This window comes from Pelmatolapia mariae, linkage group LG10_11 (genome assembly GCF_036321145.2).
Source record: "Pelmatolapia mariae isolate MD_Pm_ZW linkage group LG10_11, Pm_UMD_F_2, whole genome shotgun sequence".
Taxonomy (NCBI): domain Eukaryota; kingdom Metazoa; phylum Chordata; class Actinopteri; order Cichliformes; family Cichlidae; genus Pelmatolapia; species Pelmatolapia mariae.
The window spans coordinates 15271475-15415653 of NC_086236.1; the positions used below are offsets into that span (position 1 = coordinate 15271475).

Here is a 144179-nt window from a genome sequence, read left to right on the forward strand (position 1 = left end):
CATCCTTTCTCCTCTTCTTCTTTTCATGCCGCCGCCATGGGAAGCACCCACAAATGTGTCATTTCACACTGGCAGCAGGCTGGCGGAGCTAGCCGTGGTGCTTGATTTCTCGGACTTTGCTCTTTCACCGTGTTTACACACGTGTGTGTGTGTGTGTGTGTGTGTGTGTGTGTATGTGTGTTTCTTTTAATTATTTTAGTCTGTTTCAACCTCTCTGTCCCAGTAACCATCACGGCTGGAGGCAATATGTTTTCTGACTGTTTATCCCATTCGTGTGGAAACACATATATCTGGAACTATTCTTTAAGGATGTCTGCATTTCACACAACTGTCCAATAGGATAAAATAATTGACATTGTATACCCAAAGGTCAAGTCTGCATAAACGTGTATATGATCTCCAACTTGAATGCAAAGCCAAGGCATATAATTGTGTGGTGTGTTAACTCTAATTTGTTTCCTCTCTGTGCAGGGGGATGACTGAAGGTATCACCTTGCTAATCCTTGCGGTCCAAACTGGCCTCATTGAGCCGCAGGTCATCCACAGAGCCTTCCACCTCTCTATCATCCTCTTTATTGTTGTTGCTTCAATCCTGCAGTCCATGCTGGAGATCGCAGATCCTATAGTCCTAGCCCTGGGAGCATCTAGAGACAGGTAAGCTAATATACCAAAGACTTTTTTTATGTGTGTATTTTTAAGAAAACTCTGTGTCCCTCTGTTTGTTTTATTTTTTACTGATCATAAACAACTATTAATAACTATGGGCAGTTAGTTAATTATCACAGTATTCATTATCTATGGTCATCAGTACAACTCATGCTAACATGATAAATTAAGTAACACTACAGTGTACAGTCCTTCTTTCTTCATTCCTTCCTAAACAGGCAGTTAGTCTTTTGGACATCAATAAATGTAATCTGACTCAATGTGTGTATGCAAAGCCTGCTATCAACCTGACTGCTTTCTCATATGCTCGTTTTGCTGCCTGTCCCGTAGGAGTTTGTGCAATCACTTCCGTGCAGTTTCTCTCTGTCTCTTCCTGCGGATCTTTCCAGCGTACGTGGCTTATATGATCTGCCAGTTCTTCCACATGGACTTCTGGCTTCTCATCATCATCTCCTCCTCAATCCTCACCGTGTGAAAACACACTTGGTTGGAGCCGTGGCGCATTTCCACTGTGTCCTGCATTGAGATCACCTGTAAGATGAAATGTGACGTGACGCCCCACGAGGGCGATAACACTCAGTGGCAGCTGTATGTGAATTTTGCATTTCAGTATTAAATGATGAATACGAGATGCTTGTCAGCTGTTGATTCCTCAAGTATTTGCTCGGTTATTACTCCACGTTGGAGAAGTTGCAGTTTCTCTCTTCAGGCTACGAACTGTGGCTTCATTTTTTCATACTGTCTGGGACAGTTTGACATCAAATTACTAGCACGTAATAAGCACAGTGTTGTGCTCAGTATTCATCTGATTAATATAAAGTACATGCAGACAGTGAAGCTTTAAAAAAAAGTCTTTAATGCATTATTTACATCCTGTGATTTGTGTTTTTCTTTCTAAATTTTTTCTGAATTGACTTTAAATACGCATCAGTGACTGTGGTAATGTTCCAACAAATGTCTTAGCCATCACTGGTGCTCCTCACACTGAGCAGGATTCATTTTACAGTTAAGCTCATCTAAGGGGCCGTAATGATTTCAGATTGTAAAGTCACACATACATACAAGTACAATAAGTTAACCTGAATATCTTTTTTTTTTTAATCTTTATTTTTTTAGTTGCTGCTAATTGGCTTGCTCTACAATCATAATTTCAGGATGTATTTTGTCTACTTAACTAGTACTGCTGTTAGACTTTCATATTTGATGATCTTACTGAATGCGACTAAAAACCCAGAGAGAGAAAATAACAATACTGTAGAAACCATGAACCATCCATTCTGAATGCTGTGACTGTTCTTACTAATACTTTGATTAAGTGTAAGGAAAATAACAAAATAAAGATAACTGTTCTTTGGAAAAGGTAAGCGACTGAAAAGTGGGAGTGATACCACCTGCTGAAATTAAAATGAATAAAAATGAAATACCACACAAATAATGTTAAGCAAATAATAATGGGTGTAGTCCGTTAGGGTCAAAAGCAGTCGAAGAATGTATTACAAAAGCTGTAACAATCAGTTTCTTTGAAAAGTCTCATTTATATGTACATTTTGGAGACAATGCATCGGGTGACTGAGCCGTTGCGTCTGACTGTGAGGTACTGCAACAGCAGAGGGCAGCAATACTGTAGGAAACATGCTCCCCAAAAATGAAGCCAAAACGTCTCTATCGCCGCCTAGTGTCTTGGCTGCAGTATAGGTCATAAAAAACCCTCCTCTATGTTAGCGGATGGGACTGGGGTCAGACTAAAATTAGAAAACAAAATCTCCTCAGATCATTTTTTTTCCAAAGATGCTTTCTTTCATTATCAGTAGTTCTCATCAGGCTGATTTATGTTCATTGGGTCTCCTTTCTTATAAGTTTGATTCTAATTAGTAACACAAAGCTGTTAAATTGGGGTGAAACGTCATCATGACAGCTTTGACTGGCAGCTGCAGTCGCGGAGAAACTTGCTTATCTCTGTTCGGGAAGGGCAGATGGAGCCGGAGGCTGAGAGGAGGTCCAGCGTTTATGTTACAAAACCACGACCAGCTGTTTCAAAGTGACAGCCTGAGGTGTTCTTGAGTAAAGTGGACTACCCCACAGACGGACCCGAAGCCCCGTGGCTTTTTTTCGGTAAGTTAAATGTGTTTGTGTGGGTAAGTACCGTCCTTAGCTAGGTCCTGAAATGTAGGCAGCTAAGCTGAGAAGCGGGCTCTTCGGGGAAACTTGTTTTGTAAAGTTGGTTTAACTAATGCCTCCAGGCGAATGAATTGACCGTGACAAAAGAAATGATGAGAAAAGCAGTGGGTAGGTGTTTTGTCCAGTCACTGGTGCTAGCTAAGAGGATGTAATAAAGGCAAGGTAGCAGAGGTGAAAAAGGAGTGGTTTTTGATAAATAATTAGAGAAAGAGGTGTGCAGGGCAAAAAGCAGGTGTGAGTGTGTGAAATGTGTTGAGTATTTGAGTGAAAAAATGCGTGGTCTCCAGCTAATTTGGAAAGGCTGCTTGCACGACGATGTACAGCATGTGCACTTGAAATAGAAGAATTTTCCCCATTCTCTTCGCCCGTCATGTGGCGACACATGGCGGGCTAGCAGGTTAGAAACATAGAGGTCCGGGTTCGAGCCCTCGGCTCTCCTCCCTCTCTATGTTCATCTGCTAGGGGGAGGTCCAGGCAGGTGATCTTGGAATCACAATTCCGAGGGATGAACCTTGTTCAGCCTGGGCTTCCCCTGATTTTTTTTTTTTTTTCTTGGGGGGGGGTGTCTGTTTTTGATTTTTCCTGCCAGCAACAAACAGCCCAGCCCCATTTATGGGACCTCCTTGTTGTCATGGCTACCAACGACCACTCTTCTTGTGCCAACAAGTCATTGCTTCACAAAAACTCACTTCCTATCTTTCCCTCTGTTTTTTATGGCCAATATCTTTACATATCTTGCTAGATAGACTTCCCGCAACAGAGTTTACAAAGGCCTTATCCTCTTGGTCCACTTAAAATATCTTTACACAACTATTCTTACATTTCTGGAAACATCTGCTGTCCTCTTGGCCACACTACTCTTAAAAAAACACATTTATAATGGCGACCACATTGTTTCAACTGCATAAATAAAGTATATATACAAGTCACTAACAAAAACTGATTGCCGCTTCTACCTTGTTATAGCAATTTTGTTTCTGGCTCAAGATGACTTCATTTCATTCATGAAGGTTACATTTGATAGATCTTTTCACATATTGTAGACCAACAAGTTGTTATGGCAGTTTAAATACGACCGATCCGTTTTTGGCAGACCATCATTTTGTAGCACAACACCGCTAAGCACAGACTCATCCATCCTTTCTCCTCTTCTTCTTTTCATGCCGCCGCCATGGGAAGCACCCACAAATGTGTCATTTCACACTGGCAGCAGGCTGGCGGAGCTAGCCGTGGTGCTTGATTTCTCGGACTTTGCTCTTTCACCGTGTTTACACACGTGTGTGTGTGTGTGTGTGTGTGTGTGTGTGTGTGTGTGTGTGTGTGTGTGTGTGTGTGTGTGTGTGTGTGTGTGTGTGGTATGTTTCTTTTAATTATTTTAGTCTGTTTCAACCTCTCTGTCCCAGTAACCATCACGGCTGGAGGCAATATGTTTTCTGACTGTTTATCCCATTCGTGTGGAAACACATATATCTGGAACTATTCTTTAAGGATGTCTGCATTTCACACAACTGTCCAATAGGATAAAATAATTGACATTGTATACCCAAAGGTCAAGTCTGGATAAACGTGTATATGATCTCCAACTTGAATGCAAAGCCAAGGCATATAATTGTGTGGTGTGTTAACTCTAATTTGTTTCCTCTCTGTGCAGGGGGATGACTGAAGGTATCACCTTGCTAATCCTTGCGGTCCAAACTGGCCTCATTGAGCTGCAGGTCATCCACAGAGCCTTCCACCTCTCTATCATCCTCTTTATTGTTGTTGCTTCAATCCTGCAGTCCATGCTGGAGATCGCAGATCCTATAGTCCTAGCCCTGGGAGCATCTAGAGACAGGTAAGCTAATATACCAAAGACTTTTTTTATGTGTGTATTTTTAAGAAAACTCTGTGTCCCTCTGTTTGTTTTATTTTTTACTGATCATAAACAACTATTAATAACTATGGGCAGTTAGTTAATTATCACAGTATTCATTATCTATGGTCATCAGTACAACTCATGCTAACATGATAAATTAAGTAACACTACAGTGTACAGTCCTTCTTTCTTCATTCCTTCCTAAACAGGCAGTTAGTCTTTTGGACATCAATAAATGTAATCTGACTCAATGTGTGTATGCAAAGCCTGCTATCAACCTGACTGCTTTCTCATATGCTCGTTTTGCTGCCTGTCCCGTAGGAGTTTGTGCAATCACTTCCGTGCAGTTTCTCTCTGTCTCTTCCTGCGGATCTTTCCAGCGTACGTGGCTTATATGATCTGCCAGTTCTTCCACATGGACTTCTGGCTTCTCATCATCATCTCGTCCTCAATCCTCACCGTGTGAAAACACACTTGGTTGGAGCCGTGGCGCATTTCCACTGTGTCCTGCATTGAGATCACCTGTAAGATGAAATGTGACGTGACGCCCCACGAGGGCGATAACACTCAGTGGCAGCTGTATGTGAATTTTGCATTTCAGTATTAAATGATGAATACGAGATGCTTGTCAGCTGTTGATTCCTCAAGTATTTGCTCGGTTATTACTCCACGTTGGAGAAGTTGCAGTTTCTCTCTTCAGGCTACGAACTGTGGCTTCATTTTTTCATACTGTCTGGGACAGTTTGACATCAAATTACTAGCACGTAATAAGCACAGTGTTGTGCTCAGTATTCATCTGATTAATATAAAGTACATGCAGACAGTGAAGCTTTAAAAAAAAGTCTTTAATGCATTATTTACATCCTGTGATTTGTGTTTTTCTTTCTAAATTTTTTCTGAATTGACTTTAAATACGCATCAGTGACTGTGGTAATGTTCCAACAAATGTCTTAGCCATCACTGGTGCTCCTCACACTGAGCAGGATTCATTTTACAGTTAAGCTCATCTAAGGGGCCGTAATGATTTCAGATTGTAAAGTCACACATACATACAAGTACAATAAGTTAACCTGAATATCTTTTTTTTTTTAATCTTTATTTTTTTAGTTGCTGCTAATTGGCTTGCTCTACAATCATAATTTCAGGATGTATTTTGTCTACTTAACTAGTACTGCTGTTAGACTTTCATATTTGATGATCTTACTGAATGCGACTAAAAACCCAGAGAGAGAAAATAACAATACTGTAGAAAACATGAACCATCCATTCTGAATGCTGTGACTGTTCTTACTAATACTTTGATTAAGTGTAAGGAAAATAACAAAATAAAGATAACTGTTTTTTGGAAAAGGTAAGCGACTGAAAAGTGGGAGTGATACCACCTGCTGAAATTAAAATGAATAAAAATGAAATACCACACAAATAATGTTAAGCAAATAATAATGGGTGTAGTCCGTTAGGGTCAAAAGCAGTCGAAGAATGTATTACAAAAGCTGTAACAATCAGTTTCTTTGAAAAGTCTCATTTATATGTACATTTTGGAGACAATGCATCGGGTGACTGAGCCGTTGCGTCTGACTGTGAGGTACTGCAACAGCAGAGGGCAGCAATACTGTAGGAAACATGCTCCCCAAAAATGAAGCCAAAACGTCTCTATCGCCGCCTAGTGTCTTGGCTGCAGTATAGGTCATAAAAAACCCTCCTCTATGTTAGCGGATGGGACTGGGGTCAGACTAAAATTAGAAAACAAAATCTCCTCAGATCATTTTTTTTCCAAAGATGCTTTCTTTCATTATCAGTAGTTCTCATCAGGCTGATTTATGTTCATTGGGTCTCCTTTCTTATAAGTTTGATTCTAATTAGTAACACAAAGCTGTTAAATTGGGGTGAAACGTCATCATGACAGCTTTGACTGGCAGCTGCAGTCGCGGAGAAACTTGCTTATCTCTGTTCGGGAAGGGCAGATGGAGCCGGAGGCTGAGAGGAGGTCCAGCGTTTATGTTACAAAACCACGACCAGCTGTTTCAAAGTGACAGCCTGAGGTGTTCTTGAGTAAAGTGGACTACCCCACAGACGGACCCGAAGCCCCGTGGCTTTTTTTCGGTAAGTTAAATGTGTTTGTGTGGGTAAGTACCGTCCTTAGCTAGGTCCTGAAATGTAGGCAGCTAAGCTGAGAAGCGGGCTCTTCGGGGAAACTTGTTTTGTAAAGTTGGTTTAACTAATGCCTCCAGGCGAATGAATTGACCGTGACAAAAGAAATGATGAGAAAAGCAGTGGGTAGGTGTTTTGTCCAGTCACTGGTGCTAGCTAAGAGGATGTAATAAAGGCAAGGTAGCAGAGGTGAAAAAGGAGTGGTTTTTGATAAATAATTAGAGAAAGAGGTGTGCAGGGCAAAAAGCAGGTGTGAGTGTGTGAAATGTGTTGAGTATTTGAGTGAAAAAATGCGTGGTCTCCAGCTAATTTGGAAAGGCTGCTTGCACGACGATGTACAGCATGTGCACTTGAAATAGAAGAATTTTCCCCATTCTCTTCGCCCGTCATGTGGCGACACATGGCGGGCTAGCAGGTTAGAAACATAGAGGTCCGGGTTCGAGCCCTCGGCTCTCCTCCCTCTCTATGTTCATCTGCTAGGGGGAGGTCCAGGCAGGTGATCTTGGAATCACAATTCCGAGGGATGAACCTTGTTCAGCCTGGGCTTCCCCTGATTTTTTTTTTTTTTTCTTGGGGGGGGGTGTCTGTTTTTGATTTTTCCTGCCAGCAACAAACAGCCCAGCCCCATTTATGGGACCTCCTTGTTGTCATGGCTACCAACGACCACTCTTCTTGTGCCAACAAGTCATTGCTTCACAAAAACTCACTTCCTATCTTTCCCTCTGTTTTTTATGGCCAATATCTTTACATATCTTGCTAGATAGACTTCCCGCAACAGAGTTTACAAAGGCCTTATCCTCTTGGTCCACTTAAAATATCTTTACACAACTATTCTTACATTTCTGGAAACATCTGCTGTCCTCTTGGCCACACTACTCTTAAAAAAACACATTTATAATGGCGACCACATTGTTTCAACTGCATAAATAAAGTATATATACAAGTCACTAACAAAAACTGATTGCCGCTTCTACCTTGTTATAGCAATTTTGTTTCTGGCTCAAGATGACTTCATTTCATTCATGAAGGTTACATTTGATAGATCTTTTCACATATTGTAGACCAACAAGTTGTTATGGCAGTTTAAATACGACCGATCCGTTTTTGGCAGACCATCATTTTGTAGCACAACACCGCTAAGCACAGACTCATCCATCCTTTCTCCTCTTCTTCTTTTCATGCCGCCGCCATGGGAAGCACCCACAAATGTGTCATTTCACACTGGCAGCAGGCTGGCGGAGCTAGCCGTGGTGCTTGATTTCTCGGACTTTGCTCTTTCACCGTGTTTACACACGTGTGTGTGTGTGTGTGTGTGTGTGTGTGTGTGTGTGTGTGTGTGTGTGTGTGTGTGGTATGTTTCTTTTAATTATTTTAGTCTGTTTCAACCTCTCTGTCCCAGTAACCATCACGGCTGGAGGCAATATGTTTTCTGACTGTTTATCCCATTCGTGTGGAAACACATATATCTGGAACTATTCTTTAAGGATGTCTGCATTTCACACAACTGTCCAATAGGATAAAATAATTGACATTGTATACCCAAAGGTCAAGTCTGCATAAACGTGTATATGATCTCCAACTTGAATGCAAAGCCAAGGCATATAATTGTGTGGTGTGTTAACTCTAATTTGTTTCCTCTCTGTGCAGGGGGATGACTGAAGGTATCACCTTGCTAATCCTTGCGGTCCAAACTGGCCTCATTGAGCTGCAGGTCATCCACAGAGCCTTCCACCTCTCTATCATCCTCTTTATTGTTGTTGCTTCAATCCTGCAGTCCATGCTGGAGATCGCAGATCCTATAGTCCTAGCCCTGGGAGCATCTAGAGACAGGTAAGCTAATATACCAAAGACTTTTTTTATGTGTGTATTTTTAAGAAAACTCTGTGTCCCACTGTTTGTTTTATTTTTTACTGATCATAAACAACTATTAATAACTATGGGCAGTTAGTTAATTATCACAGTATTCATTATCTATGGTCATCAGTACAACTCATGCTAACATTTGATAGATCTTTTCACATATTGTAGACCAACAAGTTGTTATGGCACACATGCAAGTGGCAACAAGCACTGTGACGGCAGCAGCAGGCGCATGCAGACGTTTGCACAGGCATGTGCTGGCATGCTCATGATGAACCTGATTGGTGAGGGTCTTTGTCTGTTTTCCGTCACTGAACACGCTGCTTTTCAAGAACTTTTACTCACAGTGAATCCTCAATGGCAGCTCATCTCCGGACCTGAATAGAGCCAGCTGCTGGTCAGGCAAAGAAGACATCGGCATCACATCAGGTTAGGCTAGGGAGGTGTTTTTCTTCCTCTGTCCTTTTTTCCAGGAAAGGAGCAGATGCAGACGAACTCAGACGTGGATCAAGTGGAGAAGTTCCACAGGGGGAAAAGGCAGGGCTGCCACGTCGCTACCCAGAAGAAGATAGTCATAATAATAATTGTTTTTGTTGTTGTATAAAACTGTATAGCCCACTTATTGGGGGCATCCTTGTTGTGAAGACTACTGGACCACTGGTTCACATCCAGATCCAGCGCACTGTAAGTACAAAAGGCTAAACCCACCACTAGGGAAAGATCACCCTGAATGGCTTTAACTTGGATGCTGTCATCAGTATTGCTGGTCAATATTATAATATCGACCAAATACATATCATGGTTTATTGCAGCTTGAAAAACCCCATGCCCTTGGCTACAAACCAGTGCTGCGTGTTGGGAAGAAGAGCAAAAATTAACCCCTGGCTGCAGACTTACAGCCTTTGCCAAGGAATACCTTCAGAAGATGAGTACCTTTGTGAATATTCATCATCATCATCAATATGGATTGGCGAGGTGAAAAAACCCCAAATAGAAATGTAGTGGTTAAAGCCACAAAGAACAAGCCGATATGAGTGTCATATTAAAAATAACTAAATAAGTAAATAAAAAAATGTTGTGTAAAAGGGCTGCATTAAAGATTGGATTTAAACGTAGTTGTAAATGAAAGAAAAAAAGTGAACGGGTTGATCAGGAAGTATTTGTTGTCAACCTTCTACTTCAATATAATATATCATTAGATGTGAAATACATTTAACTATTTTAACTTTCACCATAGTTCGCTTGGCCAGTTTTCTTGTCGCGTTGAAAGCGTTCCTCTGTCACAGGCTTTGCCTTCAGTCCTCTTTAGTTTTCTGGAAAGTTCATGCTAATGCAGCACGTTAAAGCTAGCTTTTAGCTAGCTTTTAGCTAGCGTTACTGTGAAACAAACACCAGTTAATTTACCAGGAGCAGCTAAAGAGGAAATTTAAAAAAAATATACGAGTTGAGTCAGTCATATACTCTGAATAAGCTCACTACACTTCTAAAAACTGAAACAACATTATCTGATGTTTTTTGAGGCGGTCAAGGCATCCAATCTATTTTCTGCAAGTCATAAAGGGCCAGTGAGGACAACATACTCCAGAGCACAGTTGTTCAAACAAATGTTCAACTATGCGGAGCCCAAGAAATTTTTTTAGGACGAAGTGAGAATCAGTTTGCATACTATGTACCTCTAAGAGAGGCTTTGAAATGTTTTTTAGACTCCGATTTGTGTCAGAAATGTGTAACAGGTGAGCAGTCACCTGAGTCTTCATCAGATGTACTGTGTGACATTAGTGATGGTAAGATATTTAAAAGTATTATTATTTTTACCAAAGTCCATCATGTCTTAAACTGCTGCTATACCTAGAAATCTTCAAAGTTGTTAATCCTTTAGGTTCAGCAAATAAATAGATAAAACTATAGTTAAAGGAACCTTGTTCTGCATTAGTGGAGATCATTTGGGCTCACATTGCATTGGTGGCTTCTGTGAAAGCTTTAGTCCTCCACATCATTTCTGTAGGTACTGTTTAATGACACGATCTGTTTTTCAGGGTGGTGATCCAAATCAGTGTGGAGCAGAGTGCACCGTAGAGATGTACAACTCTCCTGTTGAACACCTCAAGACTGAAGGTACACCAGATATAGAAGGAGTAAAGTTTGAGTCAGTTTTCAAATGTTTAAAATATTTTCACATCTGTCAGCCAGGTTTGCCACCTTGTTTAGGACACAACATTTTTTAGGGCATTTTGTCATATGATGTTGTACTGTTTCTTCAATATTTTTGTGAAAAAACAATGGTTCACCTACACTGTTCTGAATGGGGGCATTGAAGAGTTTAAATACTCTGACTCTGATACCTCTTCAAAGCGGTGTGAGGTCAGTCCTCAAACAAACTCCCAGGACAGTTAATACAAAACTGGAACTTTTTAAGGTTGAGTGGAAGATGGAACAGATGATTTTTACCCCACTGCATCCAGACAAAAAGATGCAGTGGGGTAAAAGAATTGCGCATGCGCGAAGCCACTGCTGGCATGTGATGCGCAGCAGAAGAAGGAAGAGAGCTGTGTGGCTCACTAACAGAGATTTTATTGGAAAAGTACAGAAAAATATTCTTTTTTTCAGTATCAATACCTACCGAATGGTTTTGGTCGGTACTAAAAAGGTATCGAGTTTTGGTACCCAGCCCTACTCACATTTCAATTCAATTGCAATTATCATGTCAACGATACAATTCAATATTCCAATGCATCTCGATAACTTCATTTCAGTTTGTTTGTTTTCATCAACAAATAAAGGATGTCACATATAAGCTACTTTTTTCTATTGCTCAAAACTTGTCTGAACACAGACTGCACTTGTTGGTCCACTGTGACGTATGTGGCTGAAGAAAACATACTGCTGTTATTTTTAGCTTGTACAGTCCCGATCAGAAGTTTAAGACCACTTGAAAAATGTCAAAAAAAATCATATTTTGCATGTTTGGGTCTTAACTAGGTTCCAAGTAGAGCTTCAACATGCAACAAGAAGAAATGGGAGTGAGACAAAAAAATTTTGAGCATGCAATTTATTGAAAACAACACTTGAACTGAAACAGGCTGTTTTAGAGCTGACTAAAAGTTTAGGACCACACCTCCAAAAAAACCCTGTACACCCCCCAAAACAGAAATCAGAGTTCCAAACATGAGCTCAGCAATGAGTAGCTCCACCTTTATTGTTAATCACTTCAAAGATTAGTTGCCATGTGCTTGATGCAACCATTTCCACGAGGTGGGTGGGAACATTTCTCCAAGTGATGAACACCGCTGCATGAAGGGCATCTACTGTCTGGAACTGTTGTCCATTTTTGTAAACGTCCCTTGCCATCCATCCCCAAAGGTTCTCAATTGGATTTAGATCAGGGGAAGACGCAGGATGTTCCAAAAGAGTGATGTTATCCTCCTGGAAGAAGTCCCTTGTCCTGCAGTCATTGTGTACCGTAGCATTGTCCTGTTGAAAAACCCAGTCGTTACCACACAGACAAGGGACCTCAGTCATGAGGGATGCTCTCTGCAACATCTGGACACAGCCAGCGGCCGTTTGACGCCCCTGCACCTCTTGAAGCTTTGTTGTTCCACTAAAGGAAAACGCACCCCAGACCATTATGGCGCCCCCTCCACTGTGGCGCACAGAAATTTTTTTTGGGTCTACCACTTGACTTTTTTGTTCCATAACCCTCAGGATCATTTAAGAAATGGCTGTCATACTGCATCCCACCTCAGCAGCAATGGCGTTCTGCGTGAGACCCTGCTTATGCAGTTCAACAACCCGACCATGTTCAAAAAGGTTATTTTGCCTTTGCCATCAGAACATCATGACAGTGTGACTACGTGACAGAAAATGACAATGAATCTACATTTTTGCACAGATTTGGCCTTTAAAGGTATGTGTTCCTAAACTTTTAATCAGCTGTAAAACAGCCTGTTTCAGTTTAAGCATTGTTTTCAATAAATTGCATGCTCAAAAAATGTTTTGTCTCACTCTCATTTCTTCTTGTTGCATGTTGAAGCACTACTTGGAAACTTGTTAAGAACCAATCATAGAAATATAATTTTTTTACTTTTTTTTTTTTTTTTTTTTTTTTGCCATTTTTCAAGTGGTCTTAAACTTTTGATCAGGACTGTATTTAACAATCCATTAGTTTCTTCTGAATAAATTAAGAATCCTTTATGTCCACATTGCAATGCATCACAATTGTATAATCATTATACAATTAATTGTGTCAGCTCTATTAAATGTGAGATTGTATATTTGATTGATCAAATGTATACATGTCTATTTGTTTTTGAAACGGTCAGTTTGCTTTATTGTGCTTTCTATTTGCTTTCAGAATGCAAAAGAACGCTAATCTACACTGAGCATCTGAAGAACAACATGCAAGTCCTCAAACACATTGGATCCAAAACCTGTTCTAGTTCCTACGACACCATCAGAGACTTGAAAGCCCTCTACTGTCAAGTCTGGTTAAAAAGAAACTTTGTCAACCACTGCAAGTATCAAGTGTTTTAAATTTGATTTGACTGTTTATTATGTACATTTTTGTTTTTGGTTGTATTAAGTTTAATATTATGTTAGTGCCTTTTTAGTCATTAATTTGATTATTTAATATAAACTGTTTAATAATTGTTTCTATTGGTTTTTATTAATGTTTCTAGCAAATTATAACAAGTAACTGAATGTAAATTTTATGCCAATCGGCCACATTATGTTTATTACCTCATTTGTAGGACCTTAATTTTTTCAGGGACATTCTGGCTACAACAGCTGCCATATTGAATGTAAATATGAACTTTTAAATAAAAAAAATGTATTGTATTATACAGCTCTTCTGTACTTTTTGAATAGGAGACTGTAATCAAGCTTATTAAAAATGTATTTTGACAACAGATTTACATTATATTAGTTTTTTATTTCAATGTAATTATTGTACAAAAAACAACAGTTCACTGTGAATTTTACATTTATCAACAAAGTATACCATTATGTATTCTGCATTATCACTATATTTTCCACAGTGAAATTCAGGCAAACAACGGCTGCCAGTAATTTACTGTAATATTGAACTTTTTAATATTTATTTTATACAGTTTCACTGTATTTAACAATGTAAGACTGTAATCAGGTTAATGGAGTGTATGTTGTTTTTACATGAATTACCCATAAAGAATTTTATAATTTATTTTTAAATTCATAGTACAGTATTATTACAACCAAGTAATGCAGAAGAGCATCTCTGAACAAACCACTCAGAGAACCACACACACGGTCACCACATTCTTACTCAGAATTACTCCTTCATGTTCAAGAATCATTTTACCCCTCAGCCACGAAAGCCTGGTAGGGTATGGTCACGGGCGTGGACACCCAAATTTATGACTGCGATAACTCAAGAAGGAAGTCACCTAGGATTTTCACATTTGTACCACACGTGCATCTAGTAGGAGGCTGAGGGCTGACAAAGGCGGCTGCCGGGATGTTGTTTTGAGCGTAGGCTGAGAGGCGGCAGAAAGTCTGAACACGTCACCAATCTGTCGCAAGACAGGTGTACCTAATAAAATGGCTGGTGAGTGTATGTAAAGCAGTTTTGTACTTTTGTGAAGGCAGGGTCATTCTTGCTAGTAAAATAATGTTAACGTTTAATTGTACTTTGTGCATTAGCGTTCTTACACAGGACACTGAGTATTTCTACTTTAACAGACTAAATAGAGTAAAAAGAATAGACTGTTAAAGTGAAACAAACTGACGGCTCAAAGAATTTAGTGACTGTGATGTCGGCTTAAGGAGATGTTGCACCATAATCACATAATCACAGGTTGCACTACATCCGTTTAATTTTGACGTTACAACTTTTGGGTTATTTCTGCAATTGCACAATGTGAACACATGATGGCGCAGTTGTGTTAGTTTTTAGATTAGCTGGGCTCTAATCCAAGGCCACAGCGCCGCTGGACACACACACACACACACACTCACACTCCTTGGACTACTTGTGTCCCCGCACTGTTGGTAATCACTGTGCGCACTAAGTTAATACCGGTGTTTTATCTGAGCGTTTTTCTTTAATCTGACATCTCCCGCAGTGCTCATGAACATTCCTGCAGTAACTCAAAAATGTCTATTTTTGAATGCGTTTTATTAAAAACCGAATTTTGCCTCTGAAATCTTAAATACTTTAACACTTCCGTATTAAAAGCCCCACCTGTGATGCCCAATTATACCTTACCGTGGCCTTTTGATACCGTATTTCCTTTATAGTCCCGCGAGAGCAAATATACCAAACCTGACTTTAATGACCTGAAATTTAAAGAGTCTTTTTTTTAAATCGACATTTCTTCCTGAAAGCTCACCAATCATGTCTGATATTTTGAAAATTGAAAAAGTGGCTAACCGACACTGTTTGATTACATTCACAAGCGTTTATTTCCTCCACAGTTTAGCTGTGGGCCCACATGAGCTGACACGCGGTGATAAATATGTTCGTTAATATTTTTGGATAATCTGATCCTGCTACACGTGTTTGATTTCTTCCCGATCGATCCAAACACCTCTCACACTTCTCAATTTTTAATTCATTCCATTATATTATTATTATTATTATTATTTTCTGCTCAGCTGTGAAATTCTTTATATCCCACACGTTCATCCGCCACCGTCTCCTTCCTCTATAAGCAGGAAAACTGAAGCATAAAAGACTCTTATTCTCCATAATCAAGGTCAAGAGCGTTTTTCAATAACCTTTGGGAATAAAAGCCTGGAACGGCGCCAGTGCGCCCTGCCAATCATTTTCACAGCCAGCCGAACACCGCTAAAGTTGTTGACCTTTTGCACCTAAACAGATCAATACGCCGCAGTTTATTCTATTAAAAAATAGTCCACCGAATTATCTATTAATATTTGTATTTAGTTTAAATCCCCCCTCTGCGGCGTGATAAATTGTTTCAAATAACAGATGGTGCTAGAGGGAGAGACAAAGCGGGGAAATCTGGTAGCAATTATCCTCAATTATGTTCATTGTTATTTTGAGCTAATTATTGTTATTGTCACTTTTGTTTGTGTGTCTTGCGGCGCTAGGCTGCAATAAGCAGGCCCGAGGAAGACAATGGGGGGAACAGGGATATGTTGTGACGAGGAAATGTGGCTTTTATAATTGAGCCTAACCAGCTGGTGTAAATAAAACTTTGATCTAAATGTAGAGGCTGCGGGTCTGCCTCGAGAAATAGACTAATAGGATGTGGACTCGGGACTATGGTCGAACGTACCTTACTTTTCTTCTTCTTTTCTTCTTGGGGGTGTGGGGTCGCTACATTATTTAATTACTATGATTTTAAACAAAAACTAAATCTGCGACTAAGGTTTGAGTCATGAAGACAGAAAGATTCAAATCGTGTTTTGGGACGTTTGTTCTGTTCTTAGATAGACTAGAACGAAACTATCCACGCTGGTTAAACGTCTGAGATCATTAGATTGCCCTGTGATGTCCACTCTGCTGAAGTGCCGTTGGGCTTCCCCCCCTCCCCCCTCCTTTTTCAGCTCCTCTCTCTGAACTTTCAGCACGGATTCGGGCAGGACTTCATCTCCACATTTACAGAAAACCTTCTAAACGTTTATTAGAAATCATCCACCCCCAAAAACGAGGAGAAAGCGGCCCGGAGGAGGACAGCGGGAGAAGGGGTTCCGTGGCCGCTGCACGCGGGGCAGACCTAACTCCTCTCCTTTCTTTGTTTGGGGGCGTCTCCTCTCTTCCCGTGCTGTCCCCTCCCCTCTTTCCCTTTCCATCCCATCCCGGCTCTCTCTCTCTCTCTCCCCCCGGGGCGGGAGAAGCCGTGTTTGGTTCAGAGAGGGTCCTTTGGGAAGAGTCACAAAGCGGTTTCCTCTGAGAGAGAGGGAGAGCGAGAGAGAGAGAGAGAGAGAGCGCGGAGTGGCGAGAGCTCGGGAGTCTTCCGCGGGAAGCAGCGCAGCTCTGGACATCACCGACGCCAGCGCGTCCCGGACCACTGAGCTGAGGGAGAGACGAGAAAGCGAGAGCAAAAAAAAAGAGGAAGAAAGAAGTGTCAGAAGATGATGACATCTGATCCGGGTACTAGCTGATCTCTCTGTTTTTTTCTCTGTGACAGCCCAAAGCTGTGGGTTTCCACGCGCACCAGGAGTGACTTTTTCCACCCTACACACATATTTTACGCACAGGGCGTGCGATTTTTAACCCTTTTTTTTAAGTGCTTGGATATTCTGGATTTTATGACTTATTATGATTCGCCTACCGTTTTAGCACCAACTCCCTCCTCAGGACAAGAGAAAGTGGAATAAAGGGTGCACGCTGGATTGAGGTCTTTCTAAGCGCACGCAGCACCAGCAGCAAGAGTGCGTCTCAAGGTTCCTCCGCTCGAGTCACTGAAAGGGATCCGCCGGAGAACAAGTGCAAAGCCGGGAGGAGAGAGGCAAACGGAAGGACTTGCATCGAGCTCAGGAGGTTTGTTAATGTTTGGAATCCAGGAGAGCATCCAGAGAAGCGGCAGCAGCCTGAAAGAGGAGCCGCTGGGAGGCATGAACGTCCGGAGCTGGATGCAGGGGGGCGGCGTGCTGGACGCCAACACGGCCGCCCAAAGGTGAGCTGTGCCTAAGTGAGGAGCACTTCCACCATCACTCATTTGCCGAAAGATGGAATCAGCCTGCGTGTTCTCCTCCAGGATACTGCAGCTGTACAAGAATTGAGACTTTGCGAATGGAAGTGCAGCAGTCCTAAAAAAAATCTGTCCATTCAACTGCTGATAAAATCATCTGTAGAATTAATAATCTCATTCAGAACAATTCTATCACACAAGCTGTCATTAACTAAACAGTTGTAAGCAGCATGTGCTTGGTCTAGAGATTATTTTTTCCGCACATGTTTCAGATGCGATTTATTAAGGATTAAATCAAAGAACAAATACATAAATGCAGTCCTGTGCTAGAGAAAAAAAAATCCTGTACTTCCCCCCATTTTCAAACTTACTCGTTGTTTTATTAGAAGGGAATAAAATTCTCCAACTGAACCACATCCAGTCACAGTAAACGTGGATATATCACGATCTCCCCTTTACGCGAACAGCAAGTTTGTGCTTCAAGTTGGATTACAGATTCAGGAGATAATTAAGTAAAACAGGCAGCTTTCATAATCACAATCTTTAAAATAAGAGAAAAATCTGCCAAAAAAAAAAAAAGAGCACAAGCTGGATTTTACTTTCAGTGCTTGTAGGCCCTTTAGGTTTGTTTTTATTATTTGTTTTTATTTATTTATTTTAGGTTAACTTTACATAATTATTATTATTTAATTTTCTCTCGTTCTTATATTAATTTTGAATTTTTCTAATTTTACAACATAAAAACTTTACATCCTCTGACTGCTTCTAACACCCCCCTCCGTCTGTGTGTCTGCAGTGGAGTGGGTCTGGCTCGGGCTCACTTTGAGAAGCAGCCGCCCTCCAACCTGCGGAAGTCCAACTTCTTCCACTTCGTCCTGGCTCTGTACGACCGGCAGGGTCAGCCGGTGGAGATCGAGAGGACGAGCTTCGTGGACTTCATCGAAAAAGAGAAGGTCGGTTCAGAAATACACGTTGGTCTTAAGAGTTTTTAGATGAAGGAAGATCACTGAGATTTTGTGAAGGCCTCGAATATTAAATTTGGTTTCTGACATTACTGAATGAATTTTTAACGTCCCATTTTAATGAACTACTTGTCATTTAATTGTTTGCATTTTTATTATTATTATTTATATTATTATTATTAAAAACTAAAAATACAATATTATAAACATTATAAATATACTGTAAGGCACAAACCTCCTTAAACCCTCGTGTGTATTTGATAAATTAAAAAAAATGCCTTTCGGCGTTTAAATTGTTTTAATTTACAGCTCCATTCAACGCAACCACTTGTTCTATATAAACAACGGCGCTGCAGCCCGGGCTTCTCATCAATTATGACTTGGCTTAAATTAGATGAAATGTATCGGGAGAATTCCGTGTTGGATTTATTGGCCCTCCGAACACAACTAGTAATTACGCAGGAATTAAAAATCCACAATAACACCACGATTACACACGGAGAAATTACAGGGCTGCACTCCTCTGAGCATAAATCAGCTTTTATTTAATGCAAGACCGCTGTAAAGAATTCATTAAGTTGGATGTATGCTTCACTAGCCTACATGTGAAAACAGGAAAAAATTAATTTCTTACTATTTTTTTAAATGGTGTTAAATTTTCCATAAACAGCTCTGTGTTTGTTGTGTGTGTGTCAAGGAGACCAGCGGAGAGAAGACCAATAACGGGATTCATTACAGGCTACAGCTTCTTTACAGTAACGGTGAGCAGACTGGCACACTCACACACACACTCACATATATATGCATGCATAGTTAGAGTCAGCTTTGCCAGATCAGCTTCATGTCTTATTTTATCAGACACTTAATGATATTCACACAGGCAGCAGCTGATTCTTGAGGTGGGGGGGAAGAGTCCTGTCCTCAAAGTAGTAAAATAAAATGTTGCAATGGGTTATCAAGGCTTCCAGAATTTATGTCAACGAAATTGCAGGGCAGAGATTCACGATTGTGTAACGTGACCGACTTCTATTAGTCAAATTTCAAGGCAGCTGTTACAGGATGTGACCCAGCTTTGTGGCTTCATTGCTGTCACTGTCCCTAAATTAGTTTGTCCAGTTTTATGTGCTCTTTATTTTTCTTTTCTTTTTTTAAAATAATTTTTTGACAGTGTGAGCTGCACTCTAACCCAAGCAGGGACATCACAGCACCAGCCTCCTGTGTAATAAAGAATAGCTACAATTCGTGTCTCGCATGTGTTGATATTTGGGAGTCAGAATAGGCACAAGCAATTTATCAGATAAGTCAATAAACAAGGTGCTTGAATCTGTTTACCACCTTAACACGGGGCTGAACGCCCAAGGTCTCCTGTTGTGTAAACTATGCCGAGTTAAACGTGTGATTTTTGTGTGATTTGGGAGCTATATGGATACAGCCGGCTTGGCGTAAGGCTTGCATCGCAGCAGAGAGAAACGCAGAAGCTGAACAACATTTATTTTCACACTGAACTGATGAGCAGCTGCTGGCTGATCTTTAATAAGCCTCTCACTTTCTTCACAACCCCTTTCTGCCTCGTTAAAAAGGAGCCACTGTGTGTCAAGTCGCAAGTGTGAGCGTTTAAACCAAAGAATGACTGTCTGCTCTCAGATTGTTCTCCACTGACTCATATTTCAGGCCTAATTAGGAAACATTAATAAAAGCTTTAAGAAGAAAGAATTTGCGAGTCAAAATTACGTTTGCCCCGCTCCTTTGTTTATTTATTGCGAGCTTATTGCTGTAAATGACGTTAATCTCGTTTCCTTGTTCCCGCTGCTGCCACTTTGCTAACCTAATTCCACATATTTTAAATGCCCTGCAACGTGCTGCACTGTGTGTTAAAATATGTGTAAAGTTTACAATATTTCTCCCTTCCTCTGGATCCCAACAGGCATCAGAACAGAGCAGGACTTTTATGTTCGACTCATAGACTCCATGACTAAACAGGTAAACACACACCCTAACACACTCTCAGAGCGGTCTGTCACCTCTCCTGTTACCTCTCTGACAAAGAGCTGCTCCACTGATCCTCTTGTTCTCCGCCGCCCTCTTCTATCTGCGTGTACTCGCACACACAGAAATGAATGTTTATGCGTGTATGATTCAGTGGGTGGGTGTTTCCAGAGTGTATGTGGGTGGGGGCACACACACACACACACATACACACATACGGCATGGCTCCAGGCGTTTTTGCCTGTGCTCCTCTCGCTGTGATTAGAGTGAGGAGGCAGCGAGCGGGTGTTGAGGAACAGGAGCGTAATTCTGCTGCTCGCAGTAGGAAGTGGAAAGATATAAGGGCACCTCTGGGATTTGGTCTGCTGCGTAGCAAGCATTCTGATCAGATCCAATTTTTCTGTTAATGCTCTTGTTTTTGTTTATGTGTACATTTATAAGAGGGAGAGCGAGAGAGAGAGAGGGAGGGAGACAGAGAGAGGAGCAGGTAGAGTTTGAGGAGAGAGGCGGGAAGACAGGGATGCATTTTCAGTTTGTGCGCTCCTGGTCCCGCAGGTAAAGTCAGGATGAAAACTGATTGTTTTTGTTCATGAAGAAAGTGCGAGTGAGAGTTATCTGCCTGGTGGAATGCAAAATGTGTGTGTGTGTGTTGTGAAAGCCAAGGTATGAGGAGCCAAGAAGCCCACCATGCACTGAATACTTACTAATGTGACTCCAGGCTCTGACAGTCTCACATTACTGCTGCCACGTTGCACCACATACTGTGTGTGTGTGTGTGTGTGTGTGTGTGCACGCTGGCAGGCCTAAGAGACCACACTGTTTCCTAATAACACTCTTTAGGTTCGGCTTGGTGGGGTGACAACCAGCACACACACACACACACGCATACACACAGTTGGGACTTTCTCCTGTAGAGTTTGAAAAAATTAAATACATGCACACTTTTTCATGCTGAAAAAATTAATGGCTTTTTAGAATTTCAATATTTGAAAAGGGGGGGAAAAAAAGGATGGAGGCAGGTGTGCTGCACCTGTGGTGCCTGCCTTGCACTGTGTGAGTGCTGCTCTGTGGCTGTGTGGATGGGGAAGGGGAGGTGAGCAGGTGTTTAGTGCTGCATGTATACAGTAAATGTGCAAAGGTGCTTTGGAGAAGGCGTAAAGCATGCTCGCTTGAGTTTGTGTGTGTGTGTGTGTGTGTGTGTGTATGTGTTATTCCCAGTAGTGGAGGAATGGAACTTTAACAGGTGGTCAAACCAAAACAGTCGCGAGGTTGGCTTAGCTGGTCAGTGATGTCATGGCCGCTGTCTCTCTAACCGCACACACAGACATTTGTTCGCACCCACTGTTGTCTTGCCAGGCGGGGAAAAAAAGAAAAAAGAAAAGAAAAGAAAAGAAAAGAAGAAGAAGCCACACAGAAGTCCAGAGGTTGCACTGGTGTCTCTCTTATTTCACTGGTTGTTAACAAGATGTGGCTTCATGCACCAAAATTGAAAACACACGACCCGAGTCCAGCATGCCCAAACACATTTTTGACAGGAACACACAAAATAAAGAGCTGCTGAGTTTGTAACCGTGATAATGAAACAGGCTTTCTGTTTTACAACTTAGGAAATAATCGTCAATATTTACATTTGTCATGATGCAAATGCTCGAAAATCCAGCCTTATTCTAGTCTCGTTAATCTCTCTTGGTGCCGCAGTAGCATACCTCTCACATGTTTCACTGTTTAAAAGCCAGGAAACAGAAGACGATAAAAACAAGAAAGCAAGAGGGTAATTTCTCTAAGATTATTCAGAGTAAACCATAGAAACATAGATTTGTCTCCATTTTTTAGTATGAATTTCTCAGTTTTAGTAGTTGATCAGCGGTGTAAAGTATTAATTTTAGTTTTACTTAAATATTCAGCTCTGTAATTCAGAGTATGTGCGACACACTATAATGAGGCAAACGCCTTTTATTCTGTTTTTTTCCGCCCTTCTCACTGTGATTTAACAGCCAGTAAAGGAAAAGCCTACTCCAACATTTGGCATTTAAAAGCTGCTGCCTGTTTCTGTTCTATTTCTGTAAGTCTACCTGTTCTGTGTTTGTGCGCTGAGGGCCAGAACTGATTGTGTTAAACGGAGAAGGAGAGCACCTCCTAGTCTTCAGAAGCAGAGCGTGGAGCTCGTTGATCACGACTCTGTCCCGGAGAATAAAGCGTCTGTCACTGCGGCCCTGTCGGATCACTAGCTCGCTAGTCGACCTGACACTAACGCAGGAGGAAGTGTGTTCCCCTGCTTAACGGATCCTTGTTTACATGCCGCACATATCACGCCACTTCAAAGGTGGGGAACAGAGAAGCAAAGATGCTGTGTGAAAGGCCTGCTGAGGTGGAGAGAGGAAGGAGACAGAGGAGGGAAAAGCAGATGAAAGAGAGGAGCAGAGCAGGCAAAGTGACAGCAATGAAGAATCTGAGGCAAACGTGGGCCGTGGCGGTAGAGGAAGGTACACACTAAGACAAGAGGCTGTCACAGAGGGTGGGTGACGTATCTTTGCATTGTCACTTTTCCTCTTTGGAGCTCCAGAGGTCTCAAGCTGCCATGAGGGCAGACCAATTAGAAACTTTAGACCTCAGTTTCATGCAGTTCTGCTGTAAATACTAATGTTTTGTTTGACCTTCCATAACGCAAGACCTCTCTCGAAAACTAAACTGGTTTAAAATGAAAGATTGTTGGCACAGGGCAAGCAGCAAGCAGTCAGGTGGGAAAGAACTGGATGTCTTTTACAGTTACAAACTTTTACTTTTGCTGCATGACCCAGACTGTAGCTTATCTATGCTGTTGACCGATCGCCTTAAATAAAGGTGGGCTGTTACGTGGTGGTACGTGTCACGGGCGACACGGCTGTTCTGTTTAGAAAGATAAATGCATTCACCCAGCCAAAGGTTTAATGGTTTACTTGTGTGTTTGCGTGTGGGCGTAAGAAAGACGAGAAAATAGCAAAGTGCAAAAAAAAAAAAAGTGAAGAGATGATGGTGATGTGCGCTCGCCGAGGTTAGGGAGCAAGCTCATTGCTTTCTCCTGGCCCACTCTTTTCCCATGGCGCAAGGAGCAGGACTAATCACAGACACAACTGTGGTTTATAAAACACGTTTCCTCTTCAGATTTGCTCTGTCAGAATTCTGTCCTTCTCTGTGTTTCCCCACACTTAGATTTGGCTTTCATTAAAGGGCAATCAGGGGATTTTACGGTTCAAATGTTGATGAGTGAGCGATTCCAGAAAGAGTTTCAGATGTCGGGTGTCGGATCAACCTCAGTAGTGTGTTAATGGGAGCGTTTTTTTTTCTTCTTTGTCTGAGGTCATTTAAAATATTTACAATCTGAACAAACGCTTATTTTCTTTCCTGCGTATTTGAACTTGCGTCAGACGCTTTGACAGCTTTTGGTCAGATTGGCTTTTCTTGGAGAATGTCAGCTTAGCCTGGTGCAGATTCGTCCATGAGCTCATTTTTGTTTCATATTTTCACCCCATGCTTGAATCGACTGTGGGTGCACATCCCTGGAATCCTGGACCACCAGGAGCTTTTCGGTCTCCAGGTTCACATATCGATAGATTTCCTGCAGGGGTGGGGAGGAGGGGTTCAAATGGAATATGCACATGCATGGAAAATTGTAACTGACAAGGGCCTCGGGCCCTGAAACACATGGGGGCTCCAATTCCAGAAAACACACCTAGCTATTAGTATGAAATGCTTTAGGCTACAATACTGGGGCCCTCAGACAGTACAGCCTCTGTCACTGCTTTCCATTAAGTTTTACATAGTTGGTACAAATGAGAGGTTCAGCCTACACCCTTTGCTCATCTTGAGGCCCCAATAAGAAGCCACTGGGAGGTTCAGAGCCCCTCCACTATGCCCCTGAATCCTGTTTTATGCAACCAGCAAAATGTGCCCCTGTTAATTTCACTTCATGGAGAATAAAAATGAATCACAGGTGAAATAAAAGCACTGATTATTCTTCTCAGAGGGTTTGCATTTGAGTTTTGGGCCATGTGTAGTATATCTGACAGTCCATAAGCTTTAACGCTACTTAGACATAACATAGGTATGCATTAACATGTGAATATACATGTCTCATTTTCCAAGTATGGCGGTGTCAGTGTGGCCTTGTTAAGTGGTCTTAAAATCAGCTTTATTCATTCATCATTGTTCACTTGATGGCAGCAGGCAGTCTAAACATGAGCCAGAGATGATTTTAAAGGGCAGAGAAACTTCCTGGCTGCTCATGAGGAAAGCGATCTTGTCACTCAGTCAGGCTCGCCGCAGTTTTCGGTATGACACATCAAACCAGCTTTTGCAGACCAAAGACTGACAGGGCGTGCGTATTGATTGATAGGTAGCTTAGTGGTGTGTGACTTATGCCGGTTTATTCTGCTTCCATAGCAGCGCGGGAGTGTTGTGTAACAGAAGATGGTGAAGCCTCGGCAGCAGAGGCAGAAAATGTGAGGCCCATTCTCCGGAGCCGATGAGATGATGGTTGTTATTTTGAGGATTTTGTAAAACAATGAGTGTGAATCAGCTCCGTGTGTGCATATGTGTGTGTGTGTGTGTGTGTGTGTGTGTGTGTGTGTGTAAGGAGGGGTGTGAGACACAATGGGTGTGAGTGTATGTGAAGTAGAGGTGCTACTGATGAAGGATGCGTTCATGGAGGTGAAGTGGGACCTAACCTGTTATCTCAATAACACTTTGGCGCTATTCTAAGTGTACGTTGCAGTTACGTTACAGAAAAACTACAAGTCAAGGTGCAGCTTCATGCACGTTATGATATAAATCTAGTTTTAAGCTAGTAATTTCCTCAAAGCTTTTTTTGAAAATGAAGGTTTAAAGTTCCCACAAAAACAATTCACTGATCCCATTAACAAATCTCATCTGTCCAACTTCTGATGATTGCTCTGTTGTTGTATTACATATCAGTTAAATGGATCTCTGTGAGCCACTCACACACCGTAAATAAAAACAGTAAGATGCTTTGGTCTGCTGTGAAATAATCACGCTGGAGCCTGCGAGTTTAACTCTCCGCTTTCTTCTTCTCCTCCTTCTTTTCAGCCGATTGTTTACGAAGGCCAGGACAAGAACCCAGAGATGTGCAGAGTGCTACTGACACATGAGATCATGTGCAGGTGAGAACAGATGCATCACATCTCAGCATCTCTCCTCTCCTCTCTCCTCCAGCATACTTTGCCTGTGAAGTTCTCACCAATCACCGCTATGTACATTTCTTATTTTGTCACCCTCATTAACCCCCCCCCCCCGACACGCACATACGCACACACACCTGAAGCCCTATCTGTTGAGGAAGATGAGTTTTGGCTATCATAGTTGTTGCTTTAATTATAAGCTTAAGATGAATTTCTTTGGAAGTAGGTTGGGAGGAAAGTTCTATTTATAGGGACGTTTTGCCGACCTATCCTATACAATAGGAAACGTGCGCGCGGGAACATGTGTAGTTTGTGTGCGCATGTGTCTCTGACGCCTGGTTAATTAGGACACAGAGAAACTCATTAGTCAATCTGAACCCTTCTGTTGTTTCATGGCTAACAAATGGGCCTTGCTCTTCAATCTGACTATAAAAAATAGGCAGGAACTCGCGCACACACACACACGCACACACACATGCACATAGATCCGTAGACACAAAGAAGTATGCTTGTGTATTCAGAGCCCTGCACAGCGCAGTTATAAAAATTCAGATTTAGCACATGCATTACGTTGTTCTTTTTCCTTGACCTTGTCACTGAAAAACTTTAACTGTACCAATATAAATTGGGGTTCATCTACATGCGCACGCAGGGACTTTAGTTGTGAAATCAGGCCCAATAATACTTCATCGTATAGCTTGGTGAATATTCCTCAGGCAGTTCAGCTGGAGAGGCTCATGATAGACCAATTGAAATTCTGATTTACAGTGAATATATAAATAAACAATTTGGCAACAGATTTTATTGTAAATTATTGCCGTTCATCAAGTGGAGGATAATTGTGGACCTGAATCAAATGTGCTTGCATAACCTGTACGGTATGACTCTCGTACAGTAGAAGGTGCTCGTTCTGTCCTGCAGGATTTTGTTTTAAATACTTCCTTTGGGGGAGCAACAGTGCAGAAAGTATGGCTTCTGCAGCGAGTGTAAACAGTCGCTTGTCTTCAACAGCCGCTGAGGTCAAAGTTACGGCTGTTGCCTCATGTTCTCACATGCTGATTCTGCAGCGGGGGCTTTGCACACAACACAACATGCACACACACACACAAAGAGCTCAGGGCGTCCATTAATCAGTGTGGCTTATTGTCACGGCAGTGCTATTAGCCATATGCTCCCAGCCAATCTGCCACCACAAAGACCTGCGTTGCAAAATTGGCTGGAGCGCTGGCACGAATACGTGAGTGATTTCACTCTAGAATTGGACAATAGATGCTTCAATGAACGCGCTTAATACAAATGTTGGTCGTGCTCAGTGTATTTTAACATTTGCCCTCTTTCAAATCAAGAAGCTTTATGGCATCGTAGATATTTTATTTCACTCTGTCTGACAGAGCAGCCTTGGTATAGCTGGTTGAAACTCTGTTTTTATTTTTAAGGTGAGTTTAATTGATTGTGGACATTTTAGCATAATAGTTTTTATTTCTTTGGAAACTCCAGGACATGAAATATACTTTCAGACAAAGTGAATTTGGAAAATCCTTGGCTGCTCAGCTTCTGTGTAAGCAGAAGTTTATCTGTTATTATTTGTATCTTTTTTTAACAGACATTTGAATGAAACATATCTCTCCAGGAACAGAATTATGGATTAGTGATTAGCCTGTCACTTATGTTTTTAAGTTATTATGTTTGCTATACTAATCAAAATCTAAGGCTAATCTCTTGACTTTATTTATATCATATGATCACTGACATGTTAACATAGCTGCTAATCATTCTGGCTATTAAAATTTAAGTTAAACACCCATTATCTAATTAGCTTTGATTGACCAACAGTCAATATCCAAAGATTTTTCATTTACAGAGACAAAAAAACAAGAAAAACAAAGTTTGTAAGTTGTGAATTTATTTTGGCATTTTCCCTCCCAACACATGTAAATTGCAAGTAAGAGACATTGCATTGATTTGGACTCATTGTTTCAGTGATTAAAGCACAAAGATCAGGTGAAAATCATGTCTTATGTGTGTTTGGTGGGAGATGCATGTTAGAGCAGATGATTAGCTCACCAGCATCCACAGATATAGGTCCTGCATTACTCCCATCCCACCCCTTCCTTCTCCTTTCATAGCATAAAACACTCTTCTCCTTCCTCCACTTCCTCTTCTGTCCCTTAAGTTTCCTTCACATCAATTCCATCCCCTCTGTTTCCCACGCCATCACCCACCCTTCCCTCTACCTCTCCCTCATCTAGTTTAGCTTTCCTTTTTCACCCCCCACCCCGGTCCCTGATCTCCTGCTTGATTCCTCTCTCTAACCTCTCTCTGTTGCTGCGCTCTGCTCTCCAAAGTTACAGTGTAATGACCCAGTTCATAGAGCGGCAGAGAGCAAATGACAGCGAGAGCAGAAAGAGCGGCAGATAGCGGAGACAATGAGTAAGGTGTAACGTATCAGTTGCTTTCTTTCTACCTCTGCCATCTGTGACAGCGGGAAACCCGAGATGTCTCCCCTTCCTCTTCTTCCCACCCAGACCCCTCCTCTCCCCTCCCTCCCCTTCTCACCCTCTTCTTTTAGCTCTCCCTCCCACGCATACCCTCTCACTCTTTACCCCCCCTCCCCACCCATAGCCATCTTTATCCTCCGCCCTCCTGCTTACACCTTTATTCATAATTGATGCATGCAAGAAAGCCTTTTTGACACACTTGTAGTACACATGTGTGAATTTCGGTAAGCATGTCAGGTGTTTGTTTTTTTTTCACGTATGTGCGTGCATGCGTGTGCATGCGTGTATACCACCCATGTGTTTTTGGCGCCTCGGGCTTCTTTTTTGTTTCCATCTCCACTTTACCTGATGGTTCATCAGTACAATTAGGATGGACTGCAGATTCTTTTCAAGCCATTTACATATCTGACAAAAAAAGCACAAATTCACTGATTCAAAGCTACTGAAAGATTGTTTCGTGCTCGATTTCGAGACGATTATGCTATTGGTTATGTTACCTTTGGAAAAAACTTGACTATAAGCATCTAAATGATCTCAGCTTGTTAATTACGTACTCATGAAAACATTTTCTTGCAACACATGTTGAGGGGATTTTAACTAATTAACCTTTCATAACCCCAACAGTATCATATTGACACCAGGAGAGGTTATTATTCTGAGACTTTACAAAACCCCAGAGTTACAATCATATTATGCAGTCACCTTCATGGGCTATGAAAATAGGTGTAATGCCCCATTACAGTCTAGTCTCATAGGAAAAAGTGTTGTGGCTATCCACAGCACAAAGCATGGTGTTTTACAATAAACGCTGTAAAATTGTGACCTAGCATGTAATGTTAGTATATGCGTGTGTAATGTAGGGGCAGGACTCCTGGCAATCTTGCAAAATGGAAAATGGAGCTTTGCAACATCTGGTTAAGGTTGTTAAAAGATCAGTTTTAAGCCAAAACACGATCTTGGTGCCTGGAGCTCTGGAACTTATCTTTATATTATTTTGCTATTCAGCTAAATTACTACCTGTGTAGTTCTTATAATGTGCTGTACAAAATTAAACCATCTATTTGAGCCCAATCCTAAAAACCTGAATGTTTGAGAGGTTGTTGGGATTCGGATGAAACTATTATCTTAATAGTTGATTGTTTGAGCCAGATGGGCAAACTGTGGTTAAGGGTGCACCTTATACTGGGAACACTGGTAATGAATATCAACCAGCTCAGCAGTAAAAAGTGGAGAAAATGGAAAAAGAAATGCTAGGCAGTGACCACAGCAACAAATTACCCATTAGTGAGACAAACCACGACCAACAATAAATCCGGCAGTGTCTTTTTTAATGTATTTGTTAAAGCAGCAATCCCACAGTGTATTTCCTTCAGATCCTGCTATACAGTCACTTTCCTTGTCTTGCAGGTCTATTTTTATCCTTGCTTTCAGGGCAGATTTCTCTGAAAGACTTTCAGTAAAATTCACGATGGCCTGTTTTCGACAGATATGGACAAATTCTGCAGATGTTGTAATAAATTTGTTTTATCAGTGCAGACGAAAGGCACGCACTGCAACATTCCCACCTAAACCTCTAATCTGGAAATTCCATAAAATGTACCCTATGCCCAAATTTTCCCCCCACTTTGCCCTGTGTCTTCTTTCCTGACGGTCTTCTTTTCTCTTCCCGTAGTCGGTGCTGTGACAAGAAGAGCTGTGGAAACCGTAATGAGACACCCTCAGACCCTGTTATCATCGACAGGTACTGTCTCTCACTTTGCCTCTTCTCTCTCTCTCCTTACGCACACACTTGCGCACACCCACAGACACACAGTGGACGAGGGTTTGTGCGCTGACCCGTTTGAACGGCGCCGTGGGACAGGATGTTTGTGTGTTTGGATGAGCTGCTGTCACTCCTCGATAGAATCAGCGGCCTCAGATGCACGGGAAGCATTTGAGAAACCAATTTTGCTTTTATAAGTCAAACAGCAGGACTCATGAGTGGGTGGTGACAGTGTGGAATTACACTTGCAGACACACACACAGGTTTTATCTGCATGTACATGCGCACTCTAGTAACGTAATCATCGATCTGTGCAGAGGGGACACAAATACACATCAGCTGCTCCGTTACATCCCAAAGGCGCACTTTCAGACTTGAGTGCTCAGATGAATGTGTGTTTCCTCTACGTCACGCAAAACACAAAGCAGCTCACTAGCAGGAGTCGTCTGTTGTTTTCCTGCCGCTCGTCTCTGTCTGTCTGTCGCTCTCTTTCTTCCCTTCTGTCTGTCACAGGAGAGGACTGAAGTTATCCCTCCCTTAACATCCACCCCACCCCTCTTTCTGTCTCTCCTGCAGCAGCACAGAAAAATGGGTCATGAGCAAAGAAGAACAAAAAAAAAAAGTGACAGAGAAAAACTGAAATGAGATCCAACCTCATTTTAATCTGATTTCTCCTTGGCAGTTGTTTTAACCCTCTGCGAGCAGTTCTGTCGGTCTGTCTGCATGTGTTTGAGTAATTCACAGGAAGAGGAGTGAAATATTCTACTCCCTGTCACCACATTGTTACACAACTTAAATCACTGTACAAAATATCATATTCCTGCAGATTTGTACCAAGTGTTTCTTTTTTTTTTCTTCTTCACCATGACCAGATGTTTGACTTTCAGTTTGTGAAAGATTTTTGGCAATTGTAATATAAGCTGATCATCTGCAACATTAAAAGCACTGACAGATGAGGTAAATACCTCAGATCTTCTTGTTACAGTGCAGTGGGTGCCGGCATTCATGTGGATATTACTTTCACAGCATCTAGACACTGTTGCAGCTCAAGCACACTCCCTGAGGCACTAGTACTCTTGCAAAGGCTTCTCTGGAATGGCTCAAGAAACACGACAAAGAGTTCGGGGTTTTGACCCTGCCTCGGGATATCCAGCTCTCCAGATTCCAGTCCAATCAAGCATACTGCATGTAAGATGTGCTAGAGCAAGTGAGATATAAGGAGATAACACTCCACAACTTACAGGACCCAGACGATCCACTGACAGTGTTCCCATGCCCTAGCCCTAAGCATACCCCCATTGTGTGGCGTGAGGAACCACACAATTGAAACAGAGGTTTAAATATTGTGGCTTATGAGCGTCTGATGAACAGTAATCACACCATGGACTCTCAGCTTTGTATCTGCTGTCCTTCAGTGCTTCTTCACTAAAGGTTCATAAAGACAAACATCAGTGTGATCAGCGCTGCAAACAGAGGTCATAAAGGTTATTACAGGGATAATTTGGCATGAATGAGATTCTTGATTCTCGCCACTTTGGAGGGGATGTACAAGGTTTCGCTCCATACAGTGCAAAACTCCTCTTTCCTCTTTCTTTGTGTTTGGAGAAATCTTATTAAGTGCACGCTCCTTCCTCTTGCTTTCCTTGCTAGCAGGTCCATTTAGTTAGCTAGCGAAACAAGCTCTTTAACCCCGTAGGGGAACTGTTATGAATAACAGACGCACATATAGCGTGTGTTATACGCTATATGTGCATTTGTGTGTTCGTGGAGGACATTATAGGTATTGCCGCGCCACCGCCCTATTCTCCTGTTTTGTCGGCTATCTCAAACATCTCAGCTTACAGCCTTTTATATATTTGCCTAGAAAGTGCGTATGTAATCTGCGTGTGTGGATTGATGGCCAGGGCTTGGGTTTGGCCCCTAAAAGAATAGCTGATATATTAGACACAAACTGACAAAGTAATAGCTGCATAATCATAATACGTGTGTCACTGTTTGTTACATTGATGCTTGATGACTATTGAAGTGTGTGTGTGCGCGCACACACAGGGGTGTGTGTCTCATTTTCCACGGCAGGAGGAGAAAAGCAGAGTGAATTGTGGGAGATGTCAGGGAACTTGGTCAAGATGGAATGTCAAGGTTACCGTGGATACCGTGGGATACTTCCTGTTGCCCCCTCCACTTTGCAGTGGTTCACAGCCTCTTGGTGTAACATCTGGAGCTCTGCTGTTTGACGCAAACATGTGGAGAGAGAATGAGGCAAAGTCAAAATAACAGCTTAAAGTGTCATTGATTGTAAACAGAAGTAGAGCTCAAATTAACTCACCCACTCAAAAGAAATATTCAAAATGTAACTTTAATAGTTATTTTAAACAGTTACAATGAAAACATTAAGGGCTTAGCAGATATATCCCCCTGCATCTGTGGTTATACATACTCAACTGTATGCTGCATTTAGCTATAATATTTACAAAGGTACAATCCTGATTGGTTGACAATTTGGCTTGAACTGAAAGGTAATGCCAATGTTTCGCTATGAAGAAGAAATGAAACAAAAAAGGGCATCTTCGCTACAAAGAAGATGCCTGTGAAAATTCCTTCTTTTCAAGGGCTCAACTAAAAGACCAAAAACAGCACAAACATAAACAAGAGTATCCCACATTCTTGTCTGTGATCTGTTTTTTTTACACTGCCCTCTGGTGATAGTATGAAGCTACAACATGCAGATGTGCATGTGCTAAGCTCCGCATTGGACTTATAGTTATGTGAAAATGTGGGATGATGGATGCTAATGCACTTAACTGACCGTCAGCAGATGTGAGCGCCTCTATAAAAGAAGAAGTTTTGGCAGTTTGGTGGTCTGGAGCGTTTATTCACGGCTTGGGTTTGCAAAGTTGCATCTGAACAAACCACAGAACCTCTGTAACAATGTCCTTTGGACATATGAGACCAATTGGAATTGTTTGGTCGTAATGCACAGCACTAAGACTCAAATGTGAGGCCAAGTGTCTGACAGCTAAAGCTTGCTGAAAATGGGTCATGCAACAGGACAATGATCTCAAACAGAGCAGAAAATCTATAGCAGAATGGCTGAAAAAGAAAAGAATGAAGGTGTTGCAATGGTCAAGTCAAAGTCCAAACCTCAACCTGCCTGAAATACTGTGGTGGGACCTTAAGTGAGCTGTGCAAAAACCTCAGTGAACTGAAGCGATGCTGTAAGGAAGAGTGGGCTGATTTTCCTCCACAATTAAGTCCTTCACAATGCAAAAGGCTGACAAAGCCATACAGACACACGATGATTTCGTTTTTCAAAGGAATACATAGAGTCCTGTAGAAACTTTCTTTTCCACGTGAATGTATGGACCACCAGTCCACTACTTTGCCAGGCACTTTAAGTAAGTGTGCTATTAAAACAGCTTGAAAACTTGCTCACTAGCGTTAGAAGCCTGCGATGAGCTAATCAGCATCATCAGAGTCAGTGCGACGTGTGTCTTGGCCCCTTTGCTTGACATCATAGGAAAACCAAAGGAAACTGCCCCGACACTGGAAAAAAATTGTGACGTTCCAGAAGCCTTGTTCATCCTCGTGAGCAATTTCCTGAACGATACCATGTTCATCTGTACAAACAATAGTATGTAAGTATAAATACCATGGGATTGGGCAACAGTCGTAATACTTAGGAAGGAGATCCATTCTGTTTCCGTGAAACTAATGTGTGAACAGCGCAAATGAATCCCAGAACAACAGCAAAGGCTTTTGTGGAGATGCTGGAGGAAAGAAGAGTATCTGCACTCACATTAAAACGAGCCCCATATCAGCATAAAATTGGAAAGAAAGCTCTCAGAAAGAAAAGAAACCACTGCCCTAAGACCTGGATACTGTTGCATGGTATAAATGCTGCCCAACGCTTCTGCAGGGATGGTTTCAGCCAAGTGAAACTGATATTACATTATAGCATATACAGCGCACAGTAGAGAAAAAAGGCTCCAAAATGTTGCTACAGCCAAGTCTGCAGTGGGTTACTGGCAGATGAAGAGATATGCATAAGCACACTTATCTACATACCATGTAAACGTTACATCGACATGTGAACAGAGTTAAGGCTCACGCTCATTTAAACACATTACTCATGCTTTAACAAATTCAAACATTTGTGTGTGCGAACCATTAAAGAGAGTGACTGACAGCTCATTGCGTGTCTCTCAGTCCTTGTGCGCACATGTGTGTGACTGACAGCTAGCCCATCGTAACATGTACGTATGAGTGTATCTGTGAGTGTGTGTGTGTGGCCCAGTTAATCCTTGTTATAGCACACTGAGCATCCCACTGCCTCTCAGGGTTAATATAGGGTTAACGACATGCAACGCTATCCTATCATACGCCTGCTTGACTCCTAAAGAGCCACAACCACTCTTCTCCTCTGGGTGTGTGTGTCTATGTGTGTGTGACTGCCATTCAGTTTCTACTTGTAACTCTTACTGTCTTTTTTTTAATCGCTCAGCATCCTCATCATCCCCTTTTCTCTTACTTTCCTCCATCACTTCCACTTGCCCCTTTCTCGCTTCCTCCTTTTCCTCCCTTTTTTCCGTGCCTTTGCTTCACCTCAGCCTCTCTCTCCACACCCCTTTGCTTTGCTCCCTCTCCCAACCTCCTTTTTTCTTTCTTTGACTCTGTTTTCGTCTCCGTGGCCCTGAGGGGTTACCTACCTCACTGCTCAGCTTTGTGCCTGTTTAGACTGCTACAATTGGCTTAATAGGCTCAGACTGTGCGTGTGTGAGCAGTTTGAGGGGGTTATAGTCTCAGGTGGTGTGTGTTCAGGGCTTAGACGAGTGTCGCGGCGCGAGGAAGGCAGTTTGAGTGTGTGTTTTTCTGTGTGTAGGGGTGCTACGGATACCAGTGTGTGTGAATGTGTGTGTGTGTGTCCTCTCAAAGTCTAAAGGGGCCCACATAAGCCTCGGGGTTTAAGGGGTTCCCTGTGTGTGTGTGTGTGTGTGTGTGTGTGTGTGTGTGTGTGTGTGTGTGTGTGTGTGTGTGTGTGTGTGTGTGTGTGTAATCTATAGGGTTAAGAGGGGTCAGAGCTTGAGCAAGAGATGATGGGAAAGAGGAAGGGATGGAGGGACGACAGAAAGAGGAGGTGAAGATGATAAGATGGCATTTAGAGGGAGCAGAAGGAAGAAAGGAGGAGTAAGAGGAGGGGGAGGAGGGGGAGGAGAGTGGGAGCTTGTCTAGGCAGACAGAAGAGAGAAAGGAGGAGGAGCAGAGCCAGGTTTGTTTCAGGGGGATAAGAGCCTCAGTCTGGGGAGTCCTGTCAATCAAAGAGCACAGGGTGGGTGAGGAGGGGGCGCTGTCAATCAGATAGAAGAGGAGAGAGGAGGAGGCGGAGGAGGAGGAGGTGGGAGGGCGGATGGAGGGGTGAGGTGAAGAAAGGCGACAGAAAGTGAGAGGGATCTTCTAAACGATCTCTTCATCTTTTCCGCCTTTGTCTTCCTCACTATCGCTCTCTCTCTCTCTCACTCTCACTTGTCCTAGTTACCAAAATATCTCTGCCAACCTGGTATGTCACTGTTCGCTCAACTGTCACTGTCTGACATGTAGCCTACACACACACACACACACACACACACACACACACACACATCTAAAATAGACTGTGAGAGAATATGCCTCCTCCTTTCTTGACCCGTCCTCATCGCTCCTTTCCGTCTTTGCCCTGCTTTCCTTCTGATCTTCATCCTCTCAAATTCTAATTTGCTTTGCTTGGCATCAGCATAATTAGGTACAGGTACAATGATGAACTGTACAATGTAAGAAAAATGCATTAACAGCACATTGGATTTCTTTTTTTTTTTAAATTGAAGAGGCAGCTGAAAATCACAGATGCTATTTTTAAGGCATAATCCAAAAATTAAAGGTTTCAGTGTCAGCTATTGATTTTTTTCCCTGGAAAAACGCCAATGCTTGGTTGTATATATACTGAATAAGACACAAATGACTAAAGAAACTTTATATATAAGCCAACATGACAGTGCAGTGCAGTATCATGGTTTTACACTGTCGATGGTGAAGAAGACATTCAAAGTGGTGGTTTTTTACTTCTTCTATGTGAGTGTTTCTCTGAGATAAATCCCGAGAGTTGTTTTGGTCTGACAGAGTTAAATTTCTTTGATTTTACTCTCATCTTGTTGTAAGAATTTGCGGTTTTTTTTGTATCTTCACGAAAGATGTCTCGTTTTTTGGGGGGAGAAGTGGCATCATTTGCCTTTGGGCTGCCAGGTTTGTCTGCTTCCATCAGTTTCACTGGCTCGGTTATGGTTACTTAGTTTGAATTTTCTTAATTTCCTATTTTCTTTTATTGTCACTGCTATTAGAAATGGTCAGTTCAGTAACCACGCTTCCACTAAGTTAACTTTTTTGGTGCCATAAGTTCTGTGAGATGTTCTCTTTGTGACATTATTTACCGATACAGATTGCATCAACAAATATAGTCATTTTTAGGTGGTTATAAAGTTTATTGTACTTTTTTTGGAGGATAATGTAAATGAATTTAACCAGATAAACTTCATCATTTTGTGTTTCCGTGAGTGTGGAGGATGGCATTGAGGCTCTTTGGCTGGTTTGTGATGATGTCTTGCACTTCATAAACACACAGTTACTTAATTATTTGAAGCTGATTCTTTCTTTTCAGCTCACGCTCTCAAGGTGCAGTATCACTTCCTGTGTTAAAGGTCATCGGTTGCTTAGAGATGACGACTGCTGGGAATTATTCATACTATTGACATAATGCCACTGTTCGCTTCTCTCTCTCTGTCTGTGTTTGTGTGTGTGTGTGTTTAACAGTGTATAAGAGAGAGGGAGAAAGAGGCAGAGAGGACTATGTTTTATTCATTTCTCTCATTTAGCCTCTCAGTCTGCACCTGTCCCAGCATTTAGAAGCTCGGCATTCACATTACTTGCTGATTTAGTTTGACTGCTTGTTTTAATGGACACACACACACACATGCATGCACACACACAGACACACACACACATTTTCATGTCCTCTAACTGTCTAAACTAACGCAGAGGAGCTTGTTTAGGTTCAGAGATGGAGATAGGTGTTGTTGTCTTTATCTATCTACTTTTTCTTCTTCTTTTCATTTTTTTCCCCCGAACATTTTCCTTTGTATTGTCTGTAAATTGGAATAATTCTTATTCCAACTTCTTTTTAAGATCCAAGTTTCTCCATCAGGCTTTCTGCCTTTCTGTATCATTTGAATCGGGCGTGGAGTATCAGGAAGAAAACTGCCAAAGGGCAAAACTGAAGAGAGTCCACACAGATGTGTAATATGTACCCCCCCCCCCCCCCCCCACACACACACACACATACACCTTTTTCCTTTTTCTTTTCTCCCCATTTCCTCCTTTTTCACCTCTCTCATCCTCCCCTTCCTGCTCCTGTCTCCCGGTACTCCCCACCCCCCACCCCAGTGCACATAACCACCCTTAGGCAGGGATCACGTTACCCTAAAAGCTACAAACACGACACGAGGGCCTCAAAGATTTTCCCATCTGTTCCTTTCAAAGCTGTTGTGATGCCTCGATTACTTTAGGTGTCTGCTTGTTGTCAAAAACTACAACTGTTTTCAGCAGCGGGTGAGTGGTGCACTGGATTTTTTTTTTGTCCAGTAATAAATATTTGACTACTAAACTGCACAATGAAAAATGTGCCCATTGAAAAACCAAACGTTCAAGTATTTCAATCTCTGACATAGTAAACGTATAAATATTTAAAGAGCAGTTTAATAGAATTTTTACCCAAATTCATGTTCAGCTCTGCAAAGGCGATGCGGGCATGGATTTAAACTACTAAAAAAATTTTTTTTACGTAGGCACGTAAAAGACTTTTGAATCTGTAGAGTCGACACATTGTCTCAGAAATTAGTTCAAGCCTCACAGTGCACTGTATAGACGCCATAGTGTGTTATCACATCAGGTAAGGGGAAAAAATCACGACGTGGAACAGAAGGCACGCCTTTTCATTTAGTTAACTGACAAATTAGCTGAATGACTAATTAACCTACTGACTGATTTACTGACTTGGCTGATTGATCAACAAACTTACTGATTAATTAAGTCAGAGAGTGATTATGTAACCTACCAATGGACTGACTTCTGTGGCTCTCTGGCAGGCTAACAAAAGACTAGCTGACGCGTGAGCGTGTGCATTGGTGTGGTATGTGGATAACCTCCAGGTGGGCGATGAGACTGTGGCTAAAGGCCTCTGGGCTCCTACACAGAGATCTCTCTTAGCATGCTCCCATTACTGGACAGCGATTAGTCTCTCTTCCACACAAACACACACACACACACACACATGGAATTGAGGTAAGCATACAGAGTGGCTCATTCATGATAGGTGGTTGGCGGTGGCGTGTGTGCATGTGTGTGTGAATATCTTAAGCTCTGTCATTAAAAAGCAAACACATTTAGTTTATCTGGAAACTCCCTGCAGATTACACACACACATACATATATATACTTGTTAACTGACACACTGATGAGACTGGGAATTTTTTCCCCCCCTTTTACCACAAAGTGAACTTGTGGTTGATGTGTTTTGGGAGGCCGAGCAGGAGTGTGTTTACCTACTGTATGAGAGTTTGTACAACTGTAAGAAGGAATTTGTAGAAGAGAAGAGAGGGGAGGAAAGGGGAGGAGAGTATGAATGTGCCAGCCATGCATCATTTCATTATTAATAGCCGTGTCGGAATAAAAATGCTAACCTTGTCTCATCTAACGGACGGCTGAGTCTGCAAGCTCTACACTCTCCTCTGTTTGTGTGTGTGTGTGTGTGTGTGTGTGTGTGTGTGTGTGTGTTTTGAAGGGACACTAGTTTGCTGTTGCTTCCCTTTGTTTGGTTGTGCAGGGCGAGCTGGTGAAGTCATTGCAACCCATACAGGTATAAATATCTGTGTGTGCCTCTGTGTGTGTGTGTGTTTGTGTGTGTTGGGGCAGTGTTTCCCGTGTAAAGCAAACCAGGAAGAGAGCACCAGTGTCCTGCCGAGAGGGGCATTGTTATCTACCTCCTAACACACACACACACACGAACACACACACACATCACCCCTCCCAGTCTGAGCTGCCTGATCTGCGCACCGTCTGTGTCACCACAGTAACACATAGCACACGCCCAAACAACAACAAACACTATGTTTTGCGCTGCTATAGACAAGAAAAAAAAAAAGAAAATTCCTTGACTCACATAATCACACATTTACTGTAATATTACATGCAAGTTCATGCATGTGGTGCTTATGAGATGGACCACCCTGCTTTGAGAGATGTTTCTGTTATTTTTGTTCCATTGTGGAGACAAAAAAATAACAAAAACCTAAAACCACACACACACAAAACGAGGCAGGCGAATGCAGTCCTATGGAACTGCGGAGGTGTAATCTGTCAGACAGGAAGCTAGTGAGGTCAGAGGTCACCAAGCACTAATCGATTAGCCGTCAGTTAGTGCTGCGCTCATGAGGAGAGCGCAGCTGTGGCCAGCTCTTCTTCCACTGTGCCTGTGTGTGTGTGTTACAGTGAAGTGTTTAGGTTTTTTAGCTTGTGTGCGCCTATTAGGGATGGCTCATGTGTATCTGAGTGCTGATGCTCATGGGTGTCCTCCGTGGCAGCACTGTGTGGGTGTGTGCATTTCTTGGACATATTGATCACAGAGAATTTCAGCTGATTTTTTTTTTTTCGGTCTGACCCTCTGAGGTTAAATGCTGCTCTCTCCCTCTCTCTCCCTCTGCCTCTGTATCTTTCTCGGAGCGAGAGAAAGAGAGATAGAAACACTTGAACTCGGGTCAGGCTGCGTAGGTGTTTGCAGGCTTGAGTCTCAAATCCGCCTCTATCATCCGGGTGTTTATTTAAAATGAAAGACGTTTTCTTTTTTTTTCTCTAAATCTGCATTTCTTCTCTGTGACCTGTGGGTCTGGCATAAACATAACTGGTCTTCTCAAAGTATTTATAATGCTGGCTTTTATGAGAAACTGCCCCTAAAGCCGAAAGGTGGCAAAAACTTGGTTCCTTGCGTTAACAGACAGAAAAACAACATTCAAACACCTTAGTCATATTAACGTCCACAAAATTATGTCCAAAACTATAATTCAGATAAAGATGGCCACATGTAATGTTTTTATGATGGACCCATTTTTATTCTTGTTTCTATGTTAAGCATCACAGTCTTTTTATTGGCTAAAAATACCACCTGTTATGTGAGTTTTATGCTGCAAACGCCATATTTCTGTCATGACGCTGTGATACTTATACATAAAAAGGAGAAATTGTTTCTAATTTTTTGCCTGTAAAATGAAAATTGATCATTTAATTAATAACAACAGCCTAGAAGGTATAAAATAATATGGCTTTCCTTTAAGATAACAGAGAAATACATGGTAACATAGTAATTGAGAACTAGGAAGTAGGAAGTAATTACTAAGTTACTCAGTAGCACGTACTTACTCAGAAATAAGGATGTACTGGTAATTACTGCCTCTTTTTCCCTTTTATGTAAAGTGAGGCATCATAGTCATAGTTTTTTTATGATTCATGAGTAACTACTATGTATGATGTTTCCCTCCTCGAGGCAGCAGAAAAACAGCACCTTATCATGGAGTGATGAGTAATTAATGAGCAATTACAGTTTTAATCGCAAATGACACAAGAAGAAGAAGAAAGTGTTGAGTTAAATCGGTTTGTTTAATTTTGAATGCATAATTACCTGGTGATAACTCACTAATATGACATCTCCTATGTGGTTCTTTAGTAAATAAACATCAACTATGTAGTCGTGGATAAGGAGATGTTAGAAGAGCACTGGTGAATGTCTCACTGTCTTCCATGTTAGTTCTGATGTCTTCCTCACGTGTCTTTATGGAAACAAGATCCTCCTGGAAGCACTTTCAGCTGGCAACATGTGATATTTCTCGGCAGGGAGCAGTCACCACTAATTCTTACCCACAAACCTCACTGCTGACAGTTCTTGCTGCACCTAGTTTTTACAGACGTTTACCATAAAAACTGAAAACCTGAGTGATGTCATCTCATTAGAAATATAGTGTCCTGTGCTACAGTCACACTAGGGAGACCACGGCACAACCAATATTACTGCGACTGTGTGCGATGAACTTGAACTCTTGTTGCTTTTGAAATGGTTGCTTAAAAGATGGGCACCAGTTGTTGCCTTCAAAATAATAAAATAAATCAATTTTGTGCAATCTGTTTACAACAAACTGGTGAAAATCACAAATCTGTTGCCGTCTACACATGCAGAAATTAACACTAATTACTTACATTCAGAATCCAGCCAGAACCTCACAGATGTGAAACAGAACTTCAGAAGTTATTTCCACAAATATTGTCGAGGTGCAGCTGCAGAACGGTGACATAGGGGCTCAGCAACCTTGCTTTCATACTGGGATATGACCAGAAACCAACCAGGTGGCAACTGGCTGAGTCGAGTCCCCTACTGCAGGAGACGCGTCGCAGTTGCACTCATCAGCACAGACTGACTCAGATTTCACACCTTTGCCAGTCTGTCTGAGAGTGACTGGAGTCAGTCCGAGTTGGACCCTACTCGTATGGAGAGGTTGCCTCCCATGAGGCGACCTGTGCAATCGAAAGCAGTTGCTGCAACTACTTGCAACTGGTTGCTGAGTGTGAAAAAATTCAGCGTGTAACCTAAAATTTTTCCCAGCTACTTGGAGGTTGCAGTCGTATTTGTTCTCTAGTCATTTGCTAATGATGCAACATGATGCATCAAAAGATTAAAGGACGAGAATTTGTTAGACTGAACTTAAATGACAACCTAATGAAAAGAACTCTCATGACGCTCATTTCCTGAAAAGTCAGAGTTCGGAGTGACGTCATTGCTGAGATGAGAATGTTCCAGTGGTAAAGTAGAAAACGTAGGCAAAAGAGGATTTGTTTGGAGCCATTCAAACAACACTAGCAAGACAGGACAATGCTTGTGATTTCAAAGCACAGCTGTGGCATGTTCATGGTCAGTGCGCTGTGCATGGCTTATTTTACGAGTCATAAATAGACAATAGTGGCTGCAAAGATTCACAGTTTTACTACTATTTACATGCACTGCTGCCATTTTGGATTGTGAAGTCGGGGATAGGGGGATTGCTCCAGTTGAAAACTCCGACTGGAATCTGAGAAATTCCGACTTCTGACTTCAAATGGAACACACTGATAGATAACCTGACTGTTTACCTAATAGTTTAGTTGACTCACAGGATCCTCTGTCCTAACTTTTTACATTAAGTATTGTCTAAATGTGGGCCATATTCTTCATTCAGTGCTGAATGAATCTGTATTTCCCATATCTGTGTCCCCGTGTCTAATTATGAGACCCCTGCAGTCAGCGGGTCTCATGGGAGGCTGGTAGGTGAGAGTGTGAGAGAGAGGCATCAGGGGATTAGTTTTTAGAAGGTTTAGAAGGTGACCAGCTCATTATAAGACTACATGTTATAATGATTTGTGGTATGTGGTGTGTGTGTATGTGGGGGGTTATAATGATGCTCAGAGTGGGAGCAGCAGTATTTGTAGTGTTTCTCCAGGGAGTCGAGCTCATGACCTTTCACCCTTCAGCTACACCTAAACCCTAAGATTCCCCTGCTTTGAGTTACCTCTAACCTTCCCCCACACAGAAAAACACAAATTCTCTCTCATGACTTGGAAGCAGTTTCAGAGCAGTTGCAGGTTCTCAGCAGCTGAAAGTCAGATTTATCCCCATCAGCGACTATATGTTCATTATGTGTGTGTGTGCGGTGTCTGTGCCTGCGTGCGTGCGTGCGTGGCGGCTGTTAAGCAGTAACAGATAGCCTGAGCGCACTGCGTGGCGATGCTGTCATTACCGTTGTGCTTCTCCACTGATGTGTCACGGCTGATGTCACACGCTCAATTGGCCCCGCCGACAGCCGCCATCACTCAGACTGTTTACTACACTTTTACTACAGTTATCACTCACTCGCTGTCGCCACCGCCGCTGTGAGGACCAGACGCCCCGCACCGCTGCTGAAACCACGCGCTGAGATAACAACAGAGGCACACAAGCCTTCACACATACATGCACACACACGCATTGGTTACTGCATGGGCTCTTTGTCTTGCCCATCAACACACGGAAACACTCATTTAGGCAGAAGTGTGTGTGTCTGTGTGTGTCTGTGTGTGCGTGTGTTGGCAGGAGGTAGAGGAAGAGAGGGAAGGTGAGGGAGGTGCCTAAAACAAAACATCTGTGCTTAGATTCTGTGTTGCATTGTTTTTAATTTTGTGATTACTTTGTTTTGTTTGTGTTTGTTTATATAATATATTGTTTTTGCAAGCATGTGTGTATGTGAGTGTGTATCTGGAAAAGTGTGTATTCAGAAAGGTTTACGATGTGTTTTATTGGTGTGTATGTGTGTCTGCGAATCTAGGTTATGCTTCTTATTTCCACATGATTAACTAACTCGCATCCCCGGGACTGTTCCCTCCACCTCGGCCCGTGCCTACCCATAAGGCCGTGTGTCAGTGGGGAACGCTTGATTTATGCTGGTTGAATATGTAACGAGAGGTTGTAAATTCAGCAGCCGGGGCCACATGCATCACTATTCTGCACCGTCGTAATTTAGATGCCACCTTCATATCTGAGATGCTAATTGGTTAAATTACTGGGTTAGTTCTGGAGATTTATACCCGGCTAACGAGAGGGGTGCGAGGAGAGAGCAATGGGGGGATGCAGAGAAGGAATAACTGAGGGTTGAGGAAGGGGAGTCATGCTGAAAAAGCGGGAGAGGGCTGAAAAATGCGAAGGCTTGAGTTCAGCGGGAGGAGAGGAGAAGTGCAAAGTGCACAGACAGTAAGAGAAATAACTCAACTACAGCCGAGGTTTAGACTAAAGGAGGGCACCAGAGCCTGTAAACAGCACACAGATTTAATTATTCTAGAGAGACGCTTTGTTACATTTAGATACAGGAAAAGTCAGTTTGAGTGTTTTATTATCTCTTTCAGGATTTTTTTCCCTCTGCAGCAGCATTAAATATTTTGACTTGACTTGTAGGAATAATTCAAGTATTAACAATTGTTCTGCTCTAAGCAAGTGTCTCCATCCATCGCCTTTATTGCTTATCTGTACTCTGTATGCTTATTGTTACAGGGTTCACCCTTTAGGCCTCAGTCACTGGAGAAAAAAGTGTATTTCCCAATTGGTTGGTGAGTTGTTGCTGGAAGTTTCTGGCAGTTGGCAGGTGACATTGGTTGTAAAGAGGGCACTGGCACAAAAAACCTTGCATTGCTTTGGTTGGGAGATTATCACAGTCACTCCTAGTTTGCATGGAGATGCAGATTTGTAAGCAAACAGTTCCTGACTAATTACCAAATGGCAGTGGCACTTGGAAAATGTGTGACTTAAACCAGAAAAGTAGAACTATTGCCTTAGAATAACAGTTGTGCCTCACTGTGGCAACACATTTCAAATAGCACAACTTTATGGTTTACAATTACACTACTGCTTAGAAACTAGTTGCTGAGTGTTTGCAAACAAGCCAGCATCTTCCATGCAAACTACAGGAGCCAATATTCAAGAGACCAAAGCAACTGCAAAGAAGTTTAGGTGGAGCACCGAATACCTCTTTGTGACTGATCAGCAACTGGTTGGGGAATACATATTTTAGTCCAGTGAAGGGTGGATGGCAGGGGGTTTGCCAAGTTGTCTCTAGGCCTGCGTGACTGGAGCCTTAGCTTGACTGAGAGGTGGGATACACTCTGGGCTGGTTGCCAGTCTTGGCCAGTGAAACAGAAAGACCACTGAAACCGACATGACACATACAACCAATTTAGAATAATGAATTAACCTAACAGGCAAGTCTTTGGACTGTGGGAGGAAACCGGAGCACCCAAGGAAAATCCAAGCAGACGCAGGAAAACATGCAAACTAAACAGAAAAGCTCCAGCCAGCGAGCATGTTCACAGCCCGAGGCACCGGTGCTAACCACTGCATTACCGTGCTGCCCATAAGAGAACCACTTATTCACATTTATCAATAGACAACAAGCAGACTACCCACTGATTTTTTTATTTTTATTTTTATTAAGCAAGATGTATTCAGTTTATTGATAAAATAGAGTTCCAGTTTGGATACACCACCTACTCTTGGAATGACCAACTAATCTCCCAAACACACAGTGTTAGTGGCGGTGTATCTTACTAATGTCAATGTTTCTGAAACAGTGTTTCCAGTCTTAAAAGAGTGAAACAGCATGAAAACGGTAGAATGCTGGAAGAACACTCTGAATATTTGACCAGGAGAAAGTTAAATAAAGTTAAAGTTTCCCTTTCATTTTGTAAACTCTGTTTATTCACACAGCCACTAGGGGCACATAGTGCCTATGAGGTCATTTTCTTGAACTAGTGCATTCTGACAACCGGTCAACCTAAACACCAACATATTATCAACTTTAATTAGCATGAAGTTTCATATGACTGTACTTCACATTACTCGTGACTTAGCTTGGTGCGCACCAACACCTGATGGTGATATCTGGCTTTTAGCTGCTAAATTCTTTACCATGTTCAAAAACTACTTGGAAACCCCGCTAGTCTGCTAATCTGGTCGTTGTTTAGTTCCAGACAATGGCACTAAATGGTGACATTTCAGAAAGTACCTGAAATGTATGGCTAAAAAGTATGGTACATGTGTTGCTTGCTGATGTGAGAAAAAAATGCGTGCATGCTTTGTTTTTTCAGAGGGGGGAGGAGGAAACGGCATACAGTTTAGCTTTCTATTCACAGAGACATGAAAGAAACAACAAAGGAGTAATCTACTGCTCTGACATTGTTGCAGAAGACGAATGGAGTTGGCATCAGACATCAGTTAGTAATGTTTAGGCAGTCCTTTTGTCTGCTGCAGGGTGGATGATAATTATTGACGCAAATTAGCTTATGTACACCAACACACACACTCACGTATACACTTGAGCGACAAAATATATCTTCTCTCTGCCTCCCTGTGTACTCCTTCTCCACCTCTCTCTCTCTCTACCATCTGTCTACACTCAGTGCCAGCCGGTAATTAGTCCTTGTAAAGTCAGTGTAGTGAGGAGTCCCTGTGTTTGGATACTGCTGTCTAGTCAAACACTGGGGAGAGGGGGGTAAGGGTGTGGGGGTGTGTGTGTGTGGGGAGGGTGCTAACAGCCTGTGTTTTATCTGTCAAGTTTGTTGCTGTTATGCAACACTCTCCAGGGTTAAGGTTAAATCTCCGGAGATTCAGCCAGAGTGTTGTGACTTTATTTACTAGTTAAATCAGTCTGTTTGCCTCGGCGAACAAGCAGCCGCACATAAATGGCGAGGAGTTTAATTTCTTTGTTTTATTTTATGCTAATTCTCATCTTTGAACATCTTGCGTTTTGTGCTGTAGCTGTTTATTTATGTGCAGCGTGTATTCTGCTCAAATGTGTTACTGACGTCATTAAACACACCGGCTTTGTATGGTTTTAGGGCCACTTAAAGCATAAATAAAAGGCCTGTGCAACTGCGTAAATGCTTGACATCAGGTTAAGAAAAAAAAAAGCTGAAATTTTCACAGATTTCTCAAGTTTTTATCTAAAGGTTTCTTTTAATGGAAATTGAACATTACATAATATAAATGTCAGCCACTGGGTGATTACAGGAGCTAAATCAGATCAACAAAGCTCCATGCAGTCACCTTCTTCCCTCCTTTAGTGCCGCTTACTTTGACATTATGGCTCAGAAAGATTACTCTATGTCATCATCTCTTCATTACGCCAATTTAGTCTGTTTACAAACAGTTTGTTTTTAAGCAGTTTTTTTCAGATTACAAATAGGTGAAAAGTCTTTAATTAGTCTCACAGGAAAACTCTGAAACTTGTGCCCTGACCTTTATTTTCATAATTTTTGGCATTACTGTTTTTATTTGCACTTTTAATGTAGATGATAATATAACAACGCTGGTACCTAATGTGCATATTGTAATCATTAATTTGATTTTACAGAAAAAAACTTTTCTTGACAATATATTATATGCATGCATGTTTACTGCAGCTGACAAGTGGTTGATCTCACTGTCATCTCCAGATTAGTGGTTTTACTAGAGTAAGCAGATTGAGATCTTGTTTAAAGCTGGCTGGTGTAGTTCTCTGATCATTTGTCACAGTCACTACCTTCAGTCAATGGTTTCCCCCCTACTGGTTCATGAGTGGTTGCTGGCTGTCACTAGGTGGAATTTGCATTGAAGATGCCAACATGTCTGCAAACACTCCATGCAAACCACCAGCAATCTTGTAGGATCCAAAGCAACCACAAGGAGCTTTTTGGTGCAGCGCCATATATCTCCTAGCAACCAGTTTCACAGCAACCACTCCCCAACTGGTTGGGGAATACACTTTGTCCCTAGCAAACTGAGTTTTCCAAGGTGTGCCTGGATTATTACCCTACTGTGCTCCAACATGCATTTGCTCCCACATTAGTAAAATCTTGTGATAATTCCACAATAAATAGGTGGAACTTGTTGGTAAAACATACCACACCTACCACACACTTATTCCTACCAGGACTACAAATAACATTTATTAATAGTGGTGTCGGCTTATAAGAAGAGCACAAACTCACACAGGCGCACACACACAAAGAAAAAGCCCCCTAAGCGGCGCTGGGCCGAGAACAAAGAGTTTGTATTTACTGTAGGCTCAGGTGACAATACATGACAAACTGAAATAGATTGGGTGTTGGTTTGTGCTGTGTGTGCGTGCGTGTGTGTTTTGCTCTTCCATATATTTGGGCTCCAGTGCGTATGTGTGCCTGTATGTGTGGTAACACCCTGGGCAGCCCGCCCTGCAGATGAGATTTCCAGCTGAACAGGAAGTGGATTGCTGCCACTTCCTGTGCAGAACATTCAGGACATGAATACTGTTTCACACACAGACACAAAAACACATCTGCGGAGCGCAAACGCCTCACGGGGTCATTCTTACCGAGATGACTGATTACACCTAAAGCTTTTATGTCTGTGCATGTGTAAATGTGACATGACATTTCCTGAAATCTAAGACACACAGACAATAGGAGGTGATGATTCAGACCGATGTTTGCATCTTTTCACTGTCTGACCTTTTGCCTTTAAGCCCCTCTCTCCATTGTGTTCAGTCTGCTCTCTACATCTCCTTCTGTTTGTGGTATAAGCAGTTTGTGTCCACTGGTATTGACTCAACAACTTGATAAACATTAAATTTCTGATTAATCGTAGCTAAACAGACAGTCAGACCCACTGGCAGGGTGACACAGTACAGTACAGAAAGACAGACAGACAGACAGGCGGGCTAACAGGGTGTGTGAGTTACTGTTGTTGCCTTTTATAATTATTTCAGGAAGCTTCGACAATCGTCTGTCAGTAACAAGAGGCGGTATCAATCTCCGTCTGACAATAGCAGGAAAGACAAACACACACACACACACAGGTCTGCATTCTACCACATTCCACCCTGTGTATGTGTGTGTTAATGTGTGTGTGAGCGAGTACAGTATAGGCCAGGATACTAGCGTATTTACCGTTTGCCCACACCGATGACGGCATTCACTTCTGTAAAATACGCAGTTTCTCGAGCACTTAAGTGAAGAAAAAAAAAGCCTCCGAATGTCAAAGAGCAAAGGCTGGAATCTCTCTCTCTGAGATCAAATTAAACTTTAATGATGCCCACAGAGAAGCTTGATTACACTGCAGTAAACAATGATGGAACATACCACCAAAAAGAAACCAAATGTACACTAGGATAGTGCATCTGTATGATGGACTGGGAGCAGATGGCATTAGGCATTGTTAGGTTATGAAAAATGTGAACATCGGTGTTGAGGTTGTAATGTATTTGACACAAAGAATGACACTATTCAACCATCAAGCATGTATATAATCAAAATAACCTGTCCCACAACCATCTCTGAGCCAGTTGCTAACAAAACTCATCATTCCCACAGCTTTTTATGAAAAACATTAGTCATATGTTGTTAAAGTTAACAATGTGGCTCTGTGAAACAATCGGTGTAGCATTTCAAATCCTGCAGAGTTGCATCATGAGCTGCCAAATCAGGACAGTTGTATCTGAAACAGATAGACTCACCTGCTTCAATCCACACAAAACCTTAAGAACAAAATAAAATAAATTTGAATGAGAAAGAAAAATAAGATTAAACCAGCACGAGAGGAAATCATCAGTATTCATTTCTAATTTGTAAAAATGCAGGGGGATACCTCCACAGAAAGCTGGGTGTTATTATTAAATTTAAAAAACTGTTCATGTCAGCACTACCTTAAATTCATTCATCTCAGAGAGATTGAATGTACACAATCTGCAGATTTGATCCCCTCCCTTTAGTTTCTCTCCCACCAGAGCCGAGCTCCTGCACTTAGACAATAAAGTGCAAATGTGTTTTTTAGGAACTGCTTAACAGCGATCCCATGCTGTGTTTATGACTCCTCTTGCCCAGGAGGAAAAAAGTTGAGCCAACCCAGCGAGGAGGCAAAAACACAATCCAGGAAGCAGCTGAACTCACACGAAAAGTAAAGGAGGAGCAGTTCTCTGCTTCCTTATCGCCCTGCTAATAGTTACATTCTTTACATGCAATCTGTTTGTATGTGATAAATCGGCAAAAATTGCAAATCCTTTGCTGCCTGTATATACACATAAATTCACATCAAACAAAAATTCACATTACCTACATACATTCAGAGGCCAGTTAGTCCTTCATAGATTTGCAACAGAAATTCCTGCACAAAAAGTGACATAGCTGCTGCAGGATAGCAATTTTACCACAAACTGACATACAGTATGTGTTTGGACAACCGGTTAGCAATCAGCTGAGTCGAGTCCCCAGACAAGTTGAGCTAATCTGTGCAAACTGACTCAGATTGATTGCTCCATGTTTACAATCTGTCTGCATTTATAAATTAGAAAGAGATTATTTGCAAACCTTCATCGATCTGTCTCAGAATGACTGCAGTCAGTTCAAGTCGGACACCAACTGCACCTATGCAATCAAAAGTCGTTGCCCAGAGGTTGTCGGTACCGCATGCTCAACCTCTGGGCTCAGTTGATTGTTGCACTCCCTTTCAACTGATCACTTAATTCAAAAAAAAAAAAAGAAAAGTAATCACCAGGCAACCACCAATTTTTCCTATCTGGAAGGATGTTGCCGTCCCGTTCTTTGCTCTAGACTGACTGAGCCATATCCTCCTGATACCCAGCCTATTCATGTATGTCATATGCAATGGACATTTGTTTCTGATCTATATCTTTTGATTTATTTGAGCTACCCCACTAAGTCGTCCTTTCCAATGATATCTCATGTGTTTGGTCAGCCACTTTTAGCTCCAAAGAGGCAGGAAATCACAAAAACAGTAACACTGAAATATTATTTTTTTCCTCAGTTCTCAGGAGGATAAGAGGACAAGCGGGTCCAATCCATGCCAGTAAAATGTCACCTGTTTAACCTGTTTTATCCTGCACCAAAGACTTGTCAAGACAACCTCAAATCATAGAAGAACCTGGTAGCTCGACACCGCACTAAAGTCTAAAGCTGAACTTTTCTAGACATTACCAAACAGAGGTCTTTACTTGCCAGGTTCAGGTGGCCAGTTGTGCACAAATGAGTGTCCAGTGAAGCCACAGTGAGGGAGTTGATACCACATCCTGCTTCCAGTATCCACTCACTAGATGGACACTCAGCTCAAATGGAGCGAGAACACATCTGAAGTGGACCATAACCTGCACAAATTACTAGGAGTTCATGTTTGCAAACAGCTCATGGTTTGTATAGTTTTATTTCTTTAATTTGTATATATCTGCCTCCATGTATGTGTATGGGAGCGTGTAGGCGCTCAGTGAAGGTATTCATCTCATCTCAACAGGGAGTTCAGCATCCTCAGCTTCTCCTAAACACAGGAGGGAGGATAGATACATCTGCTTTGGTCTAGTACGACAGTTCCAAGCCTCCCATCCTCCTTCTCCTCTCCCACCACCTCCCTCACATTAATTCAGTGAGGTACTAAATATTTCTTTTAGTAGAAAAAGCTATTTCTCCCCATGGCCGCTGCAATCACCAGCGCTTTCACCCTCTTCACACACACCTCACCCCTGCACACATGGGAAGTGCTGTTTTCTTTTTTTTATGTACTAGCTAGAATTATAAATGTTCAGCTGTGTTTATGGTTTATTAGGCAGTTACAGGAAAGAGGGAAGCATGTGTTTTATTGGCTTAATTGGGAAAGAACAGCTTCCTTGCTGCATTAGCACTATTTTCCTCTCATCAACGGCCTTGGCTGGTGAGGCAGCGCTCTGTGCAGTCAAAGGGGCCCTCGCCGTGCCACTCTTTCTGCTGAGGACGACGAAAGGGCTCCCGCGTGTGCGCGTGCATTTGTGTGTGTGCGAGTGTGAAGGGGAAGGTGTGAGTGTGAGTCTGAGCTGAGCGTGCACAGGCATTGTGATGCTAAACAACTGCATAAAATCTTCTCTGTCATATGAATGAGAGCTAAATGTGTTTATGTTTTTGCTTCTTTTTTTTTAAAGACTAAGAGTATAAGTGTGCGCACATTCATGCACGCGTGTGTGTTTGCAAGTAGGCATGCGTCCTGGTACTTGACTGTGAAGCTGCTCCTTTCATTAGTCGAGAGGAGAGACGATCCTGGATACTCCTTTGAGCCTGACAACAGAGAGCGATCTTGTAATGTGTTTTATCTCCTTCTCCATCCCTCCTTCCCTTCTTCTACCACTTCACCCCTCCCCAATTCCCTTTAATTCTCCTCCCCTCCACACACACCCTCTCACCTCCCTCCCTCTCCGTCGTGTGTTGCGCTCCGTTGCTCCCCCAGCATCTGAGGTGGAGACTAAACAGCCGAGTTATTTATTGTGATGTTTTCGTGGCCGCCTGGTTTAAATAACAGTTTGGTCTCTCTGCAATCCTCCTTCTCATCTCTCTGCCTTTATTTTCTCTCTTTTTTTTAGCTGCTCACTCTGTCGCTCTCCTCCTCGCCCTCTCCTTCTTTTTCTCCGCTCTCTCCACACGTACCCCTCCTTCCATCATGCTCCAGATAATGGTACATTGTTAACGGGCTGTCTATTGTTTGTGTTGTGTTCTTGGCTAAGTGGAGGCTGAATAGTTTTTAGATGACAAACATGTAAGTTTGCTGCCAGCCATTCTGATCTGCTGGGCTGGAGCTAGTTATACACAAGAGCCGTCTGAAGCTCGCTTACCCTCAATCAGCGGGGATTTGCAGTGTGTCACAGCAAAACTTTAGTGCGTGTGTTGGTCTTTGTGTTTTGTGTGACACTGTTAAGACTACAAGTTTGAAATACAGACTTGGCCCCCGCTGATTGGCGTTTAAAAGCGATAGTGTTGTTTAGAGTCTCGATTTGCAGATGGGTATAACTCATCGCTCTCATCTCCGGGGACAAAGAGCCGAGACAAGAGCCCAGTTTCATTCAGTTCAGCTGCCTCATAAAAGATGACACAATTACATTAATCACAGCAAGCAGGTTACCAACTCTTTTATTTACACTCTCACTGGTCATCTGCAAGTTTTTATGCAAGAAAGATTCCAAAAATCCTGTTGAGTTATAACTTTTCCATCAGTTTGGATCAGGTTCAAATCCAGGCTGGAGCCTTTCTGCATGTTCTCCTATGCTGTCTCCCTGGGTACACCAGCTTACTTGCAAGACATGCTTGAGGTCTGGCTAATTGGTGATTCTAAATTGGCTGTAGGTGTGAGTGTCTATGTGTGACAGACTGGCGACCAGTCCAGGGTCATCTCTTGCCCTTTGGCAGCTCAGGCTCTGGCACCCCCACCCCTACAATGCTGATTTGGATAAGCAAGAGCAAAAGGACAGATGGATGCATAGTTCATGAGCTCAATATAACAAGCCTAGTAAATTCATCAAATTGTGGTTACTTGCTTGTAATTTGTATAATTAACCATTAGCAAATATATGCTATCATCTTCTTGAATCTGTTCTCTTATATACAAGGGCTAACCACAGCAGATGGATCCACTTACTTGATTTGGTGCAGATTTTTATACCATTTGAGGTTCATGACACCTTTCATGAACCACTGACCTTTCTCATGTTAGGTAAATGTGTTAACCACTACAGTAGATGCTATCCTAATTATTGTTTGAATTGTGTTTTGAGGCCTTCTATCCATACTGACAGTACACAGAGTGTGGAAGGTGCAGTCAGTCTTTACTTTTGTCCTTTTGTTTTCATGAAGGCTATCAATCAGGTCTTTATGCCATTTTATTATGTTTAAAGCAGACCGTAGAGGAATAGTGCATGCAAACCTTTGTTGAAATTCACCCGTGGGAAGTCTAAAATTGAGCAAATTATTAGGTTTAGCTCTGAAAATTAGTTTTATGGAAACATATTTCACATGTTCTATAAAAGAGGGGAATTCTTATCGCAATCGTTAACTGGTGTATTCACTTTATAGCATCATTCCCGGCTGACGTGACAGTCCAGAGTAAATCTTATGCATCATTCACGTCACATTCGACTCTTCACTGTCACACACTAACGCTTGATGATCAAATATAAATTCATACAAAAATGTGACACAATTCCAACAAAGGGACACCGCACTTGCCATTTACACACGCACACAGTATGCAATAAAGTGACCCACCACAAACCTCCAGCCTCCGTCTCTTTATGCCTGTAGATCTAACATAGCTGAATAAATGTGTGTGTGCACACGCACAATAACACACACATACACAGCATTTATAGCAGCAGCTCCACCATGGATGTGATGGAGGGTGTGAAGCTGCATTTTAATGGATGATTATGTTTTATGTTTTCTCGACAATGACCTGAACTGGCAGACCGGTATTATTCCCCTCCCATCCTATCCCAGCCCTCACACACACACACACACACACACACACACACATGTCTGGTTTGCTATCCTCGTGGGGACATCCCATTGACATAATGCTTTCCCTAGCCCCTTACCCTAACCCTAACCATTAAAAATGAATGCCTAACCCTAACCCTTACCCTAAACCTAACCATAACCTAATTGTAACCCTGACAGTAAAACCGCATTTTGAGTGTGAAAATTGCTTTCAACCCCGAGGGGACCTGGATTTTGGTCCCCACGGTGCAGAAAGTCCCCACCAGGATAGTAAAAGTCAGATTTTGGTCCCCACCAGGATAGTACGAACCCGTACACACATACACACACACACACACACACACACACACACTTCTGCCTCTCTGTAATATCCATCTGCGTTTTGCCCCTCACCCCAACCGTTGTGCTTCACCCAGGGCTGTGTTGGAGTGACATGAGGTGCTCTCCTCTCTCTTTGGGCCAGAGAGGAGCGTGACTTAACATCCAGCCTTTATAGTAAAGGACATTCTCCTCTCGATTACCTACTGATGGAAAGGTCAACCAGCATGAATAGAAAGGTTGGGACCACTCATAATGTAAAACGCATGCTCTTCTCTTCTCTTCTCTTCTCTTCTCTTCTCTTCCCTTCTCTTCTCCTACATGTCCTGTCAGCACTCTCGACTCCTTACCGCCGTTAATCTGACACACAGAATAAGTGTGATAGACCGACAGACTGACAGGACTCTGTCAAAGTCATATTCTTTGAGAATGAAGGCAAAGGAAGAGGAAGAGACAGAGATACCACTTCTCTATCAGTGCTGAGTGGCAGAGCAGGACAAAGAAGAAATTATTTTGAATTCTGAGAACCATTAGCATGACTATAGATGCATTAAAATGCCAGATAACAGCAGCATGGAGGGGAGGTGGGTAAGGATAAGGTGGGAAAGTGGTAGGAGGAGCTTGAGTGTATTGTAGTAACTTGACTCCATCCCTGGATGCTTACTCTGTTTATTCCACTTTTTTTTTTAACTATAGAGTTGATATAGCGATTTGATTTTGCAGGAGAAGCCTAATTGTTCAGATTGTATTTAGTTCGGCCTACAGAAAGTTCATCAGTGACATTTCTGGAGGTTGGGGGGGGGGGCTTACAGCATCTAAGAAAAGCTGACAGGAGGCAGCTGATGTGAAATAATATCTAATCACATTGACAAAAGCATGTTATGCTACCATAAGTACGGTGTTGGGTGCAACACGTTACAAAGTAATGGCAATCTCTGCATAGACAGATGTATAGCAAGCATCTACACAGACAACATGCTAACACAAAGCTAGCCAAGTGTCCAGCCCAGCAGCCAGACCCTGATATTCAACAGGTAACAAAGGCAATGAGGAGCAGTCAGGCCTGTAGGTGCAGTGTAAAAAACTTTAAGTTAAAAGTTTTTTTGTGTTGCAGCGTGAAATACCTCCAAAATTGCTGTCTCTCTGCTGTTAGCTCCCTCCATGGTATGTTAGCTCTGGTGCTAACTGCTGCTGCTGTGTTGAAGTAACCACAGAACAACATAGAACTGGGGTCATTGTCTAATCCAGCGTTTTGGGCCAGATATGTGATCCAAATTCTAAAAAGGTTCATGGTTTGAATCCCCCAGAAGACCAGGAGCTTTCTCTGTGGTTTGAATGTTCTCCCTATGTCTAAAGACTTACATGCTAGGCTAACTGGTAATTCAGTATTGCCTGTCGGTATAAATGTGAGTTTGAATAGCTGCTCCTCTCTCTGTGTTAACCTGGCAACCTGCAGGGTGTAGCCCACATCATGCTCTATGACAGCTGGGATAGGCTCCAGCCCCCTCTAGTGACCCTGAACTGGGTAAGAGGTCCAGAAATTGTATAGGTGTGTGGAAACCATCAGATCTTAAATCCACGTAACAACAATCTTCTTGTTTACGCAGCTCTAATCTTTACCAGCGCCTGAAAAATATTTGCAAGTTTAGCTCCTCTGCCTGGCTTTCTCCACCAGCTAGTTGCTATCTTTAGCCATCTGCTGTTTGGTGCTGGGAAGAGCTCACAGTGGGTTTATATTTAGATGTTGTTTATGATTGCACTGGCTAAAGAGGACTGTAAATGAAACAATGAGCTTAAAAAAAAGGCTGAATACCATTGTTCAGAGTTATATTTTTCTGCCGATTTGCTGAGACCAATAAACGTGTGACCTTCTGATTTGGTGCTAATATAAAATACCAGTTTGTGTAACAAACTTTCTTGAGTGGAAAAAAAAGAGCATCCACCTTTCTGCCAAAGCAGCTGGTGCAGCAGAGTTAAGGTAGAAATCCTCTGTGTACTTTCATTACATTACGTGTGTGCGTGTCTTTGCGGACAGATTCTTTCTCCTGCGTCTGCTGTTAGCCTCTGCTGTTGTCTGTGTCATAGCTGTGAGCTTTAATCTAATGAAGTGTGTGTGTTTGTGCACGCATGTGTCTTTCTCTGTGTGTGCAAATCAATAGTGATATATAATTCACTGCATCCCAGCCCCACCACTCTTTATACCCACACATACTGACTATTTAATATTGCATGAGGACACACACGTACCGAGCTGGGTGCAGGGGGAGGGAATATATGTGCGATATGCGTGTGTGCAGCCCCTTAGGATAGTAAAAGAGGGTCTTTTACAGCCCTCTAACCTCCTCTCCTTATGCGATCACAGGGCAGTTTTACCTCTTTCCTCGCTTTTCCTTCTTTCTTAGGATTTTCCTCATTTTCTTTCTCTGTCTTTCCTTCTCTCTTTCTACTTCACTTTTCCTCTCGTATCTTTATTCATCCCCCTTGTTCTCTCCCTCTCTTGCTCTCCTCCTGTATTGTTTTGAACCTTACCCTTGGGGTCTTCACGTTCACTCCTTTTCTGTGTGAATAAATAAGAATTCATCTCCACATTTAAATAGCTCCGGGGGGTTTGCAGGACACACACTCGCACGCATAGTGCACACATTTCTCAGTCGTGTTTATAAATCATTAGAGTCCGGGGTCACTGGGGGTCACGCCTCTCTCTCTGGCCACCACGCTCCATCCTGATTGGTTGTTGACACTGCGGGCCACTCACTATGCCTGTTAGCTTAGCTGCGCTTTTTACCCTCACCTTGCCTCCAGTGTGTGTTTGTGTATGCTGAATTATTTAACAGTTACTGCCTCTGTGTATGTATTTCCATATACGTATTTGTGTGTATGTATGTGGGTGTGTGTGTGCAGGGAAAACTCAAAGGCTCAGATGCCCCCCGTCCTCCTCATCTTTTTTGTTAGCTTGGAGTTTCGTCAGATTTAAACTAATTTTATTCCCGCTCAGTCTCGTAGACACACACACACACACACACACACACACACACACACACACACACACACACACACACACACACACACAAATCTTTACACAAACACGCATACACACAAACACACACACACTTTCTCCTCATCTTTGGAGCCTCTGCATTCATATTTCATCGCCTTATGACTCCCTATGAGTTGCTTCAGTGTGTTTTATTGCAACATGAAAGAGCCGCTCCATAAACATGTTAATGGCTTTGATCACATAATGAGCTGAACAAATAGGAAACAACAGTGAGATTAAACAGAGAAGGATAAAAAACCTGTATGCACACAGCCTGTACAATCTTGGTTTGTCTGACTGAGAGATAATTAGTAGTTTACACTCTGCCATTCTTTTACACTGCAAGGCTCGGCATAACAGAGAGAAGCAGTGGCAGCAGACTGAGAGTCAGCTGTATCGCAGACACTTATAACATGGAAACGCACACACACACAAACACTCGTTAGTGTGTCTGTGACTTCCACCAGGACTTGCATTAATTTCCTGGACACTAAAAATTGAATGATTTGTATCACAGGGACACACACACACAGGTACAGTGCAACACATACACACATGCCATCATGGTGTCTTCCACCCATGACAGAGAACAAAGGGGAAACTGTTAATTGAACAACGGGTCTAATTAAATTGGTTCATGTGGGTTTTTTTTTTTTCATTATTAATTGTCTTTAGTTTAATTGGTTGAAAGAAAAAAGAAAGAAAGAAAGAAAGAAAGAAAGACTATTTTGTTTGGTCATTGTTCATTTACAATAAGTAACAATAAAACCAACCACGCCATGTTAAAATCCTGTGTCCTTGAGCAAGATACAGAAGCTCAAGTTGCCCCCGATGGATACATGTCAGTGTGTGAACGTTAGGTTAAAAGTGCTTAAGCACAGAATAAAGCTCACAGTAAGAAAGTGCCTTGAGTGCTCAAATAGAGTAGAAAAGTGCTAAATAAGTACCAGTCCATTTACACTCAGTGGTTTCAGGAAATTTATAGACATTTGTTTGTGGTAAACTCAAAAAGCATCAAAGGCTTTCTTGTGAAAAGTCTCACCACTCGTTACGAATCTTGGTAAAACCTTGAGGCAGTTATTTTGGGTTAACATGATCAAGCGGGCAGCACGGTTGGTAGCACAGCAAGAAAGTCTTGGGTTTGAATCCAGTCTGGGACCTTTTTTTTGTGCGGAGTTTGCATGTTCTCTCCGAGTTCACAAACAAGCCCAGAATTTTTATTTTATTAAGCAAAGGTGTAAATGTGAGCATGAATGGTTGCAACAGATTGGCTACCTGTCCAGGGTGTATCCTGCATCTCACACCATGATGACTGTGACAGGACAAAGACCCCTACAGCTCAGACTTGGATAAGCAAAGGGACATGGATGGATGGATGGATGGATGGATGGAAGACCAAGCAGCTGCACATGTTGAATTAGCAGTCAAATCAGTTCTTGAAATATGGTTTTAGGTTATATTTCTATCATGCATGTGCAAAGTTTCATAACATTACATCTTAGGCAACTGCCCAAACTAGAGTGCCAACATCTCTCTAGCTACGTCAAGGAAAACAATGTTTACAACCATAACAAGAGCATATAGAGGATCAGGATTGTCAGCTGAGCTCTTCTTTCTTATATTTATCCATGTTCAGCTGTTAGAACGCAAATTATTGGCTGACTCTTTACATTTCTGTTTAGAACGCTTTGAGCTAAGAGCTTCAGTACGTATGGATTTCTTTTTTCAGGAGTAGAATAAGAAGTTGTGCTGTGTTTCTTACAGACTGCCAAACCATGATCTTTTCCTGAGCCTGCTCTAAACTTCAACCACGAGAAACAAGATGCTAATTGTCCTGAAACAACACTTTTTGTCACTTTTTCTCTAAATCGTGCCAGATGAGTCTTTTATTAATTAAAAAATCTGATTCTATTATTGAAGCTGTCAATCTTATTAGCAGTCAGAGTAAATGTAATCATTTGTTATTGATTGTGTGACACTTTTAATGGTGGATTTAAAATTCCCTCGTTATTGTTAATGTAAAGAAAACATAGTAAGGAGATGAGTGATGTAGATGAGTAGAGGAGTGCAGATTTGTTTCTATTTTCATCATTACCCAGTCCTCTGTACTCCTGAGTGGAGCTCCTTGTTTAGAAGTGTGCGCTTGTTTTGTAGTCAGAACGTCTCTTTTCTTCTCGTCTCTTTTTCATGTTTTTGTCGTGAGTCTACCTTGTATTTCTTCTTCTGTGTTCTTGATCCTTGAGGTGTTGTGAGTTGTTTTGTCTGGTTAATTACCTACACCCCAGTCGGGAGGTGAGTGTTTGACAGTTGTCACTGCAGCGTGTGTGTGTGTGTGTGAGTGGAGGTGTAAGTCTGACTGTATTGCAAGACCTCACTTATGTGACAGCATGTAGACATGATGGCTTTGCTGTTGTTCAGGTACTAGACAACATTGTTCTCGTTCTCCTACCTCTCTCTCCTTCACGCGCACACAGACACAAAGACACAGACACACAGTGAGGAGTCTCCCATTGTACTCCATCTCTTCCTGTCTCTTTCAGTGGAGGTGGTATTTCTTTGATCACAGCAGCGACACTGATTAAAAGGAATGATGCCTGTCGTGAAGGCAGCCGTATTTATAAGACTAAAGGAGGAGACAAGGATGCATCCCTCCCTCCTTCTCTATCCCTCTCACACATCATCTTCACCTTTTTGTCTCCTTTTCTCCTTCCTTCGTTCTCTGGGTTGACTTTATTACTCTTGTACTTATTTATAGTTCACACTCATACTTATTGCCCGGTTAATATCTGCACTGTTGGTGATGCAGCAACTCGTTCAGTTTTCATTGTGAACATGTCGGTGTGTGTGTGTGTGTGTGTGTGTGTGTGTTCCTGCATGCTAAGTGTGCCAGATCAGGTAGTTTTAAACAGGACAGCAGAACCTGTCTACTTCTTCCCCTTCATCTCTCTTTAACAAGTTCATTTATTCATGAGTGTGAACACACACACACACTTACACATGCTTGTGCACACACACTCTGGTTGTGTGGCAGGAGGATAGACTGCTGGCAGATAAAAGAAAGAGTTCCTGAGCTGTTGTTAAATAGTCTGTCAGCATGACGCGCGCAGAGACACACAAACACACACACCAACACACACACACACACCAACATACACACACGTAAGCACACAGAAGGTGAAAATGAGCCTCTTTGTTTTCAGATTTATAGATTTTAATTATTAAAAATTTAAAAGGGAGAAAATAATAAGTATTAATTATTCATACACAGCATGTTAATTGGTTCTTGAATATTCAAAACAAAACAATCCCATGAATATTCAGATGTATAAAGAGAGGATTAGAGAGCTCAAATGAAGAAAAACATGTTCCTGTAATGAAAGGAAAGGAAAGGAAAGGAAAGGAAAGGAAAGGAAAGGAAAGGAAAGAAAGGAAAGGAAAGGAAGGAAAGGAGGAGGAAAGGAAAGGGTCAGCGAAGCCAGCAGAAGAGGATGAAGTGATTGGAGGGGAAAAAGGGGGGGAAGGAAAATCAGTAAAAATGAATATAGAGCAGAAGAGGTGCTGTGGAGGAAAGAAAATAAGAATAAAAAGCAAAAAAGAAAGAAAAACAGCAGAGAGTCAGGGGCGTCTTTTGTGTTCTCACCATGATGGATGACAGTGTTGACTAAACGAGCTAAATTAGAAGCTTTTTCCTGCAACTCTGTTGAAATATTATTAACACGCAGCAACTTTAGTGAAACATATGATTCAGCTGCACATAATGACCTTGGCTATTGATTTGGGAGTAGAGGGAGCAGCGGTGTTTTTGTACTGAGAGAGCGGGGGGCGTGTCAGATGGTTTGTTGCAATGCAGGTCTCCGTTATAGACTGTCATTATAACATTAACTCATGAGATGCCTTAATATACATACTCTCCTCTACACACACACACACACACACACACACACACATAGGGACACACACTTAATAGCTTTAATTAGCTGGGCATGTGTCCAGTCTTGTAATTAGCTAATAACAGCAACATGGATGTGGTTAATTAGTGGTGGTAGGAGGTGCTTGTGAATTAGAAAGCTAACGACACCATTACTGTGGCAGGAATAACACAGCTATATGAAACACATGAGCATTATTAAATTAAAAATTATATAGGTTCTTTGCAGTGCGCCTTGTTGACTGAACATTCATAATGATAAAAACTGTGGCTCTAACCACCTCCGCTCTCTTTCTCCTCTCATTTTTTTGTTTTAATGCTCCCTTCCCGCAAAGGTAAGGGAAGTTCCCTGTTAGTTTTCCCGCTTTGTAGCTTTAAAGGAACGCTGAGAGATTTCGGCTTAATCTCTCATTACACATGAAAAGGAAGCGATTATCTGAAGAGCTTGTCGCCTTTCTTCTCTTCATCCTCCTCTCTGCTCCTCCTCATCCTCTACTTAATTGGAGCCCCATCAACCCGTTAATCAAATTACTTCTGAACCAAAATTGACAGTTTTCATTAATTATAAAGGATTATTCTAATTGCAATTCAAATTTATTCATTCACAACAGACGGCGCTCAGTAATATTTCAGTGAATTAGCATATTAAATGGAGTGGTTCGAACATCAGTTATGGTAATGTATGCATATTTCCTTATTTGGACCAGGGTGAGCCATATGCGTGCCACACGGGCAGTTTATATATATGTGTGTGTGTGTGTGTGTGTGTGGGTGGGTGGGTGGGTGGGTGGGTGCACGCACAGGTGAGGAACCTTGACAGCATTTAATTTGTTTGACAAACGTAGCGGGAGTTAAATGCTCTGACTTGCCCTAAACATTTCCCTCACCTTCTCCTTTTTCTTTCTCGTTCTCATTTCTCTCTTCTGTATCTTTTCTCGCATCCTTTCTTTCACCCTTCACTGCTCACTTTTCCCAGAAAAGTCCCAAAGTAATCTTTAGGCTGTTGTCCCACTAAAGTAAACGCTCTCACAGTCAAAACTTTAGGTGAATACAATGAAAAATAATGATGTCATTCCTTTATATGAAATGGTGTAACCAAGTGAAGGACACCGATATTAGTGGTAACACCCTTATATTGGGAATTCAGGTGTTTTTCTGGTGTTTTTCACCCAGAAGTTATTTTTGTGAGGTTATTTTTTATAAATTTTCACTTGCTTTTTACTTTCGCTTTTGGTCGTGGTTAGGTGTAGGCACAAAAGAACTGCTTGGTTAGGTTTAGAAAAAGATGTGGTTTGGATTTAAATATACCCTTTCACAACATTAGCATGACTGGAATGAGCTGTGACTTTTTGTTTTGTTTCCTTGCCTCTCTGTATATTTAGAGCCAAAGGCATTATTAAAGGAGACACCAGATGCAAAGACAGAGAAGCTGAAGCAATTTGTAGCACATAATGTTAAAGTGGCAGCCCGAGTGGACTGTGAGTACTCAGATCAGACTCGAGCCGGAGAGATAGCAACTTAAATAAAATAATAATTCCAAGATGTTGTGACTAAATATAAAATAACACCACTTTAAATATACTAAATATCTAAAAGAAGCACATACATATGCATAACTGGTGCAGCCGCACAAGAATATACCGATTGGCACTTAACGACTAGTTAAAGATTATTCTATATTTTATTTACAGTACTGTACATCTTATACAACATGCTTAGTTTGTATACAGTTGAAGGAATGTTTTGCAGCATTTTGCTGAATCTAAGGAGAGAGCACAGCCCTGTACGCTTCACAATTCATCCTCCTACTTCTATCAGCAGTCACATCATCAATAAACACCAGTGCTGCCATACATGCCTATACCATGACACCGCATCCACCATGTTTGACAGATGATGTGGTATACTTCATATCAAGATCCTTTTTTTGCTCCGTTCTGGTCCAAGTTCATCTTGGTGTCATCTGCCCAGAAATGTTCAAGCTCTAATCCGGTGGTTTGCACACTGTTGTAAACCTTCTGTATTTTCATGTATGAAGGCAACTCTCAATTGGACACTTGTACAATGACACTCCTACCTCGTCGAGAGTGTAAAATGTTAGGAGGTTTCTTAACCCTGGAAATAATTCTACCATCCTGCATTTTAGTTGTCTTCTGTGGCCTTTCAGATCTTTCTATGTTGCTAAGCTGGCCAATGTATTCATTTTTTTTAAAGAATGAACCAAATGTTGATGATTTGGCTGCTTCCAAAGTTTTTTTTTATTTGTCTCTGATAGGCTCAGAAACAAGATAAACCTAAGTAGAAGTGAGGCCTCTGTAAATTGCAGAGAAATCTTTGTATTTTGAGAGTTCTGGTGAAAAGCTACCAAAGATCTAGTTTAACACATACAATAAACTCCAGAGATTTTATTTGCTTGATTTATGTGAACAGCCTTTGTCTGCCATGAAACTGCCGGTCAGTCAATTGTCTGATTACTTTTGATCCTCCCAAAATGGGGATCTATGCATTTAAATGGGTGTAAATCATAAAAGTTAATGCAGTACTTTTGTAACACCACTTGAACTGAAGCTGAGGTTCGACACTTTAGTCACATCTTGATCAGAAAAACTGTGATTCCCCCAAAACGTATGGACCTAACTCTATCACCCTCATTCCTCCTGATATTAAACAAAGGATAATTAATCGTTTTTAATGAAATGTGTCCTCATGTTTGCCCATACCTGTACACAAAAAAGGTAAACGCATACAGAAGGCTTCAGGTCTTTCAATCCATTAGAGCAAATTGAATAATTAAATAAAGAATCACTTCATGCTAGTGTTTTCTGGTCCTTTATCTACTGTACATGAAAGGTTTGGGTTTAAACAATGGCAACTTTGTAACACTTTACCTTGCTGAGTTCCCATTTGTGTAAAAGCAAGAGGTCATGAAACATAAAAGTTGTTATTTATTGAAGACGGACCAAGCAAGTCCAGCTTGGAGCAACACATGCATGCATCATACATCTGCGTGGAGAAGAAACTTATCAGTGTTCCCCTCAATCAGTACCATCATATCTCAGAAATCCCTAAGTAGGCAAGAGATGCGTTTTTACTGACAGTGAAGCTGTGCGTGTGTGTGTGTTTGAGTGACTGACTGATGGAGAGAGGAGGAGACAGGAGGAGAGAGGAAGAAGAGGTTCCTGTCAATATCACTTCCTTCATCGCTCTCTTCCTGCCCTCTGTTCCTTTTCGTACCCCCCACCCACAATCCCAGCCCCCCTCCGACACAATCCATGAATTATTTCTAAGAGCAATGACAAAGGAACAGACGCTCACTCAAAAACAGCCCCACAAGTTTAGTTCATCTGCTGAAAACCCCGCAGCACACTGGCGCTGTTGTCTTGTTAGTAGGTAATCACCGAACGGAGGGTGTATCTACGTGTGTGTTTTTCTTTGGTGGTGCTGATAAACTTTATGCGTGTGTGTCTGTGTGAGAGAAAAAAGAGTAAAAAGCACAGAGAGCCTGAGCTTCAGATCGATTTGAGGTAAGCTGTCTGTGCCTGCGCTCCCGCGCACGCATGTGTGTGTGGGTGTATGTGCATACTGTACATGTTTGGCCCAGAGCGAGCGATCCTTTAGCTGCTTGCTCCCCACAACTCTTGCCTCCCCCCTTCTCCTCTGTCCCTCCTTCCACCTTTTTCTCTCCTTTTTCCCCCCCTCCCCTCCTCCTCTGCCTCTCACAAATCAATCTCACTCATCTATAATTCAACAGTTTGCCTTCAGCCTTTAAAATATACACCACAGTAACCTCCTCCCTCTGTCTGTCTAGCCCCTCATCTTTGCCTTTACCTCTTTGCTGTTCTCCCTTGTTTCTCCCCTCTTTTCTCTCCCTCTGGTGAGTCGGACCTCTGACGGCATTTGTAATGATGTTGTAATTTAATCTTATCATAGCCTCTAACTGTAGAGCAGCATCAGAGAGCCAGTAGCGTCGTTTTTGTTCAAGTATTTAACAAAGTTAATAACACCAAAAGCCACTAATCTCTTCAAGTGCATACAAGTAACCCTGGCAATGAATGTCTGGGATTATTTTTATATCAGTGAGGTTTTCAAAACGGCCGCGGCCTCAGTCGTTAAAGAAATCTTAAGATGCTGAAATTTTAAAGATTTTTCCACATAGCACAGCTTGTTTTTTTATGCGGCAGAGTATATTGTATTTATGTAGCTCCTTAGACTGTGTTTATGTAGTATTAATCTCACACTCTTATGGGGCCATAGTCAACACACACGTAGAAAAAAAAGTCAAATTGCTGACTTTGAAGCATAAACCCTGTTTATTTCAATATGTTTGCCTAATTTTGGTATCGAATTCATATTCTTATTAAATATCTTTCCAGTGATAATAAACTGTTGTCATCTAAGTAGCGTCTTACAGGTTCATCATACAGAATGCAGTATCATCACCAACAGGTTTCCTGACTGAGAGCAGATCCTGTGTGTGTTTGAAACACATGGGATCATTTTTCCTTCCACTTATCTGATTCAGGGTCAGCTGGACTCTATCTTAACTGTCAAAGGCCAAGAAGTGGAGTGCACCCTATGCAGGATGCCAGTTTTGGACTAAGACAGAGAGACATGGAGAGAACATGCTTGCATGGACCTTAGATCTGATCGTGACCACTTTCTGTTGTTAGACTTCAAATAAAGCAGTTTCACTTTCATGTAGCTTATCAGTTGGCCTGTTTACAACTTGTCTGGCTGACCGGTCATGAATGTGTCATCTTCTGCCATTTGTCTGAACAGCATTTGCAGTTTATGAGTCGTCTTCTCTTCTCAGTCATTCACTGACTCAGAGACACAAACACACTGGAGGTTCTCCTAAACCTCTGTATAATTTTGACCGTTAACCTCCAGTACACCGGCGCTGTATCGACTTATCGCAGCATTTGTAATGCATTACTGGGCTGTGCATCGCTCTGTGCTGCCTTGTCATAAACTGATGACATCAGTGTCACCCTTACATGCAACAATGATGTAATGACACTTGTACAGGTCTGAATGAGTGCGAAGTAAGTACACCGTGCAAGTTATTAATTCTCAGTCTATCTCAGCCCTGCAGACATTACGAGCCCTTTCTCACAGACATCATGCACACTGGCTATCACCACTCTGGCCTGCGCTGTCATTTAAATATGCAGAGATGACAACAATGACAGCATTAATAGTAATGATAGCAATATGAAGCTAAGCCCTCATCATCATCATCATTAGCATATCTCCAGGGAGATGAGCCGTGATTGACAGCTAGCTGGGTGTTTTTTGGGCTGCAGCTCAGCTATCAATTACCTCTGTGCATATCAACCATCATTATGTAAAATAACTCTGCTTCGCTCGGCTCTCTTAAGTCTTCTTCCCTCGCATAACTCTCTTTCCCTCTCCCATGCATTTCCTCTCTCCTCCCCAGCCCCCTCGCTCCCTCCTCCGCTGCCTTTTTTCTTTCTTCCGCACTCCATTTTGCTCTTCTCCCACCCACCCCTGCACCCGCCCCACACGTTTTGAATGTTGCTCAGCCGCTCTGCTCTTTTTCCTCCACTCTCACACTCGAGTTACGTTCTGCACCGCTTACCCATGGCCCTGAGTGTTTTGCATTTGGACATCTTAGCCACAAAAGTTACTTAATACGGTAAATGTGCCTGACGCGTATAGAGAGATGCACAGTGCGTTGTTGCAAAGCAAATGGAAACACACATTAGCCCTCTGTTGTTCATTTTCAACCAGGTTCCTGTTTCGTTATCTTCAATAAGAGATGTCTTCATTTTGTGTGAAAATCAGCAGAAACGCTCTTTGCGCTTCGTGGACAAATTATTAAACTTTGCTTGTTAGATTTCGTAACTGCATGTAGAAAGCACACTACGCAGATTATCAGCTTTGTGTTTGGCTGTTTCTAAGTTAGGCAAGACTTCACAAAACTCACATATTAGTGAACAAAGACTAAAGTGGATTTTTTGTTATCCTTCCAACCAAAATACATCTTCCCTCCCACTCAGATCCTTCTGATTTCCTTACATTTCTGCATCATATTAGTCTCTCTAATCCATTTAAGACAACTTATCAGCACTTAAAATACTAACTGCCTTTAATTACCACTCCTCCGACCTGTAAGTCAAAGTGGATGTAAACATTTAAAGAGATTTGAACTGAAATCTGTGGATTACAGCACTGAGCCCTGTATCAGCACCTGTTTAATCTGCTGAAGCGCTCCTGAGCAAGATAAAACCACAGCAAAGTAAAACAAGCATTCCTCCTACAGGAAGCAATATATTATCACATTATGACTGCAGTAACAGCCGAACAGAGGGCATAATAGGATTTTATGTCCTTGTTTTTCCTACCGAATCCTCAGATAGCGGGCACGGGGCCCAGCAGTGCTATCTGATGTCATCACATTAAACAATAACAAACTCACAATGTAAACAGGAAACAGGAAGTTGATCTCTTTGAGAGGGAAACTCTCACTACTCATATTAGCTGCAGATTAGCTACTGTAAAAGATTAGCTACTGACGAATGAGAATAAAGCACATTTAAAGGTCACTAATGCGCCGCCTATAGCGACAGTATGAACTTGTGCTTCATTTTTTTGTATTTTTTGCAACTGGTCCCTCACTTTGTGCAGAAAATGATCAATTATTTGGCTGTTACGATCGGTACACATACATTTACGAGTTGCTTCACACACACACGCAGACGGAGAAAGTGAATATCATTCTGTCAGAAAGCTTTGCCAGGAAACTTGGCAGCTAGGTGAAACAAGACATCTAAAGAAAGCAGTGAGACAGAGAAGAGACACAGGAGGCAGGAGAAGCTAAAGCACTGATCTGTTGTTCAGTTTGTCTGCACAAACTGACTCACTACAATTTCTCCACCTGTCAGCAACAACTCAGAATACCGTGTGTGTGTCTGTGTGTGTGTCTGTTTTTCTTTCTCTTCCAAGGCAGCATCGTTATTCTTGGCTCGGTAGCACACCAGGTCTCCTGGGAATAAAACGGACACAGAGATTCAGTCTTAGACGCTCACGATCTTCTTCACACATACACACAAAGCTGGAATTCCCCCAGATGTCACCCTTGCCCCGTTGGTATTGTAACTATTTAAATGACGGGAGAGTGGTCGAAACAAACTCCCATAATCCTCTTTCCCGATTCTCTCTTCCATTTGTTTCCCCTTCACACACTCCTCCCCTCCTCCTCCTCCTCTTCCTCCTCATCATCACTGTTTCTCTCTCTCTCTCTGCATTCAGCCATCTCTCCATCCCCTCTCTCTGTCACTTCCTGTCTCTCTGTTCAGGTCTGTGTTAGCCCTACATATTAAATATTAATGTCAGTTGTGCTCTGAGCCATAATTGCCATCTCAGCCCCTGAATAATGGATGCTGCTGTGCTGTTCACCACTACACTATAGCTAACAAAAAATAACAGCATCCAACTGTTGTTTGCTACATTACTACGACCACCGCAGTACAGTGCAGTAGTGATAAACCTGTCCACCCCCAGATAACTTCCCAACAGTTATCTGGGGGTAACTACGAGCAGCTGTAGTTACTTTTTCACATTAAATGATTTGGTTTTTTAACAGTCTAAAAGGGTGTATTTTAACCCTAACTTAACAGTTTTTTGCTAACCAAACAGGAAGTGAAAGAAAAAAAAACAACTGAAAATGAGACCATCTGCCTGCTTGTGCTCGTTTTATGTGTCCGTTTGGACGTTAGGTTCCTGTGCAGTCCTTCAAAAACCCAGCAGCAACAGCTCAACTGTGTGTTGTTCCAACGCTGATCAGTGGACCGCAAAAGAGAAGAGAGCTTCAGCTTTTCATTTTGTATGTTATAACTTCATTCTTTTCTGCAGCTGGCTGACAGAACAACAACAGCACAAGCTAGAGCAGCCCACAGACAGGTCGCACCACATACATTGGAAACTGCCTCCAACGGGCAGCAGACGTTCTCTGCAGGTAGACGGGCTGTCTATAGCACCCTGCCAATGCACTGCCAAAGGAGAACCATATTCTACCCATTATTCACACTTTGACGTCTCATAATATAGAAAATAATTCTTACATGGGTCATTTAAGCTGGCAGAAATAGAGATAGTTGATTGTTTATCCGCAAGACCTTCTGGCTGATTATATTTTGCGGTTGCCTAGCACTTTGTTTTAGTAGCATCAGTATTAACAATATAGCATGCTAACAACCCAGCAACATCTGAGTTTATAAAAATAAATCACACTAAAAAAAGTGCTCTCCTGTTGCAGAGTCTTGCATAGTTAAGAATACCTTAGTAAAGCTAGCATTCAGCTGCAAGCTCTCCCTGAATACTGAAGATGAGAAACACAGAGATTATCCTGTATACACTGGATGTTGTAGTCTTTAGCACCTATGTTTTCATCCACACTCTGACTCTATAATGAAAAATCACAAGTGCATAAGACAGTATTACTTTTGCATTTTATTAGTTTAAATTACTGCTCCCCCTGTGTGTGTGTGTGTGTGTGTGTGTGTGTGTGTGCGCGTGTGTGCGCGCGTGCAGCAGGCAGGACTGGTGTCAGGTCAACTCTGTGAGTGCGGTACTCACAATATAGCAGCAAAGGTCAACAGCGCCGTTATCACTTGAACATGATCGGGCCTCAAAGAGGGAGAGCGATAGAGGAGGGAGGGGAAGCGCTCTCCCCTCCCCCACAATCACTCAGACCCTTATAATTGCCCATTTTAATTGGAGGCCTCTTAACGACCGGCGACTGGACCAGCCAATCAATTCACACAAGGTGTCTCTGTGCGTGTGTGTGTGCATGTTGCTGCAGGGTCTCTTTGTAGCACAGTTGATTAGGCCAGATGGGGTCAAGTGAAGGGGAGAGAGGATCGCTCCCATACTGCATTAAAATGTAGAATATGTACTTTTGACAGTCAATGAGAGAAAACACTCACACAGGAAAAGGACAGAGTCGAGTGGAAGATGGAAATATGAAAAATAATGAGATCACCAATAAGCTGAGCCAGTGATAGAAGGAATGCACTGAGAGGGGGGAATTATTGCTGTAATACTGATGTGGTGATTATTAAGGTGATGTTTAAACCGTTCCTATCTTTCTCAGTGGAGCAGCAACAGAGAAAGCAGCAAGAGAGCCTGCAGCAGAAATATTGTTACAGTAGCTGCAGAGCAGAAATAGAAATAAAGAAGTTCATTTACTCAGAGCACCTAAAGGAGTCCTGTTGCGGTGTAGAGGAGTGCCTTACAGAGGTTTTATTTCTGCCTTCCGTTTTATCGATACAACATACAAGTGCGCCAACGGCTTGTTGTAAAAGTAAGCTGCAAAAGTCAGCTAAGTCCCAGTTTACTAAGGATTTAATGAACTGGGACATATAACATAGCAGAGTCTCAGCAATGGCCGGATGATAGGAGGTATGTTAGGACACTGTGGAGACTAGTTGCTGGTGATGGCAGCTCTCTCACTGACCAGTGTGAGGTGGAGATGGAGGAGGCAGGATGCAAGAGTCTAAAAGGCAGAATGACAGGAGAGTATATGAAACAGCCTGATTGGCTCACAGAGGCTGGGTAAGAAGATGACTGAACTTGAGTAATGATGACAGAATTGAGCTGGACACTGTGGGAAAGTGAAAGAGTAGACTAGAAGCCCAAACCCCCAGGAATACACACCTTCCTCAGTGAACTTCTAGTGCTCATTTATAAAATGGTTCCATATTCATACTTGGAAGTCTTCTGATCATTCCCAACAGCCTGCTTATGTTTTATTCATCAAGGAAAAAAACATACGCTTACGAAAGAAGGCTGTAAGGTCTGCGATAAATTTATTTAATATATAAAATCAACTTAATTTGACAGACCCTGCCTTGTTATTTATTCTCAACTAATGCCAGCTTGAATGAGAGATTATGTCAAGAGCGAGAAAAAGAAAAGAGGAAGTCAAACATGGAGCACGGAAATGCATTGATTGAGGTGGGACAGATAGTCAGAACTGCAAAGTTCACCGCCGGCTTGGATGCATGCGTGTAGCAAAGTGCAATACCCTTCACACCAGCAGTGGGAAAATCACTCATGGTGTCTAAACTTTACACAGGGATAACTTTGAGGTCAAAGCAAGGTTTAGTTTTACATTTAAAACAATTTAAACAATCTTGTTTGTGGTTATAGATGGTTATAGATGAGACCACAGTGACAGTGCATGTAAAATCCATTCAGTTAGTTTGTTTTAACTAACAGAGTAAGACACATGTTGTGTCTTCCCAATTCATTGTATCTGCTTTTCTATTGTCTGAGACTCTTAAAAACTTATAAATAATTCATATCACTTATATATCTGTGTTGACCAAAAACCAACACAGCATTAAAACTTTAACTAGATGTGTAGAGATGATATTCTTGGTAAGATCAGCGTTATATACTCTTCCATCAGATCAGTGCTTTTGAACAACAACTCCACAGTCTTGATTTTAATATTTTGTCCTTTATTATACTTTTTATCTTATATGTATGTTATACAACATTGTAGAAGCAAATTATGTTTTAGTTACCGTTTCCAGAAGCAGAAGTTTCAATTACAGCACCATTTGCAAGAGTTACATTAATAAAATGCTTATAGTTTTACACTATAAAGGTGAATTTTTTTCTCTTTCCCATTGGGTTTATTTTTTGTTTGAATCCATATTATTTTCAGTCTTTGAAATTTAGGTCTTTTACTTGTAAATTATTGCATTTTTTTTTTTTTTAGTATATCAGACAGATGAGCGGGGAAGTGTGTAAGCCTCCCAGTCGCCTCCTTTACACAGAGATCTACAGCACAGGGTCAGCTGAGGCGCTCATGTTAACGCTATGCTAGTGTTGTGAGAAGGACTAGACAGTGGGAGGTCAGCAGGGGTCACCGTGGCTGTCCTCCGCTGTGATAGGCTGTCACCCGGAGGTTAAGGGTCAAGATAATTAGGTATGCAGAATCCCAGCGCCGGTGTTCTAATGAAGCTTGAGCTCGTTAATGCAGAGTTTTACACTCAGACCTGCCACTAGGCTGTGCTGCACCGTCACACACACACACACACACACACACACACACACACACACACACACACACACTCACTCACATGTGGACTACATGTTTGCGCGCACACACACACACGCTCATGCCTCTGCTTTGTTCCAGCGGTCCAATTCAAGGGCTGTCATCTCTTGAACAGCAGAGCTTCGGGCTCAGCCACCAGGGGATGGAGATAATACAGACATATTTTCATGAAATCTAACATAATGCAATAGCTCTGCAATCTTAATGTTATAATGGAGTTATAGTATAGGATAGTATAGTATTATATTCAATAATTTTCTGAGATATAGAGGTGTCTTTTTCAATCTTATCTTTAAACATCTTATGTTGGAGGGCTGTAGTTTGTGTAAATAGTCCTGTAGACCTTTGAAATGGCAAATATGGTTAATGTAAAAAATATTGTATTGGATTATGTTTCAATTTTCATGTGGTGCTTTAGGTTTTCATCCTAGGCTAGTAACACTGTTTGATCTCATTTCTTTGTTTCTGTAAAGAAATTCCTCCCGGATTAAAGTGAAACTGAAGACAATCATCTGCTGTTTATTAACACAAAATATATTTGCAAAGTAAAAGGTTTTGCATGAGTGCAGAGGAAGGGAAGTGGCGGTCTTCTTTGTGTTTGAGGCTGTGTGATAGGGTATTGCTTTTGTTGAGCTGTGAGGAGCACAGATGTAACACAAATACACATGCAAACATGAACATGTGTGGGTGTTTGTGTTTTTCTGTGCAAGTGTGCCTTGTTGCTTCTGCCAGGCTGGCCAGCTGGCTCACACCAAAACACAACCTGGATGTGTTTGTTTGCCGTTGATGGCCATCTGTGTGTTTGATTTATTCTGTAATATAGATTCATGACATATGGTCCCATTTCAAACACCTAATGTCAACATAGCTCCACTTTTTAATGGCTTGACATCAGGGTTAATGTTAAGAAAGTAGATCCTGAATCTTAATTTTTGCAGAAATATACAGTTGCTTATTATCTTTAACACTAACTGGATTTGTGCTTTTCCGTGACTTATGGAAAGACGGAAACAGCGGGAAGGCTGTAGCTAGATTATTGAGAGCTGAAATTCACAAAAAGTGTAAAACTTAAGGTCAAACTTATGATTTCCTCACAGTCACGTAGTTTCTGCAGTTTTGCTACAATACTATAAAAACTTCCCTTCTCATGTGCTCATCCGCTGTCTTTTTGTGGACTTTTCAAAGAAGCTGCTGTGGATTTAGGAACAAAAAAAGTTCCTCACATCTGCAAGCAAATTCCACAAGGAAATTCATTTTGACTTTCACACAGTATGAAATATTAATTTCTCTCTCTGTTTATGTGGATGTGTCTGCACTGGGCCTGAGCTCGCATTCTGGAGGAAAGCAGTCTTCACTCTGGTCTATTGTCGAGCTGTTAACCTCAAATATGGCCTTATCCTCTTTGTCTCCACAGATTTTTCCTCAAGTTTTTCCTCAAGTGCAACCAGAACTGTTTGAAGAATGCAGGAAACCCGAGAGACATGAGGAGGTTCCAGGTACAAACCGCAAGATTTTCTTCACTCTCGTAATTCATTCCTCATTTTCTTTTGTCGAGGCTTCTCTCTATACCTCGCTGTCTTTTTTCTCTCATTCTCGCCCTTCCCTTTGTCTCCTGTGGACATACCACATAATGACACACATGCATGGCTGCTGCAACACATATACGCAGGAATGTGTGTATGCGTGTGTTTCTGTGTAAGTAAATAAGCTATCAGCGCCTGTACAGGAAACATGAGATCCTGACCCTGAGTAGTTGGAGCATAAATATACACACAATGCAGGGGTATAGAGGGGAGAGGGTAAGAGAGCCAAGCACAGAGTGTGTGTGTAAGAGAGAGGGAGAGATAGGCCACAAATTGGCAATCATAAAAGAAAGATGCTAAAAAAAATCATGGCAACCAAAAAGAAAGAGATTATGCAGTCTGACAGGTGAGGCTGGGACAGAGATTGGGGTCCAGGGTGTCCCCCGCCTCTCGCCCTGTGTCAGCTGGGATAGCTCCAGCTGCCCAGGACCATAAGCTGGATAAGCAGTGAGAAAAATGGGCGTATAAATAGGATATGGAAGAAGCAACTGAAAAATCCCATTTTTATTATCAGTCTAACATTCCCAGTATGCATCGGCATACTGCAAACCTGAGGGACCACAAGTGACAGAGACACAGCACGTGAATGCATTGCCTGTGACACTGTATCAAGAAAGAAAGAAGGTTGTGAATAAGATTTCAGGCAGTGCACTCAGTATTATTTCCTTATCTAAAGGCCACAACACAATCAGGAAGACACCACTTGAGCATGAATAGAGAAACTGGACGCCCAGGAGATACTGATAGATTTATTACCGTGGCACATGAGTATGGGAGTGTGTGTGTGTGTGTGTGTGTGTGTGTGTGTGTGTGTGTGTGTGTGTGTGTGTGTGTGTGTGTGTGTGTGTCTTTCTGGCATGGCTTGCTCTCTTGCGTACAGACTTGTGTGTGTGAGAGTGAGACGGGATGGAGAGAGTCATCCAGCACCAAGTGTGTGACGGTATCTGTGCCTCTAATTGTGCAGCTCTATTGTAGTGGAACCAGAAAAGACAGCTCTGTTTCCCTGGGAGATAATTAAGGGCCGGACCCATCAGGAACTATTGGACAGAGGAGGACACACACACACACACACACACACACACACACACACACACACACACACACACACACACACACACACACACACACACACACAGAGTGTACAGTGACTTAGTGTGTGTTGAGGGTGCTTGTAATAGCAGTGATAACAGGTTACATTTAAAGAACTTTTCACAGTTTCATGCTTTTAACTCCTCCCTGCGATGATCCCTCGACCCCCGACTTTGTAATTCCTCATTTTTTCTTTTATTTTTTATTTTTCTTTTCTTTCTCTTGCTCCGCTCCCTCCCTCCCTGCCTACCTCCTTTCCCACCCCTACCCATTTTTTTGTCCACCTTTTCCACCTTGTTCCCCAATCCTCTCCTCGTTAATCACCTTATTTTCTCAATTGTCCACCCAACTCTCTCTGCCACTCACTCCCTTACCTCTCTCCAGGTGGTCGTATCAACGACAGTGAGCGTGGAGGGACACGTCCTGTCGGTCTCTGACAACATGTTTGTTCACAACAACTCCAAACACGGTCGACGGGCCCGCAGGCTCGATCCTGTGGAGGGGACGCCGTCTTACCTAGAACACGGTAAGGAGTGTGTGTGCATGCATGCAAGCACGTGTGTGTGTGTCTCTGAGAGCATAAGCAGCATGGCCACCAGATGGTTGATGGTTTAATCCTATCAGGTGATTCCTGCCCCTCCATCTGGCTAATCCAACTCACTACACACACACAGTGCATGGTGTGGTGCTTTCTGTGTGTGTGAGTGTGTGTGTATCAGTCTAATATCATTATGTTTTTTTTCATACTCAAACCCAGACTAGAAGGGGTGTTGTTGTAATTCAGCTGCATACTGATAATCACACACAAACACTTACACTGAGATGCGAGCTGGTTTTTGACAGACGGGTTTTTGTTGTTATGATATAGGATTGGATCACATGAGCTTAAACACACAATACTCTGTCATATTGAAGTGACATAAGCTGACTGTATCCATTCTGTTTGAAGTCATGTGATGCATACCAAACCGTCTGTGTGTGCTTTTATCCATGTAAGATCATTAGTTTCAGAAATGAACTGTCCTAATCTCGTGCCAGTCAAGCTTTGGGATCAACAAACTGTAAACACACCAATACAGATTGCGTCCAAATGATGCTTTTAAACTACCTTCAATCAACGATAATGGAAAATTACACAGTGAAACAAGAAGTGAGCTTCTGTTTTTTGGGGTTTTTGTATGAGTCTTTTAAATAAATCTCTTTTACCAGGAGTAAATAGTAAACTAACTGCTGTTGGTTCAGAGCTTTAAGTGATTTCTTTTAAAATTTTGGTTAAATTCTGTTATTATGACAGTCTATTCTTTCCCGGATTTCACATCCACTCAAACACTTCTCAGAAACATAAATAATGGTTGAAACTGAAGTGAAGAGAACCCAAAGACTTTACTTGATACTTCAGCGCTCGTTTCCTGTGTTTATCATTTTAGTCAGCAGAATTATTTACAAGGGGAAACCCTTCTTTTTTGCACAAGGACCCATTGAAAAAGGACTCAGTCTTTGAATCTGCAGTGTTTTCAGTGAATAAGTGTGATGATCTGGAACGCAGCCAGAATCCGCGGGTGCAGCAGGATGAATTATGAGGTGCAGATGCAACAGGGATGAAAACGCTTCAAGCCAGATTTCCCCTCCAGTTTGCAGACTGATTTGTGTTTTTCTCCAATAGTTAATATTTCATGTCTTTTTCAGCTGCAGTTTATTGTAGATGCATGTTAAATACCAAAAGTACTTAATTCTTTTTTTTTCACCCTTTTACTCCTGGATCTAATTATTCTCTCATCTATATGCTCCAGGAGCAGCGCCCTGCATTAAAGCCATAAGTCCCAGTGAGGGCTGGACTACGGGAGGTGCTACTGTCATCATCATAGGAGACAATTTCTTCGACGGTCTCCAAGTAATCTTCGGTACTATGCTGGTTTGGAGCGAGGTCAGTTTACCAGCCGTCATCATCCTGCCCCAGTGTTGTTTCAACCCCTCAACTGTGTGTTTTTGCCTTCGGAGCTTTGGAAGTAATTCAATATGAAAACACACTTTTCGTCATGGTCAGGCTCTTAACTGTGTGTGATCAAGTGCATGTTTGTGTGTATGTGTGTGTGTATGTGTGTTAATGTTTGTCTAAATGAGGTTTGGCTCTCTAATGAGTCCCCACCAACGAGCGACCACCGCCCCTCACTACCTTCCTCACCCACACTCCCTCTGTCTCTTTCTCTCCGGAATACTGATCAAATCAGCAGATTTTGATAGCCATCAGCTTAATGCTCACAAAAACACTCCCTCTCTCTCACACACACACGCATACAGCTCACTATCATACTTTTCCCCAGTTCCACTCCTCGACTGAATGTTTATTTGTCTTCTGACTCCACTCACCGTGTGTGCCGAGCGACCGTGGCTCTTTTCCAACAACAACAGCGACCGTGTTTCTGTGTGTGTGTGTGTGTGTGTGTACACACACACTGGCATACATGGATGGGTGTTTGTGTGTCTGTGTTAAGAGCTGAGGGGTTTGTTTACAGTGTTGAGAGCCACACTTACACACACTAACATGTGTACAGAGTCTCAGTTCAGTTCAAACTGACTCAGCTCTCCTGGCGTTCCTCATTCCATCCTTCGAATGGATTTTAGCCAACCAAATGCTTCATTTGCACTCAACCTGATTATTGATTTCGAAGCAAGAAAACACAGTTTGAAAAAGGTCCGTCGGTGGAAAGTGATTACATGTTTGCCAAGTGGGATTTGTCTGTATCTCTCCATCCTGTCTACTTTTTTTCCACAACCCTTAGCCAAACAGATATTTTGAAAATCATCCATAAAGATTTTATAACTGGTTCAAGTGTGTCTCGAATATGACTCAAAAACAATGATTTATCTTCCTCCTGGTATAAACAGAGATGCTGGGAGGTCAGGATTTAGTTCATTTGTATTTTCTTTTTATTTACCCTAAACTTGTGGTCCATTTCAAACTAAGTCAAGTAGCATACTGACATCATTGTGGAGCAATTCTGTCATCGTCATTTATTGAGGTTTACCACAATTAGTTCATGTCATAGCTCTCTTAAGGTCCCGCCACAGCATTTGAACCAAGTTGAGGTCTGCACTTTGACTAGGGCCATTTCAGCACCGTTGTTCTGTCCATCGTCTTCTACTGGAACAGATCCCAGCTGTCAGTGGGCGATAGGTGGGTTACACCTTGGACAGGTCGCCAGTCTACCGCAAGCCAAACACAAAGAGACAGGCAATAAATCACATTCACATTCACAGCTACGGACGGTTTAGAATCACCCGTTTATGTAACATGCATGTCTTTGGACTGTGGGAGAACCCCGAGTATGCAAACTCCACACGGAAAGGCCACATCACGTGCATTCAAATCCAGGCCTTTCATGCTGTGAAGTGACGGTGCTAACTAATGCACCATTTTGCCACCCCCATCATTGTTCTGTTGCATGACCCAACTGGGCCAAAACTTAGCTGTTGGACGAATGTGCCCACATCTTACTCTAGAACGTTTGGTATACAGAGGAGTTCGTGGTCGGCTCAATGATTGTAAGGTGTCCAGGTCCTGTGGCTGCAAGAAAAGCCCAAGTCATCACCCCTGCACTACTGTGTTTGACAGTTGGTATGAGGTATTTCTGCATTATGGCCAAACATCTCCATTATGGTCTTGTCGGTCTAAGGGACATTGTTCCAGAAGTCTTGTGGTTTGTTCAGATGCAACTTTGTAAACCTAAGCCATGTTGCCATGTTCTTTTTAGACAGAGGCTTTTAGAAAGAGGCAAACAAGCCACACTTTTTATTTCTTTTTCTGTGTGTTTTTCTGATCGTGTTGTTGTGAACTTTAACATTTAACATGCTAACTGAGGGCTGTAGAGTCTTGGGTGCACTTTCACAATTTCCCAAGCATTGCATGGTCTGACCTTGGGGTGACTTTGCTGAGACCACTCCTGGCAAGATTGTGGCATTGTGTTAACACACACCTGAATGCTCCGGACCAGGAAACCTGCCAAAACCTCTGCTTTTATAGAGGTGCTCACACTTGCTGATGATGACTCTATGGCTCATTTTAAATCTTAGCTAATAATGAAAAAAGGAATCAGTGGTTTTGCTCCAAATGCCACCTTCAAATTCAGACTAATGCAAAAATGCATTAAACTCAAATATAAACACAGGTCAGCTAGAGATCAATTTCACATCATTAAGAAGCGATCAATCTCCAACCCAACAACTAAAATAAAGTTTAGAGCAAAGCTTCAGTATGCAGGTTTATATAAATCTGCGACTGAATTACTAGATTTAAAGGAAACATCTTTTTTTTATCAGTGGAGATATTTTTCATGAATAGAGAAAACCTAGCTGCACAACATTAAGAACTAAAGGTGCTGTATTGTCCCGATGTTTAATACTTCATTCTTCTTGATTCTTCGGGTGGTTTGACTCTTGGTACTCTGTTCCTTGCTTTTCTAGCTGATTACACCACATGCCATCCGGGTGCAGACGCCTCCCAGACACATCCCTGGGGTTGTAGAGGTCACTCTGTCTTACAAGTCTAAACAGTTCTGCAAAGGCACACCAGGGAGGTTCATATACACAGGTAGGTTCAAAGAACACAGTTAGACACACATACAATTTACTGTATTGTCTTAATTAAAATATGTTTTGAGTTTTTCTTCTTCTAATATGAAAATTGTCTAATTTGTCATTGTAGGTTAGTGAAAAGGTGTGTTTGCATATATAAGCCTTTGTATGTGCATTTGTGTGTTTGTACGTGTTGGAGAGAGAGAGTGAGACTGTGTCTGAATGTGTGTGTGTGTGTGTGTGTGTGTGTGTGTGTGTGTGTGTGTGTGTGTGTGTGTGTGTGTGTGTGTGTGTGTGTGTGTGTGTGTGTGTGAATAACATCTATGAGTTGTAGTTCACTCTCAGGCCAGACAGTGTTGAACTAATGACTGTAGATTAGTCAACATTAACGACCCACACTCGTTAGAATGTTGCCATAATCAGAGGCTCGTTAAAACCAGCTACAATTAAACAGTCTGCTCTTTATAGCCCTCCATACTGAAACTATTAGTGAAATCATCCAGAACACCCAGTTTACTAACACACATTAAACGCACACACACAAACACACACGTTTCTGACCGGATTGTTGACTTTGAGTGAGCATTTTCCTAGTGTAGGAAAAGGAGAGAAAGCATGTGTGTGTGTGTTATTTTGCACATACATGTGGAAATGGATGGAGGTGATGTGATGTCTGGTATTGATCCGCTCAACATGGCTCCATCACACCATAATGATGACGTCATTCACAGATTCTCAGACAAGGGGGGAAAAAAATTGTAGCTGCCTTAGAAATTCTTGGAGTCTTGAGACATTTAATGACGCCAGCATTACAAGAGGATTTAAACATGATCAATGAAGATGGAAAAAAAACTTACAATGAATAAATGTGAGTTTTACTCTTGGGGACAAGTACATAAAATCTCTAATATTTCCTGCTCAAAAGGTGAGAAGAAAGTGATGAAGTCTGCATTTTAGCTTCACGTGCTTTATTTGATTAAATTAAGTTCGATGTGTATTCCATGATAATGCCCAACAAAAAGTCATAGAGGAAGAACAGTATTAGGGAAGGAACTGAAAAATCCTGACTGTTTTAGACCAGTCAGGATTGTACAATGCAAGAAAAATGGGCTTCTGTGTTGGAAGTTTTCCAGAAATCGCAGCTATCACCACAAAAAAAGCAGCAATTATAAGCTTAAATGGCAGACCCACAATCAGGATTTTGTTAGATGATGGCTGCACAAAATTTTGAGGAGTAAAATGTCAAGCAATGTGAGTTTCTTTTAAAGGTAGTTCCTTTGTAAAAGATTTCCAGCTTACTTCAGTGTTCTTCAGACGCAACATCTTTGTGACCCTGAGGCTAGCCGGCTGGTAATTGGTCCGTCTGGCATCTAACTGCTGCTCCTATTGGGCGGAGATGACCCACTCGTGACCTTGCGATTGGCTAATGGCTTCAACATGTGACCCAGGAAACGCGATCCGTTAGTGCGGTTGCCTGATTCCGCCTCGAGGTTGACTCCTTGCTAGAAGTCACTGGTGAAAGGTCAGGGTGGTGAAAGCTGATTGGCTGTGGTGGTTTTTCAACGCTTAAGCTGTGGTTGCCTCTGGGTGTAAGGGCTGCGCAATTAAACATACTCACGAGCACACATGTGCAAAAAAAACGCACACACACACACCACACGTAAACGTACGCAAAGCCACACTTACATGGGGTCATGTCTTACACAACTTACCACACACACTTTCAAACGGGGGCAGGAGTTTAAAGTAATTGTAAATCAGAGTGATATGAGGGAAAGATGGTGACTAGTCTGGTAAACAGATGGTCTACCACATATGTATACACACACACACACACACACACACACACACATACAAACACACATACACACACTCTACATACACACATGGTGCCGTATGGCTGCCTCATCTGCCCGATGGGAAAAATTAACATTCTCGACATCACACACCATAAACTATAAACACACAAAGGTACAAAGTGACAATCAATAAATGCTGGCATTATGAACGCATGTGTGGACACACACTCGTATAAAGAGCTGATTTATTATCAACAGCTGAAAAAAAAAAAGAAATAAAGTTTAGCTCAGAAACTTTTAGAGAAATTTGAAAAATGGTGACAATTTTACACTTTTTTTCTTCACTTTTCCAAACAGCCTCGCTTTTATTTTGGAGACGGGAGAAGTGAGAAATAGAGAGATTAAAAACAGAAAGCTGGAGATGCATAAAAAGGAGGGGGGTGCATAGGAAGAAAGGTGGATTTTTAAAACCAGATTGTAAAGTATCGATCTGCTCATAAGTGGATCACATATACTGATACACACATGCAGATACACTCATAGTACATAGACACATATACAAACACACGGAAAGTCACAGAGAGAAGACGAGCTCGGGAGAAAGAGATCTCATCTCATAAGGGGAAGAATGAAGCAATAATTCAGTGGTATTGAACTGCTGGCTGGCCAGAGAATCAATATCACCACACCTCCTCTTCTCCTCCTCCTTTTCTTCTTCTTTTTCTCCTTTTACATCAGTCCTCTCTGTCCTTTCACCCACCCAATTTCACCCGCTTCCCTCCCCTCCTGCTCTTTTACCCCATTGTTTTTCCTCTTTCTGCGCATTCTTTTGTTTCAACACCACCCCAAGATAACTAGAAAAACATCGCCATTTTACAATAAATGCACATGAGAAATCCTAGACATACAGCTTGCTGCACTCTTTCCCACCACCCCCACGTCTTCTCTTCTGTCTCCCTCCTCTGTTCACATTTTATTGTGAAACAGGAGTGGATGGCCTGTCCTCATGAAACTTCAATGAGTATTGATCTGATGGCAGCTCTGGACTCTGGAGGAAGAACTAGGCTGGAGGATGGAGGAGCGGTGGAAGAATGGATGGACGGATAAAAGTGGCAGAAGGTGTAGTTAAGAAAAAAGGAAGGAGATGAAGCGGAAGAGAGTAGGAGGAGGGGAGAGGTAAAGGGGGAGCAGGAGGGAGTCATGCAGTGATAATTTCACAGGCAGAAGGGTGGCAGAATTTGTCGAGATGAAACAGATTCAAGCTTCAGTGTCACCAAATCGTCCACCGTCTTGAAGCTGTTTATCTTTTTTTAGACTCATCATTGACACAACTCATATCATTGGATTAACACGGTGCTGTGAAATGTATTTGCCCCCTTCCTGATTCCTTTTTGCATATTTATCACATTTTCAGATATTGTTGACAAATTTGAACATTAAACAAATAATAAACCAAGTAGAAAGGGAAAAGCCCCGAAAGGAGATCTCCTCTCAAAAACCAACACATCATGCAACAATGTAAAGAAACAACTGAGAAACAAAGTCAGTGGCATGTATTAGTCTGGAAAGGGTTACAAACCAGTTCTAAGTCTTTGGGACTCCAGTCAGAGCCATTATTCACAAATGGAGAAAACTTGGAACAGCGATGAAACTTCCCAGGAGTGGCCGGCCTGCCGAAGTTACTCCAAGAGCGCATCAACAACTTATCCAGGAGGTCACAAAAGAACCTAAAAAAACCATCTAAAGACCTGCAGGTCTCACTTGCCTAAGTTTAGGTCAGAGTTCATGATTCAACAATAAGAAAGAGACTGAACAATAATGGCATCCATTGGAGAGTTCTGAGGAGGAAACAGGTTGTCTCATTTTGTCAAAGACATCTGGAGACATCTGGATGATGACTTTGGGGAGAATATTCTGTGGACTGACGAGACAAAGGTTAAACTTTTTGGAAGTCCTGTTAGATCTGCATAAAACTAACACATCATTTCATAAAAAGAACATCATAGCAACCACCAAACATGGTGGTGGTAGTGCTATGGTTTAGGGCTGCTTTGCTGCTTCAGGATGTAGAAGACTTGCCGTAAAAGATGGAACCATGAATTCTGCTCCACCAAAAAATCCTGAAGGTGAATGTCTGGCCATCAGTTCTTGCCCTTAAACTGAAACACACTTACATTATACAGCAGGACAATAATCTGATACCCACCAGCAAGTCTGCCTCTGAACACCTCAAAAAACAAAATAAAGGTTCTGGAGTGGCCTAGTCAAAGCCTGAACTTTAATTCAATGCTGTGGTCTGACCTTAAACAGGTCATTCCTACTCGAATATCTTTGAGTGTGGATGAATTAAAACAATTCTGTTAAGAAGAGTGGGCCAAAACCCCTCCACAGCAACTTGAAACACTGCCAGTTTTTGCCAACACTTGATTGCAGTTCTTGCTGCTAAGGTTGGCACAACCAATTAATAGCCTTAAGGGGCAGTTACGTTTTCACACAGGGACAGGTAAGCTTGGATAACTTTTTTCCCTTAATAAGTGAAATCATCATTTAAAAACTTCATTTACCGAGTTACCCAGTAAGTGTGAAAAATATGCAAAAACTAAGAAGCCATGAAGGAGGCAAATACTTTTTCACACAACTGTACTGTATGTCCTTATGTCAAAACTGGCATCTGGAGACCCCCCAAGTGTTCACCGATTGTAGTTGTCAGCATTTCTATGGTAAGTGAACCTAATCTGATATTAATAATGCCTTTTATAGCTGATGTGTAACCATTGGAGTGAGTTTTGTTGGGTGATGTTGTTGCTTCTGTGCATTAAGAAACTGCTAAATCTTTTGGGACACCTGAACTTTTTGCTTCAAAATTCACACACTCTGTAACTACAGAGCTACATGAATCCATAAATACACAAACATTCCCACTTTAAAAAAACATTTAGTTCTATTAATAAAGAGTCAGTTGGAGATACTTGAGGCCTAAGGTACTGAAACCGCTCAAAGTCATGCTTTTGTATATTTGTACACGAATATGTGTGTGTGTGTGTGTGTGTGTGTGTGTGTGTGTGTGTGTGTGTGTGTGTGTGATATTACAGTTGGCATCGTCTCTAGAGATGTACAGGGAGTGTGGATCTGACACTGGCAGTTAATTTTGGCAGTTGATATCCCGCTGACTGTTAGGCAGCTGTTTTTCTAATTTTTGTTTTTCTCAACTATGACTAAGTTTAGTTTTCGGCTTTGTCTGTTTTTATTGCTTGAACACAAGCTCTCTTCACTCCTTTCACCACCTCTCACCTGATTTTATTCTTTTCTGCTTTCATTTCTTCTCGCTCCTCTACTCCTCCTTGACCTACTTCCTTCCAGACCACTTCATCATGTTCACATAATTATCATATGTGGATCTTAAAAATCATAATTTGTCCAAAAACTTTCCTTGGAGCAGGGAGAAGTACTGTCCATGACAGTTTAACATCTGGTGTTTTTATAGCTCTGCAATTTATGAAGTTATCTTGCTAACAAATTGCGGTTCAGGACATAACAGAAACCAGAAACTTGGGTGTGATGTGATAATAAAACAGACATATATCTAAAACACACACACACACACACACACACACACTCAGAGAAACTAGAAAACAACACAAGATATTCAGCTGCAACTAATTTAATAGTGCTGGATGTGGAAAGTACCCGATATCACTGCAGCTGCACACTTGGACATCACACACGTGCAGACACACCCTCTGCAACCCACACCTACTGTGCATCCATTCATGTGTCCATTTGTCTTTGTCTTTTTTTACTTCACTTATTCTCTCACTCAACTTAAGCATACATGGGTCGAAAAATGGGGTGAAGACACATGTTCAGCACATATAAATAAACACAGAAAATCCTTTAAAGCCGTCATCCTGACTGACAGAGCTTTCATGTCTCTACTTGACTGACATATTGATTGTGTAAAGACTGCAGAGGGCTGTAATTGGGACATTAAAGTGAACACTAAACGCTCTTTAAAACTCTTTAGATTATACACCTGCAGTGTTATTATCATACAAGTGCTTTTGACACCATTAGCGACTGCACCAGGTTTATCCATCTCTGCACATATTTGCATTAACTGCCTGCGCTCTATCAGGTCTGCTACCATTAATAATGACAGTGTAATATCAGTTAGACTGGCCGCCTCCCCAGAGTTAATGCTTATGTTTTAAGGTATGTATGTATTTATTGTAGATTATATTTATGTAGCTCTGCAGTGCTTTGCAGAGGTAAAACCTTAATAAATAAAGCTAAAACTATGCAAGGCAACTGTAGATGTCTCAAATAGTGGTGCAGAAATGTACTCACTGCCCATTTTATAAGGGACATATGTTCAATTGCTCATTAAAGTAAATATCTGATCAGCCAAACACATGGAAGCACCTTAATGCCTTCAGGCATGTAGATGTGGTCAAGACGACCTGCTGAAGTTTAGCTGTTCATGGCAGCTGTGGTAATGTAAAGGCTTAGGGGACACTATTACAACTAAGCATTGTCACAGCCTCATGTCCATCCCTTTATGACCACAGTGTACCCATCTTCAGATGGCTTTTTCTTTGCACAATAGCATGCCATGTTACAAAGCTCAAAACATCTCAAACTAGTTTCTTGAATATAATAATAATAATAATAAGTTGACTGTACTCAAATGGCCTTCACAGTCAACAGTTTTTTATCCAGTAAAACACCTTTGGGATGTGATGGAACAGGGAGATTGAAATCATGGATGAAACTGCAGCAACTGTTTGATGCTGTCATGTCAATATGGACCAAAATCTCTCAGAAATGTTTCCAGCACCTTGTTAAATCTGTGCCGTGAAGACTTAAAGCAGTTCAGAAGACACAAGGGAGTCATACCTGATATTAGTGTGTGTCTGATAAAGTGACCGGTGATCTTAAACTTCTCTTCTCCCAATATTCTTTAATACTTACAGATACAGTATATCAGTTTGTCACTGTAATCAACTGATTTTCATTTCTTGAATTTGTGTTGCTACTCAGTGACGTTATAGTCCCATGTGATGCCCAGAGTGTAGAATAAAGGCATAAAAGAAGCAGGCCTGTTTGGCCTGTTTTTGTTCTCTTACATGCATCTGAAGAAGCACAATTCAGCTTTAATTCAGCACATTTTCTTCACAGCTAGGCTTTCTTCAAGTTTTTTAAATTTAAAATCTCAAGTCAAGCATTCAACATTTAACAGTGTTCTGCTTCGGGAGAATATCCACAGTAGTTGCTGAGAGATTTTTCTCAGTTACAGTTTCCCAGCCCGATTTTGAACTGCCGACCTTTCAGTCACAAGCCCTCATCTCTAACTTTCAGACTTTTGTTGGCTCATGCTGAGCAGGTTCATTATTTTCCAACCCAGTTTTGCCAAAAAAAAAGCTTCTTGATACCAGCGTGATCCTTGGGAGCAAAATGTCACAAAATGAGATGTCATCCTTTCTCCTCTCTAGTGAGATCTCCCCCTGCTGATTGCCATAGATGTTGTGATTCTGTCTGTTTATGCTTGCTCAGGCTGAACACCGGCAACAAGAGCATTAAAGGTGCTACTCTAACTTGTTGTTTCTGAGAAAAGGAAAGCATCTTTTGACTTATCGTGTTTTTACCTCTCAAGGTTTCTTGGCCAGTCCCTAGTTGTACATTTTACAATATATGACACCAGTGGGATTTTGCTGCAAATCAGCAAAATTGCTTCAGACCGTAAAAGTGGTTAAAAGCACATGGAAAAAAGCAAAGCTGACATTTCTAGAAACAGCAGATGGTGGAACAAGAAGTGAAAGGCTGATGGAAAATCTTATCATACATGTGTAGCCTATAAAAAAAAATGTGGTAAATAAGCTACAATATTGTTGTTGTGACAGGAAGCCTTTGGGATTGTGGTAAAGTGCTTTTTAAAGGATGCAATCTGTATTTTTATATTAAGATATGAGTTACATGACTTGCATGTCTATCACGTAGTTTATTTTAAAATAGATAAATACTACCTGTCTCTGAGACTCCCTTCAGGAACATATACAAAAGCAAGTAGCTACACAGACCCACTGAATAACGACCCACAATATCTATCTGAGGACTAAAATGAATTAGGTCTGCCTTTACCAGATGAGTATTTTATTTTTAGCAAACCAAGTCTAAGGCCTAAAGACTAGTTGGGGCACCCCTTTTAGCCTCCAGTTGCTAGGGATAGCAACTGGAGGCTCTGACTTGTTGGTGAGGGCTGATGGAGGTCATTGGCTGTCGCTTGGTCAAATCAATTCCAAAGAGACTGCTGCACCAAAAAAACCCTGAAATCTGAAAAAAAAGCATCCTCCTCTTCCGTACAGTAGTGGTAAGATCCAGTCATGAAATTTGAAGGTAATAAAGAGCCATAATGTGTTTTCCCCTCCTGTTAGCAGCTAAATGATGGACATATTAGAGCGAGCCTGTAATATCCAGCAGGAGTTGGTGGAGGTCTAGCCTGAAAGATGGATTTAGATGGACACAAATATAATGTGTAAAGTGGCACTTTGTGCTGACAAGCTTGCAGCATGAATTTAACAGGTAGTGATTTAGAGTTGTGTCCACAGCTTATTTCTGTAGCCACTGATTGGCTGAATAAACACTCAATGCAGGTGCAATGTTGAAAGATTTAAACTCCCAGTTATTGAGTTATGGGTTTATGTCAGAAAACTTTCCAGCTACACCCACAAATGCAGCATGATGTCAACACTGGAGATGGAGTGTTTCCAGTTGTTCTCAGGAAATTTCCATATTACTTATTCCCTCTGTTTCTGTTTCTCTCTGTCCTCTCCAGCGTTAAACGAACCTACCATCGACTATGGCTTCCAGAGGCTACAGAAGGTCATTCCTCGGCACCCTGGTGACCCTGAGAGGCTGCCAAAGGTACTGAAACAGTTCACATTCACAACATGCCCATTTGTACAACAGCTTGTTGGACTTAGAATAAAACAAGAACTTGTCTTTTGTTTAGGGATATTTCAAAAAGGACAGAAACTGTAGCTTTACAAAGATGTGAATGAAAGAACTTTGTGCTTATATTTTGTTTGCTTTGTATATGCTTGTTTTTTATATTTCTGACAAGAATATGTGTTTTTAAATCTCCTGTGGGCTGTTCTTTTACCTCTTTGTGAACCCTTTGTGTGTCAGTTTCTTAGCTCCACATTTACAGGGTGAGTGCTTGAATCTCTTCCAGATCAGAGAGTCATATCTGATTATTTGTTTATCAGCTGGAGATCAAGCAGCGTGTTTAAAGGTTCAGCAGATGTAAACAATTAGCACCAAACGATGAGCTCCGCTTTGATACCAAACTCTGTCATCTTGCTCTGTACATGCAGGATGACTTCTCTCAAAGTGTGTGTGTGTGTGAGCTCACAAGTTGACCTGTTTCAAGTCTGAAATTGTGTATCTGTGAAGGCAGGGGTCATGCCCTTGTAAACAGCTGCTGTTGATTGGTTCGCTGGAGCTAGTCCAGGATTGGCTGTCTTTGCTGTGACATCATCAAAGAGTGGGCGCTGGTCACGATGTGATGGATGTGGTGATACAGCTGTGTCATCACGGTCATGGTGACACCCTGGATCAACCACATGTGTTATCAATCACATGTAATGTGCACCATCACCGTGGGAACGTGTTCAATACGTTACACAATAAACATAACTCTGGTGGATTTGTTGCTTTCACTTATGGTAAACAGTAATGAGCTCACTGTTGCTTAAAAGCTGGTACAAACCTACAGTACGGTCAAGTTTAGAAATGAGATGATGAAGATCAAACCACCAACCTTCTGTTTAGTAGGTGACCTGCTCTACTACCTACAGCCTGCTCTACAGCCACCCTGGATGGGGTCCTGGTTGTCATAGTGAACATGTAGCTGAGTGTAATTATCATTTTTTCTTATTCTTAATGCTTACAGTGCTCTGCTGAGATGAGCCAGAGACACAGATAATATCTGCGCCATAAATTAAGGTGTAAAATAGTAAAAAAAAAAAAAAAAAGGTCACATGTTCAGTACAAAATGTGGGAAAACCTTTTAAAACCTTATTTGTGGCAAAGTCAGTAACTTTTCTCAGATATCAGCAGATGAAAGTTGTAGCTCTCTCCTTTTTCAATGAGATAAAAGTTTGTCCTTGTTACTGATAACTCCCCAGGGGCTTTTTAAGATGACTGCCAAGTGGAAAGACTTTCTCTTCTCTGCTTTAGTTTGGCGATAACACCCGGAGGAGCTGCTCGAACATGGAAACCCATGTCATGAAGCTCCCAGACCACGGTTTTTGTGCTGATTTTAATGCTGAAGGAGGTTTGTAGCTTATCAGCTTTTGAATCAGCAGAGCATTAGCAGTTTTTATGCACTGGAGCTCAGCACTCAGCAGCCCCACTCTGTAACTTTACCTGGTCTGTCACTTTGTGTCTGAGTTTCTGTGGAAACTTCCCAAACTGACTTGTTGCATTGGTGGGATCCTATTACAGTACCACTCTGAAACTCAGTGAGCTCTTTAGAACGTGCTTGATTTTATACAGCAGTGACAATGGGACTGAAAACACCTAAAATTCAAAGATGTAGGATCTAAGAGGTGCAGCCCAGTACTTTTGTCCATGTAATCTACGGTAGCAACAATCTGTTCTTAACATTGCCGCCTAACTCTATCTTCACTTTATCCCATAACCATTCTATTTCCCTACTCAAACCTATACTATATTCACTGTGCACAAATATTCATAGTCTTGTCTGAGGATGGATCGCAGCTGTAGGGGTATGACCATCAACATTTTATCTTAACCATTTAATCATGGGTGATATAGTAGTATGATTGTTATTTGGACAGGTTTTTCAAGTCGCTGCTTTAAAGAACACATTTAAATCCATTTACAACCCAAACAATGGGATATTATGCAGCTCACTGTTGTGAGTTGTGAGTTGTGAGTCACTCTCCTGGTCCATGACGCCATTGGTTCAGTACTTCTCAAGAATAGGAACAGTTAATTTCAGTATATTTTTGCACTGGTTAAACAGGCACCTCTTTAATGGTCTGCGTATACAGGCAGTTTTAACATCTGTGTTAAGATAGTTCAGTGTAACTCATTACCTATGGTCCATTTGTTGTTTGTTGTGTTGCACTGGGCAGATTGAAAATGTGTTTTGCATTTTTAAGGCTTAACATAAATAAAGCATACATTGTGCAAAAAGTTATCACAGTCAGGGATGGAGACGAGGAATAAAGCCAGCCCATCAGAGAAGATTTAACTCTTTTAAAAGCTTTTCTGAGCAGGCCTGTCCTGTTTCAGCTTACTATAAATGCAATAAGTGCTGCAGAAAAATCTGTGCAGGAAATGAGGTTCGCAACCTGAAGCGTGCAATACCATAAGTGATGTTAGTAGGAGCTTCTGGTAAAGGCTGAGTCAGAGAAGTGACTGACTCACTTTTTCAAGCATAATCTGACTTTCTGCTTAATTTGTGAGCAGGAGACACGCCCTGCTAACATGTAATACATAATGCTTCCAGCTTGTTTTGTTGTGTTTCACATGAAATAGAAAAGGGGGGAATAATAAACTTAGATCACATTGAAAAATCTGCTGTGTTTGAGTTGAAGCTTTCTGCAAAATATGCTGGTAATGTGACAAAATTGCCACTTAACTAACTGGCAACACTGGATGCTAATTAAGTTGTTTTTTTCTTCTGTTTCTTCTTCTTGCACATAGCAGGTGTGCATTCCTTAATCCAAAAAACTCTTCATGAGAAAAGTGATGAAAAGTGAAATATTTAAAGGGGGAGTTGAACAATCTTGCCTTATCTCGGCCGTAGTTGACATATTTTCTTTTTTTGGCTTAAGTTTGTCAGTTAAAATAAAACAAATGAGCACGCCGAGCAAATAAATGTATCAATGAATACCTTTAGAACCAAATATTATCACATCTGACCCCAAAGCACCATAAAGTATTTTTTTCTTGGCCTGTTTTATTTGGTCGTGTCCCTGTTTGGTTTTATTTTATTTTATTTTTTTACTCCCGTCAAAACTGGTCAGGCTCATTATAAGCAACATGAAGTCATGGAAAATATTTTTATATAAAGCTACAATCAGAGCAACCAAAATAATGCCATGCATTGATCAGGTGTCACACTGAAGCAACAGATGATATAAGGATTAATCAGAGCCAAACATGAAGTATCTCCCAGAGATTTTCAGTCGTGGTGAGATCAAGATGAAGTTCTTCGCGAGCATGAGAAGTGAGGTTTAACATAATAAGCGTCTGTTCACCAAGGGACATGTCACAGTTTCTTCAGGCACAGGGTAAAGGATGAAAAACATGGCAAATGAGTTCAGATCACTTTTGAAATTAGACAATGATTGACAAAAGTCTGAGAAAAACAAGTGTACAATCCCATCTCCCCCTCACCTCTGTTCATGCATTTCTCTGAGGCTTACAGTACTGTGGAGCCAATTTACAAAAAAAAAAAGAGAAAAAAATCATTCTGATGACAGAAAGCTTTTAAAGCCAGACTTTATTTGAATACGAAACTCTGACATCTGACTGCTGTACTTTCTTTGTTATAAACTGTGTTATACCGTCAGTGCTCCCACTTTAGAACAAGGTTCATCGTACATGCTTGTATCTGCTTCTGTGTGTGAGTGTGTCTTTGTGTGTGTGATGCATGTGTGTGGCCATCGCTGGGTAATTCATCATTTTGTAGCCGTGTGGTCGATCAAACTGAGACTTCATTATTGCTGCTCACCAAAGAGAGAGGGAGAGAGAGAGAGGGAGGGACTGCATGTGGATTTGTCTTATCTGTTAGTGCGATGCTGAATACATAAGAGAACAATGTGAAAATGGTTATAATGATTGCAAGTATGTGCGTGTGAGCGTGTGAGCGAGATAAGTTTGGGTGATGGAATATAGTGGGGGTGTTTCGGTTGGCGCCAGAGCCACACACATGCAGACACACACCACAGTCTTGGCTGCTCATCCTGAGAATCGATCAGCCCATTTATCGAAGTTATAGGAGTTTGTTTCCAGGCCTAAAAAGAAGACAGACAGACAGACAAACAGACGGGGCAGTGGAGTGTGTGAGAGGATTACCAGTGGACAGCCGATTCGATAATTGTTCAGTGAACATTCAGGGGATTTTGTTGGCTACACACACACACACAAACACACAGCGATATTCAGCTGCCAGTTTGTGTCACTGTGATCTCTTCAGCATCCAGCCATATGTATGTGCATGTACACTTTCTGTACACAGCGACGCACATATGGACCGTTATGCCTGAAGACACATACAGTAGGCTGTGTTTTCAACATCACGAGTGTCATTTTATTTTGAAAAGTCAGCGACTTTTCTATAGTGGTTTCTATCCTTTTTTAACATTAACCTGGTTTTAATTCATAAAACCTGAAGAATAGTTATGAGAATTCCCCATCAGATCGTCATTTTAAGGTTATATTTGTTCAGATAATAATCTTGCTTCTATCTGGGGTAAAGATACATTTTGTAAAATCAAGGGCCAAATTTTGCATGTGCACATCACCCACCCACTGCTCGTCATCTGTGTGGGTGATTGCTCAGCCCTCACCCGATGTTTTACCTCAGTAAAAACTTTTCTATTAAGTTTCATTAAGTTCACTTTGAAAATTATCCTCCCTGCTAGAGTAAAAAAGATGATAAGTCCGGGTTTGCTTTGGGGTGGACCCGAGAATGCAGTGTCTCTGCCTCTTCCTCCCTCATGGTGTGACGCGACGCTCAACTCGAGGCTTCAAAAAGTAAAGTCCACAAATTCACTTCAATTCAGTTTTATTTAGATAGAGCCAAATCACAATGACAGTCACCTCAGTGATGGTGGTATATGTTATAAGGTAAAGACATGAACAGGTGATGCTTCAGTGTCGTAATGGAAGTGAATTGGTGCAGTTCACACATTTCTTTTCTTGGTAAACGGTTATTTGGGAAGCATATTTTCCTTTTGTTGGATCATTCGACACAGACAAGTCTCTCTCTTTTCCTTAAGTTCAGGTTTTGGGTGTTCATGGTTTTAAAGGTTGACCAGTATGTGTCACCCTTGTAAGACTGGTGACTTCCTCTGGTGACTCACTCAGCTGACATTGCTATGCAACTCCTTTTGATGATGTCGTACATAACTGAGGTCATGTCATCAGCATCACCATTATGAGTAATTGTGGTGACGCATGAACACACATATTTGAAACTACTCTAAATCTGTGTGTGTGTCACACATATCTTTGTTGACACCACCTCACCACCCATGAGAAGAAATGAAATCGGAAGCCTCAAGTCCTAACACTATCTCGCCGCGTTTTTAGCAAGAGAAGAAATGCTCCCTAAAGGACGTGTGTATGTGTGAACACGTCAGCCTCTGTATCTGTGTGTGATCGGACCTGATATCCCCCGTGAGCCCACATGTAAAGTATGACATCATCTCACTGCGAGGTGTGACCCTGCATGTACGGCATCCCTAATGGCGCATTAGAAGTGGATCGGGCAGCTAATGTGCCAGCATTAGGGAGGAATAAGTCATGTGTGTGTGCCGTGTCTGTGCCGGCCTGGCACACGCACGTTACACACACATCTGACCCCGCAGAGACTCGGCTCAGCATTTCCTGGTCCTAATGCATACAACATGTGTGTGTCTGCGTGTGTGTGTAATGTATGGTTATCGCATTAGTGCTGGTCATAACTCAGACAGTAAAAGCACCTAGACACCTCCTGTTATTCTTTCTCTTTGCCAACAGATCTGCCTTCCCTTTAGCTCACCTCCCGCCTCTCTCTCTCTCTCTGTGAGTCTGGCAGACGACCTGTTTGTCTGCATTTTTACCCGAAACAGACAGGAATAGATTATGCTAAAGGTTACAAAAGTCTGGAGAAGCAGTTATATAAACTCAATCAAGGACTTGCATCCTTTATTCGATCCAATGTTGAGTTGGAAAAGTGACAAAACACACACACAAAAAATGAAATGACAAATGAGTGCTTGTCAGGTATATATTCCATAAATACCTGACAATAGATGAAATGTGGCATGATCAAGAAAGAATCAAGCAGAGATAAAAAGCTGTAAAATTGGACTTTATTGCAGCAATTAAAGTAAACAAAAGGATTCATGGTTAAAAAGTAAACATTTCAGAGATGGTTTCCATCACTTGTCATAACTCATCATTATCCGCAGTAAGCCGAGACAGCAGTTGATGGGCAGAAACACGAAGGAGGTGGTTGATCCAAAAACACCCCAGTGAGTTTTGATTTGGTGATTTGCATGTTAAAAAACATCCATGCAAACATCTAAACTTGGACAGAATAATGCAAATAAGTAATAAAGTCCACTCTCTGTACCTAAACTTTTACATGCAAATCACCCAATCAGCTGTATGCCACTAACTCAGATGAGCAGTTTATAAACGGAAACCTGAAATATTTAGACACGTGCAACTTTTTAAGCAAATTTGAACTTTTTACCTTTTTTTTTGATGCGGCTGCAGGCTGTCGAGGCCCTTAGGACGTCAAAACTGGATCGTTGGGCTTTTTGACAACCCGTTAAGTCTCATTCACGTCAGCTAAACGTAGCTGGAAGTGTTACTTATCTGTATTAGCCAGGAGGTAATCTGACGAACATACTTTCCTATTTACGGACAAGCACAACCTGAGAGATTAATTAGGTGATGTATGTGTGTGTCTAAATATGAACAAAGTATTCAGAGTGCATTGATTCCAGACACTTGAATGATGTAGCAGCCAAAGCCTGCAGACCTGATAATGATGATGTTACCAGAGGATCATCTTTCCTTCCCGTTTATCAGCTACTGGCCTTACTGGAACCACTCGAACAGTCAGGATCAGATTTCTGTGTGTGTGTGTGTGTGTGTGTGTGTATGTGTGTGTGTGTGTGTGTGTGTGTGTGTGTGTGTGTGTGTGTGTGTCTCAGCTCACCAGTCTAATAATGAGAGGTTAACAGAGAGGCAGCCAGACCATAATAATGTGTAAGAGATTGAATTTAGCACCGTGGACAGGCACACTAAAACTGCTGACTGGCTCTGTGACCTCACACACGCACACACAGACACACACTGATGGAGAGGCAATATGTTCCACCAGGCACAAACTCGCAGGAGAGCACACATGCAGCCAACTGTAAGTACGTGTGTGAGCGTGTCACACGGTGCAGGTTAATACTGTGAAGCACAGAGTAATTTTCTCTCTGTCACCGGGCAGCCTCACGCTGTGGAAACGACAACACATTAACTGTTAAACAAGACACCTTAGACCCCGGGGTGGGTGCAGAGAGAAAGAGGAAGAAACCAAGAGGGCGGGCGGGTGAGGAAGCAAGGAGAAACAATAAAGAGGCTTGGCAAAAGAGCAAAATAGAGTGGAAGACAGAGGAGACGATTCCCAGCGTGTGTGCAAAATGGCAAAAAGGAAGTGGAGGAGAAACACTTGAAGCTGGACCAGGAAAGCAGAAGAAGGGGAGGGTGTATGAACAAGTGGGGGAGGGGAAGGCATCAAATCCTCAAATAACTGATTGCACTTTCCATCACAAGATCCAGAAAATGTGAATGAAAATGAGTTTAATCTGGCTTTATTGGTCACCTGGCCTGTTAAACAAACAGAGCAGCATGAGACCAAAACTACTCACATGACTTTGGTCTATGTTGAACAGAGATGCACAGCAGAAGAGCCTGCAGCACTTTAGATTGACTTCAGAGTATATTTTAAATACCTGTCACCTTAAGATGTCATTAAGATGCACAGGCACATAAAAGCACTTGACTTGACAGCAGGTAATCTGCCTTTAAAAGGACTGAGGAGCAATTTGTTTATCGTGAGTAGATGGTAAAATGGATGTGAAGTAAGGGGAAAGGGAATGCACATGTGTATCATTTAGCAACTATTATAAGTGGAAATGGTGGGTGTGCCTTCATGTGTGTGAAGCTCAATTTTACTTTATGGATTCAAGGTTTTTCATACTTCCTGTCTCTTAAGGAAATGTAAGTAGAATGAAGGAGACAGTTACAGGTGATTAACTGTAATACGTGCTGCTGTCTTCAACTTTTCTCTCTCTTTGTGTCAGGAGGTCATTCTGAAGAGAGCAGCAGACCTGGTGGAAGCCCTCTATGGTTTGCCTCATAATAACCAGGTACACATACACACACCGCATGGAAAGAGGGAAATCAGTACTTTGCTGTTGTGTTTATTCTAAAGAGCTTTCTTCTTCCTGCAGGAGATCATCCTCAAACGTGCAGCAGACATCGCAGAAGCTCTTTACAGCGTTCCTCGAGGACACACCCAGCTTTCCAGTTCAACTCACAGCGGCATGATGGGAGTCAACTCTTTCACCGGGCAGCTGTCCGTCAACGTATCCGAACCCTCACAAGCCAATCAGGGTAAGAATTTGTCATCATGCTGTTTAGCAATTGCCATTAAATACTTAACATCGCTACAGCGCAGCCTAAAAACACCATATGAGCTCATTTTATTACATATTTGCAGGGACATGTTTAAAGTCAGTTTACAGGGAACTTTGTAATTTTTTGGTTTTAAATCAAAGGCAGGATATTTGTTCCTTTATCAGCCATCCCATAGTATTTAATCTCTATAAACATATATATTTATTATATATATTTATTGAAGGCAAGACTCAAAATCTCTGGTCTCTGTTTGGAGCTACCTGACCTACTGACCAATCATGTTTAAACAGGCTTCAGCTACATCTTCTTCCTCTTTAGGCTGCTCCTTTTAGAGGTCACCACAGTGGATCATCCCAAGCATCCTCCTCTGTCACACCAAACCTCTGCATGTCACTAAATCCACAAACCTCCTCTGAGGTCTTCCTCTTTTCTTCCTGCCTGGCAGCTCCATATTCAACATCCTATGTCCATTATAGCCACTTTCCCTCCTCTGCACATGTCCAAACCATGTCAATCTTCCTCTTGGCAAGGAAAAAAAAAATCACTGTGCAAAGCAAAAGAGGGGTTTCATTTTCTGAAATTCTACCTCAGGCCCATTGCCAATTTAGTTTTGTTTATTCACTATTTTAAATTTTAATTTATAAAAAAAAAGAACAATACATGGAACGGGAAGTCTGTTCTTTGGCTACACTGGAAGCCCTGGAAATTTCAACACACTCCATGCTTCCACTGTTCCACTTTCTGTGGAGTTCTGTTCTGCAACCAGGAAAATGCTAAATTGAAACTTCCCGTGTGTGGAGATGTGTATTATAAATTCTTTTAATTAGCATCACTTCAGTCCTTTTTCCGTATTTCCGGCAGGTTTTGTGCGCAGCAGCAGTAGTGTGTCACCCCACGGTTACGTGCCCAGCTCCACACCTCAGCAGACCAGTTACACCTCAGTCACCAGCACCATGAATGGCTACGCCAACAACACCGGCATGACCAACCTGGGAGGCTCGCCCACTTTCCTCAATGGCTCTGCAGCCAACTCGCCTTATGCTAGTGAGTGGATCTGTGCACCTTTACAATGTGCTTGCACCGCTGCCATTTAATTTCAGGTCCTCCACACTGCCCACATACACCATCAGTACCTTCAGACTCACAGATGAAAGCAGCACCATGCACTCACATACAAACACATACTGAACCGCGCACACGCAAAATGCCTGTGGACAGAAAGTGAAAGTCTCAGATGTGCTGTGTGGAGATTCCCCCATGGGGCTTTCTGTCACAGCGTCTTCAAAAACAATCACCAACTCACGGCTCATCGCTCCATTTTGTCCTCCGTCCATCTTCTCCCTCCTTCCCAGAGTGCCTTTTATCTGACAGCCACACCTCTTCTCCCTCTGTTGGTTAATTGCATCCCATTTCCATTTAGCAGAAAGGAAGACCAAAAAAAAACAGAGAGGGAGGGAAGAGTGGAGCCACGTAGAGAGAAGCGAGATTTTTTTGTTTGAGAAGAGTAAACTGGAAGACTGGAACCGTCTGGTGACACTTCCCATGAAGTTCATTTTAAGCCACATGCAATAGATGGACATCTGACAACTCTGGAACCTGATTTGTTTACAATGAAAAGCTAATTTTGCCTGTATTTGCACACCATGAGCACACTTTATATCTCAAAGAGGGCAGAAGGTGCTCCCATTTAATTCAAAAGAGAATAAACTATTAGTTTCTGAAGCTTTAATCATTTTTCTTTTAATTTCTGTCTGCTCTCTCCTGCCTCTCCAGTTGTTCCATCCAGTCCTACTATGGCCTCCTCCACCTCTCTTCCCTCCAACTGCTCCTCCTCTTCTGGTGTCTTCTCCTTCTCTCCAGCCAACATGGTGTCAGCAGCAGTTAAACAGAAGTCCGCCTTTGCTCCGGTAGTCAGGCCCTCGTCGTCCCCTCCGCCCTCCTGCACCAGTGCCAACGGCAACGGGCTTCAAGGTAATTTAGCATGTTAGTCTATCATATGGTGCTTCGAGGTAGGATTTTCCCCAGCACATGAGTTTAGGATGATTTCGTTCCTGTTTTTTCAACTAGTCTGTCACATCATCCTCTAACTCCTCTCAGATCCTTACTGGATTGTGAGCACATGCACACACTGTTTTAGAGTTAAATATTTTAGATTAATGAGCTTCTTTGGTCCAAACTGGTCCCAACATCCCCTGTGGCGTTCCTGTTTATTAGTGAAATATCGGAAGAGCTATTGACTGGATTGTAATGAAAACGGGTACAATGCTATTCTAAATAGACTCAATTCAAAGTCAGAGTCTCGAGAGTCTGCATGCTTATGGTAATAAGGTGATTCTGGGCTAAAATGACTTTCACTCATTAGTATTAATTTTCTCTTTGCTGCACTACAGGCCTGAAACACTGCAAGCAACAATATCTGTGGTGTAATGAGGCTCATCCAACTTAAAAAATGCTAAACTAATTCGCCTCTCTTAACTTTGCCACTTTTGAATAATAAAAATATCCCTTCCAAATCTTTAAGTTGAATCTGGAAAATTCTCAACTTTGCCACTTAGAATAGCCCTTATACACCGACATAAGTTTATGACTGGAAAAGGAAGGAAAATGTAAACACGGAACTTTAATTCAGTGTTCTAAAAGTGCGGTTAATGGGTCAGTGGCAGCATTTTATGAAGCTGCAAGTGCAACAAGAAAAGAATTCAATGCTGTATTTCTTTCAGTCCTAGCTCATGTCACATTGCACTATATAGCAGCTCAGAATGAGACCAAGGCAACATTTCTCTTCTGTTTCAGACTAAACATTATCCAACACTTACAAATACAGCTGCTATTAAGAAATGTTACAGTCTCTATAATGGTTAAAATGCCATAAACAACCACAAAGATGACAGCCACCTTCCCCTGAAACAGACAAACGCTAAATAACTGTTGGATGTTAATATTTGCAGCCCTTAGAATATTTTTGGTTCCCCAAGGCCTCAGTCATACAGGCCTAGAGACTAGTTGGCAAACTGATGCCAGCCTGCCATTGCTATGGAAAGGTATGTGCTACCTAACAAGCTGGTTTAACGTTTCTGGAGGTTGCTGCCTGTTCCTAGTTGAAATCAGTCACATAGACTGATTTCATGGACTAGACGTGTCCTTGATTCAACACAGCTGATTTAAATGGCTAAATTACCTCCTCAACATGTCTTGGGCTACGTCCACACGTACACGGGTATTTTTGAAAACGGAGATTTTCCGTTTTTGTTTTTTAAAAAAATCCTGTCCACACGTAAACGCGAAAACGAAGGAAAACGCTGCTAGGAACATGCCAAAGCAACAAGTGGCGATATATTCCTAACCGTGTAGAAATGTTGGCCAATCAGAAGTCTAGAAGGCTGGGTGGGAAAGAGTAAACAAAGATAGCCCATAGAAGCAGAACTGAGTCCTGTGCGGAGGGACAGTAACTGTGTGTATATGTAAGCATTTAAACACTGCAGAGAGTACCAGTAACAGTATTTTGTGTAAGTCCGCCATTGTAGAAATTCATTTCACCGAGACAATAACGTGGCGCACAGTGTGACGTCAAAAAAGGCGCACACCTTTGACGCTGCGTTTTCTCCGTTTTCCTTGTCCACACGTAAGTGCAAAAACGGAGTTTTCGAAAATATCCACCCTGGCAGGCGTTTTTAAAAATCTCCGTTTTCAGTGACCGAAAACGCCGTTTACATGTGGACGAAAGGTGTAAACGCATAGAAAAATCTCCGTTTTCAAAAATACCCGGGTACGTGTGGACGTAGCCTTGAAGTTCTCCAGAGGCCTGGTAATGAACTAATTATTTGCTTCAGGTGTGTTGACCCAGGGTGCTATCTAAAACCTGCAGGGCACCAGCCCTTGAGGCCTGCAATACTCACCCATGCTGTAGACGGTCTTGTCTACAAACACCGTCCAGCTACTTTCCAAACTGTAGTAAAACTGTGAAGTGTAACGCAAACTGGAAATGGAGATTGTTTGACTTTAAAGTAAATGTCACGTGTTTTGAAACATGTTGGTTACAGGTATAACCTTTACTTTGAAGGCAAACCTTCTTTTACCATTTTGTGTTGCACTTTTTCAAGTTGTACTCCCACTCGGCAAGTAGTTAGCAAGTATTTGCAGACAAACATGAAAAACTACAGACGGCAACAATAACTTAGGTGATTTGTGAGAGACACAAACCTCCAGCAACCACTGCCAGCAATTTGAAGAATGTATCATGTCCAATATGGCAGACAAAGTGCGCATTTGTCACAATTGGAAACCTCAATACCTCTTTGGGAGCAGTGCCATGGTTGCCAACAGGTCTCTAGGCCTGTGTAACTATGAGTAAATTGGCAAGCAGTGACCAAAACTTTGAGAACGCCACGTTTAAACTATTTAAATAGCTTTTTTTAAAAAAACAACTTTAAACTATTGTATCCAAAAGTTCTTTTTGTTTTGCTTAATAGTTTGGATTAAAACATTTTCAGTTCTTTTTCCTGTCTTTTCTTTTTACTTCTAACCTCCCCTCTTTATTATTCCTCTGAACTGTCACCCTTCCCTTATCATTTCTCCCTTCCTCTCTCTACCAGATCAAACATTTGTGGACTCTAGCAAGTACTCAACAGCCAGCTCTCTACAAGGCCTGGCCTTCACCTGAAGTATGTTCCTCTACTGATTCTTCCTTCAGCTCTGTTAACTCATTACATTGGAACATTTACTCAACTAATTTCACTAAAGCAACCATTGCCGTGTTTCACATCTTCCACTGAACGATTGCTCAAACACTTTCCTGCTTTTTCACCCTTGTACGGCTTTTCTTTCCCTCTCTCCTGCCTCATCGCCAACTCTTCATTCTTCTCGTTTACAGATCAAGCAATTTGTTTTGCTGGGTAACTCCTCCCTGCCTTCCTATTGGCTGGGAAGAAAGATGGGAAGTTAGATATTTACAAAGACCCCCACCCAAAAAAGACATTTGGCGTGGAAAATTTATTGCTCAACATCACTGGCTTTGTGTAGCTGTATGTGAGCGTGTGTGTAGAGTGAGCATGTGCGGGGGTGTGGGAACTCAAAGCGTAGCCTCAAAGCACAGCTGAAATAAACACATCCCACTTACAGCTCCACGCACACACACACACACACACTTTCCTCTGTCACAGACACTGGGTGATCACACACTGGCAGCTTACTAGGGAGCGATCAACAATGACAGCTGTTCGACTCTCTTGACAGTTTTTACAGTCAGTCTACCTGCCCCATGGCGTGTGTGTGTGTGTGTGTGTGTGTGTGTGTGTGTGTGTACGGGTTCGTACTATCCTGGTGGGGACCAAAATCTGACTTTTACTATCCTGGTGGGGACTTTCTGCACCGTGGGGACCAAAATCCAGGTCCCCTCGGGGTTGAAAGCAATTTTCACACTCAAAATGCGGTTTTACTGTCAGGGTTACAATTAGGTTATGGTTAGGTTTAGGGTAAGGGTTAGGGTTAGGCATTCATTTTTAATGGTTAGGGTTAGGGTAAGGGGCTAGGGAAAGCATTATGTCAATGGGATGTCCCCACGAGGATAGCAAACCAGACGTGTGTGTGTGTGTGTGTGTGTGTGTGTGTGTGTGTGTGTGTGTGTGACTGAAAGGAAAAAACTGGAGGTTTTACTGAAACAATTTTGTCATGCTGGTACTAAAAAAAATCAGTCCTTTTTTTCTTGATAGTTTTCACTCACTGTGAAATAAAAAACTGTTCACTTAATAATTTCTCCAGTTTGCTGTGCACATTTCATGGGAACATACCTCTGTATTCAAAGCAACATTACAGGAGCCCACCAAGGATAATGTGCAGGGCAAAGGTAGGGGTCAGGCAAGCAGTAGTTGTGGTTATGGTTGGGGTAATTCTCCAGGAAGTGAACATAATGTCCGAAGTAATGTCCTCTGAAGTGATGTAAACGCGGCTCTGTGTGTGCGACGCGTATGTGTGTGTCACTTTTGGGCTGAGCTCTGCTTCTCACATGTTGACACCCATCCCTCGGGTTTAAAGGCAGCACATGCCATGATGCAATCTGTCAGGCACACGTACAAACGTACAGTTAAAATATGCCAACTGTTGCTGCGCATAATTAAATGTGTGTGAGCTTAAAAGATGCGTCCCCGCACCACTTTACTGATTTATTTGTCTATTGATGTTTTAAATGTCGCTTCGGTCACACAGCTGCGCAGATGGGAAAACATATTGATGTATTTAAAGGGGGGATTTTTTATGATGATGAAATATTTGGCTGTGTTTTTAACAGTTAATTTTTCCTTCTCTTCCCCTCCTTCCTCTCCCTCTTTTCTCTTTTTTGTTTCTCTTTCTCCCACCCAACAGCAATCCCGGGAATGATCGTCCCACCCATGTAAAGGTGTGTGTGCATGATTTTGTGTGTGTGTGTGAGTGAGAGAGAGAGAGTTGAACCAAGCACACTCTCACTGATCGTGGTGGAGGCTTCAGTGTGAGTCTGACTCCGGTCGGCGATGGAAGGAGCTGTCCCGATTTGAAGGAACAAACCCAACTCAGGCCCTTTCTAACACAACAAAACAACTTCGAGAGAAAAAGAAGAAGAACAAAAAACAAACTGTTTGCAAGAAAATAAGTTGTTTAGACTTTGTACACCTTGATGCTTTTTATAGGAGAACGGCCACGCCTCTTACAACTCTCCAAGGACACAGGAAGTGTATTTATTTTGGAGAGAATCCACTTCCTCCCATGAGTGTTTGTGACTTTTTTTTTCTTTTCACGCAACAGTTTATGTGTGATAATCATCTTCTAATTGTAACCTACACGAGGTGGTTTCTATTTAAGAAGTTTTGTCTTTAATGAAGGAGTAAAATGTGAAGCATACCTGATAATGATGAAGTGATGATGAGTCAAAATGATGATGAAGTCACAGGGTCAAATCCAGCCAACACAGACAAGCCAAACCAGACACTCACACACGCTTTTACTTCTCTTTGCCAAATCCTTGCCACACCAAGAGGAAAAAAGAGGAAGCTTCTTGTCTGCATCTGATGCTCCAGTTTTAGCCATTTAAGAAGTTTACTTTGAGCCTCCTCTACATACATCTGTCCTGCATCTTCAGTCTTTCAGCCAACAGACTTGCTTCACTTGTAGTAGAAGATAGATTTGACAGTAGATGCATGTAAAAAGGAAACAAATGATCACAGATCCTCTCCCACACAGTAGTACATTATTTTTGTGTGCCAATAGCAGCTTCACTGCTCAGGATTTGACCCCTACCCTCAATTATCCCTGTTACAGCAACTGGTTGAGACGCATACAGCCGCAGAGACCTCTATGAGAGGGAGAACATGTCTTAAAAGACTGCTGCAATTTAGACTTTTATTTTGATGTGTGAGATTTGTTTTCTTGAGTTTTGTCATAATTGAAAAAATATTTCTTTGGTTTTTTTGGTTTGCTGTGTTTGTTATTTTTTTTTTGTTTTTTGTTTTTTTGATCAGCCGGCCAATCAGATTGTGCTTCTTTTTTTCCTGCCTGCTTTCTCATCTAGTTTGATTTGAAACTTGAGTGGGAAAAGTGCTGCGCTGCAACAAATGTCAAGTTCAAAACATTGCAACTGAGGATTAAGAACAATCTTTTTTTTTTTTCAAAAAGTGTTTGTGAAAACAAATGCGGACGAGTCCTAGCAAGAAGAACAGCAACATTAGACCTTTCAGCAGCTGCACTCAAATGAAGAAAGCTTATGTTTTTGTAGTGACCGCAGTAATACAAGTGTGATTTTAGGATAGGTCAAGAAAACATGCGATACTAAAACATGCAATACTACTCGTTACTTTAATTCAGTTTTTTGTTTTTATTTATATAACATCAAATCACAGCAGTATTCGCTTCAAGGGGCTTTAGATCGTAAAGACAATATTAGAAAGAAACCTCAACAACAAGACAGCCCCCTATGAATAAGCACTTGGCGACAGTGGGAAGGAAAAACTCCCTTTAACAGGAAGAAACCTCCATCCGAACCATGCTTAAGGAGTGGCAGCCGACTGCTGCGACTTGTTAGTGGTGAGGGAAGGAGGAGAGGACAAAACACACAGGAGAGCAAGAAATTAATAATAACTAATGATTAAAAAGTTGTGTATGCACATATAGAGAATGAAATGACATCACTAACCTGCAATTCATAGTTTTGTTACATCATTAAAAAAACCCTGATATATTGTCTAATCCTGATAGGGAGGTCATATTGTAATTCTGATGTTTATGTTTCATTCAGATGACTCGTCGGTTCAGTATTTTGCACTATTTGTGACCTGAGGTATGAAAAAAATGGAATTTTTTGCAGCGCAGAACAAATAGCCAGGAACATGTCTTAAATGCCCGCTGTGTAAAAACTAGCTGCAGTGTGTGTGTTTTTTACAGTCTTGAAGTCTTAAAATATGTTATTTTTGCCAAAGCCCTTTTTGAGACATTTATGCTTAAACAGTCTTACGCCACAATTATTAATATGATGTTTTGGGGGGTTTTCTTGTCACACATCATAAAAAATGAAAATGCCATTTTAAGTTATCTGTCTGTGCTTAACACACAAGCACATCTTTAAGCCAGATTTATGGTTTATGGTCCCTGCACTGGTTGTGTAACATGTCAAATGTGATTTCACAACAGCCCAGTCACTGTTTATACTGGTGCTCGTCCTGAATGATAGGTCCCGCCATTCGCAAAAAGCCATGACATCAGCGTGGGTATAGGTTTTCTCTGGAAAGTCTCATCTTTTCAAGCTCATTCTTCTCTTCGTCTGGGAATCTCCCCCTCATATCTTCAACCTGCTCCCACCCCCTCCCCTGGGTACAAAAATCGACAGGTGTACGACAAGCTGAAATGACACTAAAAGAGTGCTCCAGCAGTTGTGACATCACTTTTGGCACATGCCTCAAACAGAAAGCTGAAAATGAATTTGATTCTGAACTGAACAGAAAATCACTTATTCAATATACAGATGTCATCTGTAATTATAGCCTGAGGTGATGTGGACTTAGAATGCCGTAATGTTACTAGCAAGAACAGGGAAGAAAATACTTAAAACGCCTCAATTCTTACATTCACCTCCTCAGCCAAGGGGCAGTAACCAGTAAGTCAGTAAAGCAAAACACAACAACTGGGATTAAAAACACTTAAAAAAAATCCAGTAGAATGTCTTAAAATTTAACCTTTGAGATGTCAGGAAGCAAAAGAAAAATCCCTGAAAAAATGAAGGAAAATCCTGAAAACTCACCTCTGTAGAGCCGCAGATGTGTTCCTTATTTTATTTGTCTCATGTCACGATTAAAATGTTATAAATTAATCTTATTTGTTTTTGTATTATAGTGTCTGTTGTTAAAAGCCATACTTCCACTGCTAATTTCAATCAAACTAAAATAAGCCATGGTGTACTTTTATATCGCGTTAGGAGGCGGATGTTTTTCTTTTCGTCATGATGTCGTTTGTACCATTTTTGTTACAGTTAGCACCATTTTTTGTTGCATTATGTAGATGTAGAGTTTATGAATATGTCCTTATGATTATTCGTGTTTGTCTTCCATTTGATGGATTTTAGGATTGAACAAAGTTGCTCAATGAAGGCTGAAAGGGATAAAGGAAAATTCTCCTGCTTTAGCGGGTTTTATGTCCTCTCTTTGCTTCCTTCCTCTGTTCATTCACCCTCCACCCGGAATATTAAATCTGTATGTTTGCCCTCTTTTTCTTCTTTCCCTTCACTTACCCTTTAAATCAAATGAGCCACCTATTTATTTTATCTCAAATATGGGTCTGGTGACCACTCTTCTGTTTGTGGAGTGCCTGTGAGTGCGTGTGACTGTCATCTTTTTCCTCTGAAAGAAAAGTGACGTTCAAAAGCAGAGGAATGTTTTTTTGTTTTGATTTTTTTTGTTGCTTTTTTTAATAGTACATATATAAATACCTGTACAGGAAGGTCTAAATAGAGCGTTTTGTTAAAGGAAGTAAGATCCAAAGCACTTGTCTAACAAAAGTAACACCATTTATCATGGCTTGTCTGCGTTCGGGCTTAGAGTGGTGGGCATCTTCTACACACATGTTATCAGCAGTATCAGTATGGAGGGGAAGAGTACAGAGGAAACTACTGTAAAGATGATAATGATGATTTTTTTTCCTCATTATTTTGAACTTTGAAGTGTAAAATAACTTTTTGACTCTCACTATATTTAATTAAAGTTCTTTCTTCTCTGTGAAAAGGTGTCGGTTACTGTCTCTAAAGTGCCACATAGAATGCAACATGCAACACTCACATGCAAGGAAAAGACACAGATGAATGCAATGCTTCATCACCTGTCTTGTTACTCTGCTGTGTCCACTTGTGTTCCCCCCAGTTTTTTTTTTATTATTGTCTGTCAACCTACCTGTGTGTGTTCCCTGGCTGTTAAGAAGTCCTTTGGATTGGCAGCCCTTTATAATACAGCCCATCACTATCAATGAGAATTAAATGGAGTTTCAGTGTAGTTTATCTGAAGTTACAATGTCATAATATTTATCTACATAGTTTTACTGGCAGATACAATAAAATAAGGATGCATCAACAATAACCTTACCCTTTGGTTTATGAATGCAATAAGTTCTGGTCTCTCTTTCCTACTTACAAGAAAAAAAATGAACACTAGTAAACACTGGAGGCATGGGTCCGTATGATGTTGAAATGATGGAACCAAGTCAAACTTCTTTTTTCCTGTCACAAATTATGTTAAACTATCACCTAGAATTTTCAAAAGGACTGCGAGAATGTAGAAAACACTAATAGAATACTTTTTTATTTATATGCAAAGCCAAAATTTAACACAGCAGAATAAACAATCATCTGTTCTTATTAGATATGAATTCCTTTAGTCATTGTTGTTTATAATTGTTTGTAGAGTTTATTGATTTGTTTGCTTTGTTTTGGTGCTTTCTACATAATATGACCTGTGCCCCTAAAAGTACAAATTACAGTGGAACCTCGACTTACGAAATTAATTCGTTCCCGAGAGTCTTTCGTAAGTCGAAAATTTTCGTAAGCCGAAGCACCCATCGCGCCTTTTGAGTGAACGATAGGCTATAGGCTAATTGCTAACTGCAACAACAATACGTCGTTCAAGTGGAACAGTGAAGCGCAAGTACGAAAGCCAAGGGGTTGTCACATGATTCGGAAGGTATTGTGGGCATCAATGACTACAGTCATTGGTGGGCATTCTGGGCATTCTGGGCTCAGCCAATCAGAGCCAGCGGATTTCGTTACGCGGGCATTTTGCCGTAACACGGGCAGAAATATTGCCGTTAAGTGCCTTTGTAACTTGAATTTTTCGTTAAATGGGGTATTTGTAAGTCGAGTTTTTTTTTTTTCCTTTTTCTTTTTGCTAAACCTTCCTGGAAATTCAACATTACTTAAAATTGCTTACAGTATAATTATTTCCTGAAAAAAATTCTAAAGTTCCACAGTACTTACTATTACTTACGGTGCAATTATTTCTTCTTTTGTGTAAAACTTGAATAATTAACCATTTATTCTAGTACTCTATATTTACCCATAAGTCTTCGTAGGCAAATTTAATCACAATCATGAACATAATCATAATTTCAAATAAAATACGTTTAAATTCTATTTGAGTCTAGGGGAATTAAACATTTTGTCATGGGCCATATTATAAAGTGATACCATTAGATTCTGTGTCTCTGTCCTTATGGATCCACCTGCATTAAAGGTGCAGTGTGAATTAACTTTTGCCTGATTCTGCATTCTACATTTGAGTCCTAAATCCACACTTCATAACAGGCTGTCATGTGACAGTAAATCACCAAACACACAGGTCTCCACCGGTTATCTGAAAACACTCAGTATTAATGCAACTGATGAATGTTGGATATTGTTATTACTCTGTCTCTGATATGACCTTTTACACTATCACTAAACAGAAACTTGACCAATTGGCAATAGAGGATGTCTTACAAAGGAGGTATGCATGGATCGATTTATTTAAAGCAGAGCGATGGAAGCTTCAGAAATATATACCTAGACTTGTTTATCATGGCCCACAGCTGCATTTTAAATTTTATGTCCTTGGCCTTTGGCTAAAAGCAGTATTTCAGTCTGCTACACAAAAATCAACCAAAAAATCTCAGTGTTGCTTTGGACGTAACCGTAAAAGGAGAGATTGTGTGCATAAAGAGATTTGCATGCCATCAGTTTTCTTTTATATGGACAAATCACTGTTCTGATTAAGGAAAAACATATGATCGTCCTCTTAGTGTTTAGGTATGAACACAAAACCAGCAGCAGAAAGCAAATATGAAAACCAGCACAAAGAGATTTTAACGCGATCGCAACAGTGATTCTACTTTAAGATTATGAAGAGGCAGGAATGGAAGCTGTAGCCTAACTGCTCATCACTGCCTTTGTTACCTGTTGAAGTTCAGGCTCTGCCTGCTGGGCTGGGGTCAGCATTCACTCAGCTTTAACCCTGGAGAACCCATGTCCCTAAAGTCAGGACACATACTCACGGAGAGGCAGCTTTTCAGTCGTATGGTCCTCGACTGTGGAACAGCCTGCCGGAGGAGCTCAGGGCCGCAGAGAACGTTCATGTTTTTAAAAACAGGCTCAAGACCCACCTTTTTAATTTAGCTTTTAACTAACGTTATTTATTTTATGCTTATTTATTCTATCCTGTTATTCTATTTATATTATTCATTTAGTTTTACCTAATATTTACTGATTTTATTCTTATTCATTTTTTATCTTCTTACTCTGTTTATACTTATATTTATATTATATCCCACTCTTATTTATTTTATCTTTTTATCCTGTTTATATTCTTATTAGGTCATATCTCCAGTGTTTCCTCGGAGGGGGTTCTCTGCACCGGGGCTGTGATCGACAGTGGCTGCTGGGGCCCTGTGGGTCCTCTGAGCCTGGCTGGGGGGCTTCTTAGCCTCCCTCCTGCTGTGTGCCCAGCCTGGAGGCTGCGGTCTGTGACCGGCTCCCGGTGCAGACAGCTCCCTGTGATAGTGTTTCCTCACTTGGCTAATACGTACCCAGCCCAATTTTACTCTTTAGGTGTGTGTGTGTGTATGTGTATACGTGTGTGTACGTGTGTGTGTGGGGGTGGGGGGGTGGGGGGATGTGTGTATCATGACCGCTTCTGTTAATGACAGTGCGGGGAATGAGTGGGAGGGTGAGGTGGGCTGCTTTTAACCATGTAAAGCACTTTGTGCTACAGTTTGTATGAAAAGTGCTTTATAAATAAAGATTGATTGATTGATTGATGGGGTCAAATTTGACCCCATGGTTTCCCTTGAAAACCAATGGGGTCGGCTCTGACCCCATGAGTTCTCCAGGGTTAAAATCACTCTCAGTCTTGGCTAGCTTAGCATTAGCATGCAGTATGTGCAGATGAAGTTGTGTTAGCAGCATAATGAGGTTGTTTCCATTCCGGATCCAGTTTGAACTTTACTATTGTGCTCTCTTCCTTTGGTACAATGAAAATGAAAGTCATGTCCCATATCCACGCTGTAGTCTGTTGTCTTTCTCTGGCATTCCAATTCCAAGGAATTGAAATACTGGGAATCAGTTGTCTGAAAAAACTGTTCTTGATTCCCATCCCTAGCAGCCACTCGTGTTTAGACTTTATGTTGCTTCCTCTATATATTTTCAATAAAATGAATGAAAATTAGTAGCCTGGGAGTATTCTAGTATTCATATTAACTCTCTAGTGTTAGATGTAATATGTTCTTTTGTAACTTTACATTGCTATAATCTCATCACATAACACAGTTATGTAATAATGTAATATACTACTACTGTGCTAAATTCAGTAATCACATTATAGTTAGTTACAGTGGTTCTTCTTCCTGTACTACAATCAGCTGGTTTCAGCTTGTGTTCACCAGGGAGGAAATTGATGGAGTGATCTGCAATTTTTGAGGAGTGGAGGTATGGACATGACTTCTATTTTTATTGCATGACTAGATAACAGGGTAATGATGAATTGCAAACTACATCCAGGGCAGAAACATCTCCACTGGTGCTAACATAACATCTGCTCTTTGCAGGGACACAAAGCTATCCAAAAACTGAGTGACATTAAAGCTGAGTGTGTGCTGAAATAGGCCCAGCAGCCAGAACCTGATATTTAGCAGGCAACAAAGACAGTGAGTGAGCAGTCAGACTTGGAGCACTGTAGCCTCAACTTCTCCCTGTATCTATTTCTACAGCAGAATCACAATCACAATCACTTTGAAGTCTCTCTGGGCTGGGTTTCAGTTTTGTGTTGTTGGCTTTGAGTTCAGACTCAAACACTGAAAGAAAGCTTATATGTGTGTCATCATTAGGATAGGAATATTTGTCAGGGCTGTAAGATTTATATTTATAACTTTAATTATGTGTTAATGCATGAAATGTAGCAAGTAGTGTAACTAACTGCTTTGTCCAGGGAGTAGTTAACATAATATCACATACATAGACACATATTATCATTCACACTCAAGTTTTACACACAGCCAATTTTGAACCACCAATAATTGTTTTGGACTGTGGAAGAAAGCTGGAGTAAACCACACAGCCATCGCAAAATCGTGGAAAATCCACACAAAACAGCCCCAATGCAGAACCTTCTCACTAGAAACAATACAACCACCAGCTAACCAGTGCACCACTGTGCAGCCTCAAAAATAAAAATAATCTTTACTGTATTTCATTATATATGAAATGTGAAATATTTGAATGCTACAACTATACTGAAAGTTGAATGTCACCTTCTACACAGTAATCCTTTTCCTACTGACTGTGAAGAGAAGAACAAAGCACAATTTCACTGCTGAGTCATAATAAACAGTTCCATGCCAAAATATTTGTCTCTGATACTGACAGATGAAGTGTCCTGGTGAAGTCAGTGAGTATTATTGATGAAGGGTCCGATGTGTAGTTTCTCATGATTTTCAGGCATGTCATAGTCTTTTGTAACTTACCATGAAGAAAATATCAAAATATCAGCTCATCTGGTGCATTTTGGAACTTTCCACTCAAATAAACACACTTAAGATATAATAATTTTGGTTCTCTCTCAACTACACCATACTACACAGCAGACTGTGCAAATTTTGCAACGTTTTTTCAGAAAATCAATCTAACCGCACGCTTCTTGCTGATTTCAGTGCATGAACTGTTACCAAACTAAAAATATATCAACTTAATTTTTGGTATGTGTTTTGATATGATTACATCAGAGAATTCAAAACAAATAATATGATAAAAATTTTGACCACACAGTTCTCGCTAATCAGGTTTTGTTGATCAGAAATGGTGATTGTCCTGTTCTTTCCCACATTTTGCAAATTACAATTCGTCAAGCCTCTGGCTAAGCAGTGAAGGCCACCTAGCAACGGCCATCAGTTTGGGAATGGTTGCTTGAGGTTGCAGAGAGTGCTAAGTAAAATTATTTGCAAAAAGGTTGCTGCATCCTAAACCTCCTTGTGATTGGTTTGGTCACTAGCAGAGTGCTGTGGTCACCCAGCTACTACACTCCAACTAAGATGTTTTAATCAACATGTTTCGAAAGGTTCAACTTGTACTTTGATTTCCTTTTCCAGTTAGCGTCCCATTTTTCACAGCTTCTCTACTGGTCTGCAAATAGTTTGCTAAAAGTATTAGCAGACAGGTCTGTGTCTTCCACGAGCAAACAATGGGAGAGTTCCCCAAGTGATTGCCAGCAATCTCTAATCAAGACGATCGAGGAGTACACATTTTTCCCAAGCTAGTGAAAAAAGTGTCTAGGCCTGTGTGAATGTGGCCTAATACAGAATTATTGTAATGTAAAAACCATTTAGCACAGATAAACGCAATGCTGAGACACATTTATTTCAATGTTTGATTAAAAAAAAAAAGTCATGCACTTGTGATGAGCATTTCCATTATAGTTGAACTGGTCTGACAGTGAAAGTGCTCACTCATTCGCCAGTGACTTAGTCTTTTATTGCTAGGCCCCCCTTTGTTTTACAATAAAATCTTTGGAAGGAAGTTGGTTTGGAAGCATATTTGGTGATGCTTCATCTTCTGCTTTGCATTTGTGTGGGAGCCCCATCAAAAAACCTGTGCATTATGCTAGCAGTGTCCAAGCATTCGTTTTTTTGATATTCATACCGTGCACCCCCTGCAATGGCTCTGCACCCCCCCAGGGGGTGTGTCCCTCACTTTGGGAACCACTGACAATGAGCCTACTGTGGATTTTGTTCCTTCTTGGAAAAATGTGACCAAAAATTATGGTACAGACCTTTTTCATTCAATATCATTCAAAATGAATGACGTCAGACCATAAACTCATTAGGAAAGTGTTCACAGAGGTCAAGTCAGAAAGTCGTTTTTTCATTGACCTACAGAAGCTTTTCTGTAACCATAACTACGGCCATCACATGGTGATAGTTTCCGATAGGATGGAGGTGTAAGGCATTTCCGCATAGGTTTGGTTTTCTTTAATTTGTTTATTTTTTTCTTGTCGCAGAAGCATCCATGTTTTTTACTATGTATCAAAAAAAAAAAAATTATGAACACCCTTTTGAGAACATGTAGTTCAAAGCACTCAAAAAGTGTCTGCAGTTTGTCCTCAAATGTCAAATTCACAACACTTTCAGCAGCCAATAATAGACTATTGTTTCAACCAACATTTATCTGTAACATTCATGTTTCATAGTGCTGAAGACTGAAAGGTTTAAAAAATATTGACATGGATCAAAACACTCATAAAGCAAAACCAAAGGAGAAGAGTGAAATAATATAGTTGAAATATGATTTACACAAGATACTTTTCAAATGTTATGCTGTGTGCCAGTAAAATCATACAGCCAGTGAGGTCCTCCTGGGTTAAATTATTACACAACATGTTGTAAAACTCACAGACAGAAGAAGGAATTCACTTAGTGGGTATATTCATTTCATTATTTATTTTTTTCTTTTATTTCTTCACCATTTTCTGTAACTTCAAGGTTTTTCTGTCTCCAGCAGCTCTGATGTTGAGCAAGGCTCCCCAGCACTGCCAATAATGTGGTCATAGACATTGTGCGTGTGTGTGTGTGTGTGTTCATAAACAATACAAATTCTCTAGTGAGACCCGTTTCTGTAATGAGACAGATGGGCCCTGCCTGGAGTTAGCTATCAGCATGACCGCAGGCTGTGAGTGTGGGAAAAGGGGAAAAAGAGTGTGAGGTGTTTTCTCCCATTCCTTGCCTGTAGGCTTAATCAAAGAGGAGCCACAGATGTCTTATTGACACCAATTAGTTTCTGTCTCATGGCACACATACATGTATGCACACGCCCACACACACACACACACACACACACACACACACACACAATGATAGATATTTAAAGTGTGGACACATACTTTAAAATATGTGTTTTTTATCTCATAGATTGGATGTGAGTTGAATTTGAGATTATTTGTGGTCTCTCTTTCATAACATGAGGAGTGCAGTTGATTTGTCTGAGCGCTAACTGCACTCGCAATGCACAAAAACATACTGGTTTGATGGTGTGTGTGTCTTTGTGTGTGTGTGCGTGTGTGTGTGTGTGTGTGTCTGTGTGATAATACCAAGTCTGACAAGACAGAACTGAAGACATCCATTAGCTAATGGATTTCTCCTCTCATTTTTTTTCTCTTTCTTTTATCCCTCTCATCCTCCCTCCATCACTACATCACACTCCGGGTGCACTTAACCCCATCATGAAGAAACACACAGACACACACTCCCTAAAACCTAAGCACTCCTGCTCTCTCACTCTGTTTCCCTGCTTCCTTCCTCAGCTGATTTGAAACCTTTATTTACACGCGCATGTAAAGGACGACAGTAAGCCATCCTTTGAGGTTTATTTTTGTCAAAAAAATTTGTTTAAAAAAAATCAGTTTTACATCAAAAATCATTTTTACATCAGAAGCAGGACTGTTAGCAGCAGACAGAGAAACTTTATTGCCCACAAATGATGATGGTGAAAAGTGCCCGTATGTGTAGAAATAAAAAATTCATGTATGCTTTATTTTTTTCTGAATCTAGACTAAAGAATGTGAACTGTGAATTAGTCAAATTTACTCATTCACAAGTACTGTTTCAAGTTTAGTGAAAAGCCACAGATGTCTTATTGACACCCATTCACTGAAATGCATATTTTAATGTATCTTTGAGGTACAAATCTTCACTTTTGGACAGGTGATAGTTGACAGTTGCAGCACCGTGAATACACAGACTGTTTCTGACTCACTTATGTAAAAAACTGAGAAAGGCAGCCAGCTTCATCCTACACATGCCAGACCCGACCAAACTTAATAGACTGAGGAGAACCTAGTTCATAACACCAGTCCAGCCTTATCTAAATCCTTGGCTATATCTTGAACAACAAAGTCATATGTCTTTGTTTGAACTGCAAATGGTCAAGGGAGCAACTTGGGTGACTAAAAGGTGAGACTTGCAGCAAATACCTGGAGGGCATGATAAAGATGAAGAAAAGTAATTACATATTAAGAGGGCTTATTTACAATAACTCTCTCTAACCTAATGGGTGGTTAATTTTATTGTATTGCAGTACAAAAGTTAATAAATTATTTACAATTGCATTTGCATTTCTGAAACCTATTTGAAATTCCTGTTTGAAGACCACGTTGTTCTCTCCCATTCAGCATCTTTGGGTGATGAAAACTGGTAGTCCACAAGAAATCATCAGTGCTTAAGTCTTTGTATATGGCTAGTGCAGTACTTTAATAATGACTAATACAATATTGTTGGGAAGATGCTAGATGCTGTTTAAGTAAATATTGATACATGAATACTGACTGGGCTCCCAAAAACGCTCAGGTTCTGCTCTACTGTTAAAAATTTATTTTAGTGTCATTATTACGTGGTTGCCAGGCAACATATTAGCATCATAAGATATCATCCAGTGGTCGATATAAATTAGATGTTCTCATCATTAAATTAAAATTATATGATGCTATGGTGTTATACGTGCATAAATTTTAGCTGATTGACAGGTGGTTGCTTGGCAACATGATCATAATATTTGATATAGGTAAGAACCTTCATGGGCCTAAGATGTACCTTGTGCTTACTGGGTTGCTCAACTCCTGATCATAAAGTTTGTGGACAGACAGATAAAGGCACTGTTGGGATTTGGAAAACGAGCATGTGTATGAGGTGCGAAGTCCGACATTTTTCTGTGAGTGACCCTGCTACATATGTCTTTGTGGTAGGCCCATTGTCAAGGTAAAAATTAAAGGGAGAAGAAAAATTTAAGTCAAGCATACAAACTGAATTACTAATGTTTGAAACAAGCAATTTACTGTTAATAGCTCTGATATTTAACAATAACTTTTTGGGGGTGGGGTTTGCACTTGATTTTGAAATAAGCTGGCTATGCCTGTGTTTAGAAAATACCACAACGTTTGTGAATCACCCTCAAAAACATGCAGACAAGCTTGTGTGCAATCCTTCAAAAGACTGAATGCACGTACGCTGACTGGCTGAAAAACTAGCCTGAAGAGGAAAGGAATGGAGTTCTCCATGAAGGGGTGAAAAAGTGAAAATGAATCCAGCAAAGATTTTTTAAAAAGAAGAAAAAGAAACACAGACAGTGGCTTTGGAGGACACTTTTCGTTGTTTTTCTCCTGCCAAAGGGAGAGAATGTGTAATTGGTTGAGTTCGTTTGTTTGTATGTCTGTTTGTTAGCCAATATCATTTTCAGATTTTGTGTGATTTTTGATATTAATAACAGTTGGAGCTGATTTAATTTTGAACAAAATCAGGTCTAGGTCACACCAAATGTGAAAATCAGTAAAAACTGAGTAAAAACTATATTACCCACAACAAACATTTAACCTTGACCTTCATAGTTATGGTCCAAGGTCAAAGTTTACCTTGAAAAAAACATTTAAGAAACCATATCAAGTAATATCTCATATGAAAGGGCATGGACAGAGCTGTGGAACAGTACCATATATAGTGCTTCAAGGTCATAGGTCAATGGTAAGGGTCACATGAATTGGATCATCTTCAAACTTTAAAGCAACATATTAGTCACTATTAGGCATTTTCTTTGTTTGAGCTCTTTAAAACATTATTTTTCAATAAGACATCATTTGACTTCACAACAACACAAAAATATTAAATATATTGCACTATATTTCCGTATTACCAATGCTGACATCGGCATAAAACAGTTGTAGTATAGCCTTTGCCCTTTGGGGGGAATTGTGCTCTCTGAGCACTCTTGTTAACGCTCTGTTTCAGCTCGTTGTGTGTTATGATTCTGGTCTTGCCTACAGGTTGGGGGACCAACAAGAGACAAGCAAGCAGAACCCACAACTACATCAAGTCACAGCTGTCCATAGGCTCTGCCCATGACCAGCACACAACGAAGCTAGTTTGTTTAGAAGTTTTGAACATGATCTTCCCTAAAAAATAAAAGTTTGTTAAAGAAAATAGAATTGTGAGAGGTATTTTTTCATGATAGCCAAGGTTCCTCTGGAAGTATGAACCTTCTAGTAGTACATGTACACGTTTAGTAGTATATTTATTGTTTTTAACTTCTTTTTTTAAACTGCAGTAAAAGTAATCTAATCTTTATTTCAATAACATACAAATAAAGAAAGAGGAGAGGTATGGAGCAAAGGATGAATAGCAGGTGAAGAAGAGAAGAGGAGGTACTGGAAGGAAGGGTGATTAGTTATTGATTCGATGCAGATAGAAAGGCGATGTTGTTGTATGTTTTAGCAATGCAGACCAGAAGAACAATAAAACATCAGTGTGTGTTAATGGTTTGTCGTGTGCATTTGAATGATGGATGCTAAAGCTAAGTACAGGTGATGGCACTCCTCACTGATGCCACTCCAAAACCACTTGTAACACACAGTTTCACACTTAATGAAACACACACATACACACACACTTATACCCACTCACTTAAGTGGAGGGTTTGGAATTGAGCTGGGACTTGAAACGAATACTCAAAACAATTATCTTTCTCTCCTGCGCCTAGTACTCCATTTCCTGTGAATATATTCACATTTGCCTCTTTTATCTATTCCCGCTCTTGCCTCCTTCTCATCACTGACACATTTTCACCTCCCTCTCCTCTCCTCCCTCACAGGCAGTGGTATCTCTCCCATGAGCTTTGGACAAAGTGTGACAGTACAGCGACCATAACTTGCGATGACTGATTTATGGCTTCAGATGTCTCGGATATGATGTTCAGACTGTGGTTACTGTCGGCAAAATGCGAATGACTATATTTTGTAATTGTAATGTAAAGAAGAGGAAACGATTTTCTTGATCCTTATTCTTCATTCAGTTCTCACCATAGACTCCAAACCTCTGAAGACACAGGCAGAAGTCCTCGAAACTGTGAGGTGTAGCTTTGGCGGGTCAGACTTGTTTTTCCAGCACATGTCACAGGTGTTCAATAAGTCAGGTGACGGTGGAAGCGAGGTCAGTGCCTGTGAGATATTTATTACGCATTTCAAGCCATTTCTGAGCAGGCCATTGTGCATCATCCAACATAATTTCCTCTCGGATTTATAAAGTATTCTGATTCTGATTGTTAGATCGGCTCGCTCTCTCTGAGCAGCTCCCATTCTTATAGGCTTCATGCATACACTTTATATGTATATATGTTTACATGTGCAGTACGTTACTATGCAAGTTCTTGAGCCACCATAAATATTTTCCTGAGGAAACTGGAAATCGAGGTGGTGATTTATTGAAATGGAAATACAGTATATAAGGAAAAAAATGATTTTGTACAATTATAACCTGCTTGAAAGTCAATATTTGGTATGATCACCTTTATTCTTGAACACACCTTGAACTATCTTAGGCAACCTTTCTCTTCAGAGAGTTCTGGAGGCTACTTGAAGGACTTTCAAAGCTCTTTCTTGGATGTCAGGTGCCTTTTGTTTTGTCAGAAGTTTCATATTTGGATTTTGTTCTTGTGTAATTTGGCAAACCTCAGCCTTTTCTCCCTGTTTCCTTTCCTTAGAAATGGCTTCTTAACAGCCACCCTTCCACTGAAACCATTTCTGATAAAGCTTCAGTGAAGTCTAATCAGAAATGGATCAATTGAAGGGCCAAATGGATCTCTCAAGTTTTGTGTCATGGTCAGGTCTTTATTGGATTTCTTCCTGTTTCCTAAGCATCTGACTTTAAGGTACTTTTCATCTCCTGTAGGTAGATTTTATGCCAGCCACTTCTGCTTTTGTCCTCCAGTTTCATTCAAGTTCTTTGGGAAACAGCATGTCTGTTTACATGTAGACACAACACAGGTTCATTCCTTGAATGATGTGCTCTTTTTTTTGCTGCGTCAGTGTGCCTGATTGACTTAACAAAAAAGATAATGATAATGATCAGATAGAAAGACTGGATTAAAAATGAGTCAAAAATCAGTCAATGTCCAATTAGAAACTTTGGTTCAAGACCTCTTTATAAATGACAAGAAAGTCAGTCTGTTTGGAAGTGAAACATATGACTCTGGCACAGTATTGTTTTTACAGTACAACTTTACAAATATGAATTATCAGTTTATAGTTTATTGAAAACTTGGCGTGCTTGCAGATAAAAGTATCAAGTTTTAAAAACATCTACTTTTTAAATTCAATCTATGGGCAAAATATTTTTTGGGCTGCTTTTGTATTTTTTAGATCTGCTGCATCATCACTTAGTGTGAAGTGATATCATCACCCACTTTCAGGAAGTTGAGATGAGCTGATGCCTAAAACTGTGTGGAAATGGACGAGGATGAGTAAGGATGAGTTCACTGTAATAATCACCATAAAACCAAGGAAATTCTTTTAGTTTTTCATGGTGATGACTCTGTGTGTGTGTGTGTGTGTGTGTGTGTGTGTGTGTGTGTGTGTGTGTGTGTGTGTGTGTGTGTGTGTGTGTGTGTGTGTGTGTGTCGGTCAGTCTACAGTGACATCATCTCGACCCCTTGAGGATAACACAGAACACATAGACACATGCTTGGACCACCCACAGCGCACTGTTTGTCCAGTAAATGTGCTAAAGGCTGGATGTAAAAGTAAAATGCTACAGTCATGAGTTAATGTTCACCTTACAGAAAAACCGGACGAATGAAGGCTGTAGGATAAACTCACATCTCTACATCCACTCACACCGAGTGTGCCGGAACAGATTCAACCAGCAGCTGAAGAAACTTTTAATGATGTAATGTTGATGTAACATATTTCTAAAGACTTTGTCTTCATACCAATGACGTTTTTTTTCTGTTGGAAAAGTTTGCCTTAGTGTTTGGACTTAAAAGAAAACAATGGACCAGCATTACAGTAGCAGCAGTTGGTGATTTGAGCCTAGTCATCACTGGCTGTATGTCAGCAGCACAACAGGATTGGCTGCAATCTAGAGCCACATTGGATCTATTGCATATATCAGTGTGCAATTGTGCAAATAAAAAGGAATGAAACAGATTATAAAATCCACTTGCAGTTTTGCATCACAGGCCCATACTAGACTTACAAAAATCACCTATCACTATTTCTGGACTTCAAGAGCTTTAAAATGAAGACAATGTTCAGTGTTTTTAGTCTTCCTACAACAACAAGTGATGTAGCTGCATTACTTGAGCAAGGAATGACTGCATGGGCTGAAAGGTGGCACATACTTTTACATTCAGACCAACAGGACCAGTAGTTTTGTGGTCCATTGCACAAATTTCAGTCAATGTGGTGAAAAGTCCCTGAATCATCATCCTGACACGTCCAAAGTTGATGCAAGCTTGTGCAAGCGCCAGCCATTCATTCAGGACGCGCTGTGTTCTTTCACATTTGTTGTATGGGAACAGCGAAGCAGTGTAAAACTGTTTACATACAATTTGCCTGTAACAAACACACTTTGACATTATTCGATGACCTGCTCTACCGCTTGACTGGAAATTTACAAATTTATTTCAAGGAAAGTGCTTTTCCTGTTACAGAATACCTTCAACCAAATCAGTTATGGTGCCTTTGTATAGTTTTATCTCAACATTCACACTAAATAAGAATTTTTGACCTGAGCCTACTTTGAATTACGATTACAGTATTTTATTCAACCCACATTTTAAAAAAAAGTAGCAAAACAAACATTTATTTACAAGCTGCGTTCATCACTCTAACCTCTCAGGGCAGAGCTCACTCCTCCATAATCCTCTCTATCTCTCTGAGTGTTGGTGTTGAACCGGAGCCAACTGAATAATGCCTCTGCCCAGTCAACATGGGATGTGTGGGTGTGTGTGTGCGCATGTGGCACATGTGTGTAACCTAACTCCTGATATTAGCTAATGTGTGAATGTTTGAGCATAGGGAGCTCAGAGCACACACACACACATTCCTAGTGTTTTTAGTTTCTCAACACATCCCCAGTGTAGCCTTCTGAAGCTCGCTGCTGCCAGCTGAGTGCTCATGCAGGAGGTCTGCAGCCTCCGCTGACCCCCACAGCGGCCTCTGGGAGCCTCTTTCAGAGCACCATGGCTCAAGTGTGTTACACCAAGCACTGTGCAAGGTTAAATCTCCTGCTGCTCTCCTGCTACAGCAAACACAGAAAAATATATCACCAGGGACTGAACAGTTCATCTGTTGCCTTAGACTTTAACCCATCAGTGCAGAGCTACACTCTTATAGACATGCACCCCCTTCTTAATGTAACCTAATTTGTTATTATCATTATCTGTTTTTTTTCTTTTTCTCAGTGGCGCTTCAGTTAAATATTTAAACAAGTTTTTTTTCCTGCAAGACTCAACTGCTCGGATTAGTTTGCAATGTTTAACAGGCAACAGATGTAGAAATCCTGGTCAAAAGTCATAGAATCGGAGTCAAAAGACTTTAAAAAAGAAGCACAAGTCATTCAACGTGCAATGCTTTTAATGCAGAGATATAATTAAATATGTTTTTGTTTTCCATGTGGAAGTGATGTGAAGCTTCATCCCCTAAAGGGCGCGTCGGCTCTGGTTCGAGGAGGCAAGATTATTTTTCAATGTAGTGTCCAATATCCTGTCGCTTTGCTCATATCGTTGCATAAAATTGTGGGGGAAAAAGTTCAAAACAAATAAAGCTCATCATCGCCATCATTAGGAATATTAAAAATCTTGTTTATACAGCAACAACTTTACACACACATATACCAAATCCATTCTGTCTGCAAAACCGCATACACACATATCTGAATAGCATACGATGTGCACTCTCACTCTAGCGGACACATACACACAGACTCACACAGTAACGTCCAACTCGGTTGTTTTTCTAAGGGGTGTTTATGTAAAGGAAGTTGGATCCTGAAACTCGCTGCATACTTCAAATTTATGAAGCCTGACTGCTGATATGATTGCAGCAAGAAGCAAGCAGGAAAAAGCTTTGACATTCTCATATGGAAGCTATTATCTGCATCACTTTCTTTCTGTATTTATCTTCACCTCTTCCTCTAACCCTCCCCTCTCTCATTCTGACTTTCTCCTCCATGTTTTCGAGTCTTTTAATTTCTCTTCTAAGTTTCTTCCATGCTGTTTGTGTTTGAGTGTTTGCTTGCACAAGCAGCATGCGTGTGTATCTGACGCCCGCTGTGAACTGTGTTTGTGTAGACACGGGAATCACAAATGAGGTGAGCAAAACACACACACACACATAAGGGAACATTTATAGTTTGGTTTGATTAACAGCTAGCTGGCCTGACTTTTCTTTCTGGATCAGCCACAGTGTTAGGCATTAAAAACTCATAATTTGTTATTAACACCCCACCAGATCTGTGTGTGTGTGAAAGAGAGAGTATGTGTGTGTGCGTGTGTGTGCATGTGTGTGTGTGTGTGTGTGTGTGTGTGTGTGTGTGTGTGTGTGTGTGTGTGTGTGTGTGTGTGTGTGTGTGTGTATCTGTCCTCCTCTGCCCATCAATCCACTCCCAAATGACATCAGAAGACTGAGAAGTGAAAGCAGCGTGCATGACTGACAGAGACCAGGACAAGAGGAAACTGAGCGTATGTGTGTGCGCGCGCACTTTTACCTCGCATCCTCTGAATGCTGTAATGACATAATCATTTCTGGCTGAACAGAGCTGGTGAAGACAGAAGACATAGACACTGCACACACATACTGTTACACACCACACATGCACACACGCACAAACTGAAAGTGAGATCCACCCTGCCTGACTGCAGCCTGATTTCCAAACATTGCATCAATTTCCCAGAAATATGACAACAGAAACCTGAGAGGCCAGAGAAAGTCTGTCACTGACCTAAACTGCTCCACTCACTGAGGAATCTCCACTCAATGAGCTAGAAACTCATTTTAAACTAATTTTTTACTTTATTAATGCACGACACAAACCACAGCCTCCTAACAACGACACCTATAACAGACTGTAACCAATCATTTCAGCAGTTCTTTTCTTATTATTTCATATTTCTGGTTTGTTACAAAGTCTGTTTTGTTTTCATGCTTCTGGTCACTGTTTCTACCAGTGGTGGAAACTACCATGTAATCAAGTACTGCTCATCCCGCTGTAGGTTTTTACTTCATTTCTGAAAGCAATTTTGTGCATTTTGCTGCAAATCTTTTTATGACACTATCACCATTTAGGTTGGTTGCCTATAAATCTTATTGTCATTGCTGCCACCAGACTGGAATTTTCCCATGATTAATCAGGTCTGATTTACAGCAAAAAGGAAGTACGTCACTACCAAGCACCACTTGGTATTTGGCTAACACTAGAGATTCAGTTTTAGTGTTTATTTTCAGTGTTCGTTTTAATCTTTTTAAGTATTATGGTATGGCGGGCATATGCCAGAGGTAAGATTCAAGAAAATCAGCAAAGGTATTAAAATAAAAACAGAAATTTTTTGAAAGCAACTGACAGTCTTATAGACATCCAGAGTCTTATCAAACACCCCTACATCAGCAGCCTCATCAGGTAAACTGTGATAACAATTTTTTATCAGATTTATTATGTCTGAAACTAGGGATATTAACGCTTTGTTTTAACAAGCTCACAAATTAATTTAGTTTTATTTTTTAAGTCTATTTTTTATTTTTATTTCAGTTAAATAAAATGCTTTTGACATCTAGTTTTAGTTTTTAATTAGCTTTGTTTAGTTTTTCGTTTTAGCTAACTGCAGTAACTGTAGTTCAGAGATACTGGGGGATACCTGCAGATAAATGAACACCTTAACAAAACACATTTCAAAGAACAGGAGCTGTTTATGAGAAGATGCAGGAAAGAAGAAGATAGAGAGTAGCAGAAGACAAAGTGAGGGTTAGCCTGAGACAAGCATTCACACAATGGAGAGCTTAGGGAGTTAAGGAGCTTCAAAACAGACAGACAGCCATTATTCCTACTGATCAGTAACCATGGCTATTAACTGAGTAGTTTCCTATGATTGTAGTGTACTATTGAAATTTGTCATTAGATTTTAAATGTGCCTTTTTAGGATTTTGAACAGCATTAGCCGTGTTGCTAACCATTGACAGCTACCTGTAGCAAGTCAAAAATTAGCTAATGTCTGAAAATGATCAAGAAACAACCACAGATAAAACAGAGCTGTGGATTCTGTTTCCAAAGTAAAAATAAAAATAGAAATCTGCCTGTTAGCATTAAGTAAGCCTAAAAAGTAGCATCTATAGATGGATTGCTAATAACATCAAAGAACATGCTCACGGATGCTCTTTCCACCTTTATAAAATAAGGAGCGCTAAAATCTAGCATGTAAAAAGAAGTATATATGATCAATAAAGACAAGTTATTTTTATGTGCTCATCACTCTGTGTGCTGTGTTGATAATGCTTATTAGGTTGCACAACACATCTTTGCGACAGCGCCGTTTAGAATCTGTAGAGAAACAAAAGTTATCTATTGTAGGTTTAATCAATCTTGCGATCAATATTTTTTTTACTATGTAAAAAAAAAATTTTTACTACTTGGCATATGTTACAACTTTATCAAAAAAAAAAAGTAGTGACATCTGAGAAATGATTAAATGGAAGAAAAAAACAACAAACAAGCATCTTAACTGCAGGACACGTAGTTAGCAAATATCAAAATGATAAAACTAAGTTTTTCTGGGGGTAAAACAAAAGTGATTGTATCAAAATGTCAACCAAAAGACAAAATTCATTACAACTGGCCTCCTGGCAAATAGGTTTTGGGGTTAATTCTGCTGGGTAGATGGGGCCCTTCTGCACAGAGTTTGCATGTTCCTTTGGGTACACCCACTACTTTGGGTCCGCCCCACGCTGCAAAGATATGCATGTTTGGTAAATCTGTGATTCTAAATTGGCCGTGGATGTGAGGCAGATAAAGTGCATGGAATAAAGACTTGTAGTCAAAAGTGCTTTAGGTGGTCGGTAAGATTAGAAAAGCACTTTATTCAGTAATTTTCACTTCCTTTCCATTCTAATGACGCCAATTCTCCACATCTCAGCAGTTACTGTAACTTGTAAGTTAAATTGCATTGATGAGAATAACTCTGGCACAAACTGAGAAAACAAGAAAGTTACAATATGCTAAATAATCCGTTAAATTACTAGTTTAAAAGTTCAAAAAGAATACACATTATTTTACTTTGCTACAGTTGCTGGTCAACAAAAATAGAGAAACGAGCAAAACCCTGGTCACAGAATAAAAGGCAGATGTGAATGTAATCTGCATGTTAGGAAAAACATGCTGCGGCCTGCTCGTCTCCCATAAATAGAATAGACTGGGGTCTATTTAGAAAAACTTTCATTTTTGCAACACAATAGTCTGAGGTCTACCACACATCACCACCACTGAGGAGCACGAGGTACAGAAAGACAAACTACGAGAGCGGAGTAACACAGAGACTAAATAAAATCAAATCTGGCGAAGACAGAAGGGTCATATGCCTCCTGGACTTGTGGGGGTCCCTGAAGTCTTACATTGTTTTTCTCCTGTGGTTGCAGCCTCAGCATCAGGTTCTGGTTTGGGTTAGGTCGATATGTTACTCTACCGAAAACATTGGCATTGCAGTGGGACAGCCTGAGAATGCGGCGGGGAAAGCACAGGAAAAATGAGCTGAGAAATGTCTGTTTGTTTGTTGCGGGGGAAGAAAAAGGAGCGCGAAACTGTGAGTTCATCTTAGGAGAAAGTTGTGTGTTTCATTTACTTCGAGTCCACATTCTTTCTCTTTGAGTTGATTTACATCTGTGAGCCTCGCTCATACAGAGTTTGTGTCTGAGTATCCAGCTAGAAAGAGGGCAGATCTTTGCTCCACCCTGCAGTGTGATTGGTGGTCAGCTGTCTCTGCTGATGGATTGATGGAGGCTGCTCTCCTGCGGTTGGTTGAAGGGTTGATTCATCATTCACCTGTCCAGGTGCAGTGCAGACATTTACGCTCATCTCACAACTTAATGCACATGCTCTCCTTTTATCTTCCCTTTCTTAAGTCTCAAACCCTTCAGGCTGTCTTTCTTTGCTGAGGTAGAAAATTTAAAAAGGACTCAAACTGGTGTTTTGTATCTTTACATATCAAAATAAAGATTTTATTTATCCGATTTAAATCAGGCAGTCAGAACACTATAATAATCTGTCTTCAGGTCTAGCAGGAAGAAATACTGACTCTTTGCAACCTCTGAGTGGCCTCACACCAGCAGACTTTTCAGGTTTTATACGCATTCCTGGAGCCCATCAAAATATACTGTAATTGTATTTATTTTGGAGGTGATATGGGGTTCTGCTTGCTGACTTATATAATGCAAGAATCATAGCTATTCTCTCTCAAGATTGCTTGTTTGAATCACATATTACTCTAGTAATTGTGTGTTTTCTGCACAACCACAAGCATGCCATTCATTTGTTTTCAAATTAATATTAACCCATGCTTTAAACCAGGTATGTCAAATATTATCGGCCTCCCTTCCACAAAAGGACATTGATCTGTTTCTGTAATGAAATATGCTATGCAAATAAAACTGAACTGTGCACATGCTGTACATATTTTGTGGCCATGTAAGTCGAGTGTGGTAGTATAGCTGCCGGCAGACAGCCACACTAAAAATACTCACGGTACTGCAAAAGTGTTTCGGGCAGTATTTCTACATGATGCTCTCTGGCAGATCATATAAAATAATTGCCTTCTTATGCCATTCTGTGGGGGGAAAGTTTCAACACACACAGTTCGTGTAGCAGCTGCATGTCAGCGCTCACTATCGCACATGTTGCTGTGCTCGATCAGCTTTTCAAGGTGTTTCTTTGGCCTCCCTTGGATTCCAGCATTTCTGATCAGCACCTGCAGTGAACTGTGATTGTCTGGCACCTCTGTTACGGTTGATGTTCGTGCTGAAATGGAAGTGCGTTTTCCAGAGGTGGATTTTTTCCCATCTGGATAGTTTTCCTCTCTGACTGGCAGCACTGTGTTTGATTGCAACATGAACAAATTTTTAATGCATTGCTGCCATGTTTACAAAAACTGAGAAAAAGCTAAGCTCAGCTTATGTTTTAGATTTAATACCAACAGACTTTAATTCTATCGTAAAAACACACAAATCACAAGCAGACCTGCAACATGCCTTCCCCCCTATTTGTGCATGAGATTTGTCCACTTCAGAATATGTTGTAGTAGAGTGCATTAAATACACTGGTAGCTGTGCTGATGGCGGTACAGAGGAAAGTACCTACCACACTCGCTGTGAGGGTGGTAGTCCCACTTTCTGTGAACCATGTGGAAGCTATTGCACAGTAATCTGTCGTAATTGTGTTGTATTTTAGAGAGAGCTGGACTGCATTACCTACTTCATTACCAGTTTGTGTGTGTGTGTGTGTGTGTGTGTGTGTGTGTGTGTGTGTGTGTGTGTGTGTGTGTGTGTGTGTGTGTGTGTGTGTGTGTGTGTGAGACACAAGTAAGGAAAGGAAAGATAAACAGAAAGAGAAGATTATGCATTATGAAATTCTATTCATATTTGGCCATTATATCACATTCTAACAAAACATTTGTTTAAAACTAAAACGTCAGGCCAGGACACACTCACATGCACACACAAACCCATACACCATTGCACATATAGACTGCATAATTATACATAATGGAATGAGGGCTGCTAGCACTCTCAACGTAAGTCTAGCGTGCACGTAGACCTGACTCTGTGTAGTTTACCTGTAAATAATCTGAAATAAGCCATGTAATTTGGCTGAACTGATATCTCCAAAGAAAAGTGGTACATTGTGAGTCTAGTGAGCCAGTTCTACAAATATGCAGCTTACAACATGTCTGTGGTCACAGAGCAGGATGTGTCAATCAATTAGGTATAGCTTGCAATAACCTCCACCATGATTAACATTAAGGGAAATATGCATATCTTTTTTCTTGCTGAAAGCTTAATAAGAAACTGACTAGACTTGTGATACGTCCATTTTCTGTCAGTTATCCAGGTTCAGGTTGTGGGGGAAGCAGTTTAAGCAAAGAAGGCCTGACCTCCCTCTTAGTAAGCCAACTCCCCCAAGTTCTTCTGGCCGGGCACATCGAAGCGTTCCCAAGCCAGTCTAGAGATGTAATCTCTCCACGTGTCCTGTGTCTACCCCAGGGCCTCCTCAAGAGTTTGACATGCAAGAAACACCTCACTTCAGAAGCACTCAGGTGGCATCCTGGTAGCCAAACCATGTCAATTGTCTTCTTTAAATGTGGAGAAGTAGTGGTGCTATTCTGAGAGCTTCCTGAATGACCAAGCTCATCACCTTACCTCTAAGGGAGAGCCCAGTCACCCTTTGGAGGAAGCTCATTTCGGACACTGTGACATTGTGATTTCAATCTTTTGGTCACTAACCTGAGCTCATACTCATAGGATTGACTGGTAAATCAATAGCCTCACTTTCACACTCAGTTCTCTCTATAACACAACAGACTTATACAGCATCTAAATCACTGCAAACACTACACCAACCAATGTCATCAATCAGACTCAATCCTAACTTATGCCTGACTGCAAATCACTCCAATGCAAGCTGGAGGTCGTTGTTTAATGAAGCCAAGAAAAGGAGATCCAAAACACACCAAACCCCAACACCCTCCACCCACTGGCTGTGCCTAAAAATTATAACTGTAAGAGTTATGAACAAAATCTGTGACAAAGGGCAGCCCAGGCGGAGTTCAACTCTTACTGGGATTGATTCCAACTTGTTGCTGTTCACAAAAACACACGTAGACTGGTTGGCCAAGACATTCAGGCATTCACATTGCATCACAAATACTAAGCTAAATATTGAGCATGCTACAGTTATAGTAGTTTAGCATGAAGACAGCAAGCATGCGAAAAGACCTTTACAGCCAGCAATGTAACAGTTCTGTAGATGGAAATTAGCTAGTAGCTCAATTTGGTACAATGCATCTTTTCTCTTATGAAATTAATGATTTCTTTTGTTTGTACATTGTACAAAGTTCACCTCCTGATGGTTTCTATATGTGAAAGACTCTCTTCAAAGGTGTTAAAAGGACTTTACCATGGATAAAATAAACACAAACTCCAGGTAGTTGTTGTACAAAGATGTCTCTCTTCAGGTCTTTCTGCAAGAATGGGCTTTGTTAAAACTCAGTAACATTCATGGAAAGGTGTGTTTTGAGACAAATCGGAACATTTTCCTAAACCTAGCAAAACTGTGACTGAAAATGATGACAAAACCCCAGCATCAACCACCAGCGCAAAGCTATCATGGTAACTGTATTTATTACCAAGTGCAATAAATATTCCCTTACAGTGATGTGGCAAATATCTCCTTGACAGCTATCCATGTGTCCCTTGTAAAGTTTAAAAAGAAATGGTGATAAGAAGCCAAGCCAAAAAACCCAAATACATCAAATTATTCAACTTATCAGTACACAAACATTAAAAAGAGTCCAAATAAATAGAATTTCATATATTATAGCAAATAAAAGACTCTAATATGAACAAACGGTGTTAAAAACAAAGCTCTGTGAAAGAATGGGTACTAGAAAGATCATCAAGTTGAGGGTTAATTTCTCCTGTTTAAACAGAACTTCATCTCGTAAGTTTAAAGCTCTTTTTCATGGCCATTACATTGCAAAGCAAAAATAACAGAAAAATATGTTTCTTTTTATTTGTGGGACAAAGTGATGCAGTAATTAGAAGTCAGGTCCAATGTCTGTGGTGCAGATTAAAACAGGCAGAAACTCACTGCTCTGAAATGAGAACTCCTGGGTGAATATGGAGTGGAGCCTCCTAGTGGCATCACTCACTGAACTGCTCTCCAGTCAGCCATCTCAGTGCAGCACAGTGATTGATATGCTGAGTTACTGGCTGCATACTCACCATGATCTATCCTCTGGAAGGAGCAGAGAGTAGAGACAGAGGAGGGAAAGATGGAGATGTAAACGTCAAGACAGAATCGAAGCCAGAGAAAAGAAGGTACTCAGGAAAACATCCAGTCTCTCAGCACCCTGCAAAGAGAGATAAATAGGAAGGGCGGTCTGATACATGAGCTGATGAATGATTGAGTTAATACCTCCTCCAATAGCCTTCCCATCACCTTCCTCTTCTACACACATCTTCACTCCCTCTGTTTATTTATTTACTCCAGCAGAGCAGCGTGGGACCAGAGAGGAAAGGTGATGAATGGAATGGAAAGTTGGCATTTGGACTCAGTGTGTGTGTGTGTGTGTGTGTGTGTGTGTGTGTGTGTGTGTGTGTGTGTGTGTGTGTGTGTGTGTGTGTGTCCTACTGAGAACCAGTTTCTTGCTTTTCAAGTAAGAACATCTTCACAAAGTGATGTAACTTTGGTCAGTCTCTATTTGATGGTTATTTTAAGTTTGATCATGAGATTGGAGCAAGTACAAACAACAAGAAGCCATATGTTGAAGCCAGTGTATGACCCTGTTTTTCAAAAAAAGATGCAACACTTAAAAAAAATAGAATACAATGATTTGCAAATCATTTAAGTCCTACATTTAACTAAAAGCCAGAGAGCTCAAAGAGGGAGAGGCAAAGCGTGAAATGGACACGGTGGACCGGCGTGTCTATCGGGTTCCAAAGTGAATGAAACAGTCACGAGAGGAAAACAGAAATTTTAATAAAACTGCCATTTTTAATTCAACCAATTCAGGATAAAATGCTGAGTGCAATGACATCCAGAGGTTAGCAGCTCACTATCACAGTGGATTCATGACCTCAAACTGAGTGGATCTAAATAAAGGAGTCAGACTGCCCTCATCAGTACAGGACCAGCTGCACCTCTCAAACAAAAAAATGAATAGAAAGAAGAAGAAAGAAAATAAAAAGTCTCACTCTCAAAACAAGTTGGCTAGGCACCATCAAACAGTTGTGCCCAAGGGTCTGTAACTCCATAAACTGGGCATGCAAGCAGCAGCATGACTGTATAGGAAAAAAGCTAAAAGCTAATTAGAGGTAATGCAGTACACTGGTAAATATGGTCTGGTTTGCTGTTTGTGTGCATATTTAAAACAATTTCACTTAAAAAAAAGCAAAAACAAATTTAAAAAACAAATTTCTCATTATTTGATATGTTGTTTTTATACTGTTTTCCCAAAAATCAAATGTTTCATATGCTCACACATATTCATTATTGTTAAAGTGGTTGTAAAAGTGCATCAAATATCATTCCGTTCCTCGAGTGGCTCACAGAAGAATTTCCCTGTGCTGACCTCATTGGGAAAGACCCCAACTTTTCTCTCAAATGCAATGTTTAAAACAACTTGTGGTCTTTCTGGTGTATTTACTCAGTACTTTTCAAAACAGTGCTGAGGAAATAAATCGAGATCAGTGTTGTTCGAGACATAAAGCTGAATGATTATACAGAAACATAATCCAGGCGGTGTTGAAATGTGTCAGAAAACTTGTTTCCAGTTGGACAAAGTATAACTGCCTTTTTACTAATGTGAACATCACATTAGAGAGCCTGAAATAATGTTAGTAAATATTAGCAATATTAGCAAATTAAGGGATTGAGCTGTTTAAATTACTCTATGCTTGATGAAATGAGTAAGAGTAAAGAAGTGATGTGGATGATGAAAGAGGACAGTTCTCCAGCTTCTTTTTTAAAGCGCTAAATCCTTATTTTGTTACTCAGAGTTATGTTAATGTGTTCAAAATTCATCGCTTTTTATCTGCCATGTCAGTGTGTGTATGTTGACACCATGATTGATGTCACTCTCCTGTAATTTCCAGTATAAATACGGCATTGGGCCTGAGATTTACTTCATATTATCCAGGTTTAAATAATTTTGATAATTGCAAACTTTTTGGAGATTTGCACGACTGAAAAAGAATACTGCGTTGTATTCAGTGCTGTTAGTCTGCAATGACAATGAGGTATCACTCAAATCAATTCAGTTTTATATATATATAGAGAGAGAGGGTCAAATCACAACAATCACATTAAGGTGATTTATATTGTAAGGTAAAGATCCTACAATAATACAGAGAAAATCCCAACAATCAAACTACCACCTATAAACAGGCAACTGGTGACAGTGGGAAAGAAAAACTCCCTTTTAACAAGAAGAAACCCCCATCAGAATCAAGCAGTTATAGGGAAAACCATCTGATGTGTGCGGTCGGGGGTGATGGGAGAGAGTCACAACGAAAAACACTGTGGAAGAGCAGATGAATAATAACTAATAATTAAATGCAGAGTGGTGTAAGAACACATAGCGAGTGAAAAACGTGAGTGAAGAAGAAACTATCATCAACGATCATCAGAATGACTTTGTTGGTCCCAAAGGCTCATCTAGTCTTTAAAGGTGTTTGAGTCTTTTCAGTCCCCACAAACTATCAAATTCCTTACATGAGGATCCCAGTTTACATCTCATCATTTGCCTTTTTATAATCACTAATGCCTTATTGTTATTTTTAAGCACTTTGCAACTTTCATTTGAAAAGTGCTACATGAATACAAATAAAGTGAGCTATTCTGGGAAGAGACTTTAACTTGTTGTGGATGCTTAAAATGTGCTGAACAAGCTTGTGAAGCCCCCACTATTGACTGCATGTAGTGTTTGTGCACACGGTGGTGTTCGCATATCTGCTGGTGGATTGTCATCTACACTGTGGTTCATCCCACTGATAATAATGACAGCTCCTGCACTGCTTGTTCCTAATTTGTAGATAAGTCTGTTTTACAGCACTAATTATTATTTTAGTGTACTTTTAAATTTACCTTCATTTCACTACTAAGTACCATTAAGATCAAGATTGGCAACAATACAAATGCACAACATATTAAATAAGCAAGGACTTGATATAACAAGGCAACAACAAGTACTGGGAGCCTCTCAAGAAAAACAACAACATCTCTCTTTCACCACATTTTTTTATATTGCCTTTAAATTCAAAAATAACATGTATACGTTGAGATTTTGAAAGTATTTGTTGAAAGTATTATTTTGAGGTATAGAAAAAGGCTGTTTTCTCCAGATCAGTCAAAACCTGCAGCACAACAAAAAGCAAGTTTAGATAGGCGGTAACAATTGGCAGTCAGATAGACAAGGAAATCCAGAGGTAAGCTGGAGTTTTATCCTGTATTGCTTTATAGATAAAATGGTTTGAAAGAGCCTATGTATGAATGACAGACACAGGTTAGCAAATGGAGTTCTGTTTGTGGATATTTTATCTCAAAGAATATTTGATATTCGCTATCTACATTTGTTTTGGCCAGAAACTACAATTATTTCTATATATCTTCATTACTGAACATTATGAGACTTAAATGCTCCTCCTGGGTGTCATTTTTAAGTGGATGAAGTTTAAAGTTTTCAGCACTCTGATGAGCAGCTGTCATGTGCAAAAATAAATAGACCTATGTTAACTCCTGACCTCACAAGATTAATGATGCCCACATGCCTCATTTGCAGTTCCAGTGTTGCTCTTGTAAATATGTTTCATATTCATCATAACTTTCTATTAGCTGTTACTCAGCCGATGTCCTGATACCTATTATCTTTGCTTGGGAATTTAGGTTTTGTTAAACTAGCTAATGCAAAGAACAGCTTTGTTGAACTCATCTACATGCCACACTTATGAAACTGTACTATCCAAAAAAAAAAAAAGGAAACTTATCATCAGTTTTTACTTTCAGGTATAAAGTACTCCAAATTTCTTTGCTACAGGGTGTAAAAATAAACCTTATATGTTAGATTATTAGAGAGAGAAAAGAAATCATCTCCTGTGAGGTCGTTACAGCCATGCTTTAAACTCATTTCCCCAGTAAAGACAACATCTGACAACCTCCCCGGTACCCTTAATGACAAATTTTGATGCCTCAGTATACATCAACAAGGGCATGGTGAGACAACCATAAGAACGGGTTCTGGGCTTTTCCAAGGGTAGCCCTAGTAAGCTGTATAGGAAGAAATCACCCAGCCATTTTCAGGCCTGAAATATGACAGAAACCACTCACTTCAGAAGAGAGACATAAGGGTTACCTCTTGTTGGTGTCCAAAGGATAAACAGTGATCAGCAATTGAAGCTGAATCACTGCTTTCGGTCGTCAGTGGGGCAGTTTGAGCTGTTGTTGGCAGAGTTGGGACCTCATCTGAGCAGGCATAGAAATAATTTCAGAGCTTACTGACATGGAGCAGCATTTAGCTGTGCGTGTGAGGTAAAATAGTATTGTTTTACTATTTCTATAGCATTGTATAATCTGTACCAGTGCACATTTGGAGCTAGAAGCATACTTGTTTCCAAATAAAGTGATCTGACTGATCAAATCTGTTCATTCACATGTGAGAAATCAGAACCATCGAGCTTGATCTGAAAAAATAAGTGACGCAAATTTGTCCTGTGAAATTACGCAGTCAGTGTGAACGGCTGCATTAAGAATAGGTGAGTCTAAAAAATACTTTCACACTATTTACATGAACTTATATTTAAAGCATTTTCTGGCAAAATAAACTCCTACCGATGTATCTGTCAGTGAATGAAGCACACATTTGGCCTTTAGCCTAAAGTAATCCCTACCACAGAGAATAATAAAACCAACTGATATGAAATTGAATAACTTAGATTTTGAGGAATTTACCAGGATAGCTTTGCTACTTGAGGATATTTTTGGGGTTATAATTAATCTCAGTTCTTCTCCTTGCTTCGTCCATGCAGCTTTGGCTCTGACTAAATTAAATCTATCGACTCTTTTCTCTCGCTGGTTTATTCACCAAGCACCAAGTGTTTGAAAGAACGTGCATATTCGGTTTTATATTAATGTTTATATTGTTCTGGAATGTTCTGAAAGGTGATCTGCTCACCAGAGAGTGCCAACAATCACATAAGTGGACATGCTCGCACAGCTACACGTGCACGCACGTAAATGCTGGTTAAACGGTTAGATCCAATTTTTGTGTGGACTCCTTGTCCAACTAAAACTGAACACACAAGACAGAAATGCCATGTAGAAATAAATTACTATTTTTAACACACATGCATACGCAAATACATATCATACACACATGCGATATAACATTACTGCTACATCAGGGCAGAGGAACAAATAATGAATCGGGGCTTGGATAAGTTGAACTGACCTCCCATAAAACAAATTGTGCAGAGCTGCAGAGATACCACTTGATCCCAAACACCCAGCATGCACACACACACACACACACACACACACACACACATGCACACACCAGGGCCAGGGGTGAGCACGCCTGTTCTGTTTGACAACTAATGAAGCAGGCCTCAAAGACAAGATGGCACTTGCTGCCATTTTCACGCTACGCACACACACCGCCATCCATGACTCTGAATAACAATCAAAACAAATGAAAGTGGCTGTGAGGGGGAAACTTTCCTCATTGTCTGTTTTAATTTGAGTCTTATTTAACAAGTCGAGAATCAAACGCCAGATAAGGGGGTGGGCGGCGGGTGAGGCATCGCGCAGAGACGACAACAGACGCTGAGAGGGGGAGAAGAAGAAGAGAAACGACAGAGAGACTTCAGACTCCATCAGTCTGAAAATAGAGCAGTTTTTTTTGTTTCATCCGACAGAGAGAGGTGTCGATAATTAGGCTCTGTAAGGTAGAGCGGGAAAAGTGTGTGTGTGTGTGTGTGTGCGCATAGTCTTCCTGACAGTGTGTGCTGAGAGCATTGTAAATGCAGGGGTAATGGTTGTCAGCGTATGACAGCTATAAATGGCCCTTTAGTTCTCCTCTCAGCATTAACACACACCTTCTCTTACCTTTCCTCACACACATGCACAGTCAGCAATATTATGAGTTACTCTAAAGGATTTTTATGTTAATCGGTTAATTATCGTCATCATCTCGAACACGCCGCAGCTTCTCCACTCGGGGGGAGTAAGACTAAAAACAAGGATAATCAAGGTTCCTATGCAGCATGTGAACATCAGGTACCTTTAAACAGGAAAACTGAAAACATTATTCGGATTAAGTATTTACTGTTACATAAGAAACAGTAATAATCGCTCTCACAGGGGCACAGTTATTATTAGCTATGTTAAAATGCTTTTTCTTTTAAGTCATCATTTTAAAAGTCGTCGTTATATCGTATTTAGAGGCTCCATAGCGTGGTGGTTAACACATCCACCTAAAGATCTTCGAGAGATCTTTTTTTAAAGGGGGAGGAGATACAAATCCCTTGAAGGCTTATGTCAGGATGGGCATCCGGCATAAAAGTCTGTGCCAAATCAAATATGCGTTTCCATCTGCTGTGGTGGCCCCTTGCAAATATGTAAGCATCCCCCCAAAAAATCTATTATGTATTTATGGTGCATTTAAAAAGTCCCAAGCACATTAACATCTGCTACTTTTTATGCCCGGCGTGTACATGAATTTAGTGGAACTGACAAAACATTTAAATAAAGTAGTCTTAAAGATCCTACTCCATCACACCCAAAAGTTAGAAAAGAAGCTGCAGATGTCATGATGGATGTATTGCAGGTTGTCTCCTTATGCAAAATCAGTAATATAGCTGATAAAAGCAGCATTTAGTAAGGAACTAATGTGTTTTTAAGACAGGAACCAGTCACAAAGTCTTTTACAGAGTTATTAAAAAGACCAACCAGGGAAAACACCACAAAACACAATGACATTATTCAAATGCCAAATGGGTGGATCAATCCAAATATCAGTAGTATCGATACCAACACCAGTGTTGATAGTGGATCGACACTAGTGCGATAGGATCAATACTTCAGCACTGAACTTTGTTAAATCAATTATTTTTTGGAAATTAAAAATATACCTCATACATAAACTGTGGATGTCTGACTGTCGCGTCTATTTTATTTATGTATTGCTTTAGTCCCTTGCAGAAGGTCAGTCTGCATTATCTGTAAAGGCTGCACAGCTCCAGTATCAGAGCGCAGGACACATGCAACACTTTTAAATGTCAGTAAAGAGTTCACTTTATCCTCCTGTTGCTGTCTTTGGCTTTCCTTTGGTATGTTTGCATTTTACATTTGTACTGTTGAGATTGAAGCCTTTTTAGGTTGCTTTTAATATTCAGTAATTTCACATTAACATTTATGATAAAGTTTTACAATAAACTACTCACGCACTATTGATTCTTTTTTGTTGTTCCTCCTCAGTATGGATAATGACTCAGAGAAGCATGTTAGTTTGCTTTGTGTGCTTGCTTTTTGTACAAAGATAAAGGCAAAGCAAATTTTTTTCAATTACTATAGCATGCCTTTTCACAGAACATGTGTTACGGGTGTAAAAACTAAATTCAAAACAACTGAATTAGCTGTTTTGGTTTCAGGGCTCTGCTGCAGTGATGCTTGTAGTTACACAATAATTGTTAACAGTCATTGTTAATCTTATAAGTAACACCTGTGTTTTTCCTAGCTCAACAAGTGATATGCTCGTGGAAAACGACCTACTAAAGACGAGTAGACCAAGAAAAAAACAAGTTAAAGTTAAAAAGGCAAACAAAACCAAAAACCCTCCGGTGGACTTGGGGGTGAAGAAATCGCCTACAAACTACACAGTCGTGAAAACTTGTTGTCTGAGATGGTAACTAGGCAGTGAGTGATGATCGACATGGTCATCCCAGCAAAAGGCTAAGGGCTAATGTGTTGCTTTTGAAAAAGGATCCCTTAAAAAATATCCTTGCCTACCAAAATAGTCTCACAACCTTTCTATCACTCTCGGTCTCTGGTGCGCACATAAACACACACCCTGAGCGAGGTCACAATTCAGGCAGCTGGATAATAACATTACAACTAATGGACCCTCATCTGTTTATTCATAAATGTTTCCTCTCCCTTTTTCTCTGTGAGCAAGTGCAGTGTGTGTGTGTGTGTGTGTGTGTGTGTGTGTGTGTGTGTGTGTGTGTGTGTGTGTGTGTGTGTGTGTGTGTGCGTGCATACAGAGGACCGTTTTCAGCGGTTTCACATTGTGTCTCAGGGGACCCTGTAGTGAATCTACCCAGAGTGCTTTGCTTCACAGGCAGGTCTGTGTGGGAGTGAGACGGTAGTTTTATTACATTACAGTGAGGCACAGAGACTTGACTGTAGAACAGCATCAGGATGCACACTAATGCACCACCAGCTACGTGTGTGTATGTAATTTAGGTGTGTTTGCATCTGTGCTCCATTTATGTCTCTCATGTATTAAAAAGCTACAAAATATTCTCTATCACTTTGATATTATTGCTTTATCCACAACTTTTCCGCCTTCTGTAGCTGTCTGGAGTGCAAAGATATGTCTATTAGGAGACAGCTGTGTGTGATTGGTCTTTCCTTTTAATGTGGAAATCATCAACAAGTCACAGGTGCCATGTAAGACCTGATGATGACAGCATAACGTACCCATGAGAATTGCGGTGCAGATAGAGAAGCTTGGACAAACTTTTCCTGACAGCTGGTCAATCATTTCGGCTGAAAAGGTTCTCCCCTTGAAGACCTCACCAGACCTCAGTGAGCTGCAGTGAAATACAATGAACTGACTCTGTAATGTCAGCTGAATCAACTACTTAGAAAAATGCACCAGATGTTTGTAATGCTTGTGAACTCTCAAATCCTACATTTATGACACTTAAATGCACACATTAAATAATTCTTTACATCACTAGTATTCATAGAATTAGCACAGAAATACAGTGCTGTGGAAAAAGTCTTTCAAAGTTTTTCTTTGGCCATTAGCTGCTTTTCATCCATTTTCCATCCAGTCCTTGTACCTTACTATTTTCAGAGGAATGTTCTTATGTTCCTTGAGGTACTTTACATTGACCTTTGAATCATTCAAGGATAAAAAAAAAAGGCACCTGACTAAAGGGATCACATATGACACCCTAGCAAAGAATGCTTATTTTGCTAAGGTGTCATAAGTTCTTTTTTCTGTCACAGAAACACAACATCTGTTCCCATTTCCTGAGTTATATCTATATAAATGTCAAAGATAACACAGTTTGACAAGCATGAAATTGTTTTTTGGGGTTTTTTGCATCAACAAGGTGATTCCTAAAGAGCTGTTGGTTAAAATCCTACTATAACATTTCCATGTTGTGTAGTGTGTCATTAAAAAATTTGAGGGAGCTGGAAAAGTGGAGGTTGAAAGAAGTGTATACAGTTAGATCCATATATATTTGGACACCGACAGAGGCTTTGTTTTATTACCTGTTTACTGAAACAGGAGTTTCAACTCCTTGCCATGTGCCATCCTCTTGTTAAAGGGACAAAAAGTAATTGGACTCTATTTTGTGGGCAGGTATGGGCAATTCCTTTGTTATGTCATTATCAATTAAGCAGGTAAAAGGCCTGAAGTTGATTTAAGGTATGGTGCTTGCATTTGGAAGTTTTTACCATGAACAGACAACATGTGGTCAAAGGCTCTCTTCATGCAGGTGAACCAAGCCATCCTGAAGTTGTAAAAACAGAAAAAGCTCATGATCCAAACAATATCACATCATCTGTAAAACACGGCAGAGGCAGTGTGATGGCTTGGATGTGCATGGCTGCCAGTGTTTATTAATGATGTGACACAGGACAGAAACTGCCGAATAACCTCTGAGGTGTTCAGAGACATACTGTCTGTTCACATCCAGCTAAACACAGTCAAACTGATTGGGTAGCATTTCATAATACAGATGGACAATGACCCAAAACAAACAGTTAAAGCAACCCAGGAGTTTATTAAAGCAAAGAAGTGGAATATTCTCAAATGGCCAAGTCAGTCACTGATCCTGACCCAGTTGAGAATGCATTTCACTTGTTCAAGACTAAACTTCGGACAGAAAGGCCCAAGAACAAACAGTAAGTGAAAGCAGCTGCAGTAAAGACCTGGCAGAACATTAAAAAGGAGGAAACCCAGCATCTGGTGATATCCACGAGCTCAAGACTTCAAGCTGTCATTGCCAGTAAAGGGTTTTCAACCAAGAATAAAGAAATGAACATTTTAATTTTAGTTCTTTAATTTGTCCAGTTACTTTGAGCCCCTGAAATGAAGGGATTGTGTCAAAAATGCTTTAGCTCCTCATCTTTTTGTTCAACCCACTGAATTAAAGCTGAAAGTCTGCACTTCAACTATATCTGAGTTGTTTTATTTACAATTCATTGTTGTAATGTACAGAACCAAAACTTTCTAAATATTTATGGCTCTACCTGGGTAGAAAAAGTCAATTGAATACTATCAGTTATGCAGCGGCCTCCCCAGACTTCAGACATCAACATGACAGAGAACAGAAAAAAAGGCAACCAGCATCCAAACAAGAGCTTTGAATGTCCACCAAGAAGCCTGAAATACTATTAATGAAGACTACTTTTAAATTATAAGAAAGCTTGAAGAAGAGTGTTTAGATGTGATGAAGAGGTCATCATACCAAGTATCCGAAGATGTTTAGAACTGTACAAACCCTGTTTTTGCCTTTTTATACTGTATTTCCATTTATGTTTGCATATGTTTCAATAAATAGCTGCACCCATTTCCCATTTTCCCCAGCAAAATATAAAGAAATGATGGGTGGTTCATGACTTTGGCGCAGTACCTTGTGATTCCCTGTTCTCATGTCTCCAAATATCATCAAAACATTAGCTAAACTAATGTGTTGCAGCTGCCTCATTTCTTTCTGACCGGAATTGCTGAAACCCACAGAGGTTGTGAGACCTACATACCAGCTGGGAATTTCCCATTTATAACTCGAACTCCGTCATATCCAAGAAAATAATATTGCCTGGTAACAGGAAGAGTTAAATCTGATGAAGTGTTATTTAATATATATTTAAGCCAAGACAGAAAATGCTGGATTTTTAATATTTTGGTTAGATTAAACTCAAAGTCATGATTTCTAATTTCCTTTTTTGGCAAGTGACCCCTCAAAATAAATGAAGGTCTGCTTTTAGTGAATGTTTCAGCTGAAGAATGTGTTTTTCTTTGTGTAGTTTTATTAATTTTTAGAGGAAAAATAAGAAGAAAGTGCAAAACAAATGTTTCTATTTTAGTCCTACTGGAAAATATATGTGATTGCCAGCCCTGCCAATGTATTCTCCTTCTACTGGCTCGTTGTAGAGCCACCTTAAGAAGTAATAACTAAACTAATTGTGTTCTGTATGACTCTGTATGACAATACTTTCAAATAAGCCATACTTGTTCACCCTGTTTCTGATTGTACTTTAATGAGCTTTAACATTTAATTTGCTAATTGATGCCTGTAGAGTCTGAGATGTAGCTCTTGTTATTTTATTTTATTCTTTTTTCTTTTTGGTCAGACCTTGGGGTGAATTTCCTGAGACATGCACTCCTGGCAAGCCTAAAAGATGCCTTGAATGCTTTTCCATTGTAAATAATCTTCCCCACTATAGAATGATGGAGCTTAAATTGTTTGAAAATGGCCATGTAACCCTTCCAGATATTGATGAGCATCAACAGCTGCTTCTCTGAAATCGTCCCTGATGTCTTTCCTCCTCGTCATTGTGTTAACACAAAACTGATTGCTCCAGACCTGCAAACTGCAAAAACTCCTGCTTTTACAGAGGCGTTAACACTTGCTGATGATGAGTTAATGAAGTGCATTTGATTAGCAGCACATGGCTGATTAGCAGTAAGGATGTACTTAGATTTTCACACACACTACTTCTGCATTTTGACTTAATGTTTGTATTAATAAATAATGGCGCAGTTTGGTGTGTTATATTTGGTTGTATTTACCTCATTTTAAATCTGTAATTACGAGGTAGATTATTTTCATTATGGCTTGAAATGAGAGAGGGTGCACTTTCTTTTTACTATGACGGTAGCAAGATGGCTTGAGAGCATGAGCTTTATAGTGGAAGAGTGGGGAGGGTTAGTACAGTGACTAGTTTGCATATGCCTGTCTCTTAAAAATAAAGATTAAGAGTTACATTGAAGGTATTGTAAGGTTGGAAAAAAAATGATGAGGGCATTTACATTTTGGGGATATTTCTTAATGCAAGGCAAATTTATTGGTGTTTCCTTCCAGGATGGGTTTCCCTCAGACTGGTACATGATTCAAAATTAGAATCAGCTGGCCCACTACAAAGTCTCTCAGTGGGTGTGTTACACTTGTTTCCCAGGGTGGCAGTTAGCTGTTTCGAGAGGCAGGTGTTAGATCATGTGGTAGGATGGTTGACATCTTGTCTAATGCTGCTCGGCTTGCTAGGAATTCAGAAAACTGGCCCTAATTGTTTGTCAGCTCATTGGCCACTATTTTCTCAACTACTTACTCAGAGTTTATTTTAATAGCTGGCAATGGTGTTGTGTGGGCTAAAAGAAACACTGTCGTGTCTAAGTTTACTTAAACAGCACTGAGAACTATCTGTGCTTAATGGACTGACATTTATTAAAAGCATGTAACCCCATATACCTTCCTGCTTGGAACAACATTAAGTAGATTTCCTCTGTGGCTTGAGCAGTCGTTTGGACTGTTACTAATGTGAGATGACAGGTAAACTTGTGACTCTCTCCCGCATCGCAGCGACCGCTACTGAGAGTCTGTGTGTTTGTGGCGCTGTAGGGGAGTAGCCAGCAGTGTGTCCATGCAATAATCAGGTCGTAAACTCCATTAAGCTGTGTTTTCTCTGGAAGACTTTGGGGGAGACCAAGGAAAAGCAGGAAGGTGGGTGAGAAGGAAAAAGGCAGTAAAAGCTTGGTTAGCTCTGTCTCCTCTCCTTCAGTCAGCACGGGGGAACAGAGCAAAGTCTGAGGAAAGAGGAGGACATAAAACACGGGGGAAGTCAAACAGGTTGACAAAGAGTGCGAGAGCAGCAGGACAAAAGAAATATATGGTTTCTCTGGGGTTTGGAAGTATTTGTAAAAATGTTTTATAGAATGTTACAGCCTTCTGTGGCGGCAGATGGCTGGAGTTTGACACATGTGACAATAAATAAAAATTAATAGGCTGACTGGGGTTTGGGTGTGGGGGGATGGGGGTGGTCTGTCCTCCAGTCACAGCCCTGCATAATCTCAGTCATCACTTGTCTCTAGTTTGTCAGTAGCAGCAGACACATGTGGCGCACTGAAACACACACACCCTGCTGACTTCAGAGGTCATCCTGAAGGGGGGCGTGTAGAGAAGGATGGGGTTGATGATATGTTAAGGCGTGTGTGTGTGTGTGTGTGTGTGTGTGTGTGTGTGTGTGTGTGTGTGTGTGTGTGTGTGTGTGTGTGTGTGTGTGTGCGCCTAATGTTGCAGTGTAAATGGTCAACTCTGTCAGGTTATGCAGTGGTCACAGCAACTGTTGTGATGAAAGCACAACTTAATTAGATACCAAACAATCACAAGCACAGGACCACTCAGACCAAATAACTAGAGGTGTGTGTGTGTGTGTGTGTGTGTGTGTGTGTGTGTGTGTGTGTGTGTGTGTGTGTGTGTGTGTGTGTGTGTGTGTGTGTGTGTGTGTGTACTTTCTGGAGTATTACTTGTAACAGGACCCAGTAATGAAGCTCTTGAGAGCTTCCTGTTTTGACTCTGAGCTGCTGTCGAAGTTCAAACACTTGTTCCCAACAAAAGTAACCCAAACAACAGTTCATGGCCTCGACTGTGTTTTAGCACATCTGTTTATTTTAAGGCTATAGCATGCTTTTACTTTAAAAATAGTTCCAGTAGCGTCATTAAACTGATATACATAATTTGGTCAATTTCAGACTGATGTATACTGTTCTAGTTCTGTGCAAAAGTCTTGAGCCACCCTTCATTTCTTTATATTTTGGGAAAATGGGAAATAGATGTATTGTTTTATTAAAACACTTACAAGCATGCATGAGAACACAGTATATAAGTCAAAAACAAAATGTTGTACAATTATAACAAGCTTGAAAGTCAATATTTAGTAACAAAATCTGATGATACTTTTCTGTGTTCATAATTCCATCAATTTTGAGATTATCCCCAAAAACACTGGCCCCAAAACTTAATGTAGCCTCCATCATGTTTTACAGATGGCTGTAGACACTCATTGTTGTACCTTTCTCCCCACCATAAATATTATAATGAAATTTTGATTCATTACTCCATAAGACCTTTTGCCACGATTTTCATCCCAGTTCTTGTGCAATTTGGGATACATAAGTTGTCCTTCATTAAGAAAGCCACACTTCCACTGAGACAATTTCTGATGAGGCTTGATTGAACAGTAGATGATCAACTGAAGGGTTAAGATCTTTCAAAGAAAAATTTTTGAAAGACCTTTTAGAAAGACTAGAAAAAT

At 41.0% G+C, this 144179-nt stretch overlaps 1 protein-coding gene across 2 annotated transcripts; it reads left to right on the top strand.

The window, feature by feature from the left end:
• The first annotated feature begins 17021 nt into the window (after positions 1-17021).
• Positions 17022-103951, top strand: LOC134636916 (transcription factor COE1-A-like). Of its 2 annotated transcripts, XM_063487184.1 has the most exons (17): positions 17022-17334; positions 18146-18302; positions 19009-19072; positions 20236-20291; positions 25380-25453; positions 29642-29710; positions 73461-73542; positions 75103-75244; positions 76509-76642; positions 79180-79306; positions 87922-88010; positions 96200-96265; positions 96350-96512; positions 97398-97580; positions 98310-98507; positions 101129-101197; positions 102894-103951. In XM_063487184.1, the coding sequence occupies exons 1-16, from the start codon at positions 17207-17209 to the stop codon at positions 101194-101196; spliced, it is 1800 nt and encodes a 599-aa protein (XP_063343254.1). In that variant the 5' UTR covers positions 17022-17206; the 3' UTR covers position 101197; positions 102894-103951. The 2 variants fall into 2 exon arrangements, with proteins under 2 accessions (XP_063343254.1, XP_063343255.1); XM_063487185.1 differs by lacking the exon at positions 101129-101197.
• Positions 103952-144179: the final 40228 nt, after the last annotated feature.

Coding starts and splice junctions, on each gene's coding strand:
- LOC134636916 (XM_063487184.1), top strand. CDS start 17,207: ATGTTTGGAATCCAGGAGAGCATCCAGAGAAGCGGCAGCAGCCTGAAA. Junction 19,073..20,235: donor ACAGCTTCTTTACAGTAACG/GTGAGCAGACTG, acceptor GGATCCCAACAG/GCATCAGAACAGAGCAGGAC. Junction 25,454..29,641: donor ACACATGAGATCATGTGCAG/GTGAGAACAGAT, acceptor CTCTTCCCGTAG/TCGGTGCTGTGACAAGAAGA.